This window comes from Xyrauchen texanus, chromosome 1 (genome assembly GCF_025860055.1).
Source record: "Xyrauchen texanus isolate HMW12.3.18 chromosome 1, RBS_HiC_50CHRs, whole genome shotgun sequence".
NCBI classification, from domain to species: Eukaryota; Metazoa; Chordata; class Actinopteri; order Cypriniformes; family Catostomidae; genus Xyrauchen; species Xyrauchen texanus.
Genome location: NC_068276.1, coordinates 43,151,753 through 43,295,931, shown reverse-complemented (window position 1 = coordinate 43,295,931; position 144,179 = coordinate 43,151,753). Strand labels below are relative to the sequence as shown.

The window sequence follows — 144,179 nt, the reverse complement described above, 5'->3', positions numbered from 1 at the left end:
AGTAAGAAACACATTTTTGTTATCGCATTTTGCATAGGATTGAATGACATATTGGTGTGAAACTTTACAAGAGAAAATTCAATTTTAGATATAAAAAAGTATGGTTTTTACTAGTTGAAAGTCCATTAGTGATGATCTCATTTTTATATCAAGAATTCAAATTTTTACTACTGGAACATTCTTGATACCAAGAATTAGAATTATATCTAGAGGAAACTGAATTGTTTATATCAACAGTTCATATCCTGTGAATGAATAAAAGCTAAAACGGCTTGCCATAGGAGATTGCTGGCAGAAGATGAGAATGATTCACAGAGACAGACTGATGTGATCTGATTTTCTTTACTCAAACCAACTATTACTGCCACATCTGACTGGTGTGGCTGTGTGATATGGGAACTGGTCATTATTGTGTCATTTAAGCAATATCACACAAGCAAAAGTGCCACTGTGCTGAATATAAGCATGGCTGTGATTCTGCCAAAGGTATACATATTGATATTCAGTACAAGACTGCAAGTGTAATGATATATACAACCATTCTATAAACATGAAGTTAAAGGGATATTATGGGTTTGATACAAGTTAAGCTCAATCAACAGCATTTGTGGCATAATGTTGATTACAACAAAAAAGTGTTTTGACTCATCTCTCCCTTTCTTTCTTTTTTTTTTTTTTTTTTTAAAGCAAAATGTGGGTAACATTGAGGCACTTACAATGTAAGTGAATGGAGCCAATCTGTACACTTTAAAATACTCACTGTTTCAAAAGTACATGCACAAGACATAAACAATATGAGTGTTAATATGATTTTAGTCTGATAAAAATCAATAACTAACCTTTCTATGTATAGTTATATCCTATTGTATACCTTTGTTGCTATGACGACATAGTGCTGTAAATCCTGTAATCCCAGAAATATAGCAGTCTGCTGCTTTAAATTATTAAAACAATTTTACAGCTCAAATAATACACAAGTTTTAAAAAAAGAATTCAAGTACATTTGAAGTCAGAAGTTTACATACACCTTAGCCAAAGTTTTTTACAATTCCTGACATTTAATCATAGAAAACATTCCCTGTCTTAGGTCAGTTAGGATCACTATTTTAAGAATGTGAAATGTCAGAATAATAATAGAGAGAATTATTTATTTCATCTTTCATTTATTTCATCACATTCCCAGTGGACGATAGTTTACATACACTTTCTTAGTATTTGTTAGAATTGCCTTTAAATTGTTTAACTAGGGTCAAACTTTTTGGGTAGCCTTCCACACGCTTCTCACAATAAGTTGCTGGAATTTTGGCCCATTCCTCCAGATAGAACTAGTGTAACTGAGTCAGCTTTGTAGGCCTCCTTGCTCGCACATGCTTTTTCAGTTCTGCCCACAAATTTTGGATCGAGGGCAGGTCTTTGTGATGGCAACACCAATACCTTGACTTTGTTGTCCATAAGCCATTTTGCCATAAATTTGGAGGTATGCTTGGGGTCATTGTCCAACTGGAAGACCCATTTGCGACCAAGCTTTAACTTCCTGGCTTATGTCTTGAGATGTTGCTTCAATATATACACATCATTTTCTTTCCTCGTGATGGCATCTATTTTGTGAATCCCTCCTGCAAACTAGACTGTTTTATGGCAGTTTTGGAGCAGTGGCTTCTTCCTTGCTAAGCAGACTTTCAGGTTATGTTGATATAAGACTTGTTTTATTGTAGATATAGATACTTGTCTACCTGTTTCCTCCAGCATCTTCACAAGGTCCTTTGCTGTTGTTCTGGGATTGATTTGTACTTTTCACACCAAATTACATTAATCTCTAGGAGACAGAATTCATCTCCTTCCTGAGCGGTATGATGGCTGCGTGGTCCCAGAGTGTTTATACGTGCATACTGTTGTTTGTACAGATTAACATGGTATCTTCAGGCATTTTGAAATTGCTCCCAAGGATGAACCAGACCAGTGGAGGTCCACAAATGTTTGTTTTTTAAATACATCCACAGGTAAACCTCCAATTCAGTACACCTCCTATCAGAAGCTAGTTGTCTAATTGTCTAAAGGCTTGACATAATTTTCTGGACTTTTCCAAGCTGCTTGAAGGCACAGTTAACTTAGTGTATGTAAACTTCTGACTCACTGGAATTGTGATATAGTCAATTAAAAGTGGAAAATTACTTGTGTCATGCACAAAGTAGATGTCCTAAACAATTTTCCAAAATATAGTTTTCATAGTTTACATTGTAAGTGCTAATATAAAATAATAAGCTTCACATTTCTGCATTTAAACCCTCCAAATATTGGCTCCATTCACTTCCATTGTAAGTGCCTCTCTGTAACGTAGCTTTATTTTTTTTATTTTTTAAAGAGCGGGAAGAGTCAAAATTTTATTGTTATTTATTTATTTATTTATTTATTGCAGTAATAAACATTATTCAACAAATTCTGTCAATTGAGCCCAAATTGTATTGAACCCGGAATATTGCTTTAAAATTGAGTAACGTCTAGGGTTACTTAACTGTAACCCCTGTTCCCTGATAAAAGCAGAACGAGATGCTGCGCTGATTTAGCACTTTGGGAACGTCTTTAGGAGTGTCCAGGTGTGAATATGTGTGCAACATGTCAATGAAATTGACTAGAATGTATAGCCTCTGCTGGTGACATCATAGGATGCACCTGTAGCAGGGCTATAAATAGATGCGTCACAGGTGCATCGTCAGGTATTTTGTCTGAAGAGAAGTCCTGGGGCATCCTCAGTGCGGCAATGAAGCGCAGCATCTCGTTCCAGTTTTAACAAGAAACCGAGGTTACAGTTAAGTAACCACAGACGTTCCCTATCAAAAAGCTACACTTTAATGCTGCGCTGATTTAGCGCATTGGGAACGAGAATACCCACGTCGCCGCACTATGGGTGTCCGGACCCCTTACGGTTGTGTAGTTGTGCTCACAAGAGCAAGAGGTTTCAAACATGAGCTTGTGATGTTGACTCAAGGACGTGAGAGCCCAGAGTGGCATGAAAATCCAAACATTTTATGAATATGTGCGGGGAGGACCAGCCTGCCGCACCACAAACATGCTGCAGAGGGAACCTCTAGCCAAGGCTTTAGAGGAGGCATCCCCTCTGGTAGAGTGAGCCCTGATCCCTACTGGCGAAGCTTGACCACGCGCCTCGTAGGCCAGGGTAATAGCATCCCTCACCCAATGTGACATTGTCTGCTTGGTGGTGACCGCCCCCTTGTTGTGGCCCCCATGGCAAACGGATATTTGCCCTGACTTACGCCACTGACTACTGCGGTGGACATAAGTCTGAAGGGCACGGAATTGATACAGTTCATGAAGTCATTCCTGCTCTGGCGTTGTAAACGGCATGTACGGTCGAGAAGGAACCTTAGGCAGGAAGAGGGTGCAATATTGCTTTAGCCATTGGGCAAAATCTAAGCAGGCTGGCAAGAAAGACAGAGCCTGCAGATCCCCAATTCTTTTTAGAGAAGTGATCGCCATAAGAAAAACCATCTTGAGAGTCAGAAGTTTATAAGAAGCTGACTCTAGAGGTTCAAAGGGGGTCTCAACCAGACCCTCAAGGACTATCACTCAAGGACCCTGTTCCTAGCAGGGGGTCTCAAATTGCATGGTTCCACGAATGAAGCGAGCGAGCAAAAGATGTTTCCCTAATGGCAACCTGTCAATCAAGGCATGGCAAGCCGATAGAGCGGCCAGCTAAAACCCTGAGAGTGACAGGGCATGTGCCTGCTGATAATTTTCCCTGCAGAATGTCAAAACTGAAGCAATCTGGCAGTTATCTGGCACCGTCCTTCAAAGACACCCCATTTATTGACATAACTTTTAGTATAGGGAGCCATAGTGCTCAAAATGGTCTTGATGATTTCATGTGAAAGCCCCGTGTCCCTCAGTTGGTACCATTCAGGGGCAAAACATGAAGGTTCCACAGTTCGGGCCGAGGATGAGGTATGATCCCCTGCGCCCGAGACAGAAGGTCTCTCCAATCCAGAATCGCCAGAGGCGAACCTTTGAGGAGAGACATTTTCTCAGAGAAACACACCCTGTTCGGCCAACACAGCACCGTGAGTAAGTGGCAGGACCCTTGATATTGCACTGTCTGTGAGGCGAAGAGGTCCACTTCCGCTCTGTAAAAATCTCAACCAGATTCTTTCACTACCTTGGGGTGTAGTTTCCACTCACCCATCTGTATTTCCCGTCTGGACTATAAATCTGCTCCCTATTCAGGCATCCAGGAATATAAGCTGCTCTGATTTAACAGGAGCTTTCCCTGGGCCCAAAGAAGAAACAACTGTGCCAGTCTGTTCAGCTGGCGGGAACGTAGACCTCCTTGATGGTTTATATAAGAGGCTACCGCTGAGTTGTCCACCCGCACCAAGACATGGCAGCCTCTGGAGGAAGTATTTCAGGGCCAGAAATACAGCTGTCAACTCGAGACAGTTGATGTAACAATCGAGCTGACGACCCTCCCATTCCCCTTGAGCTGGACAAGCTGTAACCCTTATCAGCCTTAGGGGACTGGCCCTTGGATGAAATCCCCTGGCTTTGAGCCACAACTGAAACGGTCTCATGTGCAAAAGGCCCAAAGTCACCAAGGATGCAGTTGCCATGAGACCTAGGAGTCATTGATACTGACAAACAGTGCAACCTTGGCCTAGCTTGACTTTACTCTGGGTGTTCTGAATGGACTCGATTCGAGCGGGAGACAATTGTGCCCGCATTGTGATCGAATTCCATACGATACCCAGATAGGTAGTTTTCTGAGTGGGAGAGAGGACACTTTTCTTGACGTTGAGCCTCAACCCCAGAGAAACCAGATGAGCTAAGACGGAGATGACACTTTTCTTGATGTTGAGCCTCAACCCCAGAGAAACCAGATGAGCTAAGATGATATCCCTGTGCTGTAATGCCAGTTCTTGTGACTGTGCTAGTCTCAGCCAGTCTTCTATGTAATTCAGACTGCGGATGCCCCAGAGTCACAAAGGAGCCAGTGCTGTATCAATGCATTCCGTGAATGTGCGGGGTGATGAGGCTAGACCGAATGGAAGAACCCGATATTGGAAAGCCTTGCCCCCGAAAGCGAACCTCAGGAACGATCGTGACCAACCAACTGTGATGTTGGATTTGAGACACGACCGTCTTAACTGTTAGCATCTTGAACTTGAACGCCCTCTTAGCGATTCAAGCCTCGAAGGTCAAAAATCGGACGCAACCCTCCATCGTTCTTGCGGACCAGGAAGTATCACTGTAGTAACCTGACTCTCCCTTTGGAAGGGGAACATGTTCTATGGCCCCTTTGACCAAGAAATTTGCAGTTATTCCCACAGTAGACATGCTTGTTCCGGTTTCACGGTAGTGGGAACCACGCCTTTGAAACGCGGAGGACGGCGAACAAATGTAATTCTTTAGCCTTTTTCTACTGTTCTTAGGGGCCTCATAGAAACACCTAGCAGTAGTTTCATGCTGCCAGGTTCTCTGAGATGGGTTTTTGCCCTTTTTTTTTTTTTTATTCTGACACTTCCTGTTGAGGGGATGTCGAGTGTCCCCGGGTAAGGAAGGAAGCAATGGAACACCCAACATTTCGCTGGGAACCGCTAACTCCCGAAATGCCAGAGGCGGCGGGAATGGAGCGGTTTCGTGGGGGTATCGTGGGGATACCATTTCATTGACGTGTTGGACACATATTCACAGCTGGTCACTCCTAAAGACGTTCCCAAAGCGCTAAATCAGCGCAGCATCAAAGTGTAGCTTTTTGATAGGGAACTAACATTTTAGATCATATATGGCCATTTTTTTTTCTATTTTTGCTCCACTAATGGAAACAGTCCAAGAGTGATACAAACAATGAAGTTTCCCAATGTTTTTATATCAAACATCAGCACTATTGGAACACTCTTTGAACAATCAGATTAGAGGACCGTAACGAACTGTTGTATAATATTTTGTATAAGATATGCAAATGATAGTGTAATGTGGGGCTTAAATATTTAAGTCAACTCACTCATCAGGTCCTTTTTAATATGCAATCTTCAAGTTATACAAGTTAAGATAGGATGGAAAATTATCAATACAACATACTGTATCTCTGAATCAGTGATTCTACTTTGCTGAGCTCAGAATGTGAATCTTGTGTTTAAAATGTTCATTCACGCGCTCTTTCCCACACACACACAAACACGCACACACTGGGTGGATAAGATGCCGTTTAGCAGTGGTAATTTGAATATATTTTTGGGTCAATCTTGTGCTCACAAGAGACACATCCATGCATTCCTTGTGCTGATCAATTTAAATTTTTAACAATCCATTTAAATATATGGGCCACCTCTGCGGAAATCTCACAATGCCAAAAGCCCCTCTGATTCATGAGAGCCAAACAAAGCCACAGTGTCACGTTCCGATATCTGCTTTTGCCTTCCCAGCTATTGTTGTCTTTAAACCATTTCACCTTAAGAAATAATCAATAAGAACAATTATTACATGTGCATGCTACACACAGCTGTCTCTCTCTCTTCCGACCATTTTTCCCCTTCCTTCTTTTTTAACCTCTCTTTCTATGCGTCACCACTTTCTATCCGTCTCTCCCTCCTTCTGTCTTTCTCCTTGGCAACTCACAGGGTATAATATTTAATTACGCTTTATAATTTATGCAGGTTATCAAAACTGTGAGAGCATCATTTTATGTACATTGGGCAAATTGCTTTTTTTCCCCTCCTTTTCTTGAGAATAGGGGGTTGGGGGGAGTAATTCTTTGCAGGCATAGACAAAGATATTGAAACCGGGTGCAAATGTGAAATGAATAAACAGGGTGGATCTCTTCTTCAAGGCCCTAAATGAGATCTGTAGGAAATAATTTAAACCAGCGATAGGACCATTTATCATTGAAGGAGAAAAAGAGAAAGAGAGTGTGTGTGTGTGTGTGAGAGAGAGAGAGAGAGAGAGAGAGAGAGAGAGAGAGAGAGAGTGTAGTGCCCCTGGCCCTGACTGCTGCAGCCAGCATCCTGCCACCATAAAAGAGCCATTACTGTTAACAGACACTGAATGTGCCCTCCCACCAGTGAAAGGAAGTATCTACCCAGCCACTTGTACAGGAAGGGCCTGTGTTCTGTGACTCTCTGTCTGCAAGACATAAAAAGAAGATCAGATATTGTCCCGTCTGTATACATTCACTTAAGACACAACTGACTGTTTACATTAATATCCCACCAAGAACACTAAGCTGACAAAAGCACTATCAAGTGTCATTAGTTTTACAACTTTTAATATTAATCCTCATAAATGTTTAACGTGAACCACCAAATGCTAAATTATTTTAGCTTTCCATTGTTCTTAGATATATCTTAAAGTGTCAACATAATATCACAAGAATGTAATACATTTATTAATGAGAACAACTCTATCGCTAATAAAACTCGACAACATCTTGGACATAATGAGACAGATTTTTTTATAATCAGGTATATAATACATGTAGTAAAAGGTATCAGGTATTAAATATATAAAATAAACATGTAATCGCTGTTGATTACCACATAAAACAATTTTGACTCATCCTACAGTTTATAAAAACAAAATGTGTGAAGTACGGTACTGACAATTAAAATAATTTTGACCCCGCTGACTAGCCTCCCATGCATTCACTGCTAACTTTACCTAAAACTATTATTTCAGATCAGACCTAGTTTATCTGTCACACAGAAATTATTACAAATTCTGAATTAATAGGACAATCAAATACTTATTGATTTTACTTAGATATAATTCAGATAACCAGATATCACATATGTATCGGATTTAGAACAATTTTTAATTGGGGTCTAAATTGGATTTGATGCATGTATATGTTTATAGACATGCATCAAAATTTTAAAATGTCAGTAAATAATGAAATTTTATGAATCAACTAAATCAACTAAGAGTAAATGTCTTGACTGAACTTTGAATCAAGTTGTCATGACTTAAAACATGCCAGCATAGTAACAACTGCTTATTTAATTAGAAGAATAGTCCAGGTTTAATACAAGTTAGGCTCAATCAAAAGAATTTGTGGTATAATGTTGATTACCTCAAAACAGAAAAAAGTCACAGGCTGTGTCTCGCATGGAAGGATGCTTCCTCCGGAGGTCACATTTGTCGGCCGCATATGTTGCATTTTTGTTATTTTTGGGGGGAATGCAAAAAAGGTTAACAATTGTAAAAATGTAAATGCATTACATAAAAAAATATATGAAAAATGAAATGAGAAAGCCTGGATGACGTATGCGGCCGGCAAATGCGATCTCCGGAGGATGCAGCCTTCCAAACAAGACAGCCACAGTTAGGCACTTGCATGGAAGAAAATGGGGTCCAATCCATAAAGGTTATATAAACTCACTGTTTAAAAGGAATAGCTACAAGACGTAAACAATATGTGTGTTATAAAATGTGATAAGATTCCTTACTAACCTTTTCTGTGTAAAGTTCTATCCAATTTTACAAATTTGTTGTATGACGATTTAATGCCATAAACCCTGTAACCCGGTAACGATGAATTAAACAACTTAACAGCTCAAATATTACACAAGTTTTAATAGAAGAAATAATGCAAGCGCTTTTATAAACTTATAAGCTTCACGTTTCTGTGTTTAATCTCTCCAAAAACTGGCACCATTCACTTCCATTGTAAGTGCTTCACTGCAACCCAATTTTTTTTTAAAGAAAAGGATGGACGAGTCAAAAAAACGTGTGTAAACCAACCACAAATGCTGTCAATTTAGCCTAACTTGTATTGGACCCGGAATATTCCTTTACGTAACTTTAAGAAGATTCCTTAAGTTATCAACTTAAAAAGCATTATATGCAAATTGCTCTTCGTGGTTTTAAATGGTGCAATATTAAGTGCTTCATCTCACGGTCATTTCTTTGAGAAATGTAGACTACATGTCAGAGAGAGCAAAGTCCTTGTTGTGCGGACAACATCGCATGAATAATCATTACATGAAATACCTTGACACCTAGACTTGGTCCATGAAATGTGGCAAAGGTAACAATCAACTAACTGAACATTTTAATAGAGTAAGCAAACTCATCCTGAAATCACATGAAAACAAGTAACTAAACCTGACAACAGCTAAATAAATAAGTATGCAAGAGAACAATAGTGATGCTTTGCCTTTGGCAAGCACCACTAATAAAACTAATTAAAATAATAAGCAAATGGCCAAACAATGCAACCATATTATTCATGCCATTATTCATGGATGCTGGGAAGAGGGTGAATTGGACTGAACCACAGAACCATTTTTATTTTATTGTATCTCTATTCTAACTCCAAAATGTATTTATCAAGCACACCTGCTATGCGTGTTGTTTCCACTTAAAAAATAAAATAAATAAAATGGTATTTCGATTGAAAATTTGCATCAAAATGCTCTATTTGTGTTCCTGAAAGTTTTAAGTTCCTAGAACTTTGTAATAGTTAATAAACCAAAAAACAAGTAAATTTTTGATTGTTTAATCAGCTTTATTTACTTGATCCAAGAATAATTTTTACAGTATATAACTAGGCAAAGTACTATCAAACTCACCCTGAACACTTAGGAGGACATTAACTGAATACTATACAAAAAAAATCTAGTGATACACACAGCTCTGAGAACTTCACCATGATGGACAATTTTAGCATCTTTGCTTTGTTTAAAGTGCATACTTGAACATTCCTCTAATGCTGCCAGACGGGCTTGTTGAATAGTGCACCTGTGTCTATAATCCATACCTACCCCAGCTGTCTCGGCCCAATCCAGGTGTGCAAATTTCACTGGGTGCTACTATTAGCATTGCTAATGATCCAAATCTCAATACTTCTCCATATAATTAGCGGTAAAGATGAAAAGCAACAGTCAAAATAACAACAACTTTGCTTTACTTTAGAGCTCCTTTCAGCTGCATTTACAGCTGATACACAGACATATGCAATAATAGAGCTTCAATGCTTAATGGAAGACAGAAATGCATTTTACTGGCTTGATCGTCTTGATTTTAGTGGCCAGTGACCACAAGCAAATTGAAGCCATTTTTCAAATAAGTAAACAATATATCTGGCACTAATGACGACAATGTGAAAAGGCAAGGGCCATTGAAGCATACATACTGTATATATTTTTTTCTCTTAATTGTATTCAGTGCTCTCAAACATGGCATCAGGCCATGCACTGCACATTACACTCATTTATAACTGCTTACATCGCTCTTATGGATTTCTCATTGTTACTTATGGGCATGGTGCGTAGGTAGTCTATTAGTTTTCTATTGGTTTTTGTTAAGTGAGAGAGTGTGTGTCTAACTGAGTGTGAATGATTTTAAAAACTGTATTCCCTGATTAAGCGTACATGTGTGTGTGACACCCTGCGATGTGTTTGGGGCTATAGGGCAGCCTGGTCTCTGGGGTTTCTAAATGTCAACGACCCGAGGGCTTGACTCTCTTTCTACCATCCCTAACACACACATCAGTCAGCCTCTGATCCTGCTCTCTGCCTGATAACACTCTCTCATTCATCATGCTAATGAATCAAGCAAATTCATCATCTATCTCATTCCATTTTCAGCAGTCAATGTACACATTCGCTCTCTCCAAAAAGACTAGGCCACTTCCACTTGTCTCTCTTCCACTTTCTGCTCTGTCTCTCCCAGTAGATGAAATGCTGGAGGTGTAAGATGAGAGGTGCATATGTGTGTGTGCGTGTGTGTGTCATAGCATGGGGAAAAGGTTCAGTCTATGTGTCTATCTTCTCTCATCCTCTGGGTGTTGATACCAATCACCCCCCACCTGCTAAACTTACTGACGTGCCTCCGCTTTTCTATCTGCTCAGCTTGACTAACATAAATATGTAATTGGAGCACAAACAACGATGAATGCGGGTACGAATGTGTGTGTGTGTGCGTGCATGCCTGCGTGTGTGAAATTTTGGTTTAAATGCTGTAAGCCCTCACTCCCTTGCCACCTTGCCTAACATTCTTGTGTCAGGCACATTGGGAGTGTTGTAAAGATCAGGAGTGTGACAGTGTAGAGGTGTACACACTTATACATACACTCAGACACACAGAAAAGAGGTAGAGGAGCAGCATGAGGGGCAATAAAGCATCGTAGTGATGCAGGTGGGCAGATGAGAGGAGAGCGGAAGCGTAAAACAGCATGAGGACACGGCTGGTGACGACACACTAGCTGAGGTTAAACAGGCCCCAATTACCTTGATTTATTATCTTCCACCAGTCTCGAAGAAAAAGGAGAAACAGAGAGACAAAGAAAAAAGATGGAAAAGAATATGTGGGAAACTGAGTATAGTTGTCACAACGGTAAATTGACACAATGCTGTATATCAGTAACAATAGGATTTATAATCAAAAGTCCAATTGTGTAAATGTGTATTTTGTGTAAATTGTGTAAATGTGAATTCTGGCCTTACTCTCAAGATATTTTTTGTTGTAGCTCTTGGGTAAACATGTGAATGTAATCAAACCACACTAGCATACATTACGTGTCACTAATATTTTGAAGTCAGATTTTGCCGAATGATTTAAATGTGTTCCAAGAACAAGTATTTTCATGTTTCATTCATGTTGGGGCATATTGTCACATTTTTATCAGTGCAGGTTGTGTTCTATGTGTCATAAATGTATCAATTACAATATATTTATATTCCAAAACAATGTTTTGAAATTTATATAAATTACCTTTCCTTTCTTTCTTTCTTTCTTTCTTTTTTCATGAATTGTTGTGTGTGCCCCATAATTTTTTTTACTTATTAAATGTTTAATTATAGGCTGAAATAGGCTTAACCCACCTACAGTAATCCCCAAGGCAGTTCTGATGCTGCCTTGGATCTTTGTAAATACAATGCAGCATCAGAGCAGACATAAACTTTGTTGTTGTCATGACAGAGCATACGTTTCATAATTTACTTTAATATTTAAAAGAATCATTTCATATTTGTATTAATTTCATATTTCTACATTCATAATTTTACATTTAAAATATTAATCTCATAATATTATATATGCACTTGTAATTGTTGTGTAAATGCATTTGTAAATACACTGGCGGCCAAAATTTTTGAATAATGTACAGATTTTGCTGTTTCAGAAGGAAATTGGTACTTTAATTCACCAAAGTGGCATTCAACTGATCACAATATATAGTCAGGACATTACTGTTGTAAAAAAAAAAAAAAAAAAACAGCACCATCACTATTTGAAAAAAGTCATTTTTTTTATCAAATCTACTGTATACAGGCCCCATTTCCAGCAGCCATGAGTAATCATGCTAAATTGCTAATTTGGCACTAGAAAATCACTTGCCATTACATCAAACACAGTGGAAAGCTATTTGGTTCGTTAAATGAAGTTTAACATTTTCTTTGTGTTTCTTTTTTATTTGCCACAGTACGCAATTGAATGGCATGGCTTCAGGTCAATATTAGGTCAAAAATGGCAAAAAAGAAACAGCTTTCTCTAGAAACTAATCAGTCAATCATTGTTTTGAGGAATGAAGTCAATACACTGCTTAAAATTGCCAAAAAACTGAAGATTTCATACAAAGGTATACACAACAGTCTTCAAAGACAAAGGACAACTGGCTCTATTAAGGGCAGAAAGAGATGTGGAGGACCAGATGTAAAACTAAACAAGAGGATAACTACATCAGAGTCTCTAGTTTAAGAAATAGACACCTCACATGTCCTCTGCTGACAGCTTCTTTGAATTCTACGCACTCAACACCAGTTTCATGTACAACAGTAAAGAGAAGACTCAGGGGTGCAGGCCTTATGGGAGAATTGCAAAGAAAAAGACACTTGAAACTGAAAATCTAAAAGAAAAGGTTAGATTGGGCAAAGAAACACAGACATTGGATAACAGATAATTGGAAAAGAGTGTTATGGATCTTAACCCCATTGAGATTTTGTGGGATCAGCTAGACTGTAAGGTGTGTGAGAAGTGTCCGACAGCCACATCTATGGCAAGTGCTACAGGAAGCGTGAGGTGAAATGTCACCTGAGTATCTGGGCAAACTGACAGCTGGAATGCCAAGAATCTGCAAAAAAAATTAATGCACATGGAGGATTTTTTGATGAGAACTCTTTAAAGTTGTGTAAGTCCTCAACTTTTTTTTTTTCGAATTGTAATAGTTATTTCTCACATTATTAATGTCCTGCCTATACATTGTGATCAGTTGAATGCAACTTTGGATAATAAAAGTACCAATTTCTTTCCAAAAGAGCAAAATGTGTACATTATTCCAACATTTTGGCCACCAGTGTACATCTAAATGCACTTCAGATGAAGCTTCTGTTCCACATTTGGTAGTGTAAAGATGGCCTAGGTTGTTTAATGCAGTTGAAGATTTAAAAGAGGCATGTTTTGGTGGTGGTGGTGGTGGGGTGACAGGGGAAACTTGTGAAATATACTCCACTGGTTGTGACAACTTATCCCATAGAGTATGTCAACATTCCTTGCTATTTGAAAGTTGTCATAAAAGGCTAAATGTGTTCAATGAGCTGCATATTTGATAACGGTGAAAATATTCAATAGCTTTTTTTGTAGCCAAAGACACGTTCACATTAGCCTATGCATGGCAAAACTTTGCAGGTGAAATAAAGTCATCTCTATGGGAATCCACACAATCGTGAATATCATGCAATGAACTTCCAGGAGTGAAAATTTTTCCCTCGTGAATTTCAAGTGAAAATTCCGTTTTGGTGAACTCAGTTTTAGCGATGAGTTACTTTTTATCCTCACTCTAACAAAGCATGAAGTGCAGCATTAAAAAGATACTGTTTTACCATTTGTTTTTTACTGATTTCACACGCACTCAGAATATGCCCAAGCCTTCTACCCCTGTTGCAAAGGTAACTGTGACCACACCATAAGGCTTTGAGGTATGTAATTATGCAAAAACTGACAAAAAAAAATTAACCTACATTGAGAAATATTCACTAGAGTAAAAAAAAATTGTGACAACAAGCCCAGGTCTCCCCAACAAGAAAGAATGAGACATGTCGACTGCAATAAAAAAATAATAAAAAAATACAGGAAATGTGTGAGACTTGACATGAAGAGTGGTTTGTCTCACTGTTGAATATGTGAGAGCAGAGGAGTGTCCTCTAAAGTGCCTGAGGGAGTTCTATCCTTCTGCTGTCTGTCTCGATCTCTCTCTGAGACTAAGTCCGAAATTCCACAAGTCTATGAGAAAGAGAAACAGAAGTAATGAGAGAGAGAAACCCAACATTCCTTCAGCAACCCAGTGCTGTGCTGCCACCACAACAAAGGAGCCATTCAGGGGGCCCCGCATTAAAAAGTTGAAGAGTATGTCCAATTTTGGTCAAAGTTCATTAGGAAGCACAAAAGCAGAAGCTCGTTCGGAACATAAGGACAGTCAAAGAGGCAAGTGCTTCGTGCCAACGCTGATAAGACGGGACGGGGTGACTACATAGCGCTCCTTAGGACTTTGAAAACGAGAGAAAGAAGGAGAGTAGCGGAGAGGAGAGGAGAGGAGAGGGAGATAGAAAAAAGAAGGGCTCTGCATTTTCCAATTGGAACATGTCATGGTTTTAATGCAGTCATGTCAATATGTATTAATGCTTGCTGTTAACCTAGTAGACACCATCATTTTAACATATCAAGCAATGAAAGAGCAAATAGCTGTAAAAAAAAAAAAATGTAAATTGGGATAACTGAAATTTATTTTTAGAAAGGACTCGGTTCCATCAAAATGAGAACATCATACATCCAATCAGTGATGTTTGAATGTGACTTTTTAGAATTAAAAAAAAAACTGTTTTTGTATTGAATGCAGATTTTAAAGCCATTTCCATTGTGCTCCAAAGTAGAGGCCGCCAGTGGATGGATGGCCTCTAATTGCTAAAGCGAGTCCTAGTGTTGTAAATGGATATTGGAGATTAGATCTCCCAACTGGAGGGGCATGTCATTTTCTTATTTTTCCTCCTATTGATTTTGCTTGCTTTTATACTGTCGTGGCTAGAGAGGTTAACCCCTTCTACCCCTTCTAGGCAATCCAATGTCTCAGAACTATAAGTATGGTCTGTGGCATATATAAACCAATCAATGACCTTTTGATTGGTGCACTAGTTGTTCAAATATTTCCTGTTTGGTCCAGACCAGAACATAATCTGAATATGCCAACTGCTTCTGATACGGTAGCGGTGAACCCTCTCCTCGTGCCAAGTGCTTGTACTACAGACAGACCGGCACATTTCAAAAACATTTAATTGCATACACACTCACATACATACTTTCAGAGCACTCTCCAGCACCCTTTCCCTCCTGCTGAGTGTGTGATGGCTTATGGGAGCCACGCTTGCTCACTCCTCATCTCCTAATCAATAGTGAAGGCTCCCAGGCCTGAAAGCCTCATGTGGCCCCCCAGTATTGCTGCTTTGAGTTTGTAGAAAGGCGTTATATTATAATAATAATAAACTTATTATTATTATTATAATTATTATTATGTGGCTAATCTCTCTCCCTCTCTGTCTGTCTGTATGTATTTGTGCATCACATTTATGACAATGAACTCTTATCCCAAACTATGTCTCAAATGTATCATATACTAAAATGCCACTATTTGCTAAATAAAGTGGTTTACAGGCAACTTAACTCTCATCCAACAGATTCCCTTCATCACACTCTCGCTAGCTGTGTTAGCGCATATTTTGAGTGTCTCTTCTGCTGGATTATTCCCTGATGCTGTAGGCAATGTTTAGTGTGACAGCAGTGTATGTCAGTGCCTGATTTGACTGCAGGGTGAGTGTGTGTTTATGTGTGTGCGCACTGGTTGAGTAGTGACAAGGCCTTATGAAAGGTGACTTCAGGCTCAACAAAAACAAGAGGGTTTGTGGCTTTTCCTTTTCTTTGGTTGAGGCAAAACGATCAGGCACACTCATAAACACACACACACACACACACACACACACACACACACACACACACACACACACACACACACACACACACACACACTCACACACACACACACACACACACACACACACACACACACACACACACACACATAAATCCACTCTGCAGCTGAAAGATACATTTAAGTGCCACCTGCAAGCCTATTAACTGAGTATGCCTAGCAACAGTGCATATGCCTTATTGTTCTGCATACAATCCTCCCCTAGTGCATGTGACGGGCCTGTTTTAACCAGCACCTGACATCTTAAGGCAAATGTGAGGCAAGTGTGCTTAAGTACTATGTAGCTTAAAGGACAAGCCTTTAAAAGATTAGGTTTACATGTGACCATGTAATTATTAAGAGCAGAAAAATCTGAGTTTACCAATTTCATTGACCACCTCTGAAAGGGAACATTGCTTTTGCTTTGTAAGGTGAAACTCTCATGTCTGACTTTATCTCCTGCTCCCCATCCTCTCTCCATTCTCTGCGTTATTTTTATGTCTCCCTCAGTGCCCAGAGATAACGGTTCGTCAAGATTTAATGGACATGCTCCAACGAGAGCATGGCGGCGACAGGGAGTGAATGATATTTTGCTGTCAGAGGCCTATCTGATCAGGAGCTGTCCACGGGGTTGCAGGCTGAGCCGGGTCGTAGAGCTTGGATAATTCTCTTAGAGCATGAGGAACCAGGACAGGATAGAGGCCTCATCTCCATCCAAGCCCCCTCAACCACACACCAATCAGTCTACCACCATGGACTTAGGCTACCATCAGGCTAATGAAAACAAATGACTTATCAAGCTCCAGACAAACCAATTTCAGACATTCATCATGCCCCACATGGATTTCTGAAATCCCATCAAGTCTGTCCCCCTCTCGTTGTTCTCACCGCATCTCCTATCCCACATGACTGACTGTCCTCGTCCCATTCCTCATTCGTTTCAGCCTCATAAAGGCTTCCTCATCTAACAGAAAGGCTTAGAAGTGGAAGACGCCAACTTACAATGCAATAGTGTTTGTGAAGGCTGCAATTTAGCAGCAATTTGGTCATAAGTTTTCTGAAATGTTGTGAACGCTTCGGATGCCAGGTTGACAAGATGGTAAATGTTGTTGTCTCGACATCAGCCAAGATTACATTATGCTGGGTCTCTGCTGAGAAGTTTAAAGATATTTTAGCTCATTGAGGCTGGGATTGATATTAGTGATGTTGTCCAGCTTTTGTAATTGTCAAAGCTCAAATGAAAGTAGCTAGAGCTGATAGGAACTGATTGATGGGCAGGTGGCAAGTTGACTTGGACAGGAGGGAAGTTCTCAACAGATGAATGGACCACAGCCAGACTGCAGTTGGAGAGAGATTAAGACAAGGGAGGGACTGAGAAACAAATTGGTGATGCTGTGAAAAACATTTGCTTTCTGAATACACACCAACACAACAGACTCGGAATGAGGCAGTGCACAGCTTATTCTCAATTTGAACCGCTAACAGACTAACAAAGTTTTTTAGAAACTGTAACCTAAATATTTATGTGTAGCATATATAGATTCACTTTGTACATTCAGTGTTGTCACAAGTTAGATTTCTAACCCTAGCTCGAAAATGTTCATTGACAAACATTTGGGGAGAAGTATCATGATGATAACTAATTGATTTTGATTTTTAAGAAGAAAAATAAGAGAAGTGTTCTAGAAAGAACTGATTGAACGGTAAGGAATTCCCCACTATTAATATAAAAATCTTATATAATTTTTCAGCCGTCATCAGCAAAGACAATAAAGTGAATACACATGTAAACTTGAACTAAACTATGTGCTAGGCAAAACTGCATTACTTTTGCTGTGTTAAGCTGTTTACAGTATGTAAAAATGGGCAATGCGTAATGCATTGCCCGAAACTGTCTAAAACTCAAAAACACAATAACAGTATCTAAAGTATGAAGAATTCATAACTAGGTAAAATAATATGCCATATACTTAGAATTTTATGCCTAATTTTAAAGAAATAGTTCACCCAAATGACAAGATGTATATTGAAAAAGGAGATATATTTTGTCTGTTCTCATCCAAAACAGAATGGATCGCTTCGGAATGGATCGCTTTTGTGCTACCTTTGTGTGTTTTTTTTTTAGCTTCAAAGTTCTTGTCACCATTCACTTGCATTGTATGGACCTACAGAGGTGAGATATTCTTCTAAAAATATTCATGTGTGTTCTGCAGAAGAAAGAAAGTCATACAATTCTGGGATGACATGAAGGTGAGTAAATGCTGTGAGAATCGTCATTTATTTATAGAATATGACACTATTGACTAAATTTAAATTTCTAAAACTATGACTAAAATAATCTGTATAAAAATAAACACTGCTTGAAAAAATAAAAAGAGATAACGGAAGAGGAAGAAGATAAGTGTGCCTCTATCAATCATGATTAAGTATGAATGACTTTAACTGATGCTTTTCGATCTTATGGGTTCTCAAAACCCACTACAATGTGTTCCTCATTCTTCTGACTGCCTCTACTCAGAAAGCACCTGCAATACAATCACCCAATTATGTAAGAGTCTTTTCATTAATATCTTGAAACCTTTTCTCAAAACAAAAAATAAAGTGTACCTCTTGAGTGTACTGTACAGTAAGTCTGGGCTCCACTGTATCCTATGTCTTGGGTGCTTGGGAGCTCTGTTCTTGGGTTTCCTGTCCTTCCTCTCCCTGATCAGAGTGTTAAGAGGAAACAATGGCTAATTACAGAATAAGGTTATTCCCTCCTCCCCTGTCTCTGTTCTTAATGAGCTCTGGGTCTGACCTTGTACAGCCAACACTCTCTGGCACAACCCTGAGAGTATCAGTCAAATTCGCACACACAGGCACACATGCCCACCTTTTTTTTATACTAAATGAACTTCCATTAAGCAAGACTTGTTCTATCATGTTGACAACTTTAATAGATCCTTAAGTTCTTAAATGAGCAGTGATGTTAGTAGAGATTAAAGAGACAGCACATCCAAAAATGAAAATTCTGTCATTATTTACTCACCTTAAAATATTTCCATTATGACGTTCTTTCTTCAGTGGAATACAAAAGCTGAATTTTTAAAAGTCTTCACAGAGCTTATTTGCCATATAATGGCATTTGTGCTTTTGGTTTAAGTTTCCATTAAATTATTATTTATATTGACAAGCCGGTTCTCACCTCCTACTTGCCCATCTTAACCCCCTTACAATCATTAATCCTAAAAAATAAATATGGCAGCTAGGTTGATGACGTCAAACTTCATTGGTTCTAACGGTGTGATGTCATGAAGTTTGGTCATGAGATGCTATGGGAATCAATAAGGTTTGATGTTATCAACATAGCTGCCATAATTGATTTTAAAGTAAAGAAAGTCATACACATCTTTGATGCCAGCAGAGTGAGTAAATCATGAGAATTTTCTTTTTTGGGTGAGCTATCCCTATTCTCTCCATCACACAAATTGAATGTGATTGTAATTTTGCAATCATTTTTAGAGCCATTATTGGCACAGGAGTTACATACTTCACATTTAACTTAGTATTGGCAGCACTTGTTAAAACAACAGAAATATTTTCAGTTTAAAACATTACTGATAAACAGATATGGCTGTTGAGGTAATATCTAGGCAGTAAAGCCCTGGCCTGTACAAATGTAATAGGTGTTGTGGATCAATAAAACTGCACTGTGCATCAAGCGTTATACAATCCATTATAAAAACATCCAGCAAAATATACATATTTCTCAAAAGTATATCAAAGCTATATATTGAAAGAGAATAACAGAGTGCCTTTGTGTGCAAATTAAGTTCCTCTCACTTGTCTCTGTAATCTTCAACAGGCCTTAAGAGAAATGCTTATGCTTCCATTCTGGCTACCGAGGGAATTCACAGTGGTCATTATCACAGCTGTGTACATCCCCCCACAAGACAACACAGACCAGGCACTCAAGGAACTGTATGGGAGTATAAGCAAGCAGGAAGCCGTGCACACTGAGGCCGCGTTCATTGTGACCGGGGACTTTAACAAAGCCAACCTCAAGTCAATAGCACTGAAATACTACCAACACATCAGTTTCAACACACGAGGGGACCAGGTTTTGGACCACTGCTACTCTCCCTTCCGGGATGGCTACAAAATCCCCCCACCATTTGGCAAATCAGACCACTTTTCTGCTTACAAGATTCTATGCTACAAGACTGTTTTGATCACGTGGACTGGGAGATGTTCTGGTCCGCCTCCAATGATGACATCGAGCTCTACGCTGATAGCGTAAGGTGTTTCATCATGATAGAGGATGTTGTACCAACCAAAACAAAACGGATCTACCCCAACCAGAAACCATGTAGAAATAGTGATTTTCCTCCTAGTGAAAACCTCCACTTTTAATTCTAGAAACCCGGAGGAGCATAAACAAGTCAGTTATGCCCTCCGCAAAACTATCAGAGCAGCCAAACGGCAGTACAGGGAGAAGATCAGGTCTGGTCTAGGAAGTGATATCCTCCCTGGATTTTACATAGCAACTGCCCAAAAGTTGAGTGGGTTGGTCGGTGTTCGCTGTCCTTTTCTGCATATCGTGGCGAGTAATTTCACCTTATCGTGGCCCGTTTGCCATTCGGCCCGTTTTGGTTATCCCGATGGCCAGTCCACCCCTGATCGGCCTCAAAGTGTGTCAGCCCACTGGGAAAATGCCTGGTATGCCAGATTACCAGTGAGGCTCTGGACAAGATTGAAGGACAGTTCAACACCACCGACTATAGAACATGTGGAATGGAATTAATATCATCTCGGACTTCAAAGGGAATAAAAACTCCACCGTGAACACCACTGCCTCTCTCCCGGATGAGCTAAATACTTTTTATGCTCGTTACAAGGGAAATAACAACGCCATCGCAGAGAGAGGAACTCACATGGTCCGTCCACACTGAGGCTGTTGTGAAGAATGATCACCAGTGCCTCTTATTCCTGGGAAGGCAGAGAAAGTTTGGCATGAACCACCATATTCTCACATGGTTCTACACCAGCACTGTCCTTTTCTGCATATCGCTGCCCCCTTCGGCATATCGCGGTGCCGTCTTGAGGCCAGTTCTGCATAACAAGGCAGCTCATTTCAGTTTATCGTGGCCCATTCGGACCATTTCGCGGCCGGCTCGGTTCTCCCGATGGCCAGTCTGGCCCTGATCTGCCCCAAAGTGCGTTGGCCCACCGAGAAAATGCCCAGTATGCTAGATTACCAATCCAGCCCTGTATATGGCTGAGTGACAATAAAGGGATTTGACTTGAGACCAATGATTCAGCCGCATTTATTAGCAAAGAAAAGCACAGAAATGTAACATCAAAACAGCAATTTTACACATAAATTAATCATTTTTTTTCTTTATCAAACCAGCAGTGTGTTCAATTTGCAAATCTCTCCCTTTCCCTGGTCTCTCTCTGTCAGGCACATGTGGAGGTAGAAGGAAAAAAATGCGAGCAGAACTGCAGAACAGTTAATAGTAGCACTGCAATAACAATAAAATGTCATCAATCTGCGGTGCCTCCTGCTTCTGTCACACCAAGTTTGTACAGATTAATGATATTAGGCCCCAGTCGCAGGCAGCGGTCTTAAAGGCACAGCAACCCATGCAAACAAACAATGCCAACAGAGAAGGTGGGAGGAACAGATAAAAGGAGGTAGGGAGAGAAGGAGAGATTGCATAGTACTTGCTAGTCACTGGGCTGTAAGCAGATGGCATGATGGAAGAGAGAGAGAAAGAAGCACAGAGAGAGTGGCTGAAGCCATCGGATGGACTGATGTTAGGGAGGGGAGGTGGGGAGAGAGGAAAACAGCCGACAGATGACTGTTCAATTAAAAAGGGCACTTCAGGGTGGAGAGAGGCAAAAGAAAAGGGAGCGCGAGAGAGCAAAACAGACAGAGAGAGGAGGGGGGAAGGGAGGACGAGAAGGAAAGACACTTGAGGATTGTGTGGAACAGATTACTGGAAGTGTGCGTACAAAATGCACTATGCGATCATATCCAGAGTCTTTCACACCATCACAACTCACAAACACACACATATGCAAAGGATTCGGTCAGGTGTTCACGGCTGCAGTGTTTGTGTTTTCATCCATCTGTGTGCCTGGTGGTGACACATCAGCCAAGTGCCTCAATCAGTGACACATTCTGGGGGTACTGAGAGCCCACCACACCAGCTTTTTAACCCCTTGCAAAGCACAGATCCTATTTCTAACTCCCAGCAGTACTAATGCCAGCTACCACCACCACCACCACAAAATCTGCTGTGGGCCAGGAAATGATGCAAAGCACACACCTCCTGAGTCTAGTCAGCTTTTTATGCATCCTCTCCAGATCTCATGGAGAAGATGCCCTCATATCCACTATCAACCCTGCTGAAACATAATTTAAATTAATTTCTACACTGCCATTTAAGGTTTAAACTTCTGGTGAACCAAGTCTCATGACACAACAGCATGACGTCGATATACGTGAAGTGCTCCTATGGGCACAGCGCCAACAAAGCGCCTTTGGTAAGAAACCTCTAAGTTTTTTCATTGAAACCCATTCATTTGTAAAGAGCGTCTCTAGTTTCATTCGATATGCTGCTTTAAAAAAAATCTATCCATTTCCTTACAAATCCATACATACACATCCAACACATCTGTGGGTAATTTTGCTTAATTTTATTTTTAATTACTGTACAATATGGTTCTATTCATTAACATTAGTATGGAGTGGTGGTGGCATAGTGGGCTAAAGCACATAACTGTTAATCAGAAGGTCGCTGGTTCGATCCCCACGACCACCATTGTGTCCTTGAGCAAGGCACTTAACTCCAGGTTGCTCCAGGGGGATTGTTCCTGTAATAAGTGCACTGTAAGTCGCTTTGGATAAAAGCGTCTGCCAAATGCATAAATGTAAATGTCAATTAGTATGCATATATACATACATATATTCATATATTTGTTATGCATTTTCACATTAAGAAATGTTTTATTTCAGAGGATTTATTTGGAGTTAGAATGAAAAGAAGGTGCATTTTGAAATGTACTGAGACCAGTGCAGACAGACAACACTGGAAGTTAAATCATTCACTAAATAGGGAGCAAGGGTGCATCCTATAGCTTTTTATGCACCTTAAGTGCATTCGCACTTAAAATCTGACCAAAAGTTCAGTTTCAGAGTGCAGATGTTTGGCAGACATGTGACAATTGTAATCAGTACATAGATTCAGAATTGATAATGTAACATGGTTGGCAGTGATTGGATGATACTGGCCATTATATTTAATCAGAATTATTTATTCAGCTTTATAGAAAATCAGCTTTAATACCCATAACATCTCCAAAAACATGAATAACCAACACTCCTGGGAACATTACAAACAATTTGACATAAATATTTAGGAAAAGTATATGCTTCAGAAAATTTTTTGAATGTTTATTAGGTGCTACTTGTTACAAATCAATATGGGAAATGGAAAATGACATCAGCAGTCACGTTTGGGTCTCAGGAGATTAAATTAAATTGTGAGAGAAAAAACTAAGTTTTTGTGAAAATCTTCAATCTTTGCATTCATGAGTGTATGAGGGAAACTCGTTCACATTGGCGCCCATGTTTACACAAGACCTTGCGTTGTTTTTAGTGCTAGATGACACAAGTTCTCACATGAACATTTGTGCAACTGCAAATAAGCTTCACTCATAGCGCTCAATATTTTCACTGAAAAATATCCTGTAAATGTTTTGCTCTCAGAAGGCAAACACTTAAAGCACCTGTGGGACTGTAGCTAAGGTTTAAAGACAAACGTCTGACTTGCCAATGAAGAACACTGTCTCTCCATTGCTTTCATGCTCTGTCTAACCTTAGCTGTTGTAATGGTGCTAAGTAATTTCAATAGTACATCTAACATTAGTGAAAATAAAGCAACATTTCATGGTGAAGGTGATGGCTTCATCTCTCTCTCTCTCTCTCTCTCTCTCTCTCTCTCTCTCTCTCTCTCCTGGTTTTATTTTGTTTTCTTTATATCATTGCATTATCTTCACATGGAAAAGGACAGCGTGGCCGAATTAAGGGATATTTCAAAGCTTGCATGCTGAGTTTAATGACACACTGCGTAGTATGTAAGCCCTAATGTTTAGCCTCAATACGGCAATTGTTTCAACATTACACCATTGGATTTTTATGATAAGGAATTAGGGCTGTCCTGTAATTATACAGGGGAGTTGTGTAGGACCCATGGGGACATGCCTGGTGAGGTGAAGACAAGGATAACACTCCCACTACATTCAACATCTAGAGCAATATCAAATCAAAAGTCGTAAAGGATATATTAAAGAGTCGTAACACCAACGAATAGTTTACCATAAAATGAAAATTCTTTAGTTATCTTCTGCCTATAATGTTGCTCCAAACACATAAACTTTTTTCGGTGGAACACAAAAGAAGCTTTAAAAAGGCTTCACAGGGTTTATTTGCCATACAATCATTCTTGATTTTTCATTTATATTATGGTTACTGTTATCATTGCTGTTATTATTATTTATGCATAATTACAGTTTTATTATATACCGTTTTTTTTTTTTTCCTTTACTTTTATAGATCTTACAGTTGTGCAGCCCTTGGCGAAATGCCTTTTGAATTTAAATGTGCTCCAAAAACAAACTTTATGTAATAAATGTGAACAGTGTCTCCGGTCAGTCAAGCTTAAAAAAAATAATAAATATAAAATTTAAATCACACGTAAAGAAATCAATACGACTCATGAACTACATTTCTAACCACTAGAAGTATTCTAAAATCACTCAGTAAGTTGTTTATTTTAGTTGTTATTCAATCTCAAATAATATCAAGAATAAAGCAAAGAAATCATATATGGTGGCTACGTCGATAACATTAAACCTCATTGGTTCTTGCCACATGACGTCATGATGTTTGTTCATAATAATTTTATGTTATCAGCATAGCCAGAATATTTGATTTCAGTGCTTTAAGTAATTTAATTTGAGAGTGAACAATCAAATCAAATGAAATCACTTTACTGTCACACTACCATATACACAAGTGCAACAGTAGGTGAAATTCTTCTGTGCAGTTCAGAGCAACATAGCAGTCATGACAGTGACGAGACATATACCAATTACAATAAACAACATATTTACACAACACAATTTACATATCAAATGTACACATACTTACACAACACAATATAATATACAATGTACAGTAAACAATACACACAATATAGAATACACATACAATTGAAATAAAAAATAAGAGTATATAAAAATATATATGCAGTAGTTGTATTGTGGAGAATATATTTGACAGTCCAGTGTGAGATAATACGATGAATATTAAGAAGATTAATAAAGTGCAGTGCTGATATATGTTGATCGTGAGAGATAAAGTGTTCAAAAGTCTGATTGCTTGGGGGAATGAATAAAATGGTATTTTGTTTATCACACAGTGATGATATCACTTCAGAAGACTTGGAATGTAGTGCATGAGTTGATTAATTTTACAGTGGTTTGCTATGGTGTGCTTTTTTTTTTTTTTTTTTCAAGCTTGTCAGACCGAAGACACAATTCACTTTTATGTATGTGGTGAGCATTTATTTATTCATTTTTTTTACTTTTGTGTTCCATGAAAGGCAGAAAGTAAAACAGCTTTGGAGTGACATGTGGGTGAATAAATAATGACAGAATGTCCAGAAATGTCATTCTCTTCCTTTTAAGTCGATCTAGTGAACGTTATTTCTATAATAATTTGCTTGCTATTTTATATACTTAAATATCATACAAGGTAGACCACGATAGATGCTTTGCACATCAAAACTGAATTAAAAGCATATTAAATGGTAATCCTTCCAAATATACATGAAAATGGACATTAAAAAATTAAGAAAAAAAGAAAAAGGCAGTGTGTGTGGTCCAGCTCTGGCCTGCAGGAACTGTAGATTGCCAGGAGCTTGTAGTAGTAGTACAGAAAAGAACAATGATGGTCAAACCACACACTGCAGTTACAGCAGTGGTACCACTAGCAGAGCCCACGGTTCCCCTCTAGCCATGTCATGCTAAACCCAGATAATCTTTTTTTATGCACCCGCATGAATGGAGGAGAAAAAAAGATTCCAGTTGCCTAGGAAACACTTCAGTCTGATAATTATTACTGTAACTATCTCTGCACACCCCACCTATAATAGAAATGGATCATAAATTATGATCAGACTTACAGACCTCTGTGGAGAGGCTACTCACTGCTGCCACCCTCTGGCCAAAGGCTCTACTGTTGCATGTCCCTGCTCTGTGCATGTGTCAACGAGGACCAAACCTACCCTGTGAGCTCTTCCTAATATATGCCCTCTGCTGAACAGAAATTCAAATATTTATGTATATGATGTTTTTAGACTGTTTTCACAGACGAATTATTGAGGGAGGGAAAAATGCAGTTAACCGCCAATAGAAATATGTCTTTAAATATTTAAAACTTGGAATTCCCATGGTCATATCCTAAGTAATCAAAAAACAATTAAATATTCTTCCAGCTGAGAAAAGCTTTTTTGTTTGTTTATTTTTAAAATAATTTGTGCCTTTAAGAGAAAGAAAATAACAAACAAGAAATTGGAGTTGAGCAAAATTTGCAAAGCGAGCGTCCTACTTTTCTCTCTTCCCAAGAACTGGGAGGCAAAGAAAATAAATAAATAAATACAAATGTATTAAAAAAACAAGAAGTCTAAAATAGCACCATCGTTAAGTTTGCAAGCAACCAGCCATATAGGAATTAAGATAATTATCGCCATGCGGATCGTCTTCGCTTCTCAGGGAACTTCAATAAACTGTGCACCCTATCCAATCTTCATACACACAGAGACAGCTTCTCCATTGTGGAGGGGGCATTCAAACATTTCAGTCTTTTAAAATGATTTAGTGGATGGGACTTGGACAGCATGGAGATGCCTGGCAAGCAGACGCTCGATGGTAAGGCTACAGCTGCTTTAAATGCAGTTCCATGAAACAGAAACTGTCTTAAATCAACCAAATACAGCTGATTTCAATTCAGCTCCCCCTTTGTGGTGTGGAAAAGTGGTTTTGATTCAAGACAAATGTGCAACAAAAGGTCTTCACCGTTGTGCCAGAATACCCAATTTACTGGCATACTGCTGGGTCTTAAACCAGCTATAACATGTAAACATTTCCTGCAGCCACCATCCACTCGGTTTTCACCAGGGCACTGCAAGTTCAAGGGTGGTGGAGAAGAGGGAATGGGCGGGGCCACATCTACACTACCATGCTTACAGCCTCCCAAACACATGATGCTGAGGTTTGTTGCCCACAGAGGCAGAAAATGGAGTTTATTCTTTTTTAATTTCTGGAGTACCAAGCTGACAAACACTGCTTACTGTGTTCAGGGACAAAGAAAAAAAGTAGCTTTGAGTTTCTCAAAACCATCTGACAGTATTTAATCAGTTACTGTACGAGTCTTGTGTCATTTTCACCCATAAACTCTTGTGAATCATGGACAAGTTTCCACTTGTCACAAACAGTGCATGCCATTCTTTAATTCCAAATGGGGTTTTGTCACAAACGTGCATCCGTTTCAGATTGCACAATTGCAAGGTAATCAGGCAGCGTTTTGCTGGCTGAGAGAACATTTGATCTTTAAAGTCGACCCTTGTGCTTAAAACTGCACATAAAGTTATTCTGCAACAAAACTTCTAGATCTTAAACAATGAAACTGCTGCTCCTACATAAAAAAGTTGGAAAGATTATAACAGCTTTGACAACTTCCCAAAGACCGAACTCAAAGACTTTCAAGAGCCTCTGTTCAGAGAAGTTTACAGCATGTTTGCAATACGTTAGATTGAGACTGTACAATGCAAATCACAGTGGAGATTCTCATTAGTAGGTATTGACAAGCCACATAAAATAGCCTTCTTATGTGCGCCCGCTCCCACGCCAGCTTTTCGGCTCACCTCTCCACTCCTTTTGTCTCATCTTTCCACCTGAGCTGTAGCTGTGCATATTTCAGATCAGCATGACAGACAGTGGAAATTATTTATCTCGGGTTCTGAGCTCATGGCGAGCTGTTTAAGCATTCATACTAACAAAGGGCAGCAAAGTCAAAATGAGGCAGACAAGGCCTCTCTCACACACACAGCAGCACTTTTCAGAAAGACTGTTTTTTTCTGAATCTCTGACCTTTGAAGCAGCTTAAGTTCACAAAACACTTCCAAACAGTTCTCTCTAATGGCCCCCTACTCAAACAATCGGCAGAGCGCTCCGACCAAGATGATTGATCTCCGACAAGCAGCTCGATGTAGCTCCATGAATCATTAGATCAGCTCTGAGTGAGAGAGAGACCAAATCTGTGTGCAAAGGTAACGAAAGATACAAAAAATAAGACAGACATATTGCATGCAAATAAGCTTCCTCACAGTTGAGCATTTCTGAACTGCTGAAAAAGGACAATAAAATGAACGGTGCATATTTCACATATGAGGAAATACAGCTTTGGACTCATTTTATTATAACTCAAAACAAATGGAGATCACTAAATTGCAACATATGTAACTAGTTTCATATCTGTAGCATTGCAGCAGGCGTGTCTGTCTCATCCTCCGTGCTGGTTATGCTGGTATGGGGTGAGCATAAAACAGGGCAGTAACATGCTGTTGAACATGTTATAATGCCCCAGGACAGCAATCCCAGTCCATAAAGCAGAGAGAATGGACAAAGAGGTGTGAAGGAAGGGGTTAAGCAGTACATGTTGAAGAAAGAAAGAAAGAAAGAAAGAAAGAAAGAAAGAAAGAAAGAAAGAAAAGAAAGAAAGAAAGCAAGAAAGCAAGAAAGAAAGAAGCAGGACTAAATGAAAGAGGAGGATAGATGAATGAGAGACAGAATGAACAGATGAATTAAAGTAAAGGTGGGCTGTATAGAAGAATTTTGAGGTAGTGATAACACTCTTGGCTTTTCCTCTCTCCATTGAGCTATCACACACTATCACACACCGAGGGGTGGGCAGCACCAGCCTTTAATGTAGCGTTGTGTCAAACTGTTGCAAGCTGCTGAAAGCACTATGAGCAAAGGAGACCTGTCAAAGGTCAATGTGTCTGAGATATCACTCACTGCAGCGAGAGGAGAGGATCACAGACAAGCACATATAAGTACTGTGATACTCAAGAAAGCAATAAAGAATCTTTAATGTGTGAAGCATACATTAAGGGATTTTTTTTAGGCATTTTACAGACAACAGGATATAGATAGCAAAAGAGGTGAGGAACTGAAACAGTATACAAATTCAAATGGTATCCTGCATAAACACCACAGCACAATGTGTTGAAGCACATGCACTAACCTGTCAGGTAACAAATCCAACACACAAAGTGAACATTGTGAATACCTTGAGAGTGGTGGTGGTGTAGTGGGCTAAAGCACTAAACTGTTAAGCAGAATGTTGTCGGTTCGATCCCCACACCATTGTGTCCTTGAGCAAGGCACTTAACTTCTGGTTGCTCCGGGGGGATGGTCCCTGTAATAAGGGCTCTGTAAGTCGCTTTGGATAAAAGCATCTGCCAAATGCATAAATGTTAATGTACCTTCATCTTAACATAGAATTGCTCAAATGAAAATACATGCTTTCATGAAATGCAACTTGAAAAAAACTGGGTGAAACAGATTTTGAACTAAATGAGGGTGAGTAAATAATTAAAGAATTTTTGGGTGAACAACTCCCATAAAATTACAGTGTAGCACCTTCCCTTTAAGCAAGAAAGACACTAATTTAAACCATCGCATTAAGAGAGACGTGGCCACCAACTTTCCCCCATGACCCTTTCCATATCATTTTGCTCCGGGCTTAACTGGATCTGAACGCAATATCAAAGCCAGTGGATGACGGCATGGAAGTGGTCTTGTCTATTGCAGGTAGATGAAGAAAATTAATAAAAGCATCCCTTGTCCCCTCCAGTGTCCATGTGTGAGAAAGATGCAAAGCCAGTGAAACTGCCAGTCAGGCAGCACCACTGTAACAAGCAGCGCATGACTTTGGATGGGAAAAACAGACAAGATCTCTGATCTTCATTCACAACCTCATGTTTTCAATGGTCAACTGTTATAACCACTCTAGGGCACTCATGAGACTACAAGTTTCTGTTGGGCTCCTTTGAGTGAACATACAGAAATCAGGGAGTAAGATGAAGAATGGAGCAAGTGATATGAATTTTGGTGTGGGACAGGATAAAGTCAGAGTAGCTATACACTGAGCAACTACTAAAACAGCTAGGTATACTACTAATAAAGCTACTACTAATAACAATAAAATAAGTAACATTAACAAGAAATTACATTATAATGGTAATAATAAAAAGTAAATTACATTAACATTTTAATAATTTTTTCACTGTAATTGTTTAATATCTTTAAGATATCATCGTACATGAGAGAACAAGGGAAAATAAATGATAATCAGATCCCAGTCAGTGACCTTTGGTCCAGCTCACACAATCCTCTTCCCACTGAGAGGTCAGAGGTCACCTGTCGCAACAACTCGAAGCATGCTCCCACAAGTCTTACACAAATACAAGATATTTCAATAGGGAACAGGTCAAAAGTTCAACTCCCTAAACACCTGTCGAGTTCTGCAAGTGCAGCATAGTGCACAGAATGGCATGGTAGAACATTAAAGCATAGCAGGTAATACAGACCAAAGTCTGCAAGTCACACGAGAAGGACACAGGGAGGATGCATGTAAAATCCTCTAAATAAGAAGTATATGCACCTAAGCATTAAATAAGGATACATTAAATAAATCAAGCTAAGGAATAGGATCTGAGGAACTCCGGCTGCAGATGTATGCCAAAGATTAAAACAGAAAAGAGTAAAATACTGTAAGATTGAGGACACAATAAATAAATGAGAATAAGAGGGAAGAGAATGAGGCAAAAAAAGAGGAAAAAGTGTGATAATACTTCACTGTCTGTCTAAAAAATAGCCAAACTGATGAGGCTTAGAGGAACAACAGTGGACCACTTTGTGGATCTAGCTTCCAGTTTGAAGACCACTGGGATTATGTGGTGACAGTGGGTGGGTCCCCTTTAAGACCTGGCATGTGGGGGGGAAAGAAGCCCCAAACCTCCCCCACCCCCTCCAGCTGAGTGCCAAGGCTGCACAGATGCAAACTCCCCCCTGACCGTGCGCTTGCCAAGGCGAGCTTCCGAACCCACACCAGCTGGGAGCCCTCTGATGAGGCCAACACATCCATTTCCGTGGTAACCGTGCCCCCCGTCCTCACAAATATACACACATATACAAACATACAAACACACACAAAATCTAACCCCCAAATACACATCACAAAACTGCCAGCAACAATATCACAGCACAGGGGCAGAACACAGTTACATGCTGCCACTCACACACATAGGTGACTTCAAGTCGGAAATAAGTACAAACCTCCACAATGGTGAATTTAAAACACAACACTATGGCTGCCTAATGTCCATTTGAGTGATGTATCCACTAAAAAGTGTCAGAATAAAGTGGAAAAGTGTCAAGAGAAACTCTTAATTCCAAATTTAGCCTAGAGGAGAAAAGCTTAAGACGGGAAGCTGAACCCAAATATCAATTCTAAAGTATTTAGTTAGCTCAGCTTTTTTAACTGTATTGACCGATCTACACTTAACAGAAAGGAAAGACATGATGTAATGTTAGAACCGATAGCACATCACCGAACAAAGGCAACACACTTAGACTCACAGCCTTTCAAACCTACCAGAATTACACAAATCTAAAAGCTTACTGAACAATTTTCTTAGTTTCAACATTTAATAGGGGACTAATTTAGAAACCAAAATATGCCACACAACTTAAATAGTGAACTTAATAATTCATAAAAAGTGCATAACCGAATACAATAGTTTCATTTCACATTGCTTTGGTTAGCCTCGGTTGGAAAATATTTTCCAACCGAAAACACTATGCTGCAGCAAATTAATCAACAATCTCACCATACTGTGTGAACTCTCAGTGAGATCCCATCAAAAACACATGACTGACATCTGTTGGACCAGCCATGGGCTGAGCACAAACATGTTTTCTCACTCCCTCATGCACTAACACACACATCCATTGGCTGTGTGTTACTCAAAGCTATTAGCTTACTCCACTTCTGGCATATCCATCCTCAGGGTAATCTAGTGAAGGAGAGACGCACGGCTGGGGAATAATGCTGCATTGTTGTGGGAATGTGAGAGATAGGAAAGAGGAGACAAGACCGCATTTATCAAGAGGAGCTGGTAAACATATAATCTCAATATACTGCCAAGGTCAGGCAAACTGCACCTGGCAGACATGAAGTGTCGAGGAATAGAATGGCATGAAACAGGAATTCAGATCCTGGAATGGGATCAGTGGCTCCTCCTGGTAACCTTGGGGTCTTCATGCTTTTAGATAAAGGACACCCAGTTCCATGCAACATGCAAATACATATTTATCCCCCCTCTCACTCTCTCATCAAGTGTCCTGGTTTTTAAATTGTGGTTCGGCTGCTGCATGTTGAGGCTGTTTTAAGTGCCAGGGACTTTGTGTGCTACACAAAGCTGGTAGCAGGCATCCTTACACTAGAGTTGTGCCAAAAACAACAAGACAAGCAAGCAGCTGTGCACTAGTGGAATGGCTTGCCTGAGAAATTAAAGATTGCTGCTGAAGAAAGAAAAACAGCACATCAAAGAATTGGACCTCCATTGCCGTTAGTCAAAGTCTGGAAACTAAAAGATTAAATCAGAGGCCATGAGAGAGCCCAGTGTCCACATGATCTTGGGAGACCATTCAGGGTTAGCTTTAGCAGGAAGAATCCCCTTCATTCAGAAGTGTTAATGAGCTTTGATCAGGAGATGCAGATGAAAGACAGGATGAGTTAGCAGGCCAGCAGATGGGCACAAGCCCACTGAGATCTGAAAGAAATAGTTCAGCAAGAATTAAAAGTAAAAGGGATAAGCCGGGGGACAGTCCAAACCTTTTCTAGAGAAATACCATAAAACATGAGTTAAAAGACCTCTACTTTCCCAACTGAAAATGCCTTTACCATGTTATGAGTTAATGTTACATTCCAGTTAGCCTGTGCTCCAGGAGGAATTTAGATTCCAAATGTATATATGATATCCATTCTTTTTCACTCCATTAAAATAAAGATGGAGAGTGCTCTCAACCTTTTCAGATGTTTCCTGAGGCATAGCACTTGGGGCTACCGTATCGAAGAATCACTCCAAGATCAAACGCCTAATATTTTTTACAGTAGCAAACCCACTGCATTAACACCTAATGTTTTAGAATCACATTTCCGCTCTCACTTTACGCCATCAGCCCTAAAAAGCTGCATTATCTTTAATGCTCCAACCTTAAGAAAAATAAAAAGGTGGGTAAAGAAGGGAGAAACATCAGCTTTTAAGTGGTGAATTTGGTCACTACCCAGGGAAAGAGTAAGAGATATTTAACGGCTCGCTGTTTGCCCATGTAAAGATGAGGAAAGTGATAGAAAGGCACGAGAGACATGGATGAGAGGGTGATGAATGGAGAGACGATGCCTCTCTTCCTCTCGCGTTTGGTGAAGCCAGCGATTAACCTCCATCCCCTCAGGACAGATACCTGAGCATCGGGCGGCTTCTTATACCATCGGAGAGGAAGATCCTGTAGAAGAAAGAGGGCGCCCACGTGCCTACAACCTTCCATCTGACCAGCTGCTATAGGCTGTCGCCAAAGGCCCAGCTCCTTAGATCTCATCTCCCATTACCGGCAAGACAAAAGCAGGCCCTGAACTTCTCTTCACCCTAACTAATTACCAGCCCCTAGGGACAAGCCCCTGACCGCTCCAAGCCAACCCCACTCTTTTCATCTCTGCCCTGTACTGTTGCAATGGATCAGAGCCTGCCGCTGCTACAACTATTCCACCTGCTGCTGAAACTGTGATTGTCAACTTCCCTGTTTGCTTTCACATGGTGGTAAACCACACCCTGTCTAAAAAAAAACAGCTGTATCCACTGACATCATTATAAGTGCAACCCCATGACCATCTGATGCTTTTCACAGTTGTGTATAAAAGAAAAATTGACAGAAGTGGCATACAGGAAACTATTATCTGCCTCTAAAGACAGCTGAACAGAGAGCAGTAGCAACAGGAGTTCTTTTGACTGATGAATCACCAGTTAATTCCTGCCAGATATCCTGTATAAAGCCAGTAAGCTGTGTTGCACAAAGCCAGTGCACAGAGAGTCTTCACATGGGAAGAGAAATCTAAAATCAGTGTTTATTTTTGCAGTTTCTACCGTCTACATTAGTACATCTCCAGCTGAACCGTTTCAGAGTCCGCCTCCCTTCATTGCAGATTGCTCAAAGTGTACAATTTTGAAAGCGTGCTGTAATGAGTGTGGACAGGTCTTACCTGCACAGAAATATTATTATAAATAAAATTCTGTGCATGGCGAATCAAAAATTCTCTCTTAACTGGGACTATATTTTTAATTTCTTCTTGAAAAAGGAAAGAGTACTACAAGGCTTATCCGCCTAAAGGCTCCACTTAAGGCAAATCATCATTTACCTTTCGAGGGCTGCCAGATCATTAGGCAGGGCCATTAAAATCAGCCACCGCAGCACAGAGGGGGCCAGAGTAAACCATGCCCAGTACATAGCTGAGCATGTGTGTTCATGCTTGAGTGTGAGTGTGTGAGTGTGTGTGGGGGGGGCAGTGTGCCAGCATGCATTTGTGTATATGTGTGTGTGATGACATCAAAGCTTCCAGCAGTCAAGGGTTTGCCATGTGTCCAGAATCATTTGACATGAGCATATGCATTATTAAAACCCTGCCACACGCTCCGTTTCCTGTGCCAGACACCACAGCCACCCTCACTCTCTTCGTTATTAGCAGTCTTCTTTATTCTGTTTCTCCTTCGTTTCTCAAATACATTCTAAAACCATGTGCAAATCCAACTAGGTAAGGAATCTATTTCTTTCTCTGCTCAGGCCTTTTCTGAGGTCATGGCACTTTCTGCACTTATCTGTCAGTCTGCTGGGCATCTGGATCACTTGGGCATGTGACTGTTTTTCTTGTTTCTTGTTCTTTCTTTCCTTTTTTCTTCTCTGGCCAGACGGTAGCATCCCGTGCTCCTCTCATTAAATCAAAATGACTGGTCGGGTGTGTGGCATGGTTAGTGACCACCTTCTGATGTTCAGCCAGGGATATGTGGAAAGACAGACCTTACCTTCTTCTGAGGGGCTGGCATATGGCCCCAGCACAGCTGCTTTATTCCTTCCCCTTCTCATCTCCTTCCCTCCCTTAAATCGGTCTGTGTTTGGTCTTTCTCCTCCTCCCGGTCAATGTTACAGTCAGCAATGGACTCCAGTCTGGTGCATACTTTCTCACACAATACACAAACCCAGCTGTTTGAGGAACAACTTCCAGACATTGCCGGTCACCACCTTTCTCTACTAAGGAAGAGGATGTTGTGTCTTTGCAAGTCATGTCTCACCATAAAGCAAGACTTCCAGGTTTAAAATAACAACTCCAACATTTCCGGGTGAAAGGACAAAGCAAAATGTTCATTGTCGAAAGGGGAAAAATGTTCATAGAATAGTGATTTCTTAACAATGAAGTTAAAAAATATCTTTATAGGTACAACTGAACAATACAGCAGGAAGGGCTGGGGTGAATGCTGCTGGGAAAATAAGAACTGGCCCATGCATCAAAGCCTGGCTTTGATGCACAATAGTCTTTAAATTATCCAAATTGTAAACACAACACATGAGTGCTCAGTACAAGAGGCGTGATATCTAAGTGATTTCTACTTCAATAATTCTAAATATATTTTATTGCTCAGGCTGATCTGTCATGACCTGAGAATGTTTGGAAAGAAACACCTTTCCTCTAAAATCCAAATGCAAAATGTAATGTTATAAAACCCCTTTTTTAATATTTTCTAAAGCACTCAATAGTGAAATATGTTATCTGGGGACTGTATGTGACAGGCCTGTACTATAACAACTGTCTTGACCTTATCCTGTTCTACCAGGAGGGCATAAATACAAATCTACTCACAGCCTTCATCTAGTCTGAATAGTTTTCTGGAAATAACATATGAGTGCATGCATGAGTTGGGTGTTTGGATGTTCTCTGACAAAGTTTCCTTTCCACCTTAAGGGTTTCCTTTCCACCTTTAAGGGTCTTTCACATGACTCGTGGCAGCGCTGCAGAATACATTGAAGTCTATGAAGTGACCTCACTTTACACCAAAGTGTTTTTCACACACGTTTTTACTTGGCCAAAAATGTCTTTGAGAGTACTAAGCAACAAGAAATATTTAAAAACTGTCCAAATTTGTGAAGAGACATTGAATGTCTCAATTTCTTTTAATTAAATATTACCTTATCGTTTACGAATATAAGAGACTCCAGTTATTTAACTAATTTAAATTCACCAAGAAACTGCTTTATTATTTTCTGCTATCAAAGCAACTGCAAGCTTTTTTTCTCTCTTCCATATACATGTTTTCAATGTTTATTGTGCACACACCTCCAGCTTTTGGAGCCATGCTCAGCAGTTTAAATAGGCTAATGTAGGAAAATGATACCGTAAATCTGCATTGTGTTGAAATTTTAGATTTGTAGCCATGTGAATTTTAATAAAGGAGAAGGTAAGGACTTTATTGAAACTCCCTATTATTAGACTATTATTGTTGTCTTTTTGGATGAAATATAATGCTCAGACTGAAGGACGACTATATATCTGCTTTGTTCTTTTAATGCTCAAACACTATAAAGTCTCTTGGTAAATTTCGGTCATGAACGACCCAAAATGATTCACTGACTCACTCATAGCACATTCGCTGTCCTTTTCTGCATATCAGCTCTGTAGGTCCATTCAATGCAACTAAATGGGTGCTAAATGGGTGCATTTTGAATCTCCAAATAGCGCAGAGAGCCATCATAAACGTAATCCAGGACTCCAGTGGATTAAATAATGACTTTTTAAGCAAAACACTAGGTGTGTGTAAGAAATAGATCAACATTTAAAGTTTTTGTTTTTCTAGAAATCTTCTGTGGAAGATTTGTGTTAAAGGGTTAGTTTACCCCAAAATCTAAATTATCTCACAATTTACTTACCTTTAAACTATCCCAGCTGTGGAATGCATGTTAATGAGAGGATGGAGTTCAAGCTGCCTCTCGCATGACGTCAGCACGTTGGCATGACAAAATTGTAGGTTCTATGGTCGGATCCCTCAGTTGGTCTGAAATCAGCAGGGGGAAAGTGTCCACTGCATACCCTCAATATTCTGAGTGACTCAATGGGTGTTTTGATATCCCAGTGAGCAGTCATAGCTTCAGTTGTTTAGGATCATTGATAGGAAACCTGTGAAAAGTTAATACTGTCTCTTGCGATGATGCCGCAGACATAATCTAATGCATTTCAATAAGCACACACAAGCACCATCTTGAAAAAGAAACTGATGCAAATACAAATAGCAAAACCAATTCAGCTTTTGTATAACATTCCTCCTCTGTAAACAACACAGCACTTCCATATTTTACACGTCAGTTCTCACGTGAACTTTCCAACGTGCATACGCCATGCGAGAGACAGTGTTTTCGACCCTCATGAATGACCTTTATTTCAGCTGGGTGAAAGCTAAATTTTATAGTTTTAAATATTGATATTTTTCTTATATCCAACTAATGTTTCAGTTCAGAAGACATTATTTAATCCACTGGAGTTTTATGGATTACTTTTATGATGGCTATATGTGCTTTTCAGAGCTTCAAGATTTTGGCACATATTCACTTGCATTCTATGGACCTACAGTGCTGAGATATTCTTCCAGAAATCTTTGTTTGTGTTCTGCAGAAGAATGAAAGTCATACACATCTGGGATGGCATGAGGGTGAGTAAATCATGGGAGAATTTTCATTTTTGGGTGAATTAATCCTTTAATACTGAAGGACGTGTCTATGCGGTGCTGGTGGCAGTCCAAAATTGTGAATCTAGTCACCATACACACAAAAGTTATGAAGGTTTTTGAATAAAAAACAAAGTGGCATTGATGAGTTTGTAGTATGAAACTGGTTCAACTGCGCACTAGAATTAATTTGAAATGGTCAAAAATTGCAACCAATTAGAAATGGCAACGTTATAATGCAATTTCTCTGTCATAGCCTTGAATAGGATTCATTCAAGCTGCTAAACCACAAGATGATATACTTTTAACTGAAAATACATTGTGTAGGTACCATCCCATCCCATCCATTGATGGCTCGAGTAAATAATCTATATCCTTTGACAATGATTTGGGTCGAATTTAATGGAAAACTATGCAAGTTGTGCTCTGTGGCAATACAAACTTTTGCGCAGCTTTCAGAGTTGTAGCTGGGCACCGCTGACAGATGGCAAGCGGTGGCGGCGGTGTGTGTGCCTTCATAGAAAATTATTGATTCTAATTTTAGAACACGCCATGTTGTCCACCAGACATGTTGGTGTGCCACTCCCTTTAACATCACCTGCCGCTCACACTTTACCAAAGTTGTGTTGAGAAATATGTAAGCATAAAGAAACAAAAACTATTGGGCAACGATTAGCCATATTTATATCTAGAAAAAAATGCAGATCCTAAGGAATATTTCCTGTTTATCAATGCTTGAATAAGGCATTGATCCCAAGCCTACATTTAACAGTCTCAACCATTGAAAGAATAGTTCACCTAAAAATGAAAATCTGTCATCACTTACTCACTAATTTTGTTTCAAACCCATATGAATGCCTTTCTTCAGTGGGTCACAAAAGGAGATACAAGACTCAGTCACCATGCGATTTCATTGTATGTTTTGTCCGTGCAATGAAAGCGAATGGTAACAGGGGCTAACATTCTGCCTAGCTTCTCCTTTAGTGTTCCATGGATGAAAGAAAGTAAAATGGGTTTGGAACAACATAATGGTGAGTGCATGATGACAGAATTTTTATTTGTGGGTGAAATATTCCTTTTAAAGCAGCGGCCATAAATTATATATGTTCATGTGTCATTAAGGTCAGGAACAGGGGTTGAATACCAGCAGCAACTAGCGAGAAGAGCTGATTTATCGGAGCACTAGAGAGGCAACCAGGACTGAGAGACCTTAAAGCAGCCCTCACCAGCAGTCAAGAGCTTGTCGCTACTCTTCTCTCCTCTGTCTCCTTTACAAGAAGATGAACTCCTGGGCACAATTAAGAAGTGCACTCAGAGGAATTTCCTAATGTTTGGTTATAAACTACAATGTGTCTTACATTTCAAACACAGCAGGTTTTTGCTAAGCACGGAGAGCACATTGCACACCATCCTTTACATGAGTGCCAACGTAGAGCAGAGCAGTGCTCAATCGCACCTGCAATAAACAGCAGATTTATGGAAAATATTTTCATACTTTTGCCTCCGTCACTGCCACGGTTTCAAATTAATTATTGATTAATCACTTTCTTTTTAAGGAAAAATGCAGACAAGCAATATAAAAGCATAGTGGGGGAACAAAATATAGCCTCAATTCAGGTTGGTTCCAATCATTCATTACCACTGTATTGACAATTCCCAACTTGCTAATCACTGAGCTCGAAAAAATAAAAATGGTCAGCATTTTTCCCCAGACACACAATCTGAAATATATCAGTCGTCTTTAACAAGCAAATTGCAGAAAGGTAGAGTAAGGGGGAAATAAACTGTATCTGCATGTGGGTGTCTGTCTGCCTGAATGCATGCAGACTTACAGAACCCCAGAGTGCAACATCAGGACTCATGAAGGTACATGCATGGATGCAGAGGACAGAGTGGACCCCCGGTGTTGCTCTGTTGTGGCCAGACCAGGCCGAAAAGGTCAAGGTAAATTTTAGATCATGCAAAGGGCTTTCAAATATTCATGGTCAGCTTTATAGCACATGTGGCCACTCCAGACGTAATGAGATGGGAGTAGTAAATATTTACCGCTGGTCTGAACCATTCCTGTGTGCTGAAGCCTATTTTGAATACAGAGGATGCTGGGGAGGCAACTGGAGGGAGCATCTGATAACTAATTAGTACATTTGCACAAATAATTAGAATGATTGATTGATTTTTCACAGGAGGCATGGAAGACGTGTCATATGAAGATGGTCTGCAGTTAAGGGCAGAGCAGACCAGTAGTGGTCCATCTGAAACCATAATTTTTTTGCATATGACATTTACTATATTTATATATAAAGACAACTTTCCCCCCCAAAAAAACTGTCATCTTTACAATCATTCTATAATCCTTTAACAATATATTATGAATAACATTTTGGGAAATTTTATGGTATTAAAGTAACATTCCAGTTTCAAAACAAATTAAGCACAATCAACATCATTTGTAGTCTTTTCTTAAAAAAAAAAAAAAAAGGTTACATCAAGGCACATCGATGTTATACCTCACCATGGCGATGAAATTTTTTAATTAGATACAAGTTCATACAGAAAATGCTACTAAGAGATTTGATCACTCTAAAATCATGTAACACACTTATGGATTGGCCCTATTCACTTTCACCATTGAAAGTGCTTCACTATACCCAGATTTCTTTTTTTTTTTTTTTTTTAAGAAAAGGAGGGACAAATAGAACATACTGTATGTTTGGTGGTATCAAGATTATGCCACAAATGCTGTTATTTAACCCAGATAATTCCTTAAAAGAGAGGATGTATTTATAGCACTATATGCATCGCTTTAGATCAATCTTTTTGAAAGTCAAATGTGAGTGAGGATAATAATGTTTATGATAACCCTTAAAGTGTATAATAAGCCTTTGCTAAGCTCCGCCCCCTTTTGCACTTTCAGTACTATTGCACTTTCAGACAAGTTTTCAGTAAATTGTGCTCATTTTAAAAATGAAATGGAATTATTCTTACCATGGGATGAAAAGTAAAACTGCAAAGTATTTCAATCAGATGATATTCTCTAAAGAAAATGTTACATTACATAGTAATTTGATTAAAAACTGTGGAGACAGCAAATCAGAATATTTAACTGAAAAGAAAAAAGCCTCATTTGACACTAGCGATTAGTGAATACATTAGAATAAGTGAACAGAACTTTTCCCAACATTTCATACCCACAATGGTTCTGTGAACTCCTTATATATATATATATATATATATATATATATATATATATATATATATATATATATATATATATATATATATTATCACCATTATTTTGACCTGAATTAATCCATAAATTAATGTTAAGTTAGAAAAATATTTTAACTCTGTGAAAATGTGCTTGTTATTTTGTAACATGTTTGTATCATGTTCATTTGTGAATGAAGGTTTACACATTGCTTAATCTATAGCTTGTCTTTCTCAAGATTTATTTTTACTAGTGCAGCGGCAACAATGTTTTATGATATTTTTTTTTATATTTCAGTCAAATTGTATTTGCTCTTTGAATACCGCTAAGGTTAAAAAGGTGCTATATAAGTGCAGACCATTTACCATTTACTTAGCAAAGGGCTAATTGGCGGATGTTAGAATTCTGAAGCCGCAATTTCCATGCAGGCTGAAGGCGGCATCTCACTAGCCAATTTTTCCAATGATTTCCAGGTGTTAGCTTCATTAACATGGTCACCGGCCAGGCAGTGGGAGACGGAATGAGCATTAGAGTCTCTCAACGGGAGGTGTTAAAGGGTTAGTTTACCCCAAAATCTAAATTATCTCATAATTTACTTACCTTTAAGCTATCCCAGATGTGTATGACTTTCCTTCTTTAGCAGAACTGAAATTAAGATTTTTATAAGCCCATTTCAGCTCTATTTGTCCATACAGTGCAAGTAAACGGGTGCCATGAGGCTGCTGGCTGTTTGACATTTCAAAAGACATATTTAGGCAGCATAAAAGTAATCCACACAACTCCATTCAATCAATTTCATTCAATCTTCTGAACCAAATTGATTTGTTAGTCTAAAAAATACATTGAAAATGTAAAATGTTTTTAACTAAAAATAGCTTCCTGCCAAAAGTCGACGCCCATCGATTTGCTTCAGAAGACATTATTTGATCGACTGGAGTCAAGTGGATTACATTTAAGCAGCTTAGAAATGTCTTTTGGACCGTCAGACAGCCAGCAGCTTGATGGCAACCATTTACATACATTGTACGGACAAACTGAGCTGAAATGAAATTCTTAATTTCGGTTCTGCTGAAGACATCTGGAATGGCTTAAAGGTAAGCAAATCATGAGATAAATTTTACATTTTGGGTGAACTAACTCTTTAATTACTTGACTGTCTCCTTGCTGAGTCTCGACACACTGAAAAAACATCTGTTTTGTTTGAAAAAATCATTCTGTCACTGAGGTGGGGTCTTGTGTTCTCGGCAAGTGACAAATGAGCTTCTTCTTTTACTGAAGAATGGACAAGACATCAAGCTGATGTGAATATTTTCATTGCACTCTGATTCTGTCTCCTCTTTTTCTTGCACTAAAATAAGCCCTAAAAGCTGCATGTGGACATGCATTCTACGACGAGCCTCAATAGGATAAATAAACAATCACGCACTTACACAAGGAAAAATAACTCCATCTTCATGATCACTTCTTTTGTATTACAGCAGAAAAGACACAGGAAGAGAGAGAGAGAGAGAGAGAGAGAGAGAGAGAGAGAGAGAGAGAGAGAGAGAGAGAGAGAGAGAGAGAGAAGGTGAGAACAGGTCATTTCAATGCAGACGGATAAAAATAACCACAAAGTAAATTTTCCTGTTTGGGTCCGTTTTAAAATATAGCCTTGCGAAAGCCGACCGAACCTGCATAAATGTGTAAAATCGTTCACATTTAATACCTGGGTTGTATATTATTTAATATAATGTAAACATAAGCTTCATATATGTATACAGCTTCAGATTATATAAATATATATATTTATATAATATATTGCAGTCTACATTTATATAGCATTATGTATAAATATGCATGCCTTACAAGTTTGTACTTCTGTTTTATTTTAGTTCAAGGTGCTTTAATATACATTTGAATTCTTCACTCTCTACCAAATGACACACACTTGTTGCCCAGCTCTTTGCACAATGTGGCAATAAATGTGTGAAAGAAAAGGATGCAATTTATTTTTGGTATGGGTTCTCAATAGGACATGTATTTAACAAACAACCTAACATAGAAGATCCTGCAGTCTCTTGGAGTGATATTGAAAAATACCTGTGTATTCAAAAGCTTCAGGTTGATTGGATGTGAAAATGGGGTGTGCGAGAGAAGTGGAAAACATGCCGTAATGTACCCTGAGTGTAAACATTAGCCACATTCATTGTGAAGCGTGCAAGCGATTTGCAAAGATTAATATAAAGGTTAATAAAAAGTTACACTTACTTCTTCTGGAGGTGCAGAGGGAATATAAATAGTTGGTACCGAATCTTTTTTCAGCAGCAGCTTCTTAGCAAAACCAGCTTTATACTGACCCTCGTTTATAAAGCAGTCTGGTGAAAAATGATTCGCGCAAACATGAACGCATTGACGTTGCTCGTGGGGAATATTCCCATCGTAAACAAAACTCAGCCACTGCGTCTTCAGCGGTTCAGATTTAGGAACATCAAAATGACTGCTGTGTTCGTTATTACACCGAAGAACAGAACACCACAATCGCTTAGGCGCCATTCTGCTCCAGTGTATCAACAATGACGAACTATGATTGACAGCTCGCTCACGAGCGAGGGCGGGTCTGTGTTGAAACATTGCTGTCAATCAACAATCCTGGGAGAGGCGTCCGACCGTGTGACGTCACATGGTCGAACGGCTCGATTTGAGGCAGGGGAAAATATATAAGGAGATTAAAACAAAAACACTGGATGGATTTTTATCATAATAGGATGGTTGTGTACAGGCACAGCCAACACACATTTCAGTACAATCAACTTGAAAAAGTGCATGTACCATTATATGACAGGCTCACTGACTAGGAGGGCAAGATCAGCAAAAACAGTCACTAAGTGTGACCCCCCCCCCCACCCAAATCGAGTTGTTCTGAGTCTGCTAGTGTGGAGACGGGGTGGCACAGACTCACTAGTTAAAAGCTCCATGCCAAAAATAAGAGCAAGGTTGCTTTGAATTCTGATTGCATTTTGATTTATAACCGAAGGTGCTCCTGGATCTAATGTCTTGCTTTTCTGTGATGCCCTGAGCAAGGCACTTTAAACCCAACTTGTTCCAAGGGCACAACAATATGGCACAGTTTTCAGCATTTCTCTGGTAAATGAAAATAGGTTAAAAAAAAATAAACGTTCCACACAGCCCATTACCAACAGTCGAGTCTTGTGGAATGTATATTATAAAGCCACATCCTATTCTCCTACCCTGCTGAAGAAACGTACGCGCCAGCCGACGTGCCAGTCTCTTAACATCTGAGTGAACACAAACATTACACTGAGCAAATAGATATTCTCTCTCATTATCATGTCTTTTAAAGTCCAGGAGAAGCAGGCTGTTTGTGGTGGCCGCACATAATTCCCCCCTCACGCAGAATTCCAATATGGACAGTTAGGAAATTGGAAGGAGGCACAGAAAAAATAGAAGATGAGAAAGAGAAAGAAAAAAATATTTGTTTGGTGCCCCAAGCCTTTGGGTTGACTTCTCTATCAGGCCCTTTTGAAAGGCAGTAAGTGTAGATTCGTCTTCATCTTCCTGGCAGGTTCTTACAAAGTTACTGTAACAAACACCTTGCTAGTTTTTGTAGGGCCTCTGTGAATCTAACGCATGCCTCAAAATTCTTCAACACTGTATAAGTCATTGAGTGTTTTTTTATGTCTGTAAGGAGAGGTGGATGGAAGGAGAAGAGGGCAGGACAGGTGGAGAGAGGTGAAAAGGACGCAACTGAAATAGAAATGTGAATTGGAGAGAAGGGGAACACAAGTAGGAGGGGTAGATAAGAGTATAATCCCTCTTATGTCAGAGACAAAGTGAAGAGAGAGACAAGATAAGGCGATACCTACCATACCGTTACAATTATTCTCCACCTCGACTTAGTGCTCACATTGAACACCTCTCTAACAGGGTCAAGGTAAAAATGATTTAAATGTCTATATTTGTGTACTGGCTAAAAGAGTGGTGCACAATCTGTCTCTGTCTCTCCGTATTTTAGCAACATCTGGCAGTAGGAGATTTAGGTTAGACAAGTAATTAGTGCCATGTATTTGTCCTAAAGACAGGTGTATTTTCATTTAAAAATCACTTCATCACTGTGCTGGAGAGCAGCCGGTGCTCACACACACATGCACACCTCCTCACCTTGCGAGCTTCACAATGACAAGTTTGTGTGGGCTGATGTAGGTGTGAAAGGTAAACTACAAAGACAATATAGCGTAACTTAGCATAACTATCAGAGCACCAAACTCTCAGCTAAAGAATTATTGCTTGATATCCTTTTTTTTATAATTTTTTTTTACAGATCTCCGAGTGTGAACTAAATCTTTTAATGGCAATATAGCTTAGCTGAAACAAGCTATAAGATCATGACAACATGGTCTAAATTCACAATCCAATTTCAACATTAACCACATTGATTAACATCTAATGAAGCAAAACGAGACAAACATGAAACAAAAATATTACAATTATAAGTAAGGGGTGTTCTAAGACATTCCACAAAGCAGAGCAATATGCAACAAAAATATTATAAATGTCATGCAGTATCAATAAACAGTTACATATAATCCCTTTTAATTTATATTAATATTCAAAATAATTATTTTAACTAGCAATATAGGTAATTATTGCCAAACAGTATGCTGTTTATGGTCACAAAAAGTACATTTATATAGAATGTGCAGCTTATTTTATACAGGTGTGTTTATCAGCAATTTACAATGACCGAAGGCGGGGCAAGCAATCAGAAATTAAGAGTCCAAACATCGTAAACACTATTCATAAAATGTTGTTTGTTTACACTTTGCAGGGTGGATGCATTTCAATTTAAATAAGGTGAGTTGAAGGAATTTAATGGATTTATGGGGATAAATCACAGATTATGCATTCTTTAAGAATGTATATGGTTCCCAAAATCTTGAAAGGGAGTGTGAGCACATTTTGATATGTTCTTTTATAGAAAATGTTTACCCAACAAACAATTTTTTATATAATTAAAGTCCGGTCTAGAGATGCTTGCAACTATTCTAATTCTAATGAAATCTCAGAATTAACATATTGTATTCAGACAGTAAATTGATTAAATATTAAACATGAAAGCCTGTTCTATTAATACATAGTCATTCCTCTGTATCCTTTGTTATTTCTGAAATCTCAAGCCTCTCTCCTTCACTGATTAATCATTTTGTTGTTGATTTTTTTTTTTCCATCTTAACTTTTCCAGATTGAGTGCTTAAGTCTTTTAAAATGGAAATGTACTTCATCATGGTCATTTGACACTGAGCACTAATAAATCAAGGCCAGTCGTCTTCTACTGCGTCTTAAAGTAAAACAAACATCAGCGGACCATTTCTCTTTACTGGATCTAATGGAGGTCACATTCACACAAACAGTAATTTCAACACATACACACTCCCATGCAATTATATATTTCAACTGACAAGAGAGAAGAGCAAAGGCTCTCCCTCATACCATTTCATAAAAGGGGAAGGCATTAAGTTCCAAGTGGAATAAATATCTATGCTGTCTCACTTGCCCAAGCTTGACTTCACATTAATATTGAATAAAACTCACTGGAAAGATTCTAAATTCACTGAAACAATATACAAAGTATATCTGATTGATTGATCTGATTGATCCAAATGCTTCATATAAACTAAATTATTTCATGACAGGACTGTGTTGGCAGCACTGCCAAAAAATCTGATTTTCCATAAATAATGTTAAAAGTAATAAGAAATCAATAAAATCAATTGTAATTCAACTCCTGTCTGTGCATTGATTTATAAGCACACAAAGAACATTTGAAATATTTTTTGCTGTATGGGCTCAATAAAAATATTCTGATCTTTGTTGCTGAAAATGAATATGAATGAATGTATTAAATATGCTGAATTTATTTGGAATATTTAATGAGATATAAAATATAAGTCTATTTCAGCAACTAATAAAATCTGTCTTATATGAATGTAACAGAAACTGAAAGAAAGAAGGGGTAAAGGGCAGACAACAAGAAAAGACAGACAGAGAGATTCAGAGGTTCATCAACATTCAATGACAGAATAGCACGGTCATACTTCCCCACATCAAGAGCAGTCAAAATACCAATGTGCATATCTAAGCATCTTCACATCCTCTCACTAACACTCTCTCACCCACTCTGCCTGTGTCCAATCACACACCAGTCCCTCACAATAAAACAAATTAACTGATTAGACATTTTAATTTCACTTGTGTTTGACCTTGTAGAATATATTACTGATGTCTACATTGGTTGGGCGATAATACTGAGCTTTTGCATGGAAAAAGAGCTGCCCTATTTTCACCTTCCAAACACAAGAGCCACAGACAGGTTGATGATGTTACAAGTACACACACATGCTTGAATACAAACATGCACAGACCTCCCCTCATAATATTAGTAGCCTCCTAATACACACAAAGAGGCATCCATTCCTTCCCATTCTTTGAACACCCAGCTCTGTCAACCCCTCCCACTCCAGATGGGCAGCTGTGAAAGGGTTAAGCAGCAAATGCATTAACAAAAGAAAATTACAGCGTAAACAGTTCATAAAATCTCACAGCCCCCGATGTCGTGCTAGATCATTAAATTTCTGCAACAATTAGACCTTTTCTCACAGCGGCAAATTGGACCCGTTGCCATGGCAAATCTGAGCCCTTAAGTCATATATCTTTGATTGCGGAAAGGTCAGACGTAGACAGCCTAATAACTCAGGGGGCTGTTTGACAGATTTCATCCGAGCATGATCACATAACAGCACAAAACTATGTCGGCAGTTGTTAAAAGCAGGGAGGGGTCAGGGAGAAGGTTGAGGTTATGGAATGTTTGAGCTTGACTGAGCACAGCCTAATAATGTGCCTGACTGCATTTAAATCCACAGAAATGCTATGTGTCTGTGTTTCAATAGGGGCCGTGCAGCATTCTTAGCGGTGATCAATGGACAAGTTTCGTTCCTTGATCGTTTCAGGCAGGGTTGTTTTAAAGGCGAGGTTTTTAAGCGTGGCTGAGGTAGTGAAAGGAGGAGAATTGCTGGTAAGCAATGGCAGCCTGTTGAGAAAACAATGATTTAGCATGATTTATTTAGATGATGTTGCACACCCCCGATCACACACACATATGATTGGGGAATTGTGTGGAGCAGCTTAATGTAGGATGGCATCAAGCTAAAATCTATGAGCTCGACACACTAATGACCTTGACATGTAAACTTTGAGGGAACAATAAGCTCTCTTTACTCAGCTAACGGCATTTGAGTGTGATTTTAGGAGTAATCCTTAACCCTCCCCTGTAGGCTTTGCTGGCATTTCAGCAGCCTTTCCCACAGGTGCCTGAAAAAGCAGTGACAACAGCGACATCTGCTGGACAGAGGGAGAAAGTCGGCTGTTACGGGTACCCTGCTATGTGCCATCTTAAAAAGAGGTAGATAAAATGTGATGTGACTGAGTGTTATTAAGTTTAAGTGTGTGTGTGTATCCCTAGTTGTTGCTTGTCATGACGCGTGACTAAAATATACTTTCTGTGTCCCCAGACCAAGATATCAGGGGCCCTTGGGAATATGTGACAATGAGAGTGTGCACTTGAGTGAGTTAATGTGAGGGTGGCTCAGCTGGACAGCAGATGTCTACCACTCAGTCCCCTTCCATCTCTGTCTGCCAGTTTCCACCTCCCTCTGACTCTTTCCTCCTCATCTCACACCCTTTATCTTTTTTCTTCCCAGCCACCACATCTCTTGTTGTTCACCCTTCCAGTAGGTTTTGACACTTTTAGAATCCCGTGATCATATAATGTTGTGTAGAAAACTACACCAAAGGGCCAATATTCAAACCTTTCCTCCTGTCGTATACATTCACCTTATGGTAATGCCAACATTGTAGACAGTAGATTTGAATAGAAGTCGGATGGAAGTCAGATGGAAGAATGAAATAAACGTATGTTAATATGCACATTATTTCCAGTTTCATAGTATTTCTATTCTTGACATGGAGGGTTCACCAGATATCTGTGTCCTCGTAATCAGATATGTACTTCTCAACAAGGATAGTGGCTGCCACAAGATGCCATGGCTTTACATTAAGACTACATCATGTTTTCATCCAAAGGACATTTCTTCCATAACACTGTCACTGTTGTCCTGCTCTGCGGGGATTTAAGACACTGATGTCAGCTTTGTGACAGCTGGTTTAAGTGTACAGCTGAATTTTACAAGACGCAAAATGGCCCTGATTCACGAAAACATTCCTCGCAAGTGAAAGCTGTTTTGCTGAGCAAAAGAAATATGAAATTATGTAAGTTTTATGTGAATGGTTTAAGCATCTGACAAGCCCCAATCACTGTTTTTTAATGGCAAATTAATGATACATGGATGTAAATTATACAAGAACTGAAGGATTTGAGAAAATCGACCCTATCATGTGTTGAAAGAACACAATTTAATCCTAAAATTAAACTGGTACTACTAAGACAAACTGCCTCGTAATGGTGAATAATTTACTAGTTAAAGACAGGAAAGTTCAAAGAGCAGAACCAGGCTCAAATCTTCCAAGCAGACACATAGTGTACATACAGCATAACATATTCGAGCAAAGTACTATTCACCACAGGTTGTTATAGTAATAATAAAAGCCAAACATAGAACAGCTGGAACAAGGTGAGCTGTGTGTAAGGGGTTAATTAATACAAAGCATTTTAGCCCAAAACATCTACACTCAGAAGCAGCAGGGCACCGTGATAAGCAGATCATCAAACACACGAGTGGATCTGTTTCTCAGCTGTTCTGCACCCAGAATAATAGCACCTCAGGTCAGGAGCCCCCCTGCAGCTCCATAGCACACCACTGTTCTCTCAAGCCAGACTCACTAACTCACTACCTCGGCAGATAATTGGGGTGCGTCGCTGCGCCGTGCTCACCTGTCTGCTTGCAGGTGCAAAGGTGTTAGAACCTCTGGGTAACGCGCAAGTGGTGAAATCTAACACGTATCCGCTTCCACAATTTAGTGTGCAGCTGAAAGCAGCAGGTAAATCTTTTGGAAGGTAAAGGTGAATAGAGAACCTACAGCAAGTTTAAATGGAAGGCAGAGGTAGGCTAACCATCCCTTCAAAAGAAGCACTAAAGCTAGTAACAATCTGTAGTTTCTATGCCACTCACTATCAGTATTTCTTTTTGGTCTTAAACTGAAAACACGAAAAGTCACCCCCAGTCTCATTTATTGTGCTGTAATTGATAAAAGCCCAATTACGTGTGTCAAAATTCATAGTAGAGAGGCGGTGAGAAGGCAAGGAACAATGCGAATACAAATGGAAAGAAGACTGGGATTAATTGTCCGAGAATTGAAAATGGCTGCGGTGTGGTTGCTATGCTTTGAGGTCAGGGGGGTCTCACTTGTTTTTGGGGTTGAGGTCAGTAGCGGGTCGATTCTAATGGTGTCACCCAGCATGCTCACAATTCCACACTCATTACACCATTCACAATTACTGCTACCTATTTCCCAGAGAGGGTTGGGCCAACCATTATCACGGCAACTCAAATGAAGTGGATAATTGTGTCTCTCTGCGGCACATCAGGAAATGGGGAGAGAAGGAGAGAGAGAAGATGGAGAAAGAGAGGCAGAAAAGGAAAGACAGATGGATCAGGAGGAGTAAGACAGATATCAACAGACAACAAGCCAGTTCAAATGAAGAAGCAACCCTTGTCACATTAATAACCATGGAAAATAGCATCATTGCAGATCAAGCAATCTAAAGTTGGAATAATTTACAGAGATGTATTCACCAATTCATGAGGGAAAGATGTTATGATTCAAGCTAGCTAATCATACAACTCTCACAATCTACTGATCTGTGGTTTCTGTGCCACTAATGTTTAAGGAGTCAGAAAAGAGAATTCATTCATGGGAAATGACCAAAAATAGAGGTGTTTCTTGAATGCTATTTTTATTAATAAGGGAGGCCACTGGTTTCAACCCCCAACTCTCAAACTCCAATTCTACATAGACTTGTCAAAGTGTGTGCCATTAGTATCCCTTGTCTTAGCACACTTGTCTTGTAAGACTTGTTCTCAAATGAAATATTTATTCTGCATAATAACTTTCAAAGGAGAATAAAGTAAGGAATTAATTATTAATCATGTGTATATTCAAAGCTTTCTTTTTGGAGACTGTTAGATATTCCCAGAGAGTTTCAATCTGAGGAGAGGCCCAGATTAAGCCTAAGACTCAAAATATATGCTGAAATACATTAATGTCAGAGAAAAGAAGTTCACAGGTGTCTGTGAAGTGAGATGTTTTGCAACACAAATTATATGCCTCATTTTGGTAAATACTAACTGTGCTCTAGTTCTGTGGAACAAAGTATATTTGCTGTGGAGGGGGAGTCAAGGTCAGGTCATCAGCAGACGTCATAAACTCCCATTAACGGGAGTGGGAAAATAAAGAAGGCCACTGATGAGAGGAAATGCGATCTGAAACGATAAATATCTCATTTACTGCATTCTGCACCATTTTGACACAATTTGCTGCAAGGCAGTTAATATGCAAGTTATCCATCTGAGAGGGCGTGAGACAGACAATTTCAGTGTCAATTTACAGCAAAAAAAAGAGAATGTGAGTACCCTCCATTCTTCAGAGCTCTTTAGTCTAATTCAATTGTACCTTTCAATACCTTATGATATGCAGGAAGTGCTTGGCTCACTATATCACATTATGGTAGGATAAAATAGTAAAACGGATTTTTCTAAGGGCACCAAGTATGCACAGGGATAAAAGCAGATAAAAAGTGAAGCTTACTTTTGCCTTGTCTGGGGGTTGAAATGTGGGTATAAGTGCTTTAGATAGTGCTTAGCAGTAAATGCATGACATCCATCAACTAACTGCCTCAAATAGTAATGGGAAAAGTTATTCCTTATTGGCTTTATTCAACTCGCTGCCTGACAGACTATTCATAACTTTTAAAAAGCATCTCTAGCCATCACAGGGGTTCGGGAAGATGCAGTGAGGATGGATGAAACCACCTTGCCCAATATTCACACAGAAAGAGAGGCCAAAGAGAGAACCTTTTAATTGTGAGATCTTGTGTTTTAGCCCTTTGATTTAACTTATAGGTAAACCCTACAAGAAATACTACAGAGAAAATGTTTGTTTCTTAAAACTCCTTCTTCAAGGGAAATAATAGATTCTTGCACTTTCTTTCTTTTTTTTTGCTAACCATTAATGAAGAAAATAATGACCTCAACAAACAGTTGAGTAATGACCTCAACAAACAGTGCATTGGGTTATATGAAATATAGTAAGGATGCTTTTTAGATTCGGCTCTCCCTTTAATGTGACAAAGTGCAAAAGAGTTAACAAAATGGTCCCCTGCTTAATGACACAAAGGGTGAGGATTTGATTAGCATGGGTCAGAAAATCACAACTGGGTCTGTTTCACTGTGTTTTCGATTGAGAAACTGAAGGGGTTCATGTCACAAAATACACAAGCAACCCAGTGGAGTGCATAAAACAGTTCAGTGCACCAAGAGATATTGCAGAGCAACTTGTGCTAAGTTTGCACATGGCCAATGAAATAAAACAACAAAAGGAAGGAAACGTGCAGTCCTGCTCTCTAGTGTTGCAAGTTACACATAACAATAGCATCAAGACAGGGCATTTTAACACAGCAGGTTTTCTCCATGATTATTATTTAGTTATTTTTGCCATAGTTCACAATGTCCCAGACAACAGAGAAAATTCCACAGCACTGTGAGTATCCGAAATTTGCAAATGGTTTTAAATAATCCTCACCTAAGCTGTCAGCAAGCATATTTCATAGCATTAATATTTACATCACATCAGACATGAGTTGAAGGACTAAATCTGAAGATGCATGTTTGGATACATTTAAAATGCATACATAAATAACAACAGCTGTTAAGAAATCAGGTGGCCTACATTTGACATGCATAGAGAAACAGAAATGTTTAAAAATAAGCTATGTGCATTTTTTTACGTTAACTGACAGACCATCTCTCCAGCGATGTAAACAAAATTTTTCTTTTTCTTTAATTTTTACATGCTGCAGTAACACTTTACAATAAGGTTCTATTAGTTAACGCAACTAACACTGAACAATATTTTTACAGCATTTACTAATCATGGTTAATCCATTTTAATATGACTATTATTAACCAACATGAACCAGTCTATGGTATAAATTAACATAGCCTAAGAACTATTAAAACATACTATTTATTGTTAGTTCATGATACAAATTGCAATAACTTATGTTAATGAATACAACCTTAAGTGTTACCCATTTTGCAAAAGGACATTTGTGTTTTCTGTGTTGAATATATATCTGGACTCTTGCAGTGTAATGTCAATACTATGCTATGTTGACATTAACTGCAATTCAATCTATACCTACAATACGAACTATATGCTGCTGCACATTATTCTCGAAAGAGAAGAATTCCATGCTTTGTATAATATCAATTTAGGACAATACACTTGAATACAAGAAGGCTGAAATGCCCATTTTGTGGTACTGGTTATTGGAGATGATAAGCCTCTCAAGTCGATGAAAATAGCAATTGCTGCCGCAACCCAATTATGGGCAGAATCTCCATTTTGTTTTTTTTTTTTGTTTTTTTTACCTTGTGAAGAGTAGGTCAGATGGGATCGACCGGGCGCCAGTGTTCAAAACAGACAGCTCGCCCCCTATTTGAGGATCAATAGCAGTGGCTAATGTCTGATCTGTTTCTGTCCATATTCAAATATAACGTGCTGTAGCACACAACATCTCCTCAAAGTCATGTATGATTAGGCACGCCTGAGAGACAAAATGAGAAAGAAACAGAGAAAGAGAGTGAATAAGAGAAAAGGAAAACACATTAATTAACGAGAGCTCATCCATGGTTCTGTCTCTCTGATTCAATATTAAAGGCCTTAACTGCATACACTTAAATGAGATCTGTACATATATTGCAATAAAAAGGTACAGAGAAGGTACTTTCAAATATGAAAAAAATTGAATAAGATGAAATGAAACACTGCCTAAGAACACATTTTCTAGCTCAGTACATCATGATATAGCTCCAGGCACTACCTTTTGTCTCCAGCTCCACACTCACTTAAACTGTGTATTGTAACACGACACCTCTGATTTCATGCAATATGGAGGATTACTGAATTGAATTGAACGCTCAGCATTTTTGTTCACATTTCTAAATTAGGATTTTCTGTCTCCATAATGACACAGACAAGTCTCTTTTTGCCGAATCAATGCCAACTATTTATATGAACAGTAATCCTTCACCCAGCTCTGAACTGCCAGCACAGTGATGGTTTAAAGTAATGACTAAAAAACAAAAAAGACACCAAATGAATGGAAATTGGCTTCTTTCAGTGTAAAATTAGATTTCACTCAGCCTTGGGAGACTAGTACAATGTGCAGAAGTACAAGTAGTCGGAAATAAATAATAAATGTAGGCCTATATGTACAGTATGTGTGTGTGTGTGGGGGGGGGGGGGTGGTGTAAAGGGATGTTATGGTTATGCTAGAGATTCAGATTTCCTCCTTGCTTCTTGAAAGAGCAAGTCAGCCTGACAAGTAGGCTATCAGCCAAGAGATCATTAAGCTAAAGGGTTGAAGTGCCATCACCAATGTGTGGAGGATGCCATGGCAACAAGGGTTCACCCTGCTTGAGAGACAAGATAAAAAACAATGAGAGGCAGGGTGCAGGGCCGTGTAACGATTGGCACTGATCGATGTTCAATCTTTCTCTCTCGTACTCTCCCTCTGTTCTTCCCTCTTTATAAATGGAGGGGGAAAAAACGAAGGGCTGCATCATTTAGGCTTTGTGGCTAGCAGAGCTAAGGGGGTCCTTAAACACACAAGACAAAAACAAAATGGTGAGGAGAGGCACTGTGAAAATGGTTGTCTGTGATGCTGTGAGATATTGGTTTTCTTGTAATCATTGACTTGCTAAAAGGTCCAAGGGAGAATCCTTCTCATATGTAGGGGAGACCAGGGCTAGTTGTCAAACTTTTTACTCCAGTGAATATGTCAGACATAAGCTCTCAGTGGCTGGTGGAAGCTCCTTGAGACAAGTGATAAGCACCTGCTAACCAAACACCCGTCTAAACGCCTCTTCGGGACACGCTCACTGAAAGTTTGCTTACTAGCAACATGTCCCGATCAATCCAGTGAAAGAAATCTGTCAGGAAATCTTTAGCATTCATTGGGATAGGGTGCTGCTGGGTTTTAGGAATTTTACTTTATGCAACTCTGAGTGTCAATAGAGATTATGAGCACGCCTTTTATCTTTTCAACCAAGCAGACTATTTACTCATCTAAATGGATGAATAAGTGTGTTTCCCCCTTCTTCAATAAATAAAAAAATAAATTGACTTGCAATGCATTCAAATCCTGCTCCAAATTCAAATTCTGCTCCTTCATGCATCCTTTGAGATCTAATCTGTCTTTTTAATCCACACAATTCACAGAGGGCAATTTTTTTTTAACATACTTCCTTAAGACCTGAACGGATAAACACAGTCTAGCTATTGTTGGTATTAAAGCACCTTTCTTCGCAACTTAAGACCAACAATTCACTTGAGAATTGACTGTTTGGCAAATGACAGCAAGCTCATGCAAAGCAGGTGCATTTAAGAAGCATTTTTAGAAAAATGCCTGAGCCTCCGACCTTGCTAAAAGCAGCAAAATCATAGAGAACGTTATTTACTGGTATTTCAATAGCTACAAAAATAGGCCTTTATATCACTGTGCCATCAACATAAAAAGAGCCAATAAAACCTGTGAAGAAGCGCGACAACGATGAACAAATAAAAGCCAATTTTGACATTTTGTATTCAGCACATCTCTTTATAGGTCAGAGGCAACCCTGGCCGACCCAGCATTGTTTCTAAATGCCATTTTGTAAAAGAGGATCTCAGGAATTAATTAATGCATGGGTAGCTGCCACTGTCAAGATGCACGCATTAAAATCAATGATTAATAAATTCAAAACACACAACAAACTCAGAGGGGAGATTAAACTAGTATTGTGTTCCCCAGGAAGCGGCCCCAGTGCGGGTCCTCCCACCAGCGAGGCGGTCACTCAGATGCCTAATGGAAAGTCGCCGATGCCAGCTGTGTGCTTGTGAATAAAATCACTTTAATTAAAGGCATTACAATGAACAGAGAATACATGCGGCACAGTCGACAGGAAACGGCCCTCATACTTGACACACACACACACCCAAAGCGGCATAATACCTAAAAGGAACAGAGGTCCCCAATGATCAAAACACAAATAAATCTTAAAGCCTAGAGCGTCTTTCTGAGGCTATCAAGCACAACAATTACAGCAAAAAACACATAATTACATTACACAGCTCTTTCCTGATGTTCTTTATGATTCCACCAGTATTATTATCAGGTAATATGGGCGTAAGGGTGGGAAATTTCAATCTCATGAAATTGAATTGCCATTCAGACATCAGATCATTTGTTTTCACACTTTTATCATCCACCCAAATCTTTTTACTCTAAATGCTGGGGAGTTGTTTTAAAAAAGCACATCAACATAAGGATAAACACTGAACCACAAATTGCTTTTTCTCAAAATTCTGTGGCAAAAGATTTTCAATTGTCTGTTTACTTTTGAAATACCATGCTGTCTTGCAAGCAAACAAACCAGCAAAATTACTGTCCACCCCCATAGAACAGACGAAGGGTTCCTCTTAATATGATATACAACAAAAATGAGCACTGATTATATTCACCCTCCTCTTCTGGTTTTAAATAGACTGGGATCAGTGCCCAGAGACAGCTGGGGTAAGATCAGCCCAGCTGATGCAGGATCAGTCGAGTAGTTTGTCTATTCAACCATAAGGGGGCAGCAAACACAAACTCACTCAAACAACTGCAATTCAATCATAAGCTAATATAATGCAAATGAAGAACTATATGACAAAATGCATAAATAACCCATAACTTTATTCTGTATACAATATTTTCTACTACCAGGGTCAAGATTATATGGTATCTCAAAAGGACTGCACATGCTTAAAAAACACTTAACAGTTGTTCTCTGACACACACACATCAAAGGCTGAGTCTCACATTGTTTATAAAAAAAGAATAGAAATAGAATATTACATTGGAATCAAATATGTCTGTGCAATGTCTTGCAAACAAAGAGCTGATCTTGATAGAATTAGACAATCGTGTAGGCTTATTACTGACTTATAAGACAGCATCTCCTGATTTTATTTTGCAATTTTATCACAAATACTCCATCATCTTTGAACTGAAACTGCTTAGGGTGTATTTTCTCCAATGACCAGAAGGCAGAGTGTGAGGGGCGTTTGAAATCAAACAAGCATGAACTACTGAAAGTCAGTAAAGTCTTTTGGCAGCCAAGCATGTAATCTCAGTATTTTTGATGACTATTTAACACATTTCAATCAACTAATAACAAAACACAAACCATTTTTAAACTTAATGGTAGAATGGGCAACTGTCCATGACTATAGACTTTAGTCTATAAGACTGTAATGGAACTGGTCACTGAAATTGGCTAAAAACAATGTGTATGCCTTAAATATGTAATTAAACAAGGACAGGGAGGACCAATCCATAAACTTGAGGTTGTTGGGATGGATGAGAATATACTTCCAAGTGCAGTTTAAATGGAACACTTGCACTTTTACTTCATTACATTTCCAAGGGGAAATAAAGTCATTTTTACTCCTTACAATTTCATTTCAAACTGAGTGTCCAGGTGGCTGTGTGGAGTTCTGGCCTTCTGCAGACGCAAAATTTCAGATCCGATTTAAGCTTTCATTCAAAACTTTGAGCATAAAGTGAGAACCACTGATGGTTTTTGTCCTAAACTTTATTTTATGCGGCTTTTTATCTTTCTCATATCTAAAGGCAGGTCCGAAGGGAAATGTCCACTGTGTGGTGCTAAAAGTGGGTGAAATTTTCTCCCGAACAGATGAGTGTTTTAAGATTAATGTTCTATCGAGATTTAAATGAACAAACTCGACCTCCCTACCCTAAAAAAGGAAATTGCTGTGTTACGTACAACAAGCAACATAAAAATAATTTTGGAAAAATGTAGTTATTGTAAAATGAATCTTTGACCAGGTTGCGAATGTCACTGGGGAAAAATATGACAGTCGGAGACAGTAAAAAGGCAACTTAAACCAATCAAATTTAACAACATCCTTTCTCACACAATCTCCTCCTTTGATTTCATTCTAGCTAGGACAAAAGTTACTTTTTACTTTTTTAATACCAGAGTACAATTTAATGTGAATACTTTATTTATTTCTTTATTAGTATACTTGAACTTTTAATTGAGTAAAAAAAAATTATACTTAAGTATTATTTCTGAGTACTTCTTACATCCCTGATTAATATTTGCTTTCTTATGGGCAGTGAGGATGCCACATATGTATGGGAGTGGTGGTGGCGTAGTGGCTAAAGCACAGGGCTGTTAATCAGAAGGTCAAAGGTTCTAACCCCACGGCCACCACCATTGTGTCCGTGAGCAAGGCACTTAACTCCAGGTTGCTCTGGGGGGATTGTCCCGGTAATAAGTGCACTGTAAGTCGCTTAGGATAAAAGCGTCTGCCAAATGCATAAATGTAAATATATGTATGGTTTTGAAAATAAAAAGGCATATTCTAAAAGTCTCTAGATTTTATGCTGGGTTAGGGTATGTTATTGTATGTCAAACACTTGTCTGTAAGTACCATATATATATATATATATATATATATATATATATATATATATATATATATATATATATGGTGTTAAGTTATATATAACTTCAAAGCCTTTCACATTGGGTGAAAATACTTCACATACATATTACACATTCCAGGACTCTCTCTCAATCAAAAAGCTTGAGCAAATGGCGATTACATTGTGATTGGAGGTAAACGGCTGAATATGAGCTTCACTGTTCTCTTAAATGTTTGAAATGTGTCTGTAGAGGTTACATGATGTGACTCTTTCACTCACAGCTTCCCGCGAAACAGCCTACTTTGGTTAAATAGCAGGCTCGTGTTGTCCATTAGCTTGCGTTTTTCTGCGCATAACACGCTGCTTCAAAACAAGAGGCGTTCACAAAGTTTTTAAACTCCACCGTCTTCCGCGAGTGGCGTCATAGTGGACGTCACTCAATAAGTCACGTGTGTAAACAAATTTACGAAGTACCGTTGCCACGTGGTTAGGCGGTAAAGCTTCTTTGACAGTTGAGTTTGACAGCTCAAAGAAGGTTTACTTCTCTTCACATAAAAGTTCCCTTAGTTTAGTCATTGCCTGTGGCGTTTTAACTATATATAAGGCTTTGATGTTTAAGCTTATTACAATACAAAAATTTCTACGAAAGTCTTCAGATTTTGGCTCAACAACAATAATTCAAAACAATATTAATCAAAACAATAAAATAAACAGCAACATCAACACATTGCTGATGACTTGGTTATGCTATTGGCAAGGTTTAATAAGCATGTATTAAGCATTTTTTTTAAAACATTTTATTTATTATTGTAATAAATAATTAACCAATATAGACACACACACACACACACACACACACACACACACACACACACACACACACACACACAGCAAAAAAAATAAAATGTCCGCTCACTTTCAACTGCTTTTATTTTCAGCAAACTTAACATGTGTAAATATTTGTATGAATGTAAAAAGATTCAACAACTAAGACATAAACAGAACAAGTTTCACAGACATGTGACAGAAATGGAATAATGTGTCCCTGAACAAAAGTAATAGTCAGTATCTGGTGTGGCCAGCAGCTGCATTAGCCTAAGTACTGCAGTGCATCTCCTCATGGCTGGGCAAATCTGGTGCAGTTCTTGCTTTGAGATGATACCCCACTCTTCCACCAATGCACTTGCAAGTTCCAGGAAATATCCCTAGCCCTCACCCTCCATTCCAACAGGATGCAGATGTGCTCAATGGGATTGAGATCTGGGATCGTCGCTGGCCATGGCAGAACACCGACATTCCTGTCTTGCTGGAAATCATGCACAGAACGAGCAGTATGGCTGTTGGCATTGTCATGCTGGAGGGTCATGTCAGGATGAGCCTGCAGGAAGGGTACCACATGGAGGAGGTTGTCTTTTCTGTAACGCATAGAGTTGAGATTGCCTGCAATGACAAGCTCAATTTGATGATGCCACCTCAAAATCGATCCTGCTCCAGAGTACAGTACAGGCCTCAGTGTAACACTCATTCCTTCGATGATAAACGAGAGTCTGACCATCACCCATGGTGAGACAAAAACACAACTCGTCAGTGAAGAGCACTTTTTGCCAACCCTGTCTGGTCCAGCGAAGGTGGGTTTGTGCCCATAGGTGACGTTGTTGCCGGTGATGTCTGGTAAGGACCTGCCTTACAACAGACCTACAAGCCCTCAGTCCAGCCTCTCTCAGGCTATTGCGGACAGTCTGATCACTGATGGAGGGATTGTGCATTCCTGGTGTCCCGCAGGTGTGATATTCGGATGTACCGATCCTGTGCAGGTGTTGTTACATGTAGTCTGCCACTGCAGGGATGATCAGCTGTTCTTCCTGTCTCCCTGTAGCGCTGTCTTAGGCGTCTGACAGTATGGACATTGCAATTTATTCCCCTGGCCACATCTGCAGTCCTCATAACTCCATGCAGCATGCCTAAGGAATGTTCATGCAGATGAGCAGGGACCCTGGGCATCTTTCTTTTGGTGTTTTTCAGAGTCAGTAGAAAGGTCTCTTTAGTGTCCTAAGTTTTTATAACTGTGACTTTAATTGCCTACCGTCTGTAAGCTGTTAGTGTCTTAATGATCGTTCCACAGGTGCATATTCATTAATTGTTTATGGTTCATTGAACAAGCATAGAAAACATTGTTTAGACCCTTTACAATAAAGATCTGTAAAGTTATTTGTATTTTTACAAAATTATCTTTAAAATACAGTGTCCTGAAAAAGGGACATTTCTTTTTTTGAGTTTATATATACATAATTTTTGGGGGGACCAACTATGTTAGCAGGATGCAGGTTAACTGGTTTTAGCATGACACATTATTTAAATTAATATAAACTTTTCATAAAAGGGAAGTCTTATGACTTATTATTGATAAGTTATTTCACTGCAAAGATTTAAATAAAGAGGTGTATATATATATATATATATATATATATATATATATATATATATATATATATATATATATATATATATAAACCTCCAAAATGATACTGTATTTAAACACATTCACTTATGACCCATTGGTTGAACTGTTTTAAGCCAAAAAAATAAAAAAAAAATACAAAGAGATAATGAAGATGGAATTTCTTCATTTGAATTGAAGAAAAGTTGCACATTAAAACATTCAGCATCCGCTACCTCTAAGAACAGCAGGGGGCTTGATTAAGATGGCCCATTAACAATCAGAGAAACGTGAAAAGTGATATTTTGCCTAAAAAAATAAAATCATTTTAAAATCAAAAAAAGTCAAAGAATTAGCTAAATCACAAGGATTCACTCCCCACCTTATTCTACACAGGACAGCACAAAGTCATTAATGATCTAGGCTTTTTATACATTTAAACTCTGACAGCACCTGGACTACTCAAACAACAATTACAAACAGGCAATTTACTCAAGGACTGGAAAAAAATTGTAAGTTTGAATAGAAGGTTGTTCATATGTCTGCTGCAATATTTACTGGAGTGTTTTACAGACAGACAAAGCACTAATACATCCAGATTATGTTATGTGCAAATAAAGCAATAAGAATAATAAATGTGAACTTATTGAGTGCTTTGAAAAAAGGCTTAATTTAAAAAAATTAATTCTCAATAATCCCACATGTAAAAATACATTTTGATATATTGAAGCAGTTTAATGCAGGGGACACTGGCTTCAAATTGCTTTTAAAAAATCTTTAACCTACACTGCTCAAACTGTACAACAACATAGTCATCAAAAGAATCTCTACTCATTGTGTCTGTGTCTCATTCTATCATACATATAACTGGAATGTGTCATAGGGATATGCCATAGCATGCCTGGCTTAATGAATATTAGTGTCAGACAAGGAACATCCAACTCTGACTAGGTGTGACTCTTGGCAGTGGTGGCTGGGAGATCATCCAATGGGCACCTGCTGTTGCTGCCACCAGCGTCTGTGCAGAGAGAACAAAAAGGGCTACTGAGCACATAACAGCTGTTGTGCTGTTGCCTGCCTGAGGGCCCCACAGCCTCCAGGGTCTGTCTGCTAGGGGAAGCCACATCTTACTCCTTAAATACAGAAAAGTGATGTAGGACCCTAACTTCAGTAAAGTTACCAGCTTTAAACCAAAAAAAGCTGCAATGAGTTGATCAGAGATCAGAAGGTTGAGAAATTTTCACGTACCCCTCTCCAAAACTCCAATCACATGCTTAATCTAAACACAGCATGTCAGATTCTTCACGAACCATGGTCATTATTATATCATGTCTTATTTTCGTTTCATTGTCTCACAAATAATGCAAAGCATTTTGTACCACATTCTGGTTTGCCATCTTAACTAAATGAAAAAAGCCAAAACAGAAATTGCCTCAAGTAGATTCCTGTCACCAGCATACGATAGCACCAAAACATTGCCAGAACAAGGCAGCAGAACGATTGTCAGTGTGCACTGTAATGAATTACCCTTGTCTCAGCAGCATCTGTTGAGAATCTCACAGGCCTCAAGTCCAACCTTCTGATTTTGATAGACAAAGCATCACACTGACATCTAGTGGATCATGTCCTAGGTCTCTCAGTTACACACTCGTTCTCAGACGGCAAGCAGAGGGCACTGTGTATGTAAATATACAAGACAGCCATTACAGGCCCGTTCACCATTTTGTGACATTTACATTTACATTTTACATTTATGCATTTGGCAGACGCTTTTATCCAAAGCGACTTACAGAGCACTTATTACAGAGACAATCCCCCCGGAGCAACCTGGAGTTAAGTGCCTTGCTCAAGGACACAATTTCATAGATCTAACACATGATGCTGCCCTTCAGTAAAATTGACTATTTTTGTAACACACATTCCAATTCCCACTTTCAAACGCAAATATTTGCCCCCTTCCCCCCAATCTCCATAGATTGTTTTTCGATAATCAGATCAACTTAATACAGTGCATCCGGAAAGTATTCACAGCGCCTCATTTTTCCCACATTTTGTTGTTACAGCCTTATTCCAGAATTGATTAAATTAATTATTTTCCTCAAAATTCTAAAACAATACCCCATAATGACATCATGAAAGAACTTTAAAAAAAAATTAAATAAAATCACATGTAGCCTACTTAAATATTCACAGCCTTTGCTCAATACACCTTTGGAACCAATTACAGCTTCAAGTCTTTTTGTGTATGATGCTACAAGCTTGGCACACCTATTTTTGGGTAGTTTCTCCCATTCTCCTTTGCAGGACCTCTCAAGCTCCATCAGGTTGGAAGGGGAGCATAGGTGCACAGCCATTTTCAGATCTCTCCAGAGATGTTCAATCAGGTTCAAGTCTGGGCTCTGGCAGGGCCACTCAAGGACATTCACAGAGTTGTCCCATAGCCACTCCTTTGTTATCTTGGCTGTAACCTTCGCCCCAGTTTGAGGTCCAGAGCGCTCTGGAGCAGGTTTTCATCAAGGATGTCTCTGTACATTTCTGCATTCAGCTTTCCATCGATCCTGACTAGTCTCCCAGTTCCTGCCACTGAAAAAAATCCCCACAGCATGATGCTGCCACCACCATGCTTCACTGTAGGGATGGTATAGGCCAGGTGATGAGCAGTGCCCGGTTTCCTCCAGACATGACGCTATTCAGGCCAAAGGTTTCATCAGACCAGAGAATTTTGTTTCTCGTGGTCTGAGAGTCCTTCATGTGCCTTTTGACAAACTCCAGGTGGGCTGTCATGTGCCTTTTACTGAGTGGCTTCTGTCTGGCCACTCTACCATACGGGCCTGATTGGTGGAGTGCTGCAGAGATGGTTGTTCTTCTGGAAGGTTCTCCTCTCTCCACAGAGAAACGCTGGAGCTCGGTCAGAGTTACCATCGGGTTCTTGGTCACCTCCCTGACTAAGGCCCTTCTCCCCCAATCGCTCAGTTTGGCCGGGCAGCCAGCTCTAGGAAGAGACCTGGTGGTTCTAAACTTCTTCCATTTACAGATGGAGGCCACTGTGCTCATTGGGACCTTCAATGCTGCAGAAATGTTTCTGTTCCCTTCCCCAGATCTGTGCCTCGATACAATCCTGTCTCAGAGGTCTACAGACAATTCCTTGGACTTAATGGCTTGGTTTGTGCTCTGACATGCACTGTTAACTGCAGGACCTTATATAGACAGGTGTGTGCCTTTCCAAATCATGTACTCCATGGACTCCAATCAAGTTGTAGAAAGATCCCAAGAATGATCAGTGGAAACAGGATGCACCCGAGCTCAATTTTGAGTGTCATCAAAAAAAAAAAAAAAAATCACATACACATGTGATTTTTTTTCCTTTTTTATTTTTAATACATTTGTAAAGATTTCAAACAAACTTCTTTCACGTTGTCATTATGGGGTATTGTTTGTAGACTTGAGGAAAATAATTAATTTAATCAATTTTGGATTAAGGCTGTAACATATCAAAATGTGGAAAAAGTGAAGCACTGTGAATACTTTCCAGATGCACTGTAAATGGTTGCATATAGATTAAAAATAATTTCAGTACCTCCAACCACCAAGATAGGCCGCATCTGTATATTCCGGTCAAATGACACATTCATTTTTCAAGTTTTTAAAAACTGTACAATTAGGATTAAACTTAGGTTGGTGTCGAAAGCATTCTTGCTATAACTTTCATTTTACTATGTACATTTTTTTTTTTGGCTCTTTCCTCATTCCATTGCATACATTTTTAATGCAATGCAATGCAAAACATTATTCCAAGTAAATATAAAGCCCTAGTGCAAGCCCATTAGAAAGAGACACCGATAACCAATTTATATATACAGTATCTATAAAGTATCCCAGAAGAACATTGAAAATCGCAAAACAGATGTATTCTTTAGCAGCAATTTACACATCACATTAAAAAACAAACTACTGTGGTAAACAAAAACTGTCTGAGACAGTGGCTTTATTTAGACATAATATAAATGTAGCAGCATCTCATTTAAAATCAACCTATAAAAAGGGCAATGATCAAATTTGGTAAAAAAAAAAAAAAATTTTCCCCACACACTTAGGAAGACAAACTAGATAAAAATCTTAAATAAAAATCCAAGTCCTAGCTTCTGAAGCTGGTGATTTCTCTGGTCCTTTCTGGCAGGAGATTGGAGTCCCCATGACAACCTGTCAGGATTTTGCTGGTCCAAATGGCAACCTGAGCCCCAGAAACCCATGCCCATATTTGTGTGGGGATCTGTGGTCATCTTTCCATCTGCTCCAGTCCCACCCTCTTTTAGCAGCAATCAGAGCTAGTGGCAGCTCTGAGATTTTGGCAGGTAGTCTACATTCGTAAACTAATAATACAAAATAAAAATAATAATTATAATAAACTTTGGGCCATTAAAAATAAAAAGTCTCACAAACATAACATTTTTGGTTTCGAGTCCTTTGTGGATTGATATGAATCAATGCTTGGGTTTGTCCTATAATGCCATAATTTTGTTGCATTTCACTTTAATTCATCAGTCAGGGCGGTGTCCAATTCCATACATAAAAAGGAAGTCAGGAGACTGTACTCTCAGGCTTCTCACTGCTGGGTGGTGGAGTGAGCACTCCAGATGGATCTGGAGACCTCTGACTGCTCTCAATGTCCACTAGCTGATAGGAGTGCACCTTTCCCTAAACAAAAAAATGAAAGACAAGAAAACTTAGTCAGGAGTAATAAAGAAAAGTAAAATGACATGGTGTTGAGAAAGGAAAATGTATGCAAAACTCTTCAATGTGCTTGACGCTATATTGCATCTTAAGTGGGTTGCACACCGAATGACAAACATGCCTCATCACCGGTAGGACAAAGGCCAGGTATCGAACGCGTCGGTGTGGTGCATAGTGGTGGAAGTCCAAAATGTTGAATCTAAATCACCGCACAGACAATACTTACATAGAGGTAGACCGATATATCAGATTTACCAATTAATCAGTGCCCATAGTTGCTTTTTGGAACTAGTTGTTTTAGTTGCAGAATTTTTACACTGTGGCCAGTGCTGGAGGATTCTACAGTTCTTGTAACAGCAGCAGTAATTGACAACTTGTTGGATTTGCTGCATCTAAATCTTTCATCGTTGACAACATTCATCAATCTTTTTTGTTCTCACTTAGGGCTGGGTGATGTGTACAAATATTTAGCGATAATGGGCTTAAAATATCTCAATATCCGATTACATCGACAACCCTCCTGCCGAGGGTCGGTTAATTTTTTTGCTTCATTGATTTTGCTGTAAAAGGTTTATTCATTATCAAAACATGAAAAACAAAAAAAAAGAAATTTCCAAATTCAAATTGTACTTTAAACCAAACGAAAAAAGCAATAAAATAACGAAGTGATCAAAAAAATCGTATTTAATCACCTCCCCAAATACAAAAATGTACCGTCTCCAAAGGCTCCATTTGCATTAGGAATCAGTCAACGACAACAGTTGGAAAATTACGAATAGCCTACAGACTAAAACTAAAGACAATTATAAATGTAAAGACAATAATAAAAATAAGTTGTTGTCCCAATATAATGCTGCCAGATATGTGCTCTTATCAAATGTGTTTGTATTGCGTTTCAGTAATAGTTATAATGCTGCCTAAACAAAAGAAAAAAATGTTTAGCTTAAAGGCAAACCTTGATTTAATCATGTTCGTCTTCGTTTCTTTTATACAAAGACATATATTAGTGAACCTGCAGAGTTGCATTCACAATAAATGTTAACCGCATGGAAATAAAGTGAACTAAAATCACAGCACCTCCCGAGATGTTCGGAGATAATTTGCAGCATTCTCACAGATGGCCTTATTCTTGCAAACAGTTTTCAGACGAATGAAACAGGGAAAGTGAAAACTCTTTACATGCGCTTGTACCACATGACAGGCTCGCGCTGGACGCCTGTGAACAAACAGCAAATCAGGCAAGCATTGATGGCTTTTCTTATATCTGTTATTTAAAATATAATAAAAAAAACTGTGTTTATTCAAGCGTATGTCTTTGTGACTAACAACATTGCATGTAGGAGGTCTCGGAGTAACACAGGACTGGTTGGCAGCCTGTTGCAGGTAGATGAGCAAAATTACACGGGCATGAAATACATTTGGATGAGGAGCTTGCGAACTGCATTCAGCCTCGTCGCATTTTGCGGGTGCTAGTTTTACACCCTGGCCACAGTTTAATATATTTGCCGACTTCCCAGATCCATGGTTTTGCCATTTCCCGATATTGTCGATCATCATTATTCATAATCGGCATCGGGATCTTTGTAAGACATAATCGATATCCGATTATATTGTCATATCACTCAGCCCTATTCTCGCTTCAAAGCATATTTTGAATAGTTAATAAAGTGTTCAAAATTTGAAAAATGTGACAATATGGAAACAAACCCCACAGGCAAATACATGGTGTCTCCAACTTCATTTCTTGTGAATGTAATAAACGTAATTTCTCATTAAACTTCATCTGGTGAAATGTCTAAATGCATACAAAACCCTTCATCTGGTGGATATAAAGTCAAAGCTTAATTTGGTAAATACTTTGCATTGTAAATGAGTCCCTGGTGTTTTTCAGGCTTGCAATAGTTAAAATTCTCACTTAAAAGCACCAAATCTTCATTTTGTTATGATTAAAATTGGGATTTTGGTTGAACAATAAACCGCATCTGATATTATTTATTTTGGACTCTTTTAGCCTCTATGTCTGTGCCTGTTCAAGAAAGATGAAGATTTTGTTTAACATTTTATAAAGTGATTAAAAATATAAATAAATAATATATTTTAGGGCTGTCAATCGATTAAAATTTTTAATTGAATGAATTACATGGTGTCCCGATTAATTAATCGCATATACAAATATTTGCTGAGAAAGCCCCTCATATAACAATAATTCAATATATAATGATGAAATAATTATAAATAGTATCTTTAAATATAACAAAAAATATATATTTTTTTTTATATATTATAAAAAATATATATTCAGATAATTAAAATGCATTACATTCTTGTGGCAGAAGAGTTAATTATTTCTTATTTATTTATCACAGCAATCATTTCACAAGTGAATGTCATTCAGTTGGAGATTTATTATGAGGGCTTGTTTAAGGACCTGTCAATTTACACCTGCACAGACATTTTTTTAGAAACATGCCAGGGGTATACATAGTACACAATACTACAGATATATTTTACAATAATGCCAAGACATTATATTCATTACGTAGTGCAATGGTTTTCAATGCTTTGGAGCTGTTGGAGGTACAAAGAGTATTTAAATAATATTTCAAGTCTTTACAATAAAGTGCAAATAGGGGTTTTATAGACATAAATTTACACTTATGTATAAAAAAACTTGGCAAGAAAAATAAACCGATTAATCAGAAAATATTAACTTCAATTATCAAAACTGTGAAAACCAAATAAGACATCTTTATAAAGCAAAGTAAAACTAGTTAAAATAGAGGTACGTACAAACAAACAAAATTATCTCCAATATACTACTGCGTGGGCACATTCCAAAAAAGGTGAGGGGCAGATTCAACTACAGCATTACAGAAGGAACAAAGAGGATCTATTTCAGGGAGCATGTTTCTTAAATAAAGATTGACTGGGTAAAAACGGTGTAACAGTTTAAAGGACACCTCCTTAACCTTGTTGGTAAATAAATATTTGTGAGGTAAAGACCATAAGACCTGCGTCAGACACGCTTGCGTCGCGTCTCGGGTGTGTTGCGTCATAAAATTAAAATGTTTAGGTCACTGTGTCAAGTTAAATATAGTTTAATACTCAATTTTTAAACATCTGGAGATCCCTTAGTTTGCATTTGCGCTCCTTGAAGTATTTTGAACGCAAGAACATAACGCATGTTTATGTTGTGTATCCGCTGAAGGGTCCTTAATGTTTTGTTCACTGTATAAACTGCGTGTTGCTCACACACACACACACACATATATATATATATATACATATATAAAAAATAAAATATTAAAAAAAGTGTTAATTCATAATCAGCCTTTTCTACCAACCTTCGTTACCGGTAGACATAATTTTGACAAATTTATCTTATAATTTTGACATTAGCAGTGCATGCATTCTTTGAAAACAATGCTTTTGAATTTTAATATGTTATATGTCATCTCTATCCAATGGGTTCGGTGTGAGGCCCCCTTAATGCACAAGGCTGGTATTGATTTAAGACGATCAGATTGAAATTGCACAACAGATTTGTTAAAAAAAACAAATTAAGAAACTTTTCAGAAAATTAAAAAACAAAAAAAAGTTAAACACAAAAATCTACTAACCAGCCATTCCAAGTAAGGCACATGAGTCTGGATATTGTGCATGTCATCTGCTGCTATTCCTTTAAATGTCTTGAGGGTTGAGCTACCCGCCTCACAGATTGACATGGCGAAAGGAACCATCCATCTTACACATTCCTCCAAATCACACCATTTTAGACCTGGAAACCCAAAACAAGAGGTTACTTACAACCATATTACACTCAAGAACTAGCTTAAAGAGTTAGTTCACCCAAAAATGAAAATCCTCTCATGATATATTTTTAAGTCATCCCAGATGTGAATGAATTTCCTTTTTCAGCAGAGACGAAGTGAAGATTTATAAGTAGATTTCAGCTCAGTTTTTCCATACAATGCAAGTAAATGGGAGCCATCAGGCTGTTGGCTGTTTGAAGGTCCAAACGGCATAGTTAGTCAGCATAAACAATCCACACGACTCCAGTCAATCAATTAATGTCTTCTTTAGCAAAACAATAGGTTTGTGTAAAAAATAAATAGATAATTAAAATGTTATCAATCTTAAAAAAAATGCTTCCAGGAGCCTGGGTAGCTCAGTGAGTAAAAGCGCCGACTACCCCCCCCTGGAGTCGCGAGTTCGAATCGGAGGCAATGGAGATTTGTCCTCCTCCACCTGGATTGAGTCACTATGCCACCACGAGGACTTGGAGCGCATTGGGAATTCGAAATTGGGGAGAAAAGGGTAGAAAATCCACAAAAAATAAATCTGAAAAAATTGCTTCCTGCCAGCAGTCGACACATCAGTGACATAACCGCAAAGGTGCGTTCATGCGAGAAGTCGGAAATGCACGCGTTGTACAAAACAAAGGAGCGAACGTCACTCAAGAGTTAGTTAATTTCAAACCGCAATACAGTGCTGGGCAGAAGCAATGTTTTTCAGCAAAAAAAGTTGAAATTATCGATTTGTTCCATACACCTACCTATCGGTTTGCTACTGAAGACATTAACTGATTGACTGGAGCGGTGTGCATTACTTTTATGCTGCCTAAGTATGCCTTTTGGACCGTCAAACAGCCAGAAGCCTGATGGCACCCATTTACATGCATTGCATGGACAAACTGAGCTGAAATCTACTTATAAATCTTCACTTCAGTTCTGTGAAGGAAAAAAGTCATGCACATCTGGGATGGCTTAAAAGCGTAAGTAAATCATGAGAATTATCATTTTTGGGAGAATGTAAAAGTGTAAGGACGGGCAAGGAGGAGGCGGGAACCAGCTGAACAGTCAATGTAAAGTTTAATCAGAAACTCAACATAAAATAAATATAAACATAAGGACACACATGCAACACGGACACGTGCGACTCGCTCTTAAACTGGCGCTTCCGGCTCCCCTTCATCTTGCTCTCCCACTGATTCAGTGCTGGCCATGCACCATTATGGCCTGGCCACACCCTTCTCCTTGTCAAACTCCTTCCCAGCCTGATTCAGGTCAGGGCGCCACCGGTCTGACTAACTCCCACCCCATCTCTGGAGGGAAGACACTGCCCCTCTGGCCATTCTGTCAGCCGGTGGTCCAACCCACCTCCTGTGAACCTGGGGGAGAGACGAGGGAAGGCATGGGGAGAGGGAAAGGGTGAGCGGAAACACAGACAGACAGACAGACAGAGAGAGAGAGAGAGAGAGAGAGAGAACACTTGCTCGCCGGCTTCCAGACTCACTGTCGCCCGGTCCTCAACCATGCCTCCGCCCTCTGGCAGACGGGCATGGCTGCCCCCCTGCCGGATAGCAGTGGCGAGGACACTGCGACAGCGCATCCTCCATCCCTCCCGGATTTCAGCACCACTGGAACAGTATTAAGGACGTGCAAGGAAGCGGTACCTGGCTGAAAAGTCAACGTAAAATTGTATGATCTAAATGAACTTGCATAACAACATAAACGAACACACACATGCAGTGCGACCGTATGCGTCTCTCTCTCTCTCTCTCTTGAACTGACGCCTCCCCTTTCTCTCTCCCACTGATCAGCTGATTCAGAATCGGCCGTGCACATTTACGGCCCGGCCACACCCTCCTCCTTTAAGCCATTGTTTTGGGATTCACACCAACAGAACATATACTTTCATGTAATAAATGCTGTTTTCTTTTCTATCATACCCGACACTTTCATTACTAGTTCCAAAGAGGAGAAGTGGTAGAGTGCAGATGCAGCAAGTAGGCTGTAGGAGAACTCCAGACTTTTTACATCCAGTATACACAGATCCAAGAGCTACACAAGATGAAGAAAACATAAGATAACATGGAAATTAAAACTGAGCATAAAACCGGAGGACTAGTAAAATAATAATACAAAAATATGTATAGCCCCACCTCTGCAATCTGTACAAATGTTGCCTGTGGGTACTGGGCCATGAGAACTTCAGTATTCTCCTTCAGATAGGCCATCTGCATGTAGATGTTGAGCCAAGCCACTGAGGTTAAAGGGCTTAAACTCCAATTTAACTCCTGATGAAAAAAGAAATCCAGTAAAGATTAGTCATAACTTTATATTATATCCAGACACACTACAGACTTAGGCAAATATCTCCAAGTAGTGAACTCATGGAAGCTTCATGATAATATGAAGATAATATACCTTCATGATGATAATCTCCATGCTAAGAATGTCATCCTCTGTGCAGGCTCCATCAGTTACATAAGCAAACTGGTGCACCTTGGGAGGGTAAATTTCCTTTGAAAAGATCATAGATGGTACAATTATATTTCAGGTTTACATTATACTCCAAGCAAGTGCCACACATTTCTATCTAAACAATGTTCTTAAAATTATAATTGCTTTAGTATGGTATTAAAAACCTTAGCAAAGTTCAGTGATGCACTAGGGCATTTTAAGTAAACTTGCCTCCATTTTGGCACCGATGAAGAGACAGGAGATGCCAATAAGCTGTAGTGTCATTTTAAGAACATTCTCTTGTGTGGCCATGAAACGATCAAAGTAATCCTGACCCAAGTAAAATGTTTCTCTGTGTAATTTATACACCTCACAAACCTAAAAAGACATAAGTAAAACAATGAATAACCATTTCAAAATGTCAGCTTCTTATGAAAAATACATGAAACCATGCCACACTTGAAGCTAATTTGGTTCAATCTTTAACCTTCCATTCTATGAAAATTTATTTGAGTTAACCCCCAACTGTAATAAAAAAAACCTGGAGTAGAACTATAATTCACCACCCTGCAGAACTTGGGAACTGCCTTTGTAAACAATTTGAGGTTTAGACAAGAATGAGGATGTAGAAACTTATAGCATCCACACCCCTCTTTAATGAGATAATATTATAATGTGTGAACAGTTAAACAATGATAACAAACCTCCATTAGCCAATCCAGTAGAATTTCTCTCATTTTGGGTTGAAGATTTGGATGTCTCTTCATAACTTGTGTATCTCGCAGGTACAGTTTGTCCTTTCTAAGCAAGTTGTTCCACACATCATCTTTGCTCGCCCAGCTATGGAAAATACATGAAAAATGTACAACATTACACTACTGTAAGTTTATGTGAAGTTGTAAAAACGTTCATTAATATAATCTTAATCCAAAATGTTGCCTTTGCACCCCCCGGGTTCGAATCAAAGGAAAAGTGTTCATCAATGCATTCACTCTCCAGAACAACAACTTTTGCATTTTGATCCATGCAGATCAAAAGAAGATACCACAAATTCAGTCACCAAGAATGTGTCTAAGACATCTCTTAAGACAAGATATTCAGCCAGGTACAGCATGCAGTCATACATAACTCACCAGAGGGCAGGCAGAGGGGTAGAGCGTGTGGGAGTTATGAAAAAGTCTTCTGAGGAATACTGTGTGAATCCCACGCTGCGAGCAGCAACCGGTTCCTCAACTTCATCAGGTGTGGGGATCCGCCTGCATGGGCTTGTGTAACCTGTGTCAGGATTCCAGCAGGCCTGAGCAAGAGGACAAGAGGAGAGAAAGAGGGACCAAAAAAAAAGGTAAGATCTCTAAGGGATATAAACAAATACATCACACCACCCGCTACAACTAGGCCAGCCTTCAAAGCCATTTTGAAAGGGAACTTACATGACACAAAGACCATGCAAAATCATGGCATTAACACAAACCACTTGTGCCATGACCATATAAAGAAAATAACCATTTCGATCAAATTCTATGCAAACTGTGTACATTTAATTTACACACAGGTATAACTGGATAATTCATATCTGTGCATTTCACCTATGAGGCTCACGATTACTATGCACCTTTATAGTATGCAGGAAAAGGCTAAACCGAGTCATAAGAGGGAATTGGTTTAGCATCACTGATACAGGATGCCTGGCCAGGCCTATACACATACCAGCAAAGTTTCATCTATACCTGAGATGCACAAGGTTTCTTTCTAGTCATCCCAGTGACTTCTTCATCTGGATCTTGCAAGTGCTGTGAATTCAGAAAGAAAACAATCAGACATCAGCACCTATGAGGTCTTCCACATTGGGAGAATACAAAATGTAATGTTTCTTACAATAGCCACGTCTGCTTTCCTCTTCCTGGGGCGGACTGAAACGACTTTAGAAGCTTCATCTCTATTGCTAATCTGTTCTGTTTGTAGCCTGCACGGAGAACGATATCGTTACATTTCCACATTGTGCTAAAACTCTGTGCAAATCGCTAACTGGCCAGCTCAGCGCTACAACTTTTCCCATGCACATCGATAGACAAAACTCACTTAAAATGACACGAAAACGAAACTTACGCGTTCTTGCTTGGCATGATAGCCACACGTGTGTCTCTCTTGAGTGTAGAGAGCCTAAAAGACAGAAGTGTTACTTTAGACAAATGTCCAATTTGTGGCGTTTATTCCCAACCCCCCTCGCGAGAGTCTTCACAAAGCGCTTTGGGCGCGGGGAAGTGAAGTCGGATACAATGTTCAAGAGGACAAAACTAAGCGAAAAACGCAACCTATTACTTCAAGAGCACGTATGCATGTACTACACAGTTTACATGTGAAAAACATAGCCATAATATGGCGATATTTCTCGTGGTTAACTAAAACTAGAAGTTTGTATTGCTCTACCCAAGGGAGGCAGAAAATGGCCGAGTTGATCACTACTCAGTTTATTGAATCCGCTCTCGCAACAGAAGCAAAAGTCTCAGCAATCCAATATACCCAAATATGCTCCAACAAACCCTTTTAAACAACTTTATAAGTGTATTGTTACTTTTACAGACCTTTAACAATGATACCAAGATTCTGCAATGCACTTACCTTAATATGATGCTCTCTGCAATTACTTCTCGGATGCAAGAGATAGGATGGTGTTACACAGGCATTATTAAGTAAAACTGATCTAATTGTGTGTATGTAGGCGGCATATGGTTCTGATGTGTTGTGTTCCGCACTCAGCTCGCTCTGAGCTGGCGCCAGTAAATTTGCGCCTTGTCTTAAAAACCGCCTTCAGTTGCTAAAAGGGGCCGTAAACGCGTGTGCTTTAAAATCTCTGCTCCAATTTAACGACAGCAAACCACTGGGATCAATGCGACTCCGCGATTGCCACAGGTACGGGGCGATCACGCGAAATACCCACGATATAAAGCAAACATGTAACGACCAATTAAACAAAGTTTATACATGAGACATTTTGCCGGCAAAAAGGAGGCGTGTGGTTTTGACGTCAAGTAGGGGCGGTACTGAGACTCCGGAAGTGCTGAGCACATGGCTAGCCGCCTCGAGAAGTAAACAATCTCAGTGTTCGCGTGAAATAGAATCATTTCATTAGGCTATTTTGTTGGTGATACTTGGAACGCGATGTTTTAGTTGTGTACGTTTGATCGTTTGAGATGTCAAGTGTAGGAAACATCGATGTAGCGCATTTAATTTGGTGTGGTTGTTGTAATGGGCCATTTTCATTAGGGTTCACGTTGAAAAGGTTTTTTGTGTCAGTCTACACTCCTTTCCATGGTTTTTCGGTGTAATCATGGGCTAGACGGACGTCTGTTACTCTTACGCTGCGTCCAGCTGTTTTGTCAGCGTCTCGCACAGGAGCGCCGCGTTTTTATACGCTAAGCCAGGTAAACATTAACTTTTAAAAACACGTCTGATTTTTTTTAGGGCAGTAACGTGTTCGGTCTGAAATTGGGCCCTCTTTAGAAGTAAGAAGTAAGTTGCTTCTGTATCCAGCAGTTTAATAATACATTTAATATTGGTAATACGTATAGATTGGACTGCCATTGTCAGAAATTATGGAATGATATTCCGGACATTATTCAAAAGGAATTGCAAATTGTATTTGCAATTGCGTTTTCAATTTGTGGACGCATAAAATGTGACATAATCCAAACGCAATTGCAAATCGCGCATTACGGTTTGCATTTTCGTTTAAGCGAACGCACAGTGACTGCCAGATTTCAAATGGAAAAGCAAAGTCCGTTTGCAACTGTGTTTCCCATATCTTAAAAGTTTTGGCCCTGTCCCCAGCAAACATGCTCCATTGGGGCCCGAATGGGGCCATTGCAGGCAGCCCACTGTGGGCCCAGATACCGGCGCGAAATGCGGGGCACTGTGGGTTGCCCACAGTAAATCCTCATGTGGGCCCAAATGCGCAAAACGACTATGGGCCCCGCATGGACTAACCCACTGGGGGCCTGTGTGGGTTTTCTGTAGGCAAGACCACTGTGGGTTGCCCACAGTAAATCCTCATGTGGGCCCAAATGGGCAAAACGACTATGGGCCCCACATGGACTAACCCACTGGGGGCCTGTGTGGGTTTTCTGTAGGCAAGCCCACAGTGGGCTTACCCACAGAATGCCCACATTTGGCCCCAAAGGGTTTGCCCTTGCCCACACTGTCCCACAGAAAACCCACACTTACCCACAGTGGGCCCGCACTGGCATGTTTGCTGGGTCATATTTAAATAGCAATTTCAATTACCACGTCTGCTTTTTCACTTTCTCAGCATCGCGTATGTAGCCAGCCAAAACTCAAATGGAATACTAATTCCCTTTGTATTTCCATTGATGCCTTACACAGAAACCTGTCAATCAGGGTCAAGGGTGGGATTATGCTATGGGGCGTGTTTGTCTTGGGAAGTGACATCACTCACAGTCTATCAGGATCAATAATTAGCACTGCACTTTATTCATCTATAATCTCACACTGGACTGTCAACATATTCTCCTCAATATACTACTTCATAGATATATATTTCATATACTCCTACTTATTGTATTGTATATTGTGTGTATAGTTTACTGTACATTGTATTGTGTACATTTGATTTGTAAATTGTTTTGTGTAAGTATGTTGTTTATTGTAACTGGTATATGTCTCGTCACTGTCATGACTGCTATGTTGCTCGGAACTGCACACAAGAATTTCACCTACTGTTGCACTTGTGTACATGGTAGTGTGACAATAAAGTGATTTGATTTGATAAACCGGCGTCTGTTCAGGGCATCACCTCTTGACCGTCGACTGTGAGTGACGTCACTTCCCAAGACAAACACGCCCCATAGCATAATCCCACCCTTGACCCTGATTGACAGGTTTCTGTGTAAGGCATCGGAAATGGAAATACTAAGGGAATTAGTATTCCATTTGAGTATTAGAAAATCATTCTCTTAACAATACCTTAAAAATTAATTGGCTTAAACGTTTCCTTCACAATCAATCTTCTATTTGGAGTATAATACCAAGATATATTTTTTCTCAATTAGGAGGTATATATTTTCTTTTAATGTGCAATTATTCAATTAGTAAACTTCCTGTCAAACTTTCCAATTATCATCAGCAGATGCTTATGGCTTGGAAACTTATTTACAAGCATAATTTCTCGCCACACAATTTTTTAATTTGGAACATGTAGTATCTTCAGAAATGTAGGATACCACAGAACAACTGTAATATTCTTCATAAGAGGAAATCTTTATTTCTTGAAAACTGGTTCAATAATGGGGTGATATTAGTAAACCAGCTATTTGATAGTGAAGGTAATTTATTTAATTATTCCGATTTTGTTTCAGGATACCAATTCCCAGTATCTAGTAAAGAATTTAATATAGTTTTCAAGGCCATCTCTTTGGAAATCTGTATGCTGTTTAGAAACAATAATAGTGCTACAGTGACTTCTGTTTCTCCCCTAGCCCTGAATCTACTGTGGTTGGTTCTACTTGTTTTTCAATACATAAATCCAATTATAAAATTAGGTCATTATTTTTGGACCCTGTTACTTCAATTCCTTCCTCCATTTCTTATTGGAATAACCTTTTTGATGATATTAAATGGTCATATGTTTGGTCACTTCCTCAGAAATTCTTTCTAACTAATAAAGTTAAAGAAATATCCTATAAAATTATTCATAGATTTTATCCAGTTAAATACTTTTTAAAGAAATTTAGAAATGATATTGATACTTCCTGCTCTTTTGTGAAGCCTCCTCTGAAATTGTTGATCATTTGTTTTGGGAATGTCTTTTTACTCGGTCTTTCTGGAACAATATTGATGCTCTGATTGTCCAAAAGGTTTTATGTAACTTTTCTTTATCATATAGACACATTCTTTTTGGATTTTATGTTAAAGACAAGAATCTAATTAATGCATGTTTTTGTATAAACCTTCTTTTATATATTGGAAAGTTTCATATCCATAAATGTAAATATATGAAAAGTAAACCCCACTTTAGCTTTTTCAAAGAAGAATTGAAGATGTATTTAAATACAATTTCAACTTCTGTTAACAAGAAAGCAATGAAAACATCCAGAATTAGTGCCATGTTTAATATTCTCTCTTAATGTTTTTTTCTTTTGTGCCCTCTTCTTCTTTTTTTTCTTTCTTCTCTTACTCTCTTTTCTTTTTAGACTATTGTTGAATATATTTAAATTTCTTTCACATTTCCTCTCTTAACTTTTCCTTTCTGAACCATAATTTCTCTTTTGTTTTGAAAGATTGTTTATATTTCTTGTATGTATCGTCTTGTTCTGTTTGTTAATATTGCAATAAAAAAAAAAAAAAAAAAAATAGTATTCCATTTGAGTTTTGGCTGGCTACATACGCGACGCTGAGAAAGTGAAAAAGCAGACGTGGTAATTGAAATTGCTATTTAAATATGACTGGGCCAAAACTCGTAAGATATGGGAAACACAGTTGCAAACGGACTTTGCTTTTCCATTTGAAATCTGGCAGTCACTGTGCGTTCGCTTAAACGAAAATGCAAACCGTAATGCGCGATTTGCAATTGCGTTTGGATTATGTCACATTTTATGCGTCCACAAATTGAAAACGCAATTGCAAATACAATTTGCAATTCCTTTTGAATAATGTCCGGAATATCATTCCATAAATAATAAATACTTTTATGTTAATGAATAACCTTTGAACAGTCACATGACCATCAAAATCTCTCCCAATCTGGTATATCGTTTTTGGACGGATGAAAAATGACGTTTTTAAATCTTTTCGGACGCTTAAAATCAAATGTCATTGGCATGATTCACGTCCGAGCCCTGCCTGGTAAGGCATTCATTTCACTGGTGCCTTGTTTAACTTTGTAAACTGAAATTGAACTGAAAAACTGAACTCATTTCTTTCTTTTGCAGGAACCCCCTTGAACAGCGCAACTATCACAGAGATCACAGAGGAGGCATGTCGAGAGGCGGAAATTTACCAGCACGCAGGACTTGTAGGTGGTCAATGTAATGCGGAATGTAAACACGCGTCGTGTCAAATTATTATCGTTGTCTTGCACGCTGGAGTAATGACGAAGTTTATAATTTGACGATTTTTTTATTTATTTTTTTATCGATTGAGTGTCAGTACGGGTGCCTAAAAGGGTCAGGGCTAGCAATCGTTTTATAAAACATTAACTAATGGAACAGTGAACGAAATGACATCACATAGGCTTTTTGGTCAACGTTATCATCAGGTTAATTCAAGGTTTGTTTGTTTGCTTTTTTTTTCAGTTGTGTGCTAATTTGAGATTATACTGTCCATAACAGGATGGAGTGATCATTGAAAACATGCATGATGTTCCATACACCCTTGACGTGGGTCCAGAGGTGTGTGCCTCCATGACAGCTGTGTGTGCTGCAGTCAGGGGACTTTATCCATCTTGGCCGCTTGGTGTACAAATTCTGTCAGCTGCGAACCAATCAGCGCTGGCCGTTGCCCTGGCCTCAGGTATTAACATGACTGTACAAGCCATCAAGAGAGGCAGACTCATGTTAAATAATGTGCATGTTTGACATCAGGTTATATTTTATACATGGAAATTAGAAGAAGATTCTAGTTGAAAAGTTCATAAGCATTAATTGTTGTTTTCCATGGTCACATGAGGATATATATATATATATATATATATATATATATATATATATATATATATATACACTCACCTAAAGGATTATTAGGAACACCATACTAATACTGTGTTTGACCCCTTTAGCCTTCAGAACTGCCTTAATTCTACGTGGCATTGATTCAACAAGGTGCTGAAAGCATTCTTTAGAAATGTTGGCCCATATTGATAGGATAGCATCTTGCAGTTGATGGAGATTTGTGGGATGCACATCCAGGGCACGAAGCTCCCGTTCCACCACATCCCAAAGATGCTCTATTGGGTTGAGATCTGGTGCCTGTGGGGGCCATTTTAGTACAGTGAACTCATTGTCATGTTCAAGAAACCAATTTGAAATGATTCGAGCTTTGTGACATGTTGCATTATCCTGCTGGAAGTAGCCATCAGAGGATGGGTACATGGTGGCCATAAAGGGATGGACATGGTCAGAAACAATGCTCAGGTAGGCTGTGGCATTTAAACGATGCCCAATTGGCACTAAGGGGCCTAAAGTGTGCCAAGAAAACATCCCCCACACCATTACACCACCACCACCACCAGCCTGCACAGTGGTAACAAGGCATGATGGATCCATGTTCTCATTCTGTTTACGCCAAATTCTGACTGTACCATCTGAATGTCTCAACAGAAATCGAGACTCATCAGACCAGGCAACATTTTTCCAGTCTTCAACTGTCCAATTTTGGTGAGCTCTTGCAAATTGTAGCCTCTTTTTCCTATTTGTAGTGGAGATGAGTGGTACCCGGTGGGGTCTTCTGCTGTTGTAGCCCATCCGCCTCAAGGTTGTGCGTGTTGTGGCTTCACAAATGCTTTGCTGCATAACTCGGTTGTAACGAGTGGTTATTTCAGGCAAAGTTGCTCTTCTATCAGCTTGAATCAGTCGGCCCATTCTCCTCTGACCTCTAGCATCAACAAGGCATTTTTGCCCACAAGACTGCCGCATACTGGAGGTTTTTCCCTTTTCACACCATTCTTTGTAAACCCTAGAAATGGTTGTGCGTGAAAATCCCAGTAACTGAGCAGATTGTGAAATATTCAGACCGGCCCGTCTGGCCAACAACCATGTCACGCTCAAAATTGCTTAAATCACCTTTCTTTCCCATTCTGACATTCAGTTTGGAGTTCAGGAGATTGTCTTGACCAGAACCACACCCCTAAATGCATTGAAGCAACTGCCATGTGACTGGTTGATTAGATAATTGCATTAATGAGAAATTGAACAGGTGTTCCTAATAATCATTTAGGTGAGTGTAAAAAGAAGAAGAAAAAATTAATGTTTGTATTAGAGGTCTGCACTTCCGTGGAACTCCTGCAGGACTCAGATTCTTGTGGTGCGGGATTACATTTCCGAGTTGAAGGCGGGAACGGATGGTACTATCATGTGATGTGATGGACGGGAGCGGCCGTCAGGAAATCCGATGTTGATCTCTTTTTTTATTGTATTATTATTATAATAATTTTGTTCTAAAACGTAAAATAAATATGCACACTGCTTTAAATTATCCAATATTTAGAGTAAGCAGCCAGGTAGTCAACTTGGCTTCAATAGAATGGCAGAGCAATGCGCACATTGATGACACAGTCATCAAAGCATGCGCATTTCGAACTAGAAAATGGTCAATATAGTATTAAGAAACCAACTTAAGGCGAGTCAAATTGGCGTCATTTTTACATGTCATCTGATAATAGCGATAACAGAAAAAATGTAATGTTCTTTGTGTAGAATTTTGTTGTCTATTTGTATGGCTTTTGCTATTTTGCTAAGTGGAAAAGCTGCGGGTGAACTTTCAGCGGGAGCGTTAGGGCACGTGATAGAAACTTGCGGTAGCGGGATGGAAAAAACAGTCCCGCGCAGACCTCTAGTTTGTGCCTCCACCTTCATAGGGTTGAATTTTACATTAGGAAATTAAAAATGTAAAAAGAAAATGTGTTTATATCTCCACTTCATAGGGCTGGATTTTATCCGTGCAGAGGGGTTTGTGTTTTCACACGTTGCAGATGAAGGCCTATTAAATGCTTGCGCTGGTGAGTTGCTGCGCTACCGCAGACGCATCGGAGCAGGGCACATTCAGATCTTTACAGATATCAAGAAGAAGCACAGGTATGACCAGAGGACCTCAGGCAAACTCCTAACACCTTTCATTTAAGTTAAAATACAGTAAAATACAATTTAAGCTCTATTCACGCACAGTATTTGTGTCATAATGTCAGCTACGCTCAGACCTCCCTCGGACTGAAGCAAGAGCGCGATATGCGCCAATAACGTCACAACTGCGACCAACGCAGAACTCAAAGAAATAAAAATACATATTTTTCTTTCCTTTTCTCACACATTTATATACATTTCTAGTAGAAAAATATGAGGATTTTGTGTGAAGGAAAAATAAAACACATGTTATAATTAATACCGGTTACATTCGCATAATCATACAGTATGATACAATATTGGTGGGGGCAAATTGTCCTTCTTTGAATATTGGGGGGGGGGGCGTGTCTCCTTGTCCCCCAATATAATTACACCTATGCAGTTACCAGTCACTTACCATGGAATAATAACCACAAAACATAAATACATTGTTCACCCAAAAAATTAACTCACCAAACATCATGTCATTCTAAACCGGTATGATGTTCTGTCTCACATGGAACACAATGGAGAGATGTTGAAGAATAACTTAGCCTCTCTTTTCCATATAATGAAAATTAATGAAGGCTAGGGCTGTTAAGCTACATAATGACATTGACAGATTACATTTATACATTTGGCAGACACTTTTATCCAAAGCAACGTACAAAAGAGGAATAATACATCACAAGCGATTCATCTTAAGGAGACAGTGGTACGAAAAGTGCAGCATTACAAAGTTTCACTAGCATCAGAATATAAGTATCCAAGACAGATTAGAGTGCAAAAAGAATAAATATACACTGGTGGCCAAATGTTTAGAATAATGTACAGATTTGGCTCTTATGGAAAGAAATTGTTACTTTTAATCACCAAAGTGGCATTCTACTGATCACAATGTATAGTCAGATCATTGATAGCGTGAAATATTAATATTACATTACATTAATATTATAACTTCTTAAACTGCTTCAAAGAGTTCTCATCAAAAAAATCCTCCACATGCAGCAATGACAGCTTTGCAGATCCTTGCCATTCTAGCTGTCAGTTTGTCCAGATTCTCCGGTGACATTTCACCCCACACTTCCTGTAGCACTTGCCATAGATGTGGCTGTCTTGTTGGGCATTTCTCACGCACCTCACAGTCTAGCTGATCCCACAAAAGCTCAATGGGGTTAAGATCCATAACACTCTTTTCCAATTATCTGTTGTTCAATGTCTGTTTCTTTGCCCACTCAAACCTTTTCTTTTTGATATTCTGTTTCAAAAGTGGTTTTTTCCTTGCAGTTCTTCCAATAAGGCCTGCACACCTGAGTCTTCTCCTTACTGTTGTATATGAAACTAATGTTGAGCAGGTAGAATTCAATAAAGCTGTCAGCTGAGGACATGTGAGGCATTTATTTCTCAAACTAGAGACTCTGATGTACTTATCCTTATCTAGCCTTCCACATCTCTTTCGGTCCTTGTTAGAGCCAGTTGTCCTTTGTCTTTGAAGACTGTAGTGTACACCTTTGTATGACATCTTCATTTTATTTGCCAATTTCAAGCATTGTATAGCCTATAACAAACACAAAGACAATGTTAAGCTTTATTTAACTAACCAAATAGCTTTCCACTGTGTTTGATGTAATGGCAAATTACTTTCTAGTACCAAATTAGCAATTCAGCATGATTACTCAAGGATAAGATGTTGGAGTGATGGTGCGGTTTTTTTCATCACTAATGTCCTGACTATACTTTGTGATCAGCTGAATCAGCTAAATCTGTACATTATTCCAAACTTTTGGCCACCAGTGTATATGTGTGTGTGTGTGTGTGTGTGTGTGTATACAGTTGTGGCCAAAAATATTTGCACCCTTGGTAAATATGAGAAAAGAAGTCTGTGAAAAATATATCCTTATTGTTTATACTTTTTGGTCTTTCATTCAAAATATTTGCAAAAATCTATCCTCAAATAGATATCAAACAATTCCTAACACAACACAAGTTTTATAAAAAAGAAACAAATATGTTTTGTCATATATACTGTATGTGTGACAATTATTGGCACCCTTGTATTAAGTACTTTGTGCAACCTTTCTTTGCCAAGATCTGAACTCTTAGTCTTCTCCTATGCCTATTGAGGTTGGAGAACACATGGCAAGGGATCTGAGACCATTCCTCCATACAGAATCTCTCCAGATAATTTAAATTCAAAGGTCCATGCTGGTGGACTTTCCTCTTCAGTTCATCCCACAGATTTTCTATCAGATTCAGGCCAGGGGTCAATTAACTATTTTTGTGTTGATTTTTATGTGTGTTTTGGATCATTGTCCTGCTGGAAGATCCAACCACAGCCCATTTTAAGCTCTCTGGCAGAGGCAATCAGGTTTTGATTTTTGATCAGTTGGTATTTGATAGAGTCGATGATGTCATGTATACGAATATGGCATAAAAACAGCCCCACAACGTTAAAGATCCACCACCATATTTAACCATGGGCATGAGGTACATTTCCATATGGCTACCTCTCTGTGTGTGCAAACTCATCTCTGGTGTTTACTGCCAAAAAGCACTGTTTTTGTTTCATTTGACCACAGAGCTTGGTCCCATTTGAAGTTCCATTATATCTGGCAAACTGAAGATGCTTTGTGTGTTGTTGGATGAGAGCAGAGGCTTTTTGCTTGAAACCCTCCCAAACAACTTGATGTAGGTGATGTCTGATTGGAGTTTTGGAGACTTTCTAATCCCAAGACCCAACTAATTCCTGCAGTTCTTCAGCTGTGATCCTTGGAGAATTTTTGGCCACTCGAACCCTCCTCCTCACCATGCGTGGAGACAATATAGACACGTCCTCTTTCAGACCGATGGCACTGTTTAATTATTGCCATGATTGTGGAAATGGGTATTTTCAATGCTTTAGCTATTTTCTTATAGCCACTTCCCATTTTGTGAAGCTCAACAACATTTTGCTTCACATCATAACTTTATTCTTTGGTCTTACCCATTGTGATGGATGACTAAAATAATTTGGCCTGTCTGCTATCTCATATTTATACCCATGTGAAACAGGAAGTCATGGCTGAACAGTTTCATGTGCCTTGTCACCCAGGTGTACAAAAAAAAAGGAAAATATGAATGGGAATATATTTCAGAGTGACAATAATTGTGGCAAATGTCCTTTGGAAAAAAAGATTTATATAATTCTGAGATTTTTCCCCACTTTCAATTATTTTACTTTTTTTTTTAATGAAAGATCAAAAGGATAAACAAAGCCATATTTTTCACAGCCTTCTTTGCTCATATTTACCAAGGGTGTCAATATTTTTTGTCAATAAAAAACACATATTTATACATACAGTTGAAGTCAGAAGTTTACATTCACCTAGGATCAGTTAGGAACTCTACTTTATTTTAAGAATGTGAAACGTCAGAAAAATAGTAGATAGATTAATTTATTTCAGCTTTTATTTCTTTCACCACATTCCCTGTGGGTCAGAAGTTTGCATATACTTTGTTAATATTTGGTAGCATTACTTTTTACATTTTTAATTTGGATCAAACATTTTGGAAAGCCTTCCACAATTTTCTCATTATAAGTTGCTGGAATTTTGGCCCATTCCTCCAGACAGAACTGGTGCAACTGAGTCATGTTTGTAGGCCTCCTTGCGAACATGGTTTTTCAGTTCTGCCCTAAAACTTTCTATCAGATTGAGGTCAGGGCTTTGTGATGGCCACTCCCAATACCTTGACTTTATTGCCCTCAAGCCATTTTGCCACAACTTTTGCTTGTGGTCATTGTCCATTTGGAAGACCCATTTGCGACCAAGCTTTAACTTCCTGGCTGATATCTTGAGATGTTGCTTCAATATATCCACATACATTTCCTTCCTCATGATGCCATCTATTTTGTGAAGTGCACCAGTCCCTCCTGCAGCAAACCACCCCCACAACATGCTGCCACCCCCATGCTTCACGGTTGGGATGGTGTTCTTAGGCTTGCCAGCCTCACCCTTTTTCCTCCAAACATAACGATGGTCATTATGGCCAAACAGTTCCATTTTTGTTTCATCAGACCAGAAGACATTTCAAGAACTTTTTCCCCATGTGCATTTGCAAACTGTAATCTGGCTTTTTTATGGCGGTTTTTGAGCAGTGGCTTCTTCCTTGCAGAGCAACCTTTCAGATTATTTCGATATAGGACTTGTTTTTACTGTGGATATAGATACTTGTTTACATGTTTCCTCCAGCATATTCACAAGGTACATTGCTTTTGTTCTGGGAGTGATTTGCATGTTTCGCATCAAACTATGTTCATCTCTAGGAGACAGAATGCGTCTCCTTTCTGAGCGGTATGGTGGCTGCATGGTTCCATGGTGTTTTTACTTGCGTACGATTCTTTGTACAGATGAATGTGGCACCTTCAGGCATTTGGAAATTGCCCCTAAGGATGAACCAGGTTTGTGGAGGTCCACATTTTGTTTTCTGAGGTCTTTGCTGATTTTCCCATGATGTCATGCTAAGAGGCACTGAGTTTGAAGGTAAGCCTTAAAATACATCCACAGGTACGCATCCAATTCAGTACACGTATCAGAAGCTAACTGTCTAATTGTCGAAAGGATTGACATCATTATCTGCAATTTTCCAAGCTGCTTAAAGGTACAATTAACTTAGTGTATGTAAACTTCTGACCCAGTGGAAATGTGATATAGTCAATTAAAAGTGAAACAATCTGTCTGTAAACAACTGTTGGAAAAATGACTCGTCATTTTTTTTACGAGTGAATGGTTAAGTGCTCATGGAAAAGATGTGTTTTTAGCCATTTTTTGAAGACAAAGAGTGAGTGTGCTTCACGGATGGAGTAGGGAAGGTCATATCACCAATGTGGTACTGTGAAGCTGAAAGTCCGGGAAAGTGTTTTGGTGCCTGTTTGTGTTGGTACAACAAGGCAGCACTCAATAGCCAACTGCAGGCTTCTGGTGGGAACTTAGCTCTGCAGAAATGGTACACTTTTTTTAGGTACACTGGAGCAGACCTAGTGACTGTTCTGTATGCCAGCATTAGAGCCTTGAATTTGATACATGCATCAACTGGCAGCCTGTGAAGAGAGACAAGGATTGGTGTAACATGCGCTCTCTTTGGTACTTTGTTTTTTTACGGCCGGCTGTGGTAAAGCGAGTTAACCACTAATCGTAGGGTTGGTGGTTCATTTCCCGGCCCACATGACTCCACATGCCGAAGTGTCCTTGGGCATGACACTGAACCCCAAGTTTCATGGGGCTTGAAAGACAAGTAGAGCTGTGTGTCATCAGCATAGCAGTGGTTAGAGAACCCATGTGCTTCAATGATGGGTCCCAGTGATGTTGTAGAGAAGAGAAATGGCCCAAGCATTGAGCCCTGAGGTACTCCAGTAAGTAGGTGATGTGACTTGGACAGCTCCCTCACCAGGCTACCTTGAAGGACCTACCTGAGAGATAGGACATAAACCAGTCAAGCACAGTTTCTGTGATGTAGAAAGTTTGGAAAGTAGGATCTGATGATTGAATGTGCCAGAGGCTGCAGAAATATCCAGTAGAATCAGGACGGATGATTTGGATCCAGCTCTCGCCTGTCTCAGCGACTCAGTGACAGACAGCAAGGCAGTCTCGGTGGAATGTCCACTTTTGAAGTCTGCCCGATTGTCATCCAGCAGCTTGTTCTACAAGAGATAGGCATAGATCTGATTTAAAACTGCTCTTTCAAGTGTTTTTGCCATGAATGGGATGAGAGAAACTGATCTGTAGTGTTCCACTTAAGTGCAGGTTTTTTAAGCAGCGGGGTTACTCAAGCCTGCTAAAATGTAGTGGGAAAATGATTGTAAGTATAGCTGTGTTAATTATGTGTGTGAGTGCAGGTAGGATGGATGGAGAGATGGCTTGGAGAAGGTGGGAAAGAATGGGGTCAAGGAGACAGGTGTTGGAGAGGAGTTTAGAGACCTCAGATTAAAACTGTCATGGGTCATTTAATCGTAAGAATTTAAAATCTACAGTTAAAAAACATGAATTGTTTTATTTACATGTGGCAAAAATATTATACTATATATATATATATATATATATATATTTATACTATATGTATATGTGTGTGTGTGTGTGTGTGTGTGTGTGTGTGTGTGTGTGTGTGTCACGGACTGAACATGAACCTGGGTCTTAAACACACAAACTCTAAAATATAACCGAGAAATTCGATTTATTAGACTCATATCCACCAAAATAGCGACTTAAATCATCTGTTCGGGAGCATTTGAATGACTGAAGGTTACTGAAGACGACCGATGTAAGATCAGAGGACAGAAGTAAATTAAAGATACACATCCTACAAATGGGACAGGATGTTCCAAAAGTCATCCAAATCAAAATCAAATCCTTTTATTGTCACTTAACCATATACACAAGTGCAACACTGTTAATCAGTGGAAATAAATATGAAGAGTTGTGTTGACATTCAGCTGTCGGTTGATAGCCAGTTGCAGTGTGTTATTAAGAGAAGTATAAAATACGAGTCCAGTCTGAGGCTAATAAAATGCGCCGCTGATATATGTATCAAGATCGATCGATCAAGAGTTCAAAAGTCTGATTGCTTGGGGGAAGAACTCAAACAATTGAGTTTAATATATTTTGCTTTTTGGAATGTTTAAGCTTGCTGACAGTGCATGGTGCATTTGCGTGTAGCTGTGTTATTACAGATAACGAAAATTAAAACTAAATGAAAACAGAAACTAAACTAAAATAATGTTTCATAACTCAAACCTTGAATTATTAAAATTATGATCAATATGTTATGACATTATACTTTTATAGAATGCTTAGGATGTATCCTACTTTTAAAGCCGTTCTTTTGACCAAATCCCAGGTTTTTTCAGGCAGTGTTAAATTGGGACAGAGGAGTAATTATTCCATTGAAAATATCTACAAATTATTTAAAATTATTATTTAAAAATAATATTTTTTATATTTTCTTAAATACATTTACTTCACAAATCATCATATGCAGCATTTCAAACATTAAGTCAACTTTAATTTGTTTACCACCTAAAAACAGATTGCCTTAAATTTCTGTAATTTTCTTCACCATTGCTTTTCCCACCAGTGTTCATGAAATGAGCTCACACACTTCCTGATGCAAAATCATCAAAACCTCTTTTTAAAACGTCAACAAGTTAATTGTTTACTTCTTAAATTATTCATTTAGTAATGATTTTTAACCAAGCGTCCCGGCCTCTAGCCCGCCGGCTGCGACACGTGCTGTTCTCCCCCGGTGGCATATCTAAATTGTGCTGGGGGTCAGAGGAGCGGGACATCGCATCTAATTTGGCCGAACCCTCCCCGCTCAGATCCTGGGCATGCAAGGATGCCAGTGTGTGCACACATTGAGATTTGAAGCCAGCTCCCCGAGAAGAGGTGCACTCTGCGTTTTAAAGACCGGGTTGGTGAAGCATTATTCACATCAGTTTTGCTTCATCCACCACTGTGGAAACGAGGCTTATTAACTATGCACCAGTTCTCGCTCTCCAGCCCAGTCTTATTGTGAGCCTAGCCAGAGGTGCACACTCTTCAGACGCCCACACGTGAATGCTACTTCCTCAACCAGGCCCTACGGTCAGAGTCAAGTCATTTTATTTGTATACTGCTTTTCACAACACACATTGTTTCAAAGCAGCTTTACAGAAAATCATGCTTTAACGGAAAATGAAACTGTAATATCTATAAAGTCTTAAAGACATCTTTGTGTAATTGTAAATTGTGTATACAAATAAATAATGAAATGGTTAAAAAATAATTGTATTTAGAATCCCAGTGAGCAAGCCAAAGGTGACTGTAGCAAGGAACACAAAACTCCATAAGATGTTGGTTAATGGAGAAAAATAACCTTGGAAGAAACCAGGCTCACTGTGAGGGACAGTTCCCCTCTGGCTAAACAGCATGAATATAATGCCAATACAAGTTATTTATGTGCAATGTAAGTCATGATGTAAAATGTGTAAACTAAGTGTTAAGGGCCAGTGTTTAAACAAAGATTTTGTATGAAATTGTAAGATGAATGACTAATGACTTTGAAGTCCATCCTGGATTGAAGTCCATCCTGGATTAACTGCAGAAGTTCACATAGAGGCAATTGTCCTTTCTTAGTTGGTTGATGAAGACTTTTGTTGGCAATTAATTGATAGTGTGTGTGTATTCTATTTTAAGAGTGTAGTCCATCAATAATAAAGGTGATGCAGGCAGAGATCAATGAGATGCATCGCAGTTCAACCGGCAGGTCATTTCTGTGGGGTTCATCCTAAATCCAAGGTTCAGGCAGTGGCATATGAAGTATCCAATGTCTTACAGTTAGAGTTGGCATCAGTTTATCCTCAGAAGTCCATCGTAAAAGACTGACGTGTTGTCTGGTTAGCACTGGCTGTAGTTTGTCATCACTCAGCGACATGCAGCTGTGGAGTCCGACACCCAAGCAGGAACGGAACTGGATCTGGCTGGCTCTTGTAACCTTGGAATATGAATAGGGAAACAAATAGAATAATTTTAGCATAGATACCTTTCAATTTATTGCTACAGAATAGAGTTATAGAATATGAGAAATGTTTCTGAGAAATGTTTCTGGTTCTGCCAGATCTAACTAAAGCAGCCAAATTGTGAGTTGATGGATAAATTAGGTGTATGCCTGGCTAAATTGATGAGTCTTTAGACTAGACTTAAACTGAGTGAGTGGGCCTGGGTAGCTCAGGGAGTAAAGAAGCAGACTACCACCCCTGGAGTCACAAGTTTGAATCCAGGGCATGCTGAGTGACTCCAGCCAGGTCTCATAAGCAACCAAATTGGCCCTGTTCCTAGGAAGGGTAGGGTCACATGGAGTAACCTCCTCATTGTCACTATAATGTGGTTCACTCTCAGTGGGGCCCGTGGTGAGTGGTTGGTGGATGCCGTGGAGAATAGCATGAAGGCTCCAAATGCTATGTCTCCACAGTAACGCACTCAGCAAGCCAGGTGATATGATGCATGGATTGACGGCCTCAGACGCGGAGGCAACTATGACTCACCTGGTTTGATGCGAGAAACACCACCACGAAGACCTAGAATGCATTGGGAGTGAGTGTGTCTGCATCCTGAACAGGTGTGCATTATCTACCACTGTTGAAACGAGGCTTATTAACTATGCACCTCTTCTCGCTCTCCAGCCCACTCCTGTTGTAAGCCTTGTAAGAGGCTTTACGATATTTTTTTTTTTTTTCTCAGATGGTAATCTAACCATTAGTAACTCACACTACGGGATCACTACTTGGAATACACCATGTTTTTAAGCAAGACTTTGTGTAAATGGTTTTACAAAAAAACAAGCTTCACATTTCTGCTTTTTAACCCTATGGGACGAGTCAAACTTTTCTGTGGTAATCACAATGCCACAAATGCTGTCAATAAAACTTAACTTGTATTAAACACTGAACATTCCTTTAAACCTAGAACAGAATTAAAGGCAACTTAAGTTACCCAAAAATGATAAGTCGTTTTGTATTTACCACCTCTATTCCACACCCGTATGACTTTCTTCTGCGAACACGGTGATAAATTATAAAGAATGTTGATGCTGATCTTTTTATGTTACAGTGAAAGTGATTGGAAACTGAGGCTGTCAGTGTGTTTTGTGTTCCACAGAAGAAAGTCTTAAGGGTTTGGAACAGTATGACGGTGAGTGAATGAGGACCATCCCTATCCGGTTAAGTCAGTGTTGGTGGTTTATGCATTTTGAAGGCAGTGAACCTTTTTATATTTAGTATCGCCTCAGGTGATTGATCACTGATAATGGTGATGATGTTTCAGTGCTCATGCCCTAACTTCAGATGTGAGTATAGCTGAGACAGCCCAAGCTGCTGAGTTCTTCCTCTCTGATGGAGTCATCGTCACAGGAACTGCATCTGGAGCTCAAGCTGATCCAAAAGAACTAAAGGGTGAGTCTTAATAGACCAATGTCAACATATGCTTTAATGTAACTGCTTAATATAACTTGAAACAGAATCACAGGGATCTTCGACGTACCATTATTAAAACAATTACTTATTAAATAATTATATAATTTTAAATAATACCAATCTATAGCGAGTCAGATTTTTTTTTCATCAAATGGTTTATGTTTCCAGAAGTGTTGGTTATTCATGTTTCTGTTAAGCTCAATAAATATTTCTTATTAACCAACCATGTTAAAATAAAATAGAAGATTATAAATTCTGAATCTACTTACTGATTACCATTTTCCCATGTCTGCCAAACATGTTGAGTGGTCCAAACATCATCTGCACTCTGAAACTGAACTTTTGGTCGGATTTTAAGAGTGAATGAACTTAGCTGCTTAGAAAGCTACAGGATGTCCCCATGTTCCCTATATAGTGAATGACTTTAACCTCCAGTGTGCTGTCTGTCTGCACTGGTCTCAGAACAGTTTGAAATGCACCTTATTTTCATTCTTACTCCATATAAAGCTTTTGGATGAATACATTGATTCTCAAAGTGAAAATCATAATAAATATATAGGAATGAATTTACTAATGTTCATGAATAGAACCGTATTGTACAGTGATCAATATATATATAAAAATAACAACATTTATATTAAAACAAAGTGAAATTACCCACAGGTGTGTTAATGTTATTCAAAATAACTAACTTTTGTTTTGTTTTTTACTTTTGATGGAATAATGTCCAAAAATCCACAAATGTGGACATCATGTTTAACAGCACGCTGATGTGCGAACAATGAATGAATGTTCTAAAGTGGCATATCAAACAAAACTAGAGATGCTCCTCTTTACAATCAAACAGGTTTCAATGAAAAAACTTCTTAACAGAGTCACTTTTGTTGGCTTAATGGAAATCATGCCATGCTATTGTCACGTAACTCTGTGAGCCAGAAGTTTAACTCTGAAATGACAGTATAGAGTGTTGTGAATATTATTTAGTCAGTTTGATACTGCATTTAATTTACACTGAACGAAAGCAGCATCAGAACTGCCTTTGATATTAGGGGCTGAGGTGGGTCAGAACAGGCATAATGATATAATATGCAATCCATGTTTGAATCACTTAACTCAGAACTGCTACATTACAAACAAATCTATCTCATATGTCATCCTGACATTTATCTGTAGCTCCCTAACATTACACAAAACTAAATCAAATCACACTAGCCCCACTGCTATATAGAAACCAATTGATATAAACATCATTTGTCAGGTATCATTCAGGAATCAGTTTATGATACAGTAAAACAAAGGAATAAATAGTAGCTTGCCAAGAACAAAGGTAATTTTGGACACTTGGGGGAGTAGTCTCTTTCATTCATTCATTCTTTCTTTCTTTCTTGTGTGTGTGCTGTGAAGTGTTTAAATAAGATGTAGAAGGATATTCTGCTCTCTGGATATTTTGATAAATGCTCAACAATATTTGTACAGTCACACAGGCACAAACACTCCAGGATTATCATATAGCCTACATGCCGTCTGAGTTAACAGGATTTTAACCTTCTGTTTTCTGTGTCCCCTTGCACTCTAACATCAACATAGCCTGGTTATATGTTTGTGCATAATCCAGGAATCATTACAGTTAAAGGTATTCTTAATAATACAAAAAAAATTTCAGCAGCTGATAATATACACATGCTTGTCATTACCTCTCAGTCTTAAGGCCCAGTCAAAGTCTTGTGCTTTAGAGGTTGATATCCAATGGAGCCTATCAGTCTTGTTTAAAAGGCCTTTTAAAATTAAGTGTGCAATTTGATGGCCAACACCAGCACCAAATTGAGTTGCAAAAGTAATGCCTGTTTTCAAACAGTTTTCCCAAAGACTCCTAACATTTTTCATGAAACATTTAGTCCTCACGGCTTTGGATCAGCCGATGTTACTGTTTCAGGCTGGATTTGATGCTTCAAACCTGTACGACTTTCTTCTGTGGAACACCAAAGGAGATGTTCAGCAGAATGTTAGCCTCAGTCGCCATTAATTTTCATTGCAAATGTTTTTCCACACAATGAAAGTGAATTGTGACTGAGACAAACATTCTGCCGAACATCTCCTTTGATGTTCCACGGAAGAAAGTCATATGGGTTTAGAACAGCATGAGTGTGAGTAAATTCTGTCATTTTTTGATGAACTTTAATTTAAATCTTAAACATAAGAAATTACTTTAACATTGGAAAAAATAAATAAATCACCTTCAAAGGTTGTAGTCTCCAGTGGTGGAAAGAGTACAGAATTTTTTTAGTTAAGTAAAAGTACTGCTACTGAAGAAATAATTCACTTGAGTACAAGTAGAAGTACTGAGAAATATTATGACTCAAGTAAGAGTAAGTCGTTTTCTGAAAAACTACTCCAGTAATTACGTTACATGTTACTTTATGAAAATTATGTTATATATATATATATATATATATATATATATATATATATATATATATATATAGTGTATCCACTTCCATTTTTAGAACACCGACATTTTTGTTCTTGAAATTAATTGATGCTTCTTTCACCAAGGATGCATTAAAGTGATAAAAAAATACTGCCAAAATCATTAATTGCAAATTATTATTACGGTTTGAAATAATTGTTTTAAGTGGCATTTATTCAGTTTTTTCTTTACCCGTGATGGCAAACTTATACTGTGTCACCTATTCCTTACAAAAGCATTCTAAAGTGCTAATTTGGTACTCAAATACATTTTTCTTATAATTAGAACAATGGATAATGGTTTCACTACCATGCAGAAATCACAATACAGTGTTATATGTTTTCCCCCATTTGCTGAAGTATTGAGTTCTTACAAGTTGCTTTACACTTGCAAGTCAAATTTTGGTTTTAAAAATAGGCAAAAAGAAACACATTTCTCCTGACATTCTGTTTTCTCCTGTAGTCTAATGTTTTGGAGAGATGAAGGCTATTCCATGCATTACTGTTTTGAAAAATAATCTGGATAGAGAGGGAAGTGGACGGCCAGACACACAACAAAAACTCTTAATACATAAGAAACAGACTCCTCACATGTCCTAAACCTGCAGATTCTAAATGCCAAAGACCTGCATTGCTGAAAGAGTATTCTTGGACAAACAGCACATTTTAAGAATAAATTTATTTAAATAGAAATAGCCATTTGTAACATTTTAAATGTCTCTAAACTTTCTCATTAATGTATGTTCAAGTATTTTGGCTATTAAGGGTGTGTTCACACTTGTAGTTTGGTTCTTTGGTCATCTTGGTCCTGACCAAAAAAGAAAATGATACCTTTAGTCCTGGTTCGCTTAGCGTTCACACATATTTTTAACAACGAACCTAACGATACAAAACCAAAGGCACCAGGAAAAAGTCACAACCTGATTGTACAGCTATTATGACGTATATTTTTTTTTTATCCAAAACAAAGCTGGCTGCTGGGCAAAAATGTGCTCGTTATATTTATATATGTATACATGGTGGTATTTTTTACCAGCGTGAGTAAGCGTGCAGTGTAAACAAAGATGCAAATGAATTCCTTGCAATCAGCTGTCTCCTCAAAATACGCAGTTTGTGAGCAGCACAAGCCGCCTTCCCCTGGATATATGATGAGTTACGCCATGAAGCGCACACATACGCAGTTGGCGTTCACTCTGCTGTGCATAATGGCACCAAAAAAAAAAGTATGAGTCGTGTTCTGTTCTCCATACGTGTTTGTGTAACGTAATATAATGTAAGATGAACGCAAGTAGACCGGGGTTTGATAGTATCAAGTGATTGTGAAACGAGACCAACGCTGCGGGGGGCACTGGGAACAATCACACTCAGATTTGGACCGCAGCATATGTGCCCAGTGTGAAAGCCCCTAAGTTAACATACAGTACAACACTAATTTAATGCAATATCATAGAGGAAATGTATTCTCTATGATATTGCAGCAATTATCCAGATATGCAGTGAGATTATTAAGCAAACTGTTATCAACTCCTTCATGCCAACTGAATAAAATATGTTAGAAAAAAATAATAAGTTTGAAGTGGATAGCCTGTCCGTGTATAATCAAAAAAAAAAAAAATAGTTTGAAGTGGATAGCCTGTCTGTGCATGCAATGGTGCGAGGAACCAGATGGCAGGAAATAAAATAATGTTCAGTGAAAAGTCAAAAGAAGATCGCAATGTATGTAATTGTAACTATATCAGATATTATTAATAAGACACTGGAACTCGTTGCGTGGGCATTTTTTGCATCCATAATTAGAATTTTGGGAATATTTTTGATAATTTCTGTGGCATTTTTCCCACCGAGTCCCCGTTAATTTCTGGCACTATTGGAAATGTATCTTTCTAAGGTATTTAAAAGTTTGTTGTAGACACATTGTAGGAAATAAACAAGATATCCCCACATATATGTCAAACTATACTGTGTTAATGTTTGACAGTTAAATCATTGCCTACCTTAAAAACAAGTGAAGTTTGATCAGTAGTTAAATGTGTTCAGACGCTTCCCTCATAGGCTACATGAATGAACGGCTCCTTTCCAGAATAAAATTAAATATGCAAAAAAATCACAGTACAACAGTTCTTGTATAGTGACAGGGCAGAAAGTCTTGAAGCAAGAGAAGAGAGGACACTGGCGACAGTTTATGCAAGCTGCTGTGCTCATGATACTGTGCCCTGTGGGCTTCCGTCGTGCCTCGCACAGCGTGTTTTAGTTTATAAACAGATTTAGCACGTATAACTTTCTTTTTCCCAGAAATTCTGAAATATTATGTATTTTTTTTTGTACTTTGTAATTGTGGTGAAAAATAACTAGTGAAGTTGAATACTTAATTTTTAAAATTAAGTAAAAGTACTATTATTTATTTATTTATTTATTCTTAAAAAGTAGAAACATTTTAAACATTTACTCAAGTACTCTAACAAGAGTAGTTGTAAATAGTTACTTTCCACCTCTAGTCTCCATGAGGAAGAAAGTATGTTGTGCATTCTCTTGGCACTAGTGGTTGCCCCATGTGAACAGACAGCCTGCTTCCTGCCCTGCCTCAGAACCAAAGGCCTTGTATGGGCTAATATAGACACCAGCACTGCCAGCTATTTTAAATCCCACTTCCAGATGGCTGGTGATCATGGAAGGTCGTAAACATAGGCATGAAAACCAGGCCCAGCGTAGTCTGCCACTGCCCTGCTGCCTATTTTGGATTTCTGCCTATTGCCTTCCTTAGTTCTGATCCAATGGTCTGGGGAGGCTGTCAGATGGAGGATGAGGCGCATTCTGCCAGAATCATCATAATTACAATGAAGGAACATGTTTTTTTATTTTTATGCATGCATCAAGTAGAAAGAAACAAATGTCCTCACACCCATGTTTGCTGCCTGTTTCTGTCTGAACACACTTAATGATTTATGTATATATGTAAAGAAGCTAATTGCTACCTTGTTTGTAAATTATCACTGCTTTCTGTTTATCAGAGGTCACCCAGTCTGTAAGAATCCCTGTTCTCATCGGTTCTGGTGTCACTCACAGCAATGTGGAACACTACCTTGAAGCAGGTGCCATGATCATTGGCTCCCACTTTAAGAAAGGAGGCTACTGGGCAAATGGTGTCGATGCAGAGAGAGTGAAAAGGTTCATGGAGAAGATGCACAAACTTCGGGAGAGAATTCAGACATAGTACTGTATATTACGCTAGTGTTGTGGTGTGACAGTATATTAGTACCATATATATATATATATGTATATTTGTTGTTTATTGAAATAGTATAAAAAATAAAGATGAAAGCAATGTATTTTTCACTTTTTTTACTAGATTTTAACAAATATATTCTTAAATATAGAAAATAAAACAACACCAAAAAAGGCATTTATTTATAAATATACGAATAACAAGTATAACAATATGAATTGAGCCACTCATAATCATATTTTGTAGCTTTGGCAGTAAATCACTGATTCCAACATTAAGAAACCATTTCACTTTAATTTTTTATGTAAAAATTGCATTGCCTAGCATTCAACACTGAATTAATTTTATTAGCATTGTTTTTTTTTTATTTAAACATTATTAATGTACCATTCACAGCTACACTAAAGCAGAAGCACACAAACAGTATTACATGGTTTCATTTCAAAATACTAAAGGACTACTAATTCATGTGACTTTGTCTATACGGTCATGTTTTGAATCATTCTGTATTTTTCCAGCACAAGGTTTTCAGTTATTTCAGTGTCAGACTGACAATGAGACTTCCTTTTGAGGTTAAATAGCACCACACTGCATTTAACTAAACTTTGAACAGTAATAGTCTCACAGGGGAATGGTTTCATGGCATAATATGCAAACATACCCCATTAAAAAAAGAATTAATATAGCAAAAGACTGTATGGTCAGTGGTTTCAGATGTAAATATATTGTTTACCTAAAAAAAAAGACTAAATCTCAGTAGTTGTACACACGCTGTGTGGGCTGTTTGAAGTACCCGTAGCGTCGATCAGAAGGTGAAAAGCATGTTTTTGTAAGGTTTTGCCTGTTAAGGGTGTTACAGGTCAGCTTCCTGTGCTCATTATAGACTCTAGCATGCTGCACTGAGAGCAGAATGGTGCTGCAGGGCAAGTGGCTGCTCCATGCAGCTAACCGCCAAGAAACATGATGTCTGATTGGCACAGGCCTAAACGAAATGATTGACAAATGCAAGCCAACATAGGCACACTTAGAACTTGGAATTATTAATTAAATGTCAGTGTGACATCACAGGACATGTTTTCCCCCTAAGTACAGTTATGTTTTTGCCTGACACCATAAATCTTCTACATAAGGAATCAGAACCTCAGCATATAGATCTACATTTCTTTGTATTTCAAAAATACTATTTACATCATTGTTCCCGGTGACACTGTATATAAACTGAACATTTTAAATGTTCCTAAATTAATAAACATTACATCCAAAGTCCTAGAAATGTTACTGCACTAGGCCCAAAATGTCTAATCAGCCTTAAAAGGTACCTAGCCACATCGTCTGCATCTTCATCAGAACCAAAGTCATCCTCATCAGGTCTCATCTGGTATACAGACATGCTGGTGTGCTCAATCAACAGGTTCTCAAGAATGTCTTCCTCAGCTGAGCCAAGTGACTGGTCCTGTACACATGAAGCAGAAAAATGGACAATGGACAAATGGAGGTTCTAATCAATGGAGGAATGAGCCAGAAGAGAGTTACTGAGATGCCACTTCTCCATAATGACCCAGGTTGGTCTTTAAACTAATATCTGGAAAATAACAATAAGATTTAGAATGTATCCTCACACTTAATTTGCTATAGCATGGTTTTAGGATTAATATCAATAAACCTGTATTACAGCACTGTAAATATTACATCTGCCAATAAGCAAAAGAACCCAACATGTATCTTTATAATAACTCATTCGCCGTCTTCAAACTCGAAGAGGTTTGCACAGTTGTCAGTTGCCACTGCAACATCACTGTCCTCCTCTGTGCTGCCCACAAATTGTGCGAGGATTGTACCAAAATGTTTTAGCTCATCTCATTGTGATCTGTAAAAAGCAATAAAGAGTGATGTTGCCCTCTGGAGGAATCTACATGAATTGCAATATCTCACCTTTTTGCAACGTATTTATATATAATTACAAAATATGTATAATGTCACACTAGATACTGGAGACAGCTCTGCGTGGATCAGGATCAGCAGACTGAGACATGGTGTTCCCTTCTATTGATTATTTATTTTTAACATTGTCTGGGATGCCTTCTTTAATTAAGCTTTAATTTAGACCAAATTCATAGATGAATCAGAGCATCAATACACTCTTGGTAGAGGTCCATATCATACAAAAAGAGGCAGCAAACTGTACGAAGACGTAATTATTTTGCTAACCGAATTCTAGAAACCCAACTTACAAACATAACAAATTTACGGAAATGCCAGCTTCTTTTCACCCGTTGTTTCTTGGTGGCTCTTTTACCAAATCAGTCAAAACCAATCACGATTGAGTTTATTTTCGATAAGTTGAAACTAAAATGATCACCCATACGTCACTGAAATTTTCGTGGGACAGGAAGGAGACATCAGCTGTAGTCCTATCTTGTTTACAATCGGGGACTGCTTTTTTCTTCATATTCAAATAACTCTGCGAGTCGAACATCGACACAATACTGATAGATAGACAGATTTACCAATATACGAATTATATGAAATTAATAACGCAATGAAAATAATAGGTTAACTTGATTTTGAAAGATGTGTTAGAAGCTGCGAAATTAAATTTAGGTTTGCCTACCTGTCAGACAGCTGTTTCTGAAATATCTTTGCTTGTATACATTGTGTCGAAGTTGTTCCCCCATGTACTGTCTAGACTGGTTTATGTACCCGAAGCTCCTCCACCTTGTTCTTCACTGTACTTGACACGACGTCACCAAGCCGCACCCGTAAAGCGTCTGTGGCATTCGCACATGCGGATGTTCTGTTTTACATACTTCAGCCCCACAGGTCCCAGCAAACACAAAACGTTCCCCTAACGTTTGAGTATAGTTCCTGTTTGGTTATTTTGGGGGACCAATTCCTAACGTCTTAAGAATGTTCTCTTAATTTCTTTTATTACCATAAACTAACGTTACCAGAGCGTTGCAGGGTGGTTTTTGTGGGACAACCTAAAAATTACATATACAGAACATTCTCTTATGGTTATTTTTAGGTTGTATTTTTTTATAACCATGAACTAAGGTTCCTAGAACATTGCAGGGTGGATTTTGTAGATAACCTAAAAATAATGAATACAGAACATTCTCTAATGGTTATTTTTAAGTTTTAATATATTTACTACATACTATACTATTCACCTTTTTCCTGGGGGTCTTTCTGGCTCTGGCTGCAGTCATTTTAAGACCCTGTTTACAGCTACACATTTCAGATGATTTGATCGCAAATGGTCAGTGCTAAGTTGTAAATGTTTTGTGATTGGATCACAAAAAACACATACAGAGGTAGTCAAAAACCACATCGCATGTGAGGTTTGGCGTCCTGATGCCCGCCGAACAAATGTTTAAACTTAAATGCAGATTTAAAAGGAAATAACCGTCTGATCGGAAACTTAAAAAGTGATTACATCACCAAGTATGATAACTTCATGGCTCTTCTTCAGTGTGTCTGACTGATTTCAACATGCAGGGTGACAAGTAACAGCACACACATAAAGCTGAACACAGGGACTCCACTGAAACAACCAATCATTTTGCTCACAATGTTGCCTTTGTGCTTAAATAAAATTTCAACTGTATCTACCTATTTTGGATACAGGGCGGGGGGCACCATCTCATTTGCATTTAAAGACACACACAAAAACAGCTCGTTTTTATTCCCACCCAAAAATTGGCATTTTCAACATGGTATAATAAATGATTTGTAGGTTATTTTGAGCTGAAACTTCACAGACACATTCTAGGGACACCAAAGATTTAAATTACATCTTGTGAAAAGGGGCATAATAGGTGCTTATAAACCATGACTTGCACTGCACATAAATAACTAATATTGGCATTACATTCATGCTGTTTAGCCAGAGGAGAACTGGCCCCCACAGTGAGCCTGGTTTCTCCCAAGGTTATTTTTCTCCATTAACCAACATCTTATGGAGTTTTGTGTTCCTTGCCACAGTCGCCTTTGGCTTGCTCACTGGGGTTCTAAATACAATTATTATTTATTGATTTCTATACACAATTTACAATCATATTTAATCAAACTACACAATGATGACTCTAAGACTTCATATGTATTACAGTTTCATTTTCTGTTAATGCATGATCTTCTGTAAAGATGCTTTGAAACGATGTCTGTTGTGAAAAGCGCTATACAAATAAAAATGACTTGACCATGTCATGTATATGCTGCTTGAGCTCTTGTTGCTATTTGTTGGGGCTCTTGAAACAAAATTGCAATTCCTGTGCGTAATCCAGGTTATTCTAATAATGTCTCTACCACGCGATAGATGAATGCTTTTAAGATATTAAGATTTGAAAGCCCAGCCATGCTGAACTATCTAAGACATGTCTCAGTCTCTGTACTGCTTTTTTGTGTTTGTGAAATAATGAAACAGAAACTTGCATTTTAAGATGTTAATATGTGTTGCCCTTGAGGAAAGACATTGATTTTAGGGAACAATGGTTAATTGAAGTGGTTAACAGAGGGAGTTTTTGAACTATTTCCTTCCACGGTTCCAGGGAAATCAATATTGAGTAGATTGATACATGTTTTTTTTCTTTCTAAATTATAGAAACAGCAGACACTATAAAAATGAGTGATACTTGTGGCACCATTTTCAGCCCCACAGATTGTCACTCAGGCAGAAACCTTTGGGGAACATCTAGGCTCCTTTTCAAAATGTCAGAGAACTCCCCAAAATGTAGAACTTAAAAAAGGAGCCCATATGTTCTCTAGATGTCTGTCAGTGTGGCAATATGAAACTCAAATGGTACCAAGTGTCATTCATTTTTGTGCAAATTGTATAAACAGTGCTTTGACTTCTTTATGACTTTGTTGACTACATTCATGTAACAGTTTATTTAAGAATGGTTGTATGAGCAATTTTCACAGAAATGTGTTCTGCTTGTGTGTCAGTCATTGGTCATGCCATTGTTACCAGTGTCTTCCAACTTTACCAGTCTTCATTCTAACAAAAGATATTAAATCAAAACATTTGAAAATGTACACAATACTAAAATGATGGGCAATAGTTTATATTAATGAAATGAATATATTATATGATTTTATACATTTCATAAAATCTTTATAAGATCTTAGATAATATATAATATAATATTATGTATTATTTTATAATGTACATATTATATTATATATTTTAAGATCTTATTCATCAAATTCATCTTATCTAATACAATAAATTACATAATCTTATCTACAATTATTTGTTATGTCAAATAATCAGGGAAAAGTTTCATGTGTTAACATCTATATTAGTTTTATTCAAGTATTCTTATTTGGACAAGTAAGTATTTCTTATATTCTGAAGCACATTTTATTATCAGCCGTACATATGTATATATATATATATATATATATATATATATATATGTGTGTGTGTGTGTGTGTGTGTGTGTGTGTGTGTGTGTGTGTGTGTGTGTGTGTGTGTGTGTGTGCGTGCCTATTTTTAAGATTTATGGATTTTCATTTCTTAACAAAATTCCATTAAATTGAATTGTCATGTTTTAAAAAATAAAATAAATCTAAATTAATATATTTAATTTTTTATTGTAGGGGCCTATTAAAGATTACAAAATTCACTGTGTTAGATTTAGTTTTTTATTTTACTTTTATTAAATTGAAAATGATGTGTAAATTCTCTCACGTTGTAGCCTACACAAACAGTGATAAAGATCAATAAAGATCACTCATCGGTCCCATCAGTTGAGCAGACCGCGGAAGTCAATTCATGATGAAAGTGAAGCCGAAAGTAACTTTATCAGGCACTCTCACTCATCATCTTTGGTAAGCTCTTTAAAGTTAACTATATTGTGAAAGAAAGCAGTGTTGCAGTTTTTATGTTTATCATATCCATTCTTAAGCGTGAAAAAAAGTTAAATATATGAAATTGTTTTAAACAGTGATAAGTAAAGGCTGTGTTTTAGTGCACAATTAGCTAATATGCAAATAATGAAGCCATTTCAAATATTATCCTAAGTATAAAATCTCCAATCGAGCAGCAGGGTAGCGCATTAATTTTAAGAGTACTGATTTAAGTTATTAGTTTATAGGGTTCGCTTTTCTTTATTTTTGAATATGAAAAGTCATATCGATTCCAGGGTTCCGGGGTTTACACATAACAATGAGCAGTCAAGTGGAAGATGTTTTGCGTCTTTGCTGCGAGGTCTCAGCACAAAAGAAGATAAAAGCAGCAGTGAAGAACTGTCTGAAAGGAGCTGCTGTAGTTAGTGGTGTCGCATTTGCAGGTGGACTGGTTGGAGGTCCAGCCGGTTTATTTGTTGGTATGTTTTTACTTTACGTCTTTTTTTCTTTTCTTTTTTTTCTCGCAACCTTCACTTCTTTACCACTAGGTGGTGACATTTTGTCATTTATACTCTAGTTTCAAAAAGATATATATATATATATATATATATATATATATATATATATATATATATATATATATATATATATATTATATATACACACACACACTGTCTAAAATATTCATTATACACTACAACTGTATCCCCTTGTATATGCTATATTGTATTATATTTGTAAACTAATTATACAGTTTGCCTTCTGAAACCAACAAATCTCTATGTCTCTATACTGATCACTTATTATATTGCTCCAGGTGGAGCTTTGGGAGGTGCCCTGGGAGGTTGGTTGACCAGTGGCCAGTTCAAACCACTTCCTGAGATCCTCATGGAGCTGCCTTCTACACAGAGGGACAAACTGTACTCTGATGTAATGGCAGTACTGGGCACAATGGAATGGTCACACTTTTCTGCACTGTTTGACCAAGTTAATGGGAATGCCTCTCTGTACCAGCAAGTGCTTGCTGCTATTGTCGCATATACCAAAAAAGAGCTCAACGCTGAAGTGCAGTATGGAGATTGATCACTGCATGGTGAATACCACCAGCTTAGTCAAAGCCATTTTGAAGGCCCCATCTAATAATTATTTTCTCTTCCTTGTTTTGTTTCAATCAACAAATTTTCTTCTTCAATAAGTATGCTCTCAAGTGTAAGTGTATTTACATTTGACTTTGTACTAAATATGTTAATATTTTCAAAAACCAAAGATGGTTGAAACACTAGGTTTACTTTCAGTAGTAACAGTAGTTCCGGCACTGACATGACAAACAGATTTAAAGGTGCACATAGTCATTTTTTCCTTATTAAAAAAGCTGTATGCCTTAAGAGACGAATTGCAATTTTGAAATATATGTAGTAAAGCATGACCACTCACATTACAACACACACTCGCGTCATATCAGCAGGACCTGTACTATGAATTGACAACTTGTGAAGTAAAACATATAAATTGTATGTTGTCACTATCTGGACAATGCCAAAGCAGAACTTTACAACACATTTTTGAAATGTGTCAAATAAACATGACACTATAAACGGTCTTTAGGAAAGATAGTTTGTTCATCTGGAGAACAATGAGCACTGTAACATACATTTAAATGCCAAAACACACACACACACACACACACACATCTGGTGCAGCTATCATTATCATAGAGGACTCTCCATAGACATAATGATTTGTATACTATGAACTATAGATTCTGTCCACTAATGCTAAACCTAAATAAAAAAAAAAAAAAACATAATTTTGTATGTTTTTTTAAGCAATTTGAATTTGGGGACACCTAGAAATGTCCTCATAAACCACATTTATAACATAATACCCTTATAAATATCAGTTTGTAACCTAAAACCACACACACACACACACACACACACACACACACACACACACACACACACACACACACACACACACACACACACACCTAGTAGGCAACACATAGTCATTTAGTTGTTCTATATTCAATTCATTGAGTTGTTACAATGAAAAATGTTTGACGTGGTCTTAATATCTGCTTCTTTTCATTTATTTTACATCCTAATACAATTTTAGCTTGGATATATAGGATAGCCTATATTATAACATGAGTTGTAAAATGTTAGGCTACTTTAAATATTACGTTATTTATAATGTTATGCTAAATGTAACTTTTACTGCTTTCTGGCCTTTTTGTCACAATTAAAGGGATAGTTCACCCAAAAATGAAAATTCTCTCATCACTTACTCACCCTCATGCCATTCCAGATGTGTATGACTTTCTTTCATCTGCTGAACTCAAATTATGATTTTATGTATATATATATATATATATATATATATATATATATATATATATATATATATATATATATATATATATATATATATTAGAAGAATATTTCAGCTCTGTAGGTCCATACAATGCAATTGAATAGGTGCCAAATTTTTGAAGCTCCAAAATTCACATAAAGGCTACATACAAGTAGGGTATGGGGGAAGACGCCCCCCAGGGTAAGATGATTTAATTGTTGATTTGAAATATGTTATTTGACAGTAAGCTTTACCAACCGTTTTTGAGATTTTGGTGTTCCCCCATTCAAGTAGACTGGAGCTGCACTGGCATGACTGGAAATAGCCGAGAACGTTCCAAAGATGGCAGCCAGTGGACTAACTTGCTAGAACGACTTTGATGCTGTTCATAATATCTTTAGTACTGTATTACAGTCGCATGAGGGCGCTATGCGCACATGTAATTTCTTCTCAGCACTCAGAAATTATGCTGAGTTTGGATGGGATTTGGATTTGAGTGTCAAGTTGGTAAAATAATAAAAATAAATACAACAATGAATGCATGTACAAATGCTTTTATTCTTGTTTTTAGCATTATTAATATATTAAACATTATGGAATATATATATTAATATACAGTAAAATAATATACAGTAGGGCACTCAATCACAGACATCCACTATAGTAAATAGTGAATGAGTGGATAAGTGAGCGATGTCAGATGCAGCTTCAGTGTAGTAATATTTCTGATTTCTTGCAATCCACATACCTTGATCAACTACTTCACTTTTTAACCACATGGTTCAATTATAATATATTCTTTAATAGTTACTCAGTAGGTAAAGTGAACACAAACTATTTTTGAACACAAACTATAAATCTATGAAGTTGTATGGCAGCATATTGATCTTTTTTGGAATTGTGTCTAAACAGAAGTGTGATTTCTCCACCACTAGCGTCACCAAACGGAAGTGCAAAAATAATGAAAAGTCCCAAACGCTCTACCATTGGTTGGATATTCACACCTCATCTCCTTTTATTATGTTTTAGGGGGTGCCCTGGGATGGTGAATGACTAGTGGTAAATTCCAACCTCTTCTTGAAATCATAATAGAGCTCCTCAACAAAAGAACAAAACTACTCTGATGTCATTGGCAGTATTGGGCAAACTGGTCAGGCTTGACTTTGCTCAACTGATTTGTCAAGTAACGGGGAATTCCTCTCTGCAAATGCAAGTGCTGAAATATATACTTACATTTACCACAAAAATGGCCTTTCTCCATTCAAGTAGAACATGAGCTGCACTGGCATGACAGGAAATAGCCTCATGAGAGCATTCCAAAGATGGCCGACAGTGGACTGACTTGCTAGAAAGTTTGAGGTAAGTCAGTCCACTCGGCGGCCATTTTTGGAATGTGTCTGGGCAGTTTGGACAGCTATTTTTCTATGTAAACAAGGGTCGTGACAGCGCAGCTCCTATCTACTTGAATGGGGAAAGACGGAAATCTAAAAAATGGTTGGTCAAGATTATGATAAAAGAACATATTTCAAATAAGCACTAAACTGTAGGGCTATTGGTCCGAGGCACGTGTGGCACTGGCTTCACTCAAGCGGCTTGGCCGCGACTCATGCTCCAATCCCCAGTGGCACATCTAACTTGCACTGGACCCTCACTGCTCTGTTCCTGGACCCGCGAAGACGCCAGCAGGTAGATATCGGACTCCCGATGAGAGGTTCGCTCGGTGTTTAAAGGCAGTGGTGATGAGGCTGTATTTTTTTTTTTTTTGTATATTTATAATTGTATTTTTTTTTATGTCAATAGTTATTTTTTATAAACTCAGAATGCTGTGTTGGACATTTTGTGGTGCTTCATGGCAAAATTCACATTTGTTTTGATGTCAGTTTTTAATGTTTTAATGAGTTAAGAACACTTTTGCACTTTTTGTCCTATATATATATATATATATATATATATATATATATATATATATATATATGGACAAATATATATAATGGACACCGTGTGGAAGCTTTTTCCTTAAATTTAATAAGTTGAGAAAAGTATTCTATAGGACAATTAGGTGTTAATAGTTAGTTATTAGTGCACTGTTTCATTACTGTGTCCATTTCTGTAATATTATTTTATTTATTTTTTGCAATTTCTGTACACTTACTAATATTTTGTACAGTATTGCTGTCTTACCTTGTGTATGTATAGTCTTGCCGGTCCGACTGCCCTTGGTCTCTTTAATCCAAAGATTTTAATTTTATTTTATTACCACCCTGTTGAGCATGAACAAATAGTCTTTGAAATGTAATGCAACATTCACATTCTTTAATTTACTTTAATTTACAACACTTTACTTTTGACAGTTTGCTTAGTTGCCAAGTCTCTATCTAAGTGGGTTGGCTACATTTGTACCGCATTTGTGGGCTTCATGTTCTATTTTTATCTGTCTAATAATAGTAACCTGTGAAAGTTGATCTCACTAGTGAACTTTTTTTGTTAGTTACTGTGCAGTGTGCTACACATATTTTCCATACAGAGATAAACATTTGGCTGACAGTGCCAAAAAAACTAAACAAAAAAACACTTGTTTTATAACATTGACTTGTTCTACCTGTTGGCACTGTTACATAATAAGACATACAGTACTGTGCAAATGTTTTAGGCACTTGTGGAAAAATGTTGCATAGTGAGGATGTCTTCAAAAATGATGCCATAAAAAGTTTTCATTTATCAATTACATCATACAAAGTCCAGTAAACATAAAAACAGCTACATCAATATTTGGTGTGACCACCTTTGCCTTTAAAACAGTACCAATTCTCCTAGGTCACCTGGATACAGTTTTTCTTGGTTGTTGGCAGATAGGATTTTCCAAGCTTCTTGGAGAATTCGCCACAGTTCTTCTATCTATTTAGGCTGTCTCAAGTGCTTCGGTCTCTTCATGTAATCCCAGACTGTTTAGTGGGGGGGCTCTGTGGGGGCCATGCAATCTGTTGCTGAGCTCCCTTTTCTTCTATTCTATTTGCAAAAGGATTGTTTGGTAGTTTAAAATGTATATTTCCTATTGGCACACTAAAGCTGAAGATATATATAACCATCCAAAGACAATTTTTTTAAAACATCTTATGTGCCTAAGACTTTTGCACAGTACAGTACCTTGTGTGTGTACTGTGTTTTGTGGATCACCAGCTTTCTGACAGACAGGCAGCAGCTAGTGTGACAGGGGAAATTCACTTCCAGCACCTGTACAATCAGCACTGGTGCCCCCCAGGGATGTGTGCACCCCCCACTACTCTTCTTCCTGTATACAAATGACTGCACTGCCAAAGACCCCTCTGTCAAGCTCCTGAAGTTTGCAGATGACACCACTGTCATTAGCCTCTTTCAAGATAATGATGAGTCTGTATACAGAAGGGAGGTTGAATGGCTGGCTCACTGGTGTAGTCAAAGTTCTACTCAGCAGACAGTCAGAGTGCAGAGGACAGATTCAATGTCTGCTGAGTAGAAATGTATCAGCAGCTCTACGTATTGGTGCAGCTACGGAATTGGATCTCAGAAGACTACAAAGGACAGTTCGGACTCCTGAGTGTATTATTGGTTGCCCTCCCTTCAAGAACTGTACTGCCCTGCAAAAGCAAAAGACCTTAACTTACTAGAGTGTGAAACTGAGAAAAATGACTTTAAAGTTTCTGTTTTGTCCAGACAAAAGTATTATAGGTAGGACTCCCAACATTTCACAACTAGTTGCTATACAGAAGAAATGTTTGTATGCAAAAACTCTTGAGCTCAAAATTGACCTTTGACCCTTGTTTGGCAGTTAATGTACTCTGCCTTTGTATCATGTGCCAAAAATCAGGAGTCATGCAAAGGCAAAAGGCCGTAACTGACATATAATCAATATTTACTTGCTGTTCACCATACTTACATCCATTATAAGAACACCTAACCAAGGTCTAGTCATCATGGTATTTGTTTTAAATTATATAGAAGACCTTTGGTTGGTCCTATTTAGTGCTATAATGATCAGGATAGTGCGGCAACACTAACACAGTTAAACAGTATAACAGATAAGTTACTTTGCAGTACAGTATGTACAGTATGAATAAATACAATACATATTTTCACAATAACGATAATTTAATTATAATTGAATACAAAGGTATATGTATTTAAATGCAAGATATAGAGTAATAATTAATTAAACATTAGACCAATACATTAGAGATTAGAGACTGCTCATTCCAAGTTTTTTACCTCGCCCAAATAAAATCTTACTGAAAGCTAATTTTTTGAGATATCAACCTAAAATTTGGAACACAACTTGTCCATAGGTATATATGACAAAGCATTCTTGAAATACAACCATTTAAGTTTGGATAGTGATTTTCATGTCTATGCGAAAAAAGGGGGAGGGATGACAGTTAAAGGGTTAAACTTTGAAGTCCAAACTGCTCAAGATGCTCAGTCAACGAACTTGACTTGGATTACTACTTTTTAATTCTGAGATAATATAGACAGAGTATACCGAAAAAAGTTGGAATTACTTTTACTATTTAGGTTAGCCTACTTTGTACGGACGTTAGCGATAACCAGCTGTAAAATCTGACGTGAACACCTGCAAGAAGGAAATATGGCTCAAAAACGTATGGATTGTTGTGGATACAGCAGATGACGTGCATTGCTATGGATTATATCTTCTATGGATTATATCGGATTGCATGGAAAGGTAGGATGCCTCTGTATTTAATATTTGGTTTTCGGCATCTGATGTGAGGCGAGTGTCAGCATCAACGTTAGTGCTAATTTACGTGACACAGATTAAATTTAGCAAGCTCCGGGCTGTCACTGACATTGACAGATCTGAACCATCGCCCTATCACATCGCTATCACAGAGTAATAATACAAACAAGCAGTCGGCAGTCTACACTTTATTTCAAAGATGTGTCATGTGTATGTTACGCGGTTTGGTGACAATAAAAGAGCGGTAATCTTTGACAGTATGACAAAGCCAGAGTACAGTAACATCACAGCGGCACCGTAACATCTCTCTTGATGCCAGGCGAAACAAAGTCAGAACACCTTAAACTCAAATTCAGCGTGCCGGAACAAAGGCTAAGAGCCGTAACAACTGTTACGGCGTTCTGCTGTGGTTTCTCGTATGGTTTTGGATGTTACGGTTGTCATAGCCCTTTAATTTCTCGTTAAAACAATCAAATTGACTCACGATATTTATTCACATGATAAAGGAGGTCTTGAATACCCCAAAAATGACATTAACTCATTTTTGACCAAACATGATGTTACGCCGTTTTGCCTTTGTAGGGCAGTATACACTTCCAGAGTGAGGAAAAGGGCTTTAAATATCCCTCTGGACCCCACTCACCCTGTCCTTTACCTTTTTGAACTGGTGCCTTCTAGCAGGCGCTACAGTGCTCTGAGCACCAGAACCTTCAAGCACAGGAAATGTTTTTTCCAGGATGAAAGCAGGCTTCACTCAGTGTATATAATGAATTTTAAGAGTGCTGGCCTAAAAGATAACATATAAAATAGACAAAGTGGCCGCACTATGCATATATTGTTTATTTTGCACAGACGGGTTTCGGCGTGTGCCTTCTTCAGTGTGCAACAAAATAACAAATCAGGATAATGATCAGACCAGACGCATACAGATGGCAAACGCGTCTGTGCAAAATAAACAATATATGCATAGTGCGGCAATAATTAATGTGCAATACACAGCTTAGTATATTTATATTTATCAAACATACCCTACCTCTTCTGCCATTACATTCCCTTGCTTCTGTATATAACAGATTTGTATTTGTACACACGTGTGTGTGTGTGTGTGTGTGTATATGTATATCTTTATTTTCTATTCACTTTCTACTTTTATTCAATTTTTTTGCTGTATATTGCACTGGAAGTTTCTGTCACCAAGACAAATTCCTTGTATGTGTAAGCATAATTGGCAATAAAGCTCATTCTGATTCTGATTACTCCTGCTTTGTCTCTCTCTCCTCACAGTCTGCTCTCAGCTTTTGTCACTAAGGACTGCTGATCACTGGACTGTCATGATTTGTTTTTGGGAGAGGAAGATATAAATCTATGGCAGTACCTCACTTCGATAAGTTTTCCCCTCTCCTAGCCCAGACAAGTGTTGCAGCTGCTTGTAGAAGAGTTGTAATATGTAAGTGTCATTTCTTTTTACCTTTGTGGAAATAAAATGTTGCTGATCTTGTTGTCGGAGTTGTTTTGCAAAGAGCTAGCATGTGAATCTTAGCCATTTACTCTTAACTTGTTTCTAAAGAGAAGTTGTATGGAGGTGTATGCCTGTATTGTTTATGAATTATTTTTTTCTCCTGTTTTTTGTTAGAGAGGGAGTTAGGAAGACTTATATTGTTTATTTTCTATTTTCTTTGTGCAGGTAAGGCAAGGTCATAGCCAGGAAATGACTTTTGAATGGGCCTCAATAATGGAAGGGCCAAATTTTCACAAAGTTTTTCTAAAACTAAATTATCCTTAACAGAAAGGTGCCACATACAAACTGTTCTTTCACACTTTCAGAAATCATAATTTATACATTTTCAAACTATTTTATAAATATATAGTTGAAGTCAAAGTGTAATCTTTAAGATTCTGGGTGGGACTGGGTCTAATTTAGGTGTCCAGGCCCACCCTTGGCTACGCCATTGAGGTAAGGTAATTATTGGCTCCACAGTTATTGTTCCTTTTTGTATTATTTTGGTCTTGTTCCCTCTTTAGTCTTTTGTATTTCAAGTTACTGTTAATGCAAGTATTTTTTTGCATTAAAAAATATCTGTAGTCATCGAGTGCTGGGATAGGAGAAGGGAACTCCAACTCCTTGTTAGACCTCTACTACACCTAAACTGGAGTGGGCTGTAACAGTACATTTTGTTGTAACACTTTATATTTAAATCTGCGGCAAACCTAACACACACACGGCTTCTTAAGATTTATGCATTTTATTATATCAATATCATGTAGATACAGGAACAATAGTTACAGAGCAAAGTTTTTCAACTTAGGCAAATGCTTTTGAAACAGCATGATGCATTTTGAAACAAGCAATTAAGACAATGCTTATTCAAAACAACTACTACAGAATGGATTAAACATTTCATGTTAATTTCTATCACATGTGGCATTTCACAACATTATAAGTATTCTATAAACAAATTAATCTCCATTGATTGCAGGCTTGTCAAGTTCTTCTATACACCAGACTCATGTGGACCTCACTTTGTGCATTGCCGTTCTGCACTGTAATAAATATTTTGTCAGGTAACCTAAAAAAAATTGCTTCATGAGGCAATATCTAAACCAACTTGTTTTATTTAAGTCAATTTGTATTTCATCTGACTAAATCGTCATGATAAAAAACGCTACAATTTTTATGGGTTGGATCAGGTTGAAATACTGTAGCTGTTTGAAATAACAATTGCAGAATCCCACTTTGTTCATTATGGAAAAAGGCCCCACTCTAAACTGTTTCCATAAAGTTGGAAAAGCACAGCTTTCCAGATTGGTATGTAACAATACGATTTGTCCTTGCATAAATTATTGAAATGGCCAAACTCGGTAATTAGAAGGGAGTGTCCGCATACTTCTGGCCTTATTGTGTTTGTCTTAAAGGAATATTCCATGTTCAATGCAAAAGTTCATTCAATCGACAGTATTTGTGTCTATGTTGATTTAAATAAATTTGTTTGTATATAAGACTTGTTGCTCCTTTAAAAAAGCAACAATCGAGGTTACAGTGAGCCAAATACTGTACAATGGTGAATGAGCCAAATACTGTACAATGGTGAATGGGGCCAATTTTTGGAGGTTTTAAAGGGTGAAATCTGAAGCATTACATATGTTTCTGTGTATTTTTTTTTAGCTGTTAATTTGTTTAAATCAATGTTTTTATGAGTTTGTAGCTTTATGTCATCATAACCTTACACAGAAAAGGTTAGTAAGTGGTTATATCACATTTAAATGATGTTAACACACACATTTTTTAATGTCTTGTGGCTATACTTTGGAAAAAGCAATTATTTTGGTGTTAACGGATTTGTGCCTTTCAATTGTAAGAGTCTCACGGTAACCCAGATTTTCGCTTAAAAAAAAAAAAAAGAGGAAAAAACAGTCGAAGTTATATTTTGTGTTAACCAACATCATGCCACAAATGCTGTCAACTAAGCATAACTTGTATTGAACACGGTGGTTCTCAAAGTGTGGGGCGTGCTCTGTAAGGGGAGGTGTGGAAGACTGGTTCTTGTTTCCAAGAACCAATTAATTTAGAACCCCTTTAAGTGCTGTTTATGTGTTTCTTTTTTCATGGTTGCACCAAACATCTACTATAAAAAACAAAACTGAAAAAAACCTAGAAGTATTTCATAATAATATAGTTTATTCTTGTCTTGATTACAATGTACACACATTTCACATTTTGTACATTATGTTTTTACACCAGATAAGCCATAAAACATATTCTATACAATTATATTACAGTATACATTCAAAAACGCATGATAATACAACACAAAATAAGAGTGCAAAATACAAGATGTAGAAGTGACTATAGTGCAAAATACTCAATACCTGCTGGCAATCTACTCTGTGCACCAGATGTTTTGGTGCAACACGTGCATTATTCCAGCAATGTTCATCATTATAGTGAGTTCTCACTTCTGTCTAGTTGCAAAGTCTACTGACGGGAGGTTTTATGTGCTCGGGATTTAGATAACAATAAGGGGAGTTATTATCCAGGTGGTTGCTGAACCACTTGGTGGGCACCTGGTATTCAATCTGCTCCTCGAGCTCTTCTTCGCTGGAAGTTTCAAATTCGGGTTGTGACGGTGAGTCCTCCAATGAGGAGTTCTTCCAATTCTTTCCCTTGGATGTTTTCTTTCCCTGCTCTAGTCCATCTTGCATGTTGTTCATACAATGCCAGCAAACTCGCACTGGTCTGGAGGAGATGTTGTGTAACATGGCCCGATTCTTGGAGCAATCGTTGCATACTATAAAGCCGCACATCCGGCAGTGGTGCCTCCGATTGGTAACGTTGAAGCGTTCAGAACAACGCATACAGATGGCTGAAGCCATATCAGGGATCCAGGTAGCAGCAAAGTTCCTAACAGCGGTGCTGACGATGGGGAGGCCCTTACTTTGCAAGAGCAGGGCCCTATGCTGCTCAATGTACCCCATCCATGCACGCTTCTCCTCAGCTGAGGCAGCCACCACATAGAAGGACTTCCGTGGTGTGCGGATAAGCCATTGGTTAGCCAATGCCAATCCATCTTCAAGATCTTCCTGGTGCACCTCTTCCAAAGGGATGATCTGCTGGTTACTGTTCCAATGACCAGGCACCATGATACTGCCATAGACTAAGATGTCATTGAAGAGGAAAAACATTTTGGGCTTGGGTCCACGCCTGCACAACTTCAGCAAGCGACCCTCTCCCACCAGAACACGTCCAGGTATCAGAAGTGTCTTTCCAGTGCGGCGGAAAGAGCTCTGCACTGCGTGGATTGCGTACACGGTTCTGATCCGAAAATGCTATATCCTCCATTATCTGTTAAACAAGTAAAAACAACAAGGTCAAATGAATTTCAGGGGACTGGTAACTGCTGGATATATATATCTGTCAAGTTGGTTTAGTAAGTGTCGAGACATTAAATAATTATAAAATGAAAAGCATTTGGCTAAATACCTGATAGTTGAGAAAAATGCGTGCAATTATCACTGGGTAAATCGACTCTGAATGTTCAGTTTCGTCCTTTTAGTTGCAATAATAAAGAAAAATTGTGTGATTCCTCCTGCAAATGTCAATCGGATTCCTTGGCCAAACAGTGTTCAGCAGTGTTTCCAAATCTCTCAGTTCACTGATCAGAAAAACTATTGAGACAACCCTTTTATACTGTTTTCATAAACTTGTTTTTCCTGTCTCTGATGTGGGAAATTCCTGATCTGCTCAGAAGTGCCAAAGCTCTAGGAAAATATGTTGTTCTTTTACAATTATAGACTTCCTTATTCTTGACAGGCACATAACCCAGATACATACTAAAGTCAATCAAACACAGAATAAAATATTTTAAACTAATATTATATCTGATTCAAGTCAGTTGCACAGCTGATTCCTGAGCAGGTAACATAAGGTGTCATAACATTGAGTATACTGTAACACTTGTTTATCAAATGATAAACGGCATACCTATCAAATACAGTGATGAGTTTTATTGTTATTATAGATGTTGTTTTTGTTATAACATTTCACATCAGTCTGTCATTCTTCTCTGAATTTAGTTCAGACTTGACAAGACAAGATTTTGCTGAAGAAATCTAGTCAAATAGTGCATACATCTTGTAAACATTCAAAATCTTTTGGAGCCATAGCACAGTGCAAAAACCAACAGAAGACGTTTACCCCTGTAGATATCTTCCTCATATATCTTTTAATTGTTACAGGAAAATCATACATTCCTGAGTTGTTTACACATAAAAGTTAGCTTGAGTATGGGGAATTTTGAGTTGCTGGATAATTTTGAAATGAATGTAAAAAACCACAGACAATATGAGATACATAACAGGCCAAGACAGACATTGTATTGAAAAAATATGGAAAACTCTTCCTCTGTGATTGCAATTAGATGCTGTGGATGAATATGTAAATTGTCTGTACATTTAGCTATTACAGTACAGCACACTGGAAAATCTAATTAGTTGACCTTACTTAGATTTTTCAAGGCAATCAGTTTGCATGCATTGCATAAGTAAACTTACTTATTTGGCTCAAGTAAATGTAACTTCATTTTAAGTAACATTAACCAGATACAAGTAAACGTAACTCACATAACTTTTTTTTAACTAGTGAACTTAATATTTAGATAACATGATTATTAATTCATCTCATAAGCTTCGAAGTGGAAAGAAATGAATTATATGAGCAAATTTTTGCATGGCACAGGAACTATTTTTTCTTTCAGCTCATCTTGAGATATGCTAAAATACAGATATGCTAAAATACACCAGCAGACAGTGCTCACCCTTTGAGTCATAGTGCTCGTTCAAAAAGGGATCAGTGCTTTCCTGACGTAACAACAGATAAACAGCATCTGGAGTTATTGACAAGCCTAAAGATGACATGTATTATAATGGGCTTGTGTGACCATTTTTACAGGGTTATTTAAATTCAGAGGTGTTAAAACATTGATAATGATCTTTAATCCTCGTTAATAAATGATACCTTAAGAAAACTACCCATGGATTTACTGTAGTAATATTGTAGTAACCATGACTAGTAACCACAACTTTAGTAATCATGTTTTTCTTTTATGTTTTGGAAGTAACCAAAGGTTTTGCTACAATTAAACATGGTTTTGTTACAGCATTATTGTAGTATCCATATTGTAACTTGGTTTTAGTAATAGTAACCATAAGTAATTTTTGCTAACATGCTAGTAATTTTTAAAAGGTAAGCAATGCAGCCTAATCATTTTCTGCTTAGGCCTATACATATATAACAAATGTAATAATTTAGGTTATTAATTTTAACTAAAGAATTCAAAAAAATTTAATTTATTAGAGGTATCGGTACTGGTATCGATATTGGCGATAATTTCCTAAAAGTACTTGTATCGGATCGAAAAGAAAATAAGAAAACAACAACAATAGTCATAAGAATATACATTTTTAAATAAAAAAAAATATATTATTTTTCTACATAAGTTCCCTTGATTTGACCAAACATAAATAATTTATTCAAGCGCAAAGGCTTATTGGTATTCCACAGTAGCAATTTTGTACTTCATAATTTTGAGTTTGTAGTACTTAAAGAATGAAAACATTTGAGCAATGATTCCAAAATGTGACATTTCAAGTACTGTTTAATTAGGACCACTTTAATGTTTTTATTAATGACAACTTTGGAATTTAGAGAGTAACTGAAACTTAATTAAAACAAGTAAGAATAATAAAAACTTAAGCTTAAATTGAGTACTAACTAATTGAACTATTATTTCACAATTTGAGGTTACTATTAGTATTTACAGTGTAATTACACATAAAAGTAGGGCACTAAAAACACTACAACAAACACTAATAGCATTCAAAAATTGCTTCATGAGGCAATATCTAAACCAACTTGTTTTATTTAAGTCAATTTGTATTTCATCTGACTAAATCGTCATGATAAAAAACGCTACAATTTTTATGGGTTGGATCAGGTTGAAATACTGTAGCTGTTTGAAATAACAATTGCAGAATCCCACTTTGTTCATTATGGAAAAAGGCTCCACTCTAAACTGTTTCCATAAAGTTGGAAAAGCACAGCTTTCCAGATTGGTATGTAACAATAAGATTTGTCCTTGCATAAATTATTGAAATGGCCAAACTCGGTAATTAGAAGGGAGTGTCCGCATACTTCTGGCCTTATTGTGTTTGTCTTAAAGGAATATTCCATGTTCAATGCAAAAGTTCATTCAATCGACAGTATTTGTGACTATGTTGATTTAAATAAATGTGTTTGTATATAAGACACATTGCTCCTTTAAAAAAGCAACAATCGAGGTTACAGTGAGCCAAATACTGTACAATGGTGAATGAGCCAAATACTGTACAATGGTGAATGGGGCCAATTTTTGGAGGTTTTAAAGGGTGAAATTTGAAGCATTACATATGTTTCTGTGTATTTTTTTTTTTTTAGCTGTTAATTTGTTTAAATCAATGTTTTTATGAGTTTGTAGCTTTATGTCATCATAACCTTACACAGAAAAGGTTAGTAAGTGGTTATATCACATTTAAATGATGTTAACACACACATTTTTTAATGTCTTGTGGCTATACTTTGGAAAAAGCAATTATTTTGGTGTTAACGGATTGGTGCCTTTCAGAGTCTCACTGTAACCCAGATTTTCGCTTAAAAAAAAGAAAAGAGGAAAAAACAGTCGAAGTTATATTTTGTGTTAACCAACATCATGCCACAAATGCTGTCAACTAAGCATAACTTGTATTGAACACGGTGGTTCTCAAAGTGTGGGGCGTGCTCTGTAAGGGGAGGTGTGGAAGACTGGTTCTTGTTTCAAAGAGGGGCAAGAACCAATTAATTTAGAACCCCTTTAAGTGCTGTTTATGTGTTTCTTTTTTCATGGTTGCACCAAACATCTACTATAAAAAACAAAACTGAAAAAACCTAGAAGTATTTTATAATAATATAGTTTATTCTTGTCTTGATTACAATGTACACACATTTCACATTTTGTACATTATGTTTTTACACCAGATAAGCCATAAAACATATTCTATACAATTATATTACAGTATACATTCAAAAACGCATGATAATACAACACAAAATAAGAGTGCAAAATACAAGATGTAGAAGTGACTATAGTGCAAAATACTCAATACCTGCTGGCAATCTACTCTGTGCACCAGATGTTTTGGTGCAACACGTGCTTTATTCCAGCAATGTTCATCATTATAGTGAGTTCTCACTTCTGTCTAGTTGCAAAGTCTACTGACGGGAGGTTTTATGTGCTCGGGATTTAGATAACAATAAGGGGAGTTATTATCCAGGTGGTTGCTGAACCACTTGGTGGGCACCTGGTATTCAATCTGCTCCTCGAGCTCTTCTTCGCTGGAAGTTTCAAATTCGGGTTGTGACGGTGAGTCCTCCAATGAGGAGTTCTTCCAATTCTTTCCCTTGGATGTTTTCTTTCCCTGCTCTAGTCCATCTTGCATGTTGTTCATACAATGCCAGCAAACTCGCACTGGTCTGGAGGAGATGTTGTGTAACATGGCCCGATTCTTGGAGCAATCGTTGCATACTATAAAGCCGCACATCCGGCAGTGGTGCCTCCGATTGGTAACGTTGAAGCGTTCAGAACAACGCGATACAGATGGCTGAAGCCATATCAGGGATCCAGGTAGCAGCAAAGTTCCTAACAGCGGTGCTGACGATGGGGAGGCCCTTACTTTGCAAGAGCAGGGCCCTATGCTGCTCAATGTACCCCATCCATGCACGCTTCTCCTCAGCTGAGGCAGCCACCACATAGAAGGACTTCCGTGGTGTGCGGATAAGCCATTGGTTAGCCAATGCCAATCCATCTTCAAGATCTTCCTGGTGCACCTCTTCCAAAGGGATGATCTGCTGGTTACTGTTCCAATGACCAGGCACCATGATACTGCCATAGACTAAGATGTCATTGAAGAGGAAAAACATTTTGGGCTTGGGTCCACGCCTGCACAACTTCAGCAAGCGACCCTCTCCCACCAGAACACGTCCAGGTATCAGAAGTGTCTTTCCAGTGCGGCGGAAAGAGCTCTGCACTGCGTGGATTCGTACACGGTTCTGATCCGAAAATGCTATATCCTCCATTATCTGTTAAACAAGTAAAAACAACAAGGTCAAATGAATTTCAGGGGACTGGTAACTGCTGGATATATATATATCTGTCAAGTTGGTTTAGTAAGTGTCGAGACATTAAATAATTATAAAATGAAAAGCATTTGGCTAAATACCTGATAGTTGAGAAAAATGCGTGCAATTATCACTGGGTAAATCGACTCTGAATGTTCAGTTTCGTCCTTTTAGTTGCAATAATAAAGAAAAATTGTGTGATTCCTCCTGCAAATGTCAATCTGATTCCTTGGCCAAACAGTGTTCAGCAGTGTTTCCAAATCTCTCAGTTCACTGATCAGAAAAACTATTGAGACAACCCTTTTATACTGTTTTCATAAACTTGTTTTTCCTGTCTCTGACGTGGGAAATTCCTGATTTGCTCAGAAGTGCCAAAGCTCTAGGAAAATATGTTGTTCTTTTACAATTATAGACTTCCTTGTTCTTGACAGGCACATAACCCAGATACATACTAAAGTCAATCAAACACAGAATAAAATATTTTAAACTAATGTTATATCTGATTCAAGTCAGTTGCACAGCTGATTCCTGAGCAGGTAACATAAGGTGTCATAACATTGAGTATACTGTAACACTTGTTTATCAAATGATAAACGGCATACCTATCAAATACAGTGATGAGTTTTATTGTTATTATAGATGTTGTTTTTGTTATAACATTTCACATCAGTCTGTCATTCTTCTCTGAATTTAGTTCAGACTTGACAAGACAAGATTTTGCTGAAGAAATCTAGTCAAATAGTGCATACATCTTGTAAACATTCAAAATCTTTTGGAGCCATAGCACAGTGCAAAAACCAACAGAAGACGTTTACCCCTGTAGATATCTTCCTCATATATCTTTTAATTGTTACAGGAAAATCATACATTCCTGAGTTGTTTACACATAAAAGTTAGCTTGAGTATGGGGAATTTTGAGTTGCTGGATAATTTTGAAATGAATGTAAAAACCACAGACAATATGAGATACATAACAGGCCAAGACAGACATTGTATTGAAAAAATATGGAAAACTCTTCCTCTGTGATTGCAATTAGATGCTGTGGATGAATATGTAAATTGTCTGTACATTTAGCTATTACAGTACAGCACACTGGAAAATCTAATTAGTTGACCTTAGATTTTTCAAGGCAATCAGTTTGCATGCATTGCATAAGTAAACTTACTTATTTGGCTCAAGTAAATGTAACTTCATTTTAAGTAACATTAACCAGATACAAGTAAACGTAACTCACATAACTTTTTTTTTAACTAGTGAACTTAATATTTAGATAACATGATTATTAATTCATCTCATAAGCTTCGAAGTGGAAAGAAATGAATTATATGAGCAAATTTTTGCATGGCACAGGAACTATTTTTTCTTTCGCTCATCTTGAGATATGCTAAAATACAGATATGCTAAAATACACCAGCAGACAGTGCTCACCCTTTGAGTCATAGTGCTCGTTCAAAAAGGGATCAGTGCTTTCCTGACGTAACAACAGATAAACAGCATCTGGAGTTATTGACAAGCCTAAAGATGACATGTATTATAATGGGCTTGTGTGACCATTTTTACAGGGTTATTTAAATTCAGAGGTGTTAAAACATTGATAATGATCTTTAATCCTCGTTAATAAATGATACCTTAAGAAAACTACCCATGGATTTACTGTAGTAATATTGTAGTAACCATGACTAGTAACCACAACTTTAGTAATCATGTTTTTCTTTTATGTTTTGGAAGTAACCAAAGGTTTTGCTACAATTAAACATGGTTTTGTTACAGCATTATTGTAGTATCCATATTGTAACTTGGTTTTAGTAATAGTAACCATAAGTAATTTTTGCTAACATGCTAGTAATTTTTAAAAGGTAAGCAATGCAGCCTAATCATTTTCTGCTTAGGCCTATACATATATAACAAATGTAATAATTTAGGTTATTAATTTTAACTAAAGAATTCATAAAAATGTAATTTATTAGAGGTATCGGTACTGGTATCGATATTGGCGATAATTTCCTAAAAGTACTTGTATCGGATCGAAAAGAAAATAAGAAAACAACAACAATAGTCATAAGAATATACATTTTTAAATAAAAAAAAAATATTATTTTTCTACATAAGTTCCCTTGAGTTGACCAAACATAAATAATTTATTCAAGCACAAAGGCTTATTGGTATTCCACAGTAGCAATTTTGTACTTCATAATTTTGAGTTTGTAGTACTTAAAGAATGAAAACATTTGAGCAATGATTCCAAAATGTGACATTTCAAGTACTGTTTAATTAGGACCACTTTAATGTTTTTATTAATGACAACTTTGGAATTTAGAGAGTAACTGAAACTTAATTAAAACAAGTAAGAATAATAAAAACTTAAGCTTAAATTGAGTACTAACTAATTGAACTATTATTTCACAATTTGAGGTTACTATTAGTATTTACAGTGTAATTACACATAAAAGTAGGGCACTAAAAACACTACAACAAACACTAATAGCATTCAAAAATTGCTTCATGAGGCAATATCTAAACCAACTTGTTTTATTTAAGTCAATTTGTATTTCATCTGACTAAATCGTCATGATAAAAAACGCTACAATTTTTATGGGTTGGATCAGGTTGAAATACTGTAGCTGTTTGAAATAACAATTGCAGAATCCCACTTTGTTCATTATGGAAAAAGGCTCCACTCTAAACTGTTTCCATAAAGTTGGAAAAGCACAGCTTTCCAGATTGGTATGTAACAATAAGATTTGTCCTTGCATAAATTATTGAAATGGCCAAACTCGGTAATTAGAAGGGAGTGTCCGCATACTTCTGGCCTTATTGTGTTTGTCTTAAAGGAATATTCCATGTTCAATGCAAAAGTTCATTCAATCGACAGTATTTGTGTCTATGTTGATTTAAATAAATTTGTTTGTATATAAGACTTATTGCTCCTTTAAAAAGCAACAATCGAGGTTACAGTGAGCCAAATACTGTACAATGGTGAATGAGCCAAATACTGTACAATGGTGAATGGGGCCAATTTTTGGAGGTTTTAAAGGGTGAAATTTGAAGCATTACATATGTTTCAGTGTATTTCTTTTTTAGCTGTTAATTTGTTTAAATCAATGTTTTTATGAGTTTGTAGCTTTATGTCATCATAAACTTACACAGAAAAGGTTAGTAAGCGGTTATATCACATTTAAATGATGTTAACACACACATTTTTTAATGTCTTGTGGCTATACTTTGGAAAAAGCAATTATTTTGGTGTTAACGGATTTGTGCCTTTCAGTTGTAAGAGTCTCACTGTAACCCAGATTTTCGCTTAAAAAAAAGAAAAGAGGAAAAAACAGTCGAAGTTATATTTTGTGTTAACCAACATCATGCCACAAATGCTGTCAACTTAGCATAACTTGTATTGAACACGGTGGTTCTCAAAGTGTGGGGCGTGCTCTGTAAGGGGAGGTGTGGAAGACTGGTTCTTGTTTCAAAGAGGGGCAAGAACCAATTAATTTAGAACCCCTTTAAGTGCTGTTTATGTGTTTCTTTTTTCATGGTTGCACCAAACATCTACTATAAAAAACAAAACTGAAAAAAACCTAGAAGTATTTTATAATAATATAGTTTATTCTTGTCTTGATTACAATGTACACACATTTCACATTTTGTACATTATGTTTTTACACCAGATAAGCCATAAAACATATTCTATACAATTATATTACAGTATACATTCAAAAACGCATGATAATACAACACAAAATAAGAGTGCAAAATACAAGATGTAGAAGTGACTATAGTGCAAAATACTCAATACCTGCTGGCAATCTACTCTGTGCACCAGATGTTTTGGTGCAACACGTGCTTTATTCCAGCAATGTTCATCATTATCGTGAGTTCTCACTTCTGTCTAGTTGCAAAGTCTACTGACGGGAGGTTTTATGTGCTCGAGATTTAGATAACAATAAGGGGAGTTATTATCCAGGTGGTTGCTGAACCACTTGGTGGGCACCTGGTATTCAATCTGCTCCTCGAGCTCTTCTTCGCTGGAAGTTTCAAATTCGGGTTGTGACGGTGAGTCCTCCAATGAGGAGTTCTTCCAATTCTTTCCCTTGGATGTTTTCTTTCCCTGCTCTAGTCCATCTTGCATGTTGTTCATACAATGCCAGCAAACTCGCACTGGTCTGGAGGAGATGTTGTGTAACATGGCCCGATTCTTGGAGCAATCGTTGCATACTATAAAGCCGCACATCCGGCAGTGGTGCCTCCGATTGGTAACGTTGAAGCGTTCAGAACAACGCATACAGATGGCTGAAGCCATATCAGGGATCCAGGTAGCAGCAAAGTTCCTAACAGCGGTGCTGACGATGGGGAGGCCCTTACTTTGCAAGAGCAGGGCCCTATGCTGCTCAATGTACCCCATCCATGCACGCTTCTCCTCAGCTGAGGCAGCCACCACATAGAAGGACTTCCGTGGTGTGCGGATAAGCCATTGGTTAGCCAATGCCAATCCATCTTCAAGATCTTCCTGGTGCACCTCTTCCAAAGGGATGATCTGCTGGTTACTGTTCCAATGACCAGGCACCATGATACTGCCATAGACTAAGATGTCATTGAAGAGGAAAAACATTTTGGGCTTGGGTCCACGCCTGCACAACTTCAGCAAGCGACCCTCTCCCACCAGAACACGTCCAGGTATCAGAAGTGTCTTTCCAGTGCGGCGGAAAGAGCTCTGCACTGCGTGGATTCGTACACGGTTCTGATCCGAAAATGCTATATCCTCCATTATCTGTTAAACAAGTAAAAACAACAAGGTCAAATGAATTTCAGGGGACTGGTAACTGCTGGATATATATATCTGTCAAGTTGGTTTAGTAAGTGTCGAGACATTAAATAATTATAAAATGAAAAGCATTTGGCTAAATACCTGATAGTTGAGAAAAATGCGTGCAATTATCACTGGGTAAATCGACTCTGAATGTTCAGTTTCGTCCTTTTAGTTGCAATAATAAAGAAAAATTGTGTGATTCCTCCTGCAAATGTCAATCAGATTCCTTGGCCAAACAGTGTTCAGCAGTGTTTCCAAATCTCTCAGTTCACTGATCAGAAAAACTATTGAGACAACCCTTTTATACTGTTTTCATAAACTTGTTTTTCCTGTCTCTGATGTGGGAAATTCCTGATCTGCTCAGAAGTGCCAAAGCTCTAGGAAAATATGTTGTTCTTTTACAATTATAGACTTCCTTATTCTTGACAGGCACATAACCCAGATACATACTAAAGTCAATCAAACACAGAATAAAATATTTTAAACTAATATTATATCTGATTCAAGTCAGTTGCACAGCTGATTCCTGAGCAGGTAACATAAGGTGTCATAACATTGAGTATACTGTAACACTTGTTTATCAAATGATAAACGGCATACCTATCAAATACAGTGATGAGTTTTATTGTTATTATAGATGTTGTTTTTGTTATAACATTTCACATCAGTCTGTCATTCTTCTCTGAATTTAGTTCAGACTTGACAAGACAAGATTTTGCTGAAGAAATCTAGTCAAATAGTGCATACATCTTGTAAACATTCAAAATCTTTTGGAGCCATAGCACAGTGCAAAAACCAACAGAAGACGTTTACCCTGTAGATATCTTCCTCATATATCTTTTAATTGTTACAGGAAAATCATACATTCCTGAGTTGTTTACACATAAAAGTTAGCTTGAGTATGGGGAATTTTGAGTTGCTGGATAATTTTGAAATGAATGTAAAAACCACAGACAATATGAGATACATAACAGGCCAAGACAGACATTGTATTGAAAAAATATGGAAAACTCTTCCTCTGTGATTGCAATTAGATGCTGTGGATGAATATGTAAATTGTCTGTACATTTAGCTATTACAGTACAGCACACTGGAAAATCTAATTAGTTGACCTTACTTAGATTTTTCAAGGCAATCAGTTTGCATGCATTGCATAAGTAAACTTACTTATTTGGCTCAAGTAAATGTAACTTCATTTTAAGTAACATTAACCAGATACAAGTAAACGTAACTCACATAACTTTTTTTTAACTAGTGAACTTAATATTTAGATAACATGATTATTAATTCATCTCATAAGCTTCGAAGTGGAAAGAAATGAATTATATGAGCAAATTTTTGCATGGCACAGGAACTATTTTTTCTTTCAGCTCATCTTGAGATATGCTAAAATACAGATATGCTAAAATACACCAGCAGACAGTGCTCACCCTTTGAGTCATAGTGCTCGTTCAAAAAGGGATCAGTGCTTTCCTGACGTAACAACAGATAAACAGCATCTGGAGTTATTGACAAGCCTAAAGATGACATGTATTATAATGGGCTTGTGTGACCATTTTTACAGGGTTATTTAAATTCAGAGGTGTTAAAACATTGATAATGATCTTTAATCCTCGTTAATAAATGATACCTTAAGAAAACTACCCATGGACTTACTGTAGTAATATTGTAGTAACCATGACTAGTAACCACAACTTTAGTAATCATGTTTTTCTTTTTATGTTTTGGAAGTAACCAAAGGTTTTGCTACAATTAAACATGGTTTTGTTACAGCATTATTGTAGTATCCATATTGTAACTTGGTTTTAGTAATAGTAACCATAAGTAATTTTTGCTAACATGCTAGTAATTTTTAAAAGGTAAGCAATGCAGCCTAATCATTTTCTGCTTAGGCCTATACATATATAACAAATGTAATAATTTAGGTTATTAAGTTTAACTAAAGAATTCATAAAAATGTAATTTATTAGAGGTATCGGTACTGGTATCGATATTGGCGATAATTTCCTAAAAGTACTTGTATCGGATCGAAAAGAAAATAAGAAAACAACAACAATAGTCATAAGAATATACATTTTTAAATAAAAAAAAATATTATTTTTCTACATAAGTTCCCTTGAGTTGACCAAACATAAATAATTTATTCAAGCACAAAGGCTTATTGGTATTCCACAGTAGCAATTTTGTACTTCATAATTTTGAGTTTGTAGTACTTAAAGAATGAAAACATTTGAGCAATGATTCCAAAATGTGACATTTCAAGTACTGTTTAATTAGGACCACTTTAATGTTTTTATTAATGACAACTTTGGAATTTAGAGAGTAACTGAAACTTAATTAAAACAAGTAAGAATAATAAAAACTTAAGCTTAAATTGAGTACTAACTAATTGAACTATTATTTCACAATTTGAGGTTACTATTAGTATTTACAGTGTAATTACACATAAAAGTAGGGCACTAAAAACACTACAACAAACACTAATAGCATTCAAAAATTGCTTCATGAGGCAATATCTAAACCAACTTGTTTTATTTAAGTCAATTTGTATTTCATCTGACTAAATCGTCATGATAAAAAACGCTACAATTTTTATGGGTTGGATCAGGTTGAAATACTGTAGCTGTTTGAAATAACAATTGCAGAATCCCACTTTGTTCATTATGGAAAAAGGCTCCACTCTAAACTGTTTCCATAAAGTTGGAAAAGCACAGCTTTCCAGATTGGTATGTAACAATAAGATTTGTCCTTGCATAAATTATTGAAATGGCCAAACTCGGTAATTAGAAGGGAGTGTCCGCATACTTCTGGCCTTATTGTGTTTGTCTTAAAGGAATATTCCATGTTCAATGCAAAAGTTCATTCAATCGACAGTATTTGTGACTATGTTGATTTAAATAAATGTGTTTGTATATAAGACACATTGCTCCTTTAAAAAAGCAACAATCGAGGTTACAGTGAGCCAAATACTGTACAATGGTGAATGAGCCAAATACTGTACAATGGTGAATGGGGCCAATTTTTGGAGGTTTTAAAGGGTGAAATTTGAAGCATTACATATGTTTCTGTGTATTTTTTTTTTAGCTGTTAATTTGTTTAAATCAATGTTTTTATGAGTTTGTAGCTTTATGTCATCATAAACTTACACAGAAAAGGTTAGTAAGCGGTTATATCACATTTAAATGATGTTAACACACACATTTTTTAATGTCTTGTGGCTATACTTTGGAAAAAGCAATTATTTTGGTGTTAACGGATTTGTGCCTTTCAGTTGTAAGAGTCTCACTGTAACCCAGATTTTCGCTTAAAAAAAAAAAAAAGAGGAAAAAACAGTCGAAGTTATATTTTGTGTTAACCAACATCATGCCACAAATGCTGTCAACTAAGCATAACTTGTATTGAACACGGTGGTTCTCAAAGCGTGGGGCGTGCTCTGTAAGGGGAGGTGTGGAAGACTGGTTCTTGTTTCAAAGAGGGACAAGAACCAATTAATTTAGAACCCCTTTAAGTGCTGTTTATGTGTTTCTTTTTTCATGGTTGCACCAAACATCTACTATAAAAAACAAAACTGAAAAAAACCTAGAAGTATTTTATAATAATATAGTTTATTCTTGTCTTGATTACAATGTACACACATTTCACATTTTGTACATTATGTTTTTACACCAGATAAGCCATAAAACATATTCTATACAATTATATTACAGTATACATTCAAAAACGCATGATAATACAACACAAAATAAGAGTGCAAAATACAAGATGTAGAAGTGACTATAGTGCAAAATACTCAATACCTGCTGGCAATCTACTCTGTGCACCAGATGTTTTGGTGCAACACGTGCTTTATTCCAGCAATGTTCATCATTATCGTGAGTTCTCACTTCTGTCTAGTTGCAAAGTCTACTGACGGGAGGTTTTATGTGCTCGGGATTTAGATAACAATAAGGGGAGTTATTATCCAGGTGGTTGCTGAACCACTTGGTGGGCACCTGGTATTCAATCTGCTCCTCGAGCTCTTCTTCGCTGGAAGTTTCAAATTCGGGTTGTGATGGTGAGTCCTCCAATGAGGAGTTCTTCCAATTCTTTCCCTTGGATGTTTTCTTTCCCTGCTCTAGTCCATCTTGCATGTTGTTCATACAATGCCAGCAAACTCGCGACTGGTCTGGAGGAGATGTTGTGTAACATGGCCCGATTCTTGGAGCAATCGTTGCATACTATAAAGCCGCACATCCGGCAGTGGTGCCTCCGATTGGTAACGTTGAAGCGTTCAGAACAACGCATACAGATGGCTGAAGCCATATCAGGGATCCAGGTAGCAGCAAAGTTCCTAACAGCGGTGCTGACGATGGGGAGGCCCTTACTTTGCAAGAGCAGGGCCCTATGCTGCTCAATGTACCCCATCCATGCACGCTTCTCCTCAGCTGAGGCAGCCACCACATAGAAGGACTTCCGTGGTGTGCGGATAAGCCATTGGTTAGCCAATGCCAATCCATCTTCAAGATCTTCCTGGTGCACCTCTTCCAAAGGGATGATCTGCTGGTTACTGTTCCAATGACCAGGCACCATGATACTGCCATAGACTAAGATGTCATTGAAGAGGAAAAACATTTTGGGCTTGGGTCCACGCCTGCACAACTTCAGCAAGCGACCCTCTCCCACCAGAACACGTCCAGGTATCAGAAGTGTCTTTCCAGTGCGGCGGAAAGAGCTCTGCACTGCGTGGATTCGTACTACGGTTCTGATCCGAAAATGCTATATCCTCCATTATCTGTTAAACAAGTAAAAACAACAAGGTCAAATGAATTTCAGGGGACTGGTAACTGCTGGATATATATATCTGTCAAGTTGGTTTAGTAAGTGTCGAGACATTAAATAATTATAAAATGAAAAGCATTTGGCTAAATACCTGATAGTTGAGAAAAATGCGTGCAATTATCACTGGGTAAATCGACTCTGAATGTTCAGTTTTGTCCTTTTAGTTGCAATAATAAAGAAAAATTGTGTGATTCCTCCTGCAAATGTCAATCGGATTCCTTGGCCAAACAGTGTTCAGCAGTGTTTCCAAATCTCTCAGTTCACTGATCAGAAAAACTATTGAGACAACCCTTTTATACTGTTTTCATAAACTTGTTTTTCCTGTCTCTGATGTGGGAAATTCCTGATCTGCTCAGAAGTGCCAAAGCTCTAGGAAAATATGTTGTTCTTTTACAATTATAGACTTCCTTATTCTTGACAGGCACATAACCCAGATACATACTAAAGTCAATCAAACACAGAATAAAATATTTTAAACTAATATTATATCTGATTCAAGTCAGTTGCACAGCTGATTCCTGAGCAGGTAACATAAGGTGTCATAACATTGAGTATACTGTAACACTTGTTTATCAAATGATAAACGGCATACCTATCAAATACAGTGATGAGTTTTATTGTTATTATAGATGTTGTTTTTGTTATAACATTTCACATCAGTCTGTCATTCTTCTCTGAATTTAGTTCAGACTTGACAAGACAAGATTTTGCTGAAGAAATCTAGTCAAATAGTGCATACATCTTGTAAACATTCAAAATCTTTTGGAGCCATAGCACAGTGCAAAAACCAACAGAAGACGTTTACCCCTGTAGATATCTTCCTCATATATCTTTTAATTGTTACAGGAAAATCATACATTCCTGAGTTGTTTACACATAAAAGTTAGCTTGAGTATGGGGAATTTTGAGTTGCTGGATAATTTTGAAATGAATGTAAAAACCACAGACAATATGAGATACATAACAGGCCAAGACAGACATTGTATTGAAAAAATATGGAAAACTCTTCCTCTGTGATTGCAATTAGATGCTGTGGATGAATATGTAAATTGTCTGTACATTTAGCTATTACAGTACAGCACACTGGAAAATCTAATTAGTTGACCTTACTTAGATTTGTCAAGGCAATCAGTTTGCATGCATTGCATAAGTAAACTTACTTATTTGGTTGATTTCTATTAGTATTTACAGTGTAATTACACATAAAAGTAGGGCACTAAAAACACTACAACAAACACTTAACAGCATTCTCTGTGAGGCTTGAATATATTATGAAAAATGCCATATAGATTTAGATGCCATTTTGTTACAAGCTGTGCAGTTTATATTCCACATCCTCCATTCTGCAGTACTGCGACAAGACAATGCACTTTCAGGTGACACTAGTACAAATTATTTAAGCATAAATGCAATGTGCATTTGAGTGATTGTTTTTGCAAGCACATGTGAAAATGAGACAGCTAAAATTATGATTTTTATTAATGTTCAGATTCTTTCCCATTCAATTGTTTTCCTTTATAATCATAAACATATGTAAAGACAAATATCATTTTCAAAGACCTCAATCCTGCACATGATAAAATAATTTAACTTTATAAAGTGTAAACTGTGTAAAGAATTGGCCTGGCATTAACAACCGTAAAGATTATACTTGAAGTTGTGTATAGTGGTCAGAATGTCTGATTTACGAAGTAATAGTGTCAAAACAACAGCAGAACTCTGCCCTTGAAAATGCTGGGAAAAAAGACTGGTGCCAGTAAAGGGTGAAATAACCAGTCAAACAAGTTTTTTTTTTTTTTACAAACAACTTTGCAAAATGTCTGTAAAAAAAAATAAACTGTATTGTCATATGCATTTAATACACAAACAGATTGCCTGAGACTTTAGTTTTGAGCATTAATGCATGCTTTATTGTGGGAATATTCAATGTGATTTATAGAAGTACATATCCTTGTGAGGCAACAATGTTTACACGGTGATCTCTGAAGAGAAGACATAAAAAAGAGAAGATTAAATATAAGGCACCTCTTTTCTCAGAAAATGTCATGCACCAGAATCATGAATGGACTTGACATTATTTGCGAGAGTGGTTTACATGGTTCTTATTTCAGTACTTAATAACCAGTCCATTATTTTGTATTTACTGAAACAGTTGTCAAACTGTACTACAATCTCAGTACTAAATATTAGTTACTCTCTCTCTCTCTGTAAATATATATATATATATATAAAAAAAAAATTTAGTAGACGGGTTTTTAATCATTTAACAGCAAAACCTGTTCTGGCCCTTGCTTGGAAAAAGAGGATTACTGATTATAAGATGGGGCGTTGACAAGTCTCTCAATGGGGAAAAACAGACCAAGTATCACGCTCACATTTCCTTGTTACAAAATAAGAGATTATACAATTTATCTCAATGAAAACCACATCATTTAAACATACTATACCATTTTCCCTTTGTATACTTTAGACAAGTAAGATTTCCAGTTTAGAGTGCTCATTTGAGTATGCTGTAGAAAGTACATTTACATTTATGCATTTGGCAGACACTTTTATCCAGTGCACTTATTACTGGGACAATCCCCCTGGAACAACCTGGAGTTAAGTGTCTCGCACAGGACACAATGGTGGTGGCTGTGGGGATCAAACCAGTGACCTTCTCCTTACCAGCTCAGTACTTTAGCCCACTACGCCACCACCACCTTCAAGTATTGCACTTCTTGTACTAAATGTTGTATTCAAATTAAATTATATGAGCTACCTGAACATCTTGCATTATGGATTTTTACAAAAAATTGTATATGCATTATAAACATGGTTTTGATGTATTTAATCTATGGTTACGGTCTGAAATTAGCATGTTTAAAAGAGATTTGGAGAATTTATTAACAAAGTACTAGATATTTGCTTTTCAATGCTGAACTCCCTTGTTGACTGAATGAGGTTATAATGAAAGTGTTTGTGGGAACCACCGTGTACAATAAAAGAGACCAAGAAAAAAAAAAGAAATAAGTAATCATGGTCTCCACCTAGTGGACAATGTAGATTAATACACAGTCAAATCCATGGCATTACAAATACAAAGAACAAGGACTGAATAAAAAAAAAGAAACAAAAGAAAGAAAAAAAATTAATGCTAAAACAAGTGTCCATAATCAAATAATAAAATATTGTGCAGGGTTGCTGCAGAGTTTAAAAAATAAAATGCAAGACTTTTTAAGACCTTTTTGAAGACCTTAACAGATATAATTAATATCCCCATACCACAAAAACCCACTAAAATCACAATCTAAAAAAAAGTTCCACAAATACATCACAATAACATATAAATAAATACAATTTAGAGGTCAACCAATTTTGGATTTTGCTGATACAATAATGTGTTGAAAGGCAATTAATCTGCCAATAGTTTTTAAAATTGGTAGCCTACATTAAATGTTCTTAGTCTTTCCATCCTGTGATGGGGAGGGCCAGACAGAGGCTACAAGAATCCCAAATGAATTAAATTCCAAATGGAGTTTATGGTGCAACTAAAATACTAATAACTAGGGGGAAAAATCTGATTCATAGCGTTGTACATTTTGACACCAGGAACTCTAATTTTGAAATGTATGCGCTTTCCTGTTTCTAGCTGCTCATTCAAACAGACCAGGGAAATAAAATGTACACTCCTACAATAATTTACAACGTATTCAAACGTTAACAATTAAAAGTAAACATTGTCATATTCCTCAACACTAAATCATCATCATAAACAGTTGATCATTAGTGATTACTTGTCATAAATTTCCAATATGGCCTAATGATAACACACTGCTCTGCAACAGATGGAAACACTCACAAGCCCCTGCATGCTTGGAGATAATACAACAGTGTTGTGTTTTCACTTTGAAGGATGTAGCGCATGCATTTAATTAAATAAATCGTATTCTTTTGAAGTTTGATAATCACATTAGGTCATATCATGATTCCAGTCTCATGATTCCAGCCCCAGATATACTTAAGGACAATTTCAAGGATTTATTTTGCAAGGTTTATTTGCTCCTAGGCTCCACCTCCCTCTAGTGGACAGAAGATTGGTTTGGCATACTTCTGAAACTAGTCTTCATTTTAAATTTGTGTGTTAGTTTTCCGTTCAATTAAAAATAAAAAAACTGCAAAGCGCTTTGACCTACAATCTTTTACAAAAGATTCTGTATTAATAAACATTTATTAAAAAACACATAAGTGCTTTTGGAGGAAGACAGTAAAACATCAGGCCCGTATTCCTAAAGAATCTAAGAATCCTTTTAGAAAACACTTAATTTAGCTTAAAAACTTTTACGTAGGAGTCTTAGCTTAAGAGTGATTCGGGACTGATCTGAGAGCAACTCTGAGTAAGGAAAAGACAAAAAATTTCATCTTAGTGAGGAGGCGGGGCTGACCCCGTTGCTATGTGTGACACAATCTTTTGAAGACTCTGATTGGTTGGTTGTCCAAGAAGGGGAAAAAAAAAGAGTTATTTTAAGTATAGGGTCTATTCTAAGCCTTCACTTTGAAATTAAATGCATATTTTTTCCTATTTGACCATTCTCTCACACACACACTATATATGTGTAGATAAATACTTTTTTTTTTATTATTTACCATGCTGTTAATTTCCTAAGTTATTTGATTGGCTTAGAATGATAAAAATTGTTCCACTCTTTCCAATTACACTGATTGCTGGCATGTCTATTTAAGTGGTGGTTTGAATGTTGGTTTTAATGTAACAAACATGGAATCAAAACCAAGAAGGACGAGAAAGCCCAACTGGACAGAGGTTTGAACAGTGTTTACTGTTAGCCCAGTTAGTGGAAGAACACAAGGCCATCCTTAAAGGAAAATTCGGGCCGGGTGTCACAGCACGGGGCAAGAAGCAGACGTGGGAGCGTATAGCACAAACTATTAACGGTTCATTCCCCCTGCTTGTGCGCACCAGTGAAGACTGCGAGAAACGTTGGTACGTGTTGCAATCAAAAGCCAGAGAGGAAATTGCAGCACACAAGCGGGAGTCATCACGCACAGGTGAGTGATATAACACTTTTTTTTTTAAACCGCTGGCAAACTTATCTCAAACAATTATATGTATACTGTACATGTGGTCCATTGTATTGTTTTCTAGGGGGACCACCTGCTAAACAGCTGTCCCAAGTAGCCCAAACCGTGTTCAACATCTTTGATCACTCTGAAACCAGTATTACCGGTTTGAAGGAGGGCATAGACAGCTCAATGATTCAGCTGGTAGAACTACAAAAATTGTAATTTTAATAAACCAACAGCCAAGTAACACAATATAAAGACACATTTTTATTTAACATAGCCAAGGCCATTTCACATATTTATATCTGGCATTCTTTGAACTGAAAAAAAATAAATAATTGGCCTAAATTTATTTAAAATAACAGAGATTATATGTTTTCTGCTCTCAGTAGCACTGAGCCTTCAGCAGAGTAATGGGGACCGTCGACATCGCAGATGTACGACCCTCAGCCCGAAGCGCCTCATTCCCTGCCTTCTGCTGCAGCTGCTCCAACACCATCCCTAATAGTGGAAAAGAACAAAAAAGTGAAGATGGAGATGGATGTCCTAAAGCAGCAGAAAATAGTACTCCATCTACAGGAGGAGTACTACAAACTAATTATTGAGCTACTCAAAAATAAAATGTATAACAAATAATATTTTTTGTGTGTCTTCATAATATCTTTCTAATGAAAATGTTGGCTAAGGTGCTGTTTATTCACGATTTTTATTTTACATTCACTGTTACTTACATGAAATGCAAATTAGTAAACTGGGCTCTGTAAGGATTCCCACTTTGGGACAGATCTCTCCCTTGTGGAGGGTATTCTTCATCATCCTGTTCATCAGCCCAGTTGTCCGTGGGAGGGTCTGCAATTTGTCTAGCTTTACAGATGTTATGAAGCACTGCACAGGCTGTTATCACTTTGCAGACCTTTCCTGGTGCCAGTCGCACCTCTCCATGTAAAATGTGAAAGCGCCTCTTTAGTTGACCAACACCCCGCTCAACTACGGCTCGTGTTTTCTTGTGAGCTCTGTGAGTTAATGAAAATGAACAGAATTCAGCTGATATTTTCAAAATATAATGGTAGGTTATTTATGGGAAGTAGTGTAGCCAACAAATACTAAGCTACTGCAACACATTTGTTGTTGTTTAAATTTGAAGTCCACACACATTAATTGTATGTTGTCACTGTTACCTGTTGTAATTTAGCTGTGACCCCTGCTCAGGACGGAGGTAAGGTGTGAGGAGCCATGGTTTACAAGGATAACCACTGTCCCCTAACAAGTGGAAATTTGCTGGAATACGACGTCCTTCAAACAGATGTCTCAGGCCACTCTCCGCGAGTATAGGGGAGAGCGAGGTATATTGTCACACTTTTCACACTGTCTAACATTTACTGAGCACCATACATCACAATGGTATAAATGTCATACCAAATGAAAGAAGGAAGTCTTGGGCACATATGTTGTAGTCATAACATCTTCATATCTTATCTCATTATAGAGTTGTATACTGTAGAATAGAGAGTGCGCACTTGAGACAATTTGCCCCATCGGTGGGTAAGTTGTCACACTAGATTATCTAAAAATATGAACACAACGACTTAATTGTGAATATTTATTTTTTATTTATTTTTTATTTATGATTTTATTTTATTTCAAACCAGAACTGGAAATATAAACTTTTGTGCCTGGAGAATCTGGAAAAACAATGATTTAATCCAAATAATGCACATTTCAATCAAAACACATTAAGTGGCAAGACCACTTAACTTTGAGCTTTAAACTCAAACGTTGTCTGGCTTGCACATATATCCATGATAACTGAATGGAATGCTGCAGATAACTCGCTTAACTTAACAACCTCTGAACAAAACAGATGCCCTGTATCTGACTAATCAGACTCATCTCCAGAGTCACAATTCTGGCACACATAAATTGCCTGGCCGGAGGTGCAAGCATCATGGGCCCAATTGTTGCATTTGACACATTTTACCCAGGTCTCCTTTGGACGACTGTTTGAAAATGGCTCTACACAGACGAGGCAGAACCACTCTTCATCATCTGATGATGACTCTTGTATGATTTTTCTTCTTTTAGCTGCCTTGTTCTTTGTAGGTCCAGATTTTGACTCCCCTCTTGCTTCCCTTTCTTTTGGAACATCTTTTTGCGAGATTGAGCCTTATTCTTTTCTATTTCTAGTTGCAGCTTCACTGGCGTGTCAGTAAGAATTGCTGATTTGCGTCGTTTTCTTCCTTTGCTGGCTGGTTTTCGGGGGCCAGCTTTTGGATATGGCCGGATGTCCTCTGGAGTAGGTAGCCCGCTGTCAGCAATAGCACTGCTGGGTAAGGGTGAGCTGGTGATAGCAGAAGCATAACTGGGCCTGCTAGGCAGAGCGGAGTTGGTGCTGGGGCCTGGCAGAGCAGAGTTGGTGCTGGAGCCTGGCAGAGCAGAGTTGGTTCTGGGGCCTGGCAGGGCAGAGTTGGTGCTGGGGCCTGGCAGGGCAGAGTTGGTGCTGGGGCATGGCAGAGCAGAGTTGGTGCTGGGGCCTGGCAGGGCAGGGTTGGTGCTGGGGCCTGGCAGAGCAGAGTTGGTGCTGGGGCCTGGCAGGGCAGAGTTGGTGCTGGGGCCTGGCAGAACAGAGTTGGTGCTGGGGTCTGGCAGGGCAGGGTCCTGAATGGGGCGATCTGTGACGTAGGATGGTGCAAACTCGGTTTCCAGAAATACATCTCTGTTGTAAGGTTGAACACCAGCCACCCTAAAGCCAGCCTGTATGTTCAAGGGGTTGCAGCCAGGGGATAGGCAATTGCCACAATCCCAGGAATGTCATAAATTGACATTGTCTTCCCGGGGTTGTTCCTCATCCAGGCATCACATGCGATGTTGATGTGCCTCTTTAGTGGTCCGTAGACAGACCTGTCTAATGGTTGGAGCCGATGTGAGCAGTGGGGTGGGAATGACAACATTATTATGCCATTTTCTTTGGCATAATTGAGTCCATCAATGGACAGATGAGACTCGTGGTTGTCCAAAAGGAGTAAACAGGGCTTCTCCTTTGAGCACTTTGTATGTTCACTGAAATGTTTCAGGAAGTCAACAAAGTGCGTGTCTTTCATCCATCCAGAGGAATTTGCCCCTCCTTTGCTGCCAGGTGGCCCGTTGATCAGGAAATGATCGCGGAAGTTGACACGGGGAAAATAAAGTATGGAGGTATACTATTCCCTGTGGCTGAGATGGCACATGCCAGTGTGACAAGGGTTCCCCTTTCAGCAGAGGTCAGTGACCCTACTTGTTTGAATCCACGTCTGGCCACCACTTTCTCTGGTTTATGTACAGTGGTGACGCCAGTTTCATCAACATTCCAGATGTCTCCTGGTCCAAACTCATATTTGGTTAACACATTCTCTAAGTTGTCAAAGAAGGCATTAACATTCTCTCTGTTGAAGCTACTTGCCCTGGCAAGGCTAGTAGCCTCTGGCTTTCTCAGTGACAGCGTTGTATGCCGCTTTAAGAAGCCTGTAAACCACTCTTTGCTGGCCTTTTCTTTTCTGCCCACAAAGGCAAACTTCAGCTGGTGTGCCACAGCAAACTGGTAGGCAAGCTTTCTGACCTCACTTGGCGACAGACCAAAATAAATGTCAGCTGACCTAATAATATACTCAGCAAGCTGCTTTTCCAAATCAGGTGAAAAAATCTTCCGTGGCTTTGTATAACCAACCATTGTTGTTGGCATGGCTGTCTGACTTTCAATTTCTTCTCTGGTAATCTTTTGACAATACCGAGTCAGGGTACGGTAATTTATGTCAAAATCCTTCGCTGTACTTCTGATTGATTTGTTCTGCAACTTTACCTGCCTGACTGCCTTTAACATTATGTCAGGTGGTGTACTGCCATGCTCTGTCTTTCGTTGGTAATTTCGAACCATCTTCCTTCCTTCCTTTCTTCCTTAATTCCTGCCTTTCCTTACTTCCTTCCTTCCTTCAAAAACCTTATTGCAATTACAAATAAATTAGCCTACAATATAAATTTTTTTTGAGCATGTTCTATATGTTTATTTGTACTGGGGCAAGTTGTCACATGTGACGACTTGCCCCAAAGTCAGTGAGACAACTTGCCCCAAACTGACATGCGTGTTAATGTTGGCTAAATCTCAAGGTTAGCTCAACATACCACTTTAGCTAAAGTATCAAAAGACTCGTTACTGTCTCCTCTATTTTTTGCAAAATAATTATTTTTAACATTCCTACCTAACAATGTTGTATTGCATAAAATGTAAAGTGCACATTTTTACTTTTTAAGCAGAAAAATAAGAAAATTGTGATAACCTCAGATTAGAGTGATCTTGACCACATGTGAACAGGAAGTTGACTATAGAAGAAGAAGTCACACAAAGTGGCTATTTGATTTTTGAGATAGAGCCTCTAGTGTTGGAGTTATGAACAGTGTGACAACTTACCCGTGTGACAACTTACCCCGCTCTCCCCTACTGGCATCATGTGTTGCGCCGGGCCATTTTGCAACAATGTCTAAAATCTTATAATCTGCACTGAAAACAACTTGAACGTTTATGCTGTGGTACCTCTTTCTATTAACATAAACGTCCTCTTCTTTCGACGGTGCGATAATTCGGATGTGGGTTCCATCTATTACTCCGACAACACCAGGGAAGCCTGCTATATTGACAAATACAGTTTTTTGAGCCTGCAAGGTGGGTATGTCCAGTGGAAACGAAATGAACTGCGACACAATAAGAGGTTCTGAAAGTGCTGTAATTTTTTTGTGTGATCACTCTGCTTACAGAAGGTTGTGACAGACCCAAATCATCACTGCTGCATTGTTGCATTTTCCCAGTTGGCAAATATCGTAATGTAGTGATTACTTTCATTTCTGGCGTTATGGCATTCCTGCGCTGTGTCGGTGATGTTAGCGCATCTCTAATAAGATCAGTCACAAACATGATCCCTACACGATCTAATCTATAGCGTCTTGACAACTCACTGTCATCCATTGTCTGCAACACATTTCTTCTCTCTCTTCGTCTTTCTGCCATTTTCTCCTCTGCTAAAAAAAACTCTTAAGCCTCTAAGGGTACTCTCTGAATTACTTTTTTCTTTACTAGGATTTTTTCTTTAATTTTAGGAGTAAACACCCACATTTCTAAGAATTTTCTTAGAATTTTGTCACTAGGAGCTACTTTTTGCATTAAGATTCTTTTGAATACGAGCCCAGACATTCCTTAATCTGGAATTTCAGCATTTCAGGCACAATACCAATAAAAAGTAACATCTTAGGGGCTAATTTAACTTGTATTAAGACACACCTTTTAGTTTGTGCTTCAGTTCCTGTAACAGGATCCCAGTTATACCAACATATGATGGGTATTTTGATCAGACTACTATTAGGAAGAGACATGAAAGAGAACAAGAGTCTACACTTCAAGATCATAATATGACCAGTAAATCAGTGATCTGGATTTCATGCTTCAACCAAAAATGTGTTCTTTGTGGCCAGACACTTTCAAATTTGAACTACTTTGTTCCTTTTAAGATAGCACCATGGAAATCAGCTTTCAAAAACTTCTGCTCAAAATGAAATGTCTCATATATAGGCCTACATTACAGACACCATGATCAGTATCAGTGAACTCATTGTATGAACATACACTACCGGTCAAAAGTTTAGGGTCCCTTACTCATACTTTATTATTATTATTTTTCACATTTAAGGATAATAGTAGTCAAAACTATGGAATAACATAAATGGAACTATGGGAATTATGTTGTGACTAAACAAAATCCAAAATAGTTGTTATATTTTAGCATCTTCAAAGTTGTCACCCTTTGCCTAGAATTTGCAGACATGTACTCTTGACACTTTCTCAACCGACTTCAAACCGAGGTTTCACGTTGGGATGCTTTTTAAACAGTATTGGATGAGTTCCCATCAATACTGGGCACTTACAGTATTAGCTGCTTTTATTTATTTATTTATTTTATTCGGTCCAAGTCATCCATTTCAAAACCTTTTAATTTTTTTTATAAAATTGTTGTTTTGTAATGAAATAAAATAATATGTTGGCACAATTATATTTTTGCCTACAATATTTATTTCAAACATTTAATCATATGTCTTCAGATTAAAAGGTTTTTAAGATCATGAGAAACATTTCAGTCAAGTGACCCCAAACTTTTGAACGGCAGTGTAATGAAGTGATTTGGAAAACAGACAAGTTGATGTATTAAACAGGTGACTCACCTGAAGTCCCAAAACACTGCTGCTTTCAACAAATATGTGCGGACAGGACAGACAAGCTGATTATCTATTCATCAATCAGACTAGAGAAGTCAAACATCGATCAAGACATCATTCACCACAGCAACGGAACGTAACACAATAATATAATAACAAAGTAAATGAATAAATTAATTTGACCGATTTTGTTTGTAATTATTCCCTCAATCCGAAGACAAAAATGGCAGAGACTTGAAGAAGGTTAAGAAAGGCTGCCACTTACTGTAAAACTTATCAGAGTTGGCACCCAGAGAGTACCTAATCTTTTCCAGTTTTAGAAAAGACATTACATTCCTGAGCCACTGAGTGCTGGAAGGAGGCTTTATGGATTTCCAATGGAAAAGAAGGCGCCGTCTTGCTAACAGGGAAGTGAACGCCAAGAGATCTAATTGGTTGGAGTTGTATACATTTATTTGACCATCTCTACTTCCCTGTTAATTTATTATTCAATTTAACAATCTTTACATCAGGGGTCTGTTTTAATAATAATAAAAAAAAAAATTCATAGAACTTTTAATATATAAGAACTTTATAAAACCTCCGGGAACCGTCACCTTATCATGGTGGAGAGGTTTGTGTGCCCTTATGAACCTGAGGGCTGAGTTGTCTGGAGCCAGGTGCTCCTGGTAGGGTCTTCGAAGGCAAAGTGGTCTCAGGTGAGGGGGCAGATTAAGAATGGTTCACAAAGACTCCATGGAAATAATGGCAAGAGGATGAGTTACCCTGCCTGGAGGAAGCCCGGGGCCCCCGTCTCGCAAAGTCTTGGTTCTTTTCTCCTAACATTTTAAAAGTTACACAGTTAATTCATCAAGTTATTATGGATCGGTTTAAGTTAACAACACTGCATGGACCACAAGAGACTACAGAAGTCAACCGTAAATGAATGAATGAATGAACATTAGATTTATATAGCACTTTTCTGACACTACACTCAAAGCGCTTTACACAATGAACAGGGGACTCTCCTCAACCACCACCAGTGTGCAGCATCCACCTGGATGATTCAACAGCAGCCATAGTGCACCAGTACGCTCGCCACACACCAGCTATTTGTGGAGAGGAGAGAGTGGAGCGATAGAGCCAATTAATGGATTTGGATTATTAGGAAGCCATGATTGATAAGGGCCAATGGGGGGAATTTGGCCCGGACACCAGGGTTACACCCCTAAATGGTGAGAGACATGATGTGGGTGACTTGGGAGTTCTTGATTTTAAGTTTTTAACTACGATAAAACCACACACACACACACACACACACACACACATATATATATATATATATATATATATATATATATATATATATATATATATATATATATATATGTATATATATATATGTATATATGTATGTATATATATTATACAGTGTTTCCCACAGAACTTTGTGAGACTGTGGTGGGTGTACCTCTAGGCGGGTCTGGGGGGCATGATCCACCATAAGAAAATTTTGTACATTTTGGAGTTAAATGCATCAATCTGGTGCACTTTGAGAGCCAAATTTAGAGGCTAGCTCTATGAAGAACTTTGTGCTCTTGTAAACATATTGTGCTCTAGTAGTAATTTAATCATAAACACATTGGTTGTATAGATATGAATGGTGATGGCATGGCAAAAAAAGTCTCAATCCCAAAGCATGGTAATCGAGACAGAGTTTAATGCAGTTCAAAACTGAACTGAAAATACTCTGATCTACTGCCCCTTTCTCAAAAATAACCTGCTATCCCTCTCTCAGGGGAGACTGTCTCCCCTGCTGCCTCTATGGGATGTACCTGCCCTGCTGCCCCTCTCTGAATGTCTGTCCCTCTATGAGAGTCAGCTGAGGCTGTCTCTCCTGCTTCCCCTGATGTCTCTTCTACTCCCTGGAGAAGCTGTCTCTTCTGCTACAAAGAAACAAGTAACGTTAAAATTCCACTGTTACTCCAGTTTATTTCTTGACAAAAGCATATGAATAATCTGTTTGGCTGCTGACTTGCCATCTTACTATGCCAGCTATCCTAGCTAGCTACCTCTGTATCTGTTTCTTCCTCATCTGGTGGTGGATTACGCTCTCTCTTCTTGAAATATAAAAAAAAAATGCTCATGATCTGAAAATCAAGGGTGCAAACATTAAGCTTAAAACAGTCGCATTACTTCAACTTGATTAGTAAACATTACAAATAGCCTAACGTTACTAAGTCTTAAAGGAGAAGCAGCACCAAAACTTCTTTCTGACAAAGGGTCAGAATGAGGGTGAAAAATTATCATGTTTTATAAATATTTTACTGTTTTTTGTGCAAAATAAAATATATTGAACCTCAAGAAATATTTAAACAAAATAATAAAAGGTCTGTCATGATCTCTTTAATGGTTCTAAATTAAAGCTTCATTTTCTTCATACAAAATATAATTTCATATTTTTGTATTTTTTTAGTATTGATTTGGGGTTAAATATGACCAGGACATTTTACCTGCTATCCCTCTCTCAGGGGAGACTGTCTCCCCTGCTGCCTCTATGGGATGTACCTGACCTGCTGCCCCTCTCTGAATGTCTGTCCCTCTATGAGAGTCAGCTGAGGCTGTCTCTCCTGCTTCCCCTGATGTCTCTTCTACTCCCTGGAGAAGCTGTCTCTTCTGCTACAAAGAAACAAGTAACGTTAAAATTCCACTGTTACTCCAGTTTATTTCTTGACAAAAGCATATGAATAATCTGTTTGGCTGCTGACTTGCCATCTTACTATGCCAGCTATCCTAGTAATACTACTCCCTTTATCTCTGTAACCCCCCATTATCAGATATATTTGGTTGTGTACTACGTAATCATAGGTTAAAA

General features: G+C 38.0%; 5 protein-coding genes and 3 pseudogenes across 8 annotated transcripts; 2 read left to right on the top strand and 6 right to left on the bottom strand.

Moving 5' to 3' along the window:
- Positions 1-65,301: 65,301 nt before the first annotated feature.
- On the bottom strand, positions 65,302-75,049 carry LOC127649639 (G1/S-specific cyclin-E1-like). 2 transcript variants are annotated; one of them, XM_052134866.1, is made up of 12 exons: positions 74,913-75,049; positions 74,400-74,453; positions 74,169-74,256; positions 74,021-74,083; positions 73,427-73,590; positions 72,998-73,133; positions 72,525-72,671; positions 72,258-72,353; positions 71,993-72,127; positions 71,780-71,891; positions 69,669-69,826; positions 65,302-66,012 (listed from the first exon to the last, which is right to left on the bottom strand). In XM_052134866.1, exons 2-12 carry the CDS (start codon positions 74,414-74,416, stop codon positions 65,896-65,898), a joined length of 1,233 nt encoding a protein of 410 aa, XP_051990826.1. In that variant the 5' UTR covers positions 74,417-74,453; positions 74,913-75,049; the 3' UTR covers positions 65,302-65,895. The 2 variants fall into 2 exon arrangements, 1 of the variants encoding a protein (XP_051990826.1); XR_007971311.1 differs by lacking the exon at positions 65,302-66,012 and having other exon boundaries at positions 69,728-69,826; positions 70,966-71,891.
- Positions 75,050-78,897: 3,848 nt separating this feature from the next.
- LOC127649241 (uncharacterized protein F13E9.13, mitochondrial-like) lies at positions 78,898-97,881 on the top strand. The gene is made up of 6 exons (XM_052134259.1): positions 78,898-79,151; positions 79,238-79,320; positions 79,637-79,817; positions 81,946-82,096; positions 91,954-92,081; positions 97,577-97,881. The coding sequence occupies exons 1-6, from the start codon at positions 79,079-79,081 to the stop codon at positions 97,777-97,779; spliced, it is 819 nt and encodes a 272-aa protein (XP_051990219.1). The 5' UTR covers positions 78,898-79,078; the 3' UTR covers positions 97,780-97,881.
- LOC127649251 (tumor protein p53-inducible nuclear protein 1-like) lies at positions 88,413-100,541 on the bottom strand. Of its 3 annotated transcripts, none has more exons than XM_052134280.1 (3): positions 100,403-100,541; positions 99,111-99,246; positions 88,413-90,625 (listed from the first exon to the last, which is right to left on the bottom strand). In XM_052134280.1, exons 1-3 carry the CDS (start codon positions 100,464-100,466, stop codon positions 90,556-90,558), a joined length of 270 nt encoding a protein of 89 aa, XP_051990240.1. In that variant the 5' UTR covers positions 100,467-100,541; the 3' UTR covers positions 88,413-90,555. The 3 variants fall into 3 exon arrangements, 2 of the variants coding, with proteins under 2 accessions (XP_051990240.1, XP_051990231.1); XM_052134271.1 differs by lacking the exon at positions 88,413-90,625 and adding an exon at positions 97,920-98,773; XR_007971274.1 differs by lacking the exon at positions 88,413-90,625 and having other exon boundaries at positions 98,633-99,244; positions 100,403-100,537.
- Positions 100,542-103,572: 3,031 nt separating this feature from the next.
- On the top strand, positions 103,573-105,864 carry LOC127649265 (protein C19orf12 homolog). The gene is made up of 3 exons (XM_052134298.1): positions 103,573-103,623; positions 103,938-104,120; positions 104,459-105,864. Exons 2-3 carry the CDS (start codon positions 103,961-103,963, stop codon positions 104,722-104,724), a joined length of 426 nt encoding a protein of 141 aa, XP_051990258.1. The 5' UTR covers positions 103,573-103,623; positions 103,938-103,960; the 3' UTR covers positions 104,725-105,864.
- Positions 105,865-114,379: 8,515 nt separating this feature from the next.
- LOC127650908 (pleckstrin homology domain-containing family F member 2-like) lies at positions 114,380-115,849 on the bottom strand (annotated as a pseudogene).
- A 3,361-nt stretch (positions 115,850-119,210) lies between these two features.
- On the bottom strand, positions 119,211-120,671 carry LOC127650895 (pleckstrin homology domain-containing family F member 2-like; annotated as a pseudogene).
- A 3,348-nt stretch (positions 120,672-124,019) lies between these two features.
- On the bottom strand, positions 124,020-125,468 carry LOC127650901 (pleckstrin homology domain-containing family F member 2-like). Its single transcript, XM_052136549.1, has 2 exons — positions 125,315-125,468; positions 124,020-125,176 (listed from the first exon to the last, which is right to left on the bottom strand). The coding sequence occupies exon 2, from the start codon at positions 125,171-125,173 to the stop codon at positions 124,298-124,300; it is 876 nt and encodes a 291-aa protein (XP_051992509.1). The 5' UTR covers positions 125,174-125,176; positions 125,315-125,468; the 3' UTR covers positions 124,020-124,297.
- A 3,359-nt stretch (positions 125,469-128,827) lies between these two features.
- LOC127650887 (pleckstrin homology domain-containing family F member 2-like) lies at positions 128,828-130,279 on the bottom strand (annotated as a pseudogene).
- Positions 130,280-144,179: the final 13,900 nt, after the last annotated feature.

Coding starts and splice junctions, on each gene's coding strand:
- LOC127649265 (XM_052134298.1), top strand. CDS start 103,961: ATGAGCAGTCAAGTGGAAGATGTTTTGCGTCTTTGCTGCGAGGTCTCA. Junction 104,121..104,458: donor TCCAGCCGGTTTATTTGTTG/GTATGTTTTTAC, acceptor ATATTGCTCCAG/GTGGAGCTTTGGGAGGTGCC.
- LOC127650901 (XM_052136549.1), bottom strand. CDS start 125,173: ATGGAGGATATAGCATTTTCGGATCAGAACCGTGTACGAATCCACGCA.
- LOC127649639 (XM_052134866.1), bottom strand. Junction 73,134..73,426: donor ACCCCTCTGCCTGCCCTCTG/GTGAGTTATGTA, acceptor TATTTTCCATAG/CTGGGCGAGCAAAGATGATG. Junction 72,672..72,997: donor TACTGGATTGGCTAATGGAG/GTTTGTTATCAT, acceptor ATGTCTTTTTAG/GTTTGTGAGGTGTATAAATT.
- LOC127649251 (XM_052134271.1), bottom strand. CDS start 100,466: ATGGGGGAACAACTTCGACACAATGTATACAAGCAAAGATATTTCAGA. Junction 99,247..100,402: donor CAGAAACAGCTGTCTGACAG/GTAGGCAAACCT, acceptor CTTCATGTGTAC/AGGACCAGTCACTTGGCTCA. Junction 98,774..99,110: donor GATGCAGACGATGTGGCTAG/GTACCTTTTAAG, acceptor CATTTCGTTTAG/GCCTGTGCCAATCAGACATC.
- LOC127649241 (XM_052134259.1), top strand. CDS start 79,079: ATGACGTTTTTAAATCTTTTCGGACGCTTAAAATCAAATGTCATTGGC. Junction 79,152..79,237: donor TCACGTCCGAGCCCTGCCTG/GTAAGGCATTCA, acceptor TTTCTTTTGCAG/GAACCCCCTTGAACAGCGCA. Junction 79,818..81,945: donor GGCCGTTGCCCTGGCCTCAG/GTATTAACATGA, acceptor TCCACTTCATAG/GGCTGGATTTTATCCGTGCA.